The 131,646-nt window shown below is 46.6% G+C and overlaps 4 protein-coding genes and 1 long non-coding RNA gene across 11 annotated transcripts; 2 read left to right on the top strand and 3 right to left on the bottom strand.

Annotated features, from left to right (window-relative positions):
* Positions 1 to 19,035: 19,035 nt before the first annotated feature.
* PRDX1 (peroxiredoxin 1) lies at positions 19,036 to 29,637 on the bottom strand. The gene is made up of 6 exons (XM_084636882.1): positions 29,506 to 29,637; positions 24,872 to 24,988; positions 23,886 to 24,039; positions 23,405 to 23,527; positions 21,334 to 21,464; positions 19,036 to 19,439 (listed from the first exon to the last, which is right to left on the bottom strand). The coding sequence occupies exons 2-6, from the start codon at positions 24,975 to 24,977 to the stop codon at positions 19,354 to 19,356; spliced, it is 600 nt and encodes a 199-aa protein (XP_084493008.1). The 5' UTR covers positions 24,978 to 24,988; positions 29,506 to 29,637; the 3' UTR covers positions 19,036 to 19,353.
* Positions 29,638 to 29,737: 100 nt separating this feature from the next.
* AKR1A1 (aldo-keto reductase family 1 member A1) lies at positions 29,738 to 73,715 on the top strand. Of its 2 annotated transcripts, none has more exons than XM_084636881.1 (9): positions 29,738 to 29,878; positions 46,146 to 46,241; positions 56,727 to 56,846; positions 58,798 to 58,949; positions 63,327 to 63,522; positions 64,874 to 65,073; positions 65,952 to 66,024; positions 67,644 to 67,730; positions 73,545 to 73,715. In XM_084636881.1, exons 2-9 carry the CDS (start codon positions 46,152 to 46,154, stop codon positions 73,608 to 73,610), a joined length of 984 nt encoding a protein of 327 aa, XP_084493007.1. In that variant the 5' UTR covers positions 29,738 to 29,878; positions 46,146 to 46,151; the 3' UTR covers positions 73,611 to 73,715. The 2 variants fall into 2 exon arrangements, with proteins under 2 accessions (XP_084493007.1, XP_084493006.1); XM_084636880.1 differs by lacking the exon at positions 29,738 to 29,878 and adding an exon at positions 39,657 to 39,789.
* A 3,518-nt stretch (positions 73,716 to 77,233) lies between these two features.
* Positions 77,234 to 94,613, top strand: NASP (nuclear autoantigenic sperm protein). 5 transcript variants are annotated; one of them, XM_084636876.1, is made up of 16 exons: positions 77,278 to 77,391; positions 79,299 to 79,424; positions 80,347 to 80,403; positions 81,423 to 81,533; positions 82,194 to 82,274; positions 82,927 to 83,042; positions 83,800 to 84,798; positions 87,223 to 87,305; positions 89,258 to 89,334; positions 89,492 to 89,565; positions 90,756 to 90,944; positions 91,389 to 91,555; positions 92,470 to 92,526; positions 92,630 to 92,701; positions 93,829 to 93,957; positions 94,440 to 94,613. In XM_084636876.1, exons 2-16 carry the CDS (start codon positions 79,354 to 79,356, stop codon positions 94,491 to 94,493), a joined length of 2,337 nt encoding a protein of 778 aa, XP_084493002.1. In that variant the 5' UTR covers positions 77,278 to 77,391; positions 79,299 to 79,353; the 3' UTR covers positions 94,494 to 94,613. The 5 variants fall into 5 exon arrangements, with proteins under 5 accessions (XP_084493003.1, XP_084493004.1, XP_084493005.1 ...); XM_084636875.1 differs by having other exon boundaries at positions 89,249 to 89,334; XM_084636877.1 differs by lacking the exon at positions 79,299 to 79,424 and having other exon boundaries at positions 77,234 to 77,391; positions 89,249 to 89,334.
* A 138-nt stretch (positions 94,614 to 94,751) lies between these two features.
* Positions 94,752 to 103,027, bottom strand: LOC311525087. 2 transcript variants are annotated; one of them, XR_014712678.1, is made up of 5 exons: positions 102,688 to 103,027; positions 101,555 to 101,812; positions 100,622 to 100,691; positions 99,205 to 99,288; positions 98,583 to 98,803 (listed from the first exon to the last, which is right to left on the bottom strand). It is a non-coding gene; the product is annotated as an uncharacterized lncRNA (long non-coding RNA). The 2 variants fall into 2 exon arrangements; XR_014712677.1 differs by lacking the exons at positions 98,583 to 98,803; positions 99,205 to 99,288; positions 100,622 to 100,691 and adding exons at positions 94,752 to 94,848; positions 97,701 to 97,809.
* Positions 103,028 to 118,523: 15,496 nt separating this feature from the next.
* CCDC17 (coiled-coil domain containing 17) lies at positions 118,524 to 129,347 on the bottom strand (the record flags this gene model as incomplete). Its single annotated transcript, XM_084635670.1, has 13 exons — positions 129,282 to 129,347; positions 128,299 to 128,361; positions 127,384 to 127,513; positions 126,805 to 126,961; positions 125,602 to 125,724; positions 125,130 to 125,263; positions 124,706 to 124,816; positions 122,824 to 123,041; positions 121,394 to 121,476; positions 120,644 to 120,859; positions 119,708 to 119,930; positions 119,241 to 119,351; positions 118,524 to 118,685 (listed from the first exon to the last, which is right to left on the bottom strand). Exons 2-13 carry the CDS (start codon positions 128,344 to 128,346, stop codon positions 118,524 to 118,526), a joined length of 1,716 nt encoding a protein of 571 aa, XP_084491796.1. The 5' UTR covers positions 128,347 to 128,361; positions 129,282 to 129,347.
* Between the last annotated feature and the right edge of the window lie 2,299 nt (positions 129,348 to 131,646).

Genomic DNA, 131,646 nt, shown 5'->3' with positions numbered 1-131,646 from the left:
TTAAGGAGGGGGGGAGGACAAAAACACATGTTTATTATTCATTTTTATTTAATTTTAACATTTAATCATAATTTTGTTGATACTGCTATAAAAATCAATAAAATATATACATATACTTTTGTGAGTCTCCAGAAGCTCTGCTGTGTTGAAAAATTAATTAATCTAAGTGCTTTGTGCATGTGGTGCTAATCTTTCAAGCATAGAAATTCTGATCTGGTAGCACAGCACGCCTTTAAATTAGCATCTATTCTTTGATCCAGTCTCCACTTTGTAGAAAAACCTCTAACCTGAGGTCAGGAAAACTTAATAGATTGCTCCCACAAAGACAATGGCACAAAGCTGTACATAGCAGACTTTTTTAATTGGTACATCTTGGAGGAAATAGAAGCATGCCAATAACGTGATTATGATTGGCTTGAATACATTGTGCTAGCAGGTTCTCACTTTTATTTCATACATTGCATAAATGACTATATTAAGCTGAAAGCAACTTATTTTGCAGCCATAGTAGAGCAGGCGAAAAGTCTGATGTCAAGAAAGAGCCACATAATGGAAAAATTTGTTAAAGCACAGTAGTTTTCACATTTTTTCACATTTCTTCCCCTGCCCCCCCCCCGCCTCCACATTCTAATTTCACGCCATTCCTGTTGTTACTGTAATGCCTAGTTACATTAAAAAACAGGATAATCAGCTAAAAGAGGTAATTATACTATTGCAGATAATTTTATATTATACAACTGTATAGATTTTAAACTTCCCTTTGACAAGTTCTTCAAGAGATTTTGCAGTAAAAAACAGTAATAGAGAAAGTGAAAATCATACTTTGAGTCTTTACATAACAAAAACCAAACAGGGTCTCTCCTTTCTAACATGATAGAAACCTGTTAAACAGATAGAACCTGATCCTGCACCCACTAAAATAAACAGGAGAGGAATATTGCCTCAGACTAGTACTATTTTAAGTGGATTCCTTTTATAGGTTTTCACCTAAGTGAACTGTTGTTTTATTAACTATATTTTTGTTTAATACGTTGAAACTGGATTTAGAGAAATTAGAAGAGTAACAGAAACATCTAGCTGCAATATCTTTCAACTGTTGCTTCCTGAGCCAAATTAAAAAGCAAAGTTAAACTTTTACAATAAAAGCACAAACTATATAAAACAATTAGCAAGGAAGTTACAAATAAAATCATATAACATGCTGTAGACACATATATATACTTACTCCAAGAATCATCATTTGCAGCTATTAAGAAAATAAAAGAAAATGGAACGTTAAAGGTAACTACACAGTTTTTAAATGTAATTAGATATAAAGAACTAAGGTAGGTGGGGCACAATATTAAGACATTTGTTGACAAGAGAAAGGTATTAAAGAAAGTTATGCTTGGTCCACAGTGTGGGTAAAAAAGCAGTGTCTATGTGGCATTTGGGGTTTCTTTAAAGGTTTGTATGGGGGTTATTTAGACTTGTAAACTGTCCCTCACTGTCTATACTATATGAGTTGCACTGTATGTAACAGATCAGTATGACTGCTCAGAGCTCAAGTATGAAACTGCAGAAAAACCTGAGAGTCTCCGGATTAAGTTTAGAAGTGTGAGCAACAAGGGTGATGTCGTGGTGGGAGTCTACTATAGACCAACAGACCAGGGGGATGAGGTGGACGAGGCTTTCTTCCGGCAACTCGCAGAAGTTACTAGATCGCATGCCCTGGTTCTCATGGGAGACTTCAATCACCCTGATATCTGCTGGGAGAGCAATACAGCGGTGCACAGACAATCCAGGAAGTTTTTGGAAAATGTAGGGGACAATTTTCTGGTGCAAGTGCTGAAGGAACCAACTAGGGGCAGAGCTCTTCTTGACCTGCGGCTCACAAACCGGGAAGAATTAGTAGGGGAAGCTAACGTGGATGGGAACCTGGGAGGCAGTGACCATGAGATGATTGAGTTCAGGATCCTGACACAAGGAAGAAAGGAAAGCAGCAGAATACGGACCCTGGACTTCAGAAAAGCAGACTTTGACTCCCTCAGAGAAATGATGGGCAAGATCCCCCGGGAGAATAACATGAGGGGGAAAGGAGTCCAGGAGAGCTGGCTGTATTTTAAAGAATCCTTATTGAAGTTACAGGGACAAACCATCCCGATGTGTAGAAAGAATAGTAAATATGGCAGGCGACCAGCTTGGCTTAACAGTGAAATCCTTGCTGATCTTAAATACAAAAAAGAAGCTTACAAGAAGTGGAAGATTGGACAAATGACCAGGGATGAATATAAAAATATTGCTCGGGCATGCAGGAGTGAAATCAGGAAGGCCAAATCACACCTGGAGTTGCAACTAGCAAGAGATGTTAAGAGTAACAAGAAGGGTTTCTTCAGGTATGTTAGCAACAAGAAGAAAGTCAAGGAAAGTGTGGGCCCCTTACTGAATGAGGGAGGCAACCTAGTGACAGAGGATGTGGAAAAAGCTAATGTACTCAATGCTTTTTTTGCCTCTGTCTTCACGAACAAGGTCAGCTCCCAGACTACTGCACTGGGCAGCACAGCATGGGGAGGAGGTGACCAGCCCTCCGTGGAGAAAGAAGTGGTTCAGGACTATTTAGAAAAGCTGGACGTGCATAAGTCCATGGGGCCAGATGCGTTGCATCCGAGAGTGCTAAAGGAGTTGGCGGATGCGATTGCAGAGCCATTGGCCATTATCTTTGAAAACTCATGGCGATCGGGGGAAGTCCCGGACGACTGGAAAATGGCTAATGTAGTGCCCATCTTTAAAAAAGGGAAGAAGGAGGATCCTGGGAACTACAGGCCAGTCAGTCTCACCTCAGTCCCTGGAAAAATCATGGAGCAGGTCCTCAAGGAATCAATTCTGAAGCACTTAGAGGAGAGGAAAGTGAACAGGAACAGTCAGCATGGATTCACCAAGGGCAAGTCATGCCTGACTAATCTAATTGCCTTCTATGATGAGATAACTGGTTCTGTGGATGAAGGGAAAGTGGTGGACGTGTTGTTCCTTGACTTTAGCAAAGCTTTTGACACTGTCTCCCACAGTATTCTTGCCAGCAAGTTAAAGAAGTATGGGCTGGATGAATGGACTATAAGGTGGATAGAAAGCTGGCTAGATTGTCGGGCTCAACTGGTAGTGATCAATGGCTCCATGTCTAGTTGGCAGCCGGTATCAAATGGAGTGCCCCAAGGGTCGGTCCTGGGGCCGGTTTTGTTCAATATCTTCATAAATGATCTGGAGGATGGTGTGGATTGCACCCTCAGCAAGTTTGCAGATGACACTAAACTGGGAGGAGAGGTAGATATGCTGGAGGGTAGGGATAGGATACAGAGGAACCTAGACAAATTGGAGGATTGGGCCAAAAGAAATCTGATGAAGTTCAACAAGGACAAGTGCAGAGTCCTGCACTTAGGACGGAAGAATCCAATGTACCGCTACAGACTAGGGACCGAATGGCTCGGCAGCAGTTCTGCAGAAAAGGACCTAGGGGTTACAGTGGACGAGAAGCTGGATATGAGTCAACAGTGTGCCCTTGTTGCCAAGAAGGCCAATGGCATTTTGGGATGTATAAGTAGGGGCACTGCCAGCCGATCGAGGGACGTGATCGTTCCCCTCTATTCGACACTGGTGAGGCCTCATCTGGAGTACTGTGTCCAGTTTTGGGCCCCACACTACAAGAAGGATGTGGAAAAATTGGAAAGAGTCCAGCGGAGGGCAACAAAAATGATTAGGGGACTGGAATACACGAGTTATGAGGAGAGGCTGAGGGAACTGGGGATGTTTAGTCTACGGAAGAGAAGAATGAGGGGGAATTTGATAGCAGCTTTCAACTACCTGAAAGGGGGTTCCAAAGAGGATGGATCTAGACTGTTCTCAGTGGTAGCAGATGACAGAACGAGGAGTAATGGTCTCAAGTTGCAGTGGGGGAGATTTAGGTTGGATATCAGGGAAAACTTTTTCACTAGGAGGATGGTGAAACACTGGAATGCGTTACCTAGGGAGGTGGTGGACTCTCCTTCCTTAGAAGTTTTTAAGGTCTGGCTTGACAAAGCCCTGGCTGGGATGATTTCATTGGGGATCGGTCCTGCTTTGAGCAGGGGGTTGGACTAGATGACCTCCTGAGGTCCCTTCCAACCCTGCTATTCTATGATTCTAGGATACTATCTTACCATACACTATCAAGTGAAGTTCAAGGTTTCAATCCTTATTTGAAAAGTGCTCAGCTCAGTGGCCTGGGCCCAGCATAGCTAAAAGACCACCTAAAGCTTCAGGGGGAAAATTCTGGAAGACAATGCTGCTCCTCAGGTACAAAGGAACTTTTTACCATATGGGTAAAAGGCAGGTCTCTGCTTTTTTAGGGGCTAGACCCCCCCACACTGTGGAACAAACTTCCACAGGAACTAAGGACCAACATAAACTTTGCCACCATCCACTCCCAAGTGCCAGGTGCATTTCTTTAGCCTAACTTCTCTTCACACAAACAGCATGGACACTTAAAAAAACCCCCAAACCCTACCAAAACAAATCACTCCACTGTGCATGCAATTCTCCCCTTGGGGTGAGGATGAAAGAACCACATCTAAGTTCTGGATGGTGCTCAGATATTACCGTGATAAGGGCAGTATGTGAACATGTATCACAAAGAAACAATAGCTTTCATGTGGGAATCAGCGCCATCTACATCTCTAAAACCAAAGTTAAATTGAATTAAATCCTGGCCTGCAAATATTGGGGAAATTCACCTCATTTAATTGGGGGGGGGATGTAAAGTTGCAACTGAGGATACCAAGGTCTGAGCATCTGAGTGAAATGTAACATAATGAAACTACAGGCAAAATTAAACTACAATCCCAGGTGACCTTTTCTAGAGGCCTCACTGACAGACCGACACACACTAGCTGGGAGGAGCGGTTTGGCTGGCGCCTTTAAACGGGGAGCCCCGAGCTACAACTGTACACACCCCTGCAACGTGCCCCCAGGCGTGTGACCTGCTGCAAACATTCTGCAGCCAGAGAGACTCTGGGAGGGGCCCTAAAGGGCAGCAGCTCGGCGGAGGGGGGCGCGCGCGCGCCGCCCTCCCTTGCCCTAGGGGCTGCAAGGCGCGCGCCCACGAGCCGCTTCCAACGGCTCTTTAACGGCCGCCGGGACGGACAGCGGCTCGCGCCGCAGAGAAAGGGCGGGAAGAGGTGGAGGTGCTTCTCTCCCTCCCCCGCAGCGAGAGGGGGGAGGGGAAGCGGACGCTGCGCCTCAGCCTGGCTGCTGCTGCTGCTGGTCGAGCCCGCGAAGCTCCTGCCATTTCCCGTCAAGGAAGAAGAAAACACACCAGCCCGGAGACTTGCAACCAAAACTGATTAAAAATAAATCTTTTATTTAGCGGAGGGAGAGCGGCTTGAGGTCAGAGTGAGGCGCTTCCGCTCCAAAGGGGAAGAGGAGGAGCCTTAAAGACCTTCCCTGTGTGCCGTGGGCCCCTAAAGCCCCTCTGCTGCATCGGCCCTGCGGGACAGTGGGTCTCAATCTTTCCAGAGACTATACCCTATTCAGGAGTCTGAGCTGTCTTGCCTACGCCCATGTTTCACTTCACTTAAATCAACTTGCTTACAAGACATAAAAATACAAACGTGTCCCAGCACAGGGTTCCTGAAAAACTGCTGACGTCCTCATTTTTACCATCTAATTATAAAATCGATCAATTGGAATAGAAATATTGTGCTTACATTTCAGTGCGTTGTATATGGAGCAGTATAAACAAATCAGTGTCTGTATGAAATTGTAGTTTGTACTGACTTCGCCAGTGCTTTTACGAGCTCTATCGTAAAACTAGGCAAATATCTAAGTGAATTTATTTACCTCCTAGAAGACCTCTGTGTACCCCCAGGGATAACTAGTTTAGACCCACTGTTCTAGGTCAGGAGAAGGGTGCGTGTGGACCTGTGGGTTGATCCTTAGGGGGCATGAAAGGGGGAGGAGAGACGAATTCAAATAAATGTGAAGATACATATGCCCCTAAACGCTGGAATGGATTAATGGTTAGTTTTCTTTATACCATTAAGCCATTAAAATAAAAAATCATGGACACTCTGTCACAAGCATTCACATAAAACATACAAATATTTCCCCAAGAAATCTTCAGGACATTCCCGTCTCCACTCCAGCTATCTGATTCTAGAAAGTTATTTATTAAGCACTATTGTCTCTTTGAAATCAAGAATCGCTGCTTGGAATTAGGTATCACTCATCCATCTTCGTGTAATTGATGCTACTTCTACAGAGTTAAAAGAAATGAGAATCTGATTCTGTGAAGTATTTTCCATAAAAATTTACCCTATTTTCTTAAAATGAGCAAGTTTCTAAAGGAGCTTTTCTGAAAAATATATATAGGCTGTGATTTTTCAGATGTGTGAGCACTTGCAGTTTCTATTTACTACAGCAGGATTTGTGCGTGCTTAGAACCTCTGATATTAATTCCTTTTAGGTAGTTCTAAGTCATAATTCCATCTGCTTCAGCAGTAATATAACTTGTTCTACTGCTTGAAGATCTAAAGAGATGCACTGTCAGCTCTTCAGATCAGGGATTGTCTCTTCATAAATGTTTGTACAGCAAGCACTAAGCACACCAGGGCCCTTAATCCCAAGTAGCAGATCTGCATACTACTGTCAAAAGGAAAGGAGTACTTGTGGCACCTTAGAGACTAACCAATTTATTTGAGCATAAGCTTTCGTGAGCTACAGCTCACTTCATCGGATTCATACTGTGGAAAGTACAGAAGATCTTTTTATACACACAAAGCATGAAAAAATGGGTGTTTACCACTACAAAAGGTTTTCTTTCCCCCCACACCCCACTCTCCTGCTGGTAATAGCTTATCTATTGGTTTTGTTCAATATCTTCATAAATGATCTGGAGGATGGTGTGAATTGCATTCTCAGCAAATTTGCGGATGATACTAAACTGGGAGGAGTGGTTGATATGCTGGAGGGCAGGGATAGGATACAGAGGGACCTAGACAAATTGGAGGATTGGGCCAAAAGAAATCTGATGAGGTTCAATAAGGATAAGTGCAGGGTCCTGCACTTAGGACGGAAGAACCCAATGCACAGCTACAGACTAGGGACCGAATGACTAGGCAGCAGTTCTGCAGAAAAGGACCTAGGGGTGACAGTGGACGAGAAGCTGGATATGAGTAAGCAGTGTGCCCTTGTTGCCAAGAAGGCCAATGGCATTTTGGGATGTATAAGTAGGGGCATAGCGAGCAGATCGAGGGACGTGATTGTTCCCCTCTATTCGACATTGGTGAGGCCTCATCTGGAGTACTGTGTCCAGTTTTGGACCCCACACTACAAGAATTGGATAAGTTGGAGAGAGTCCAGCGAAGGGCAACAAAAATGATTAGGGGTCTGGAACACATGACTTATGAGGAGAGGCTGAGGGAACTGGGATTGTTTAGTCTGCAGAAGAGAAGAATGAGAGGGGATTTGATAGCTGCTTTCAACTACCTGAGAGGTGGTTCCAGAGAGGATGGTTCTAGACTATTCTCAGTGGTAGAAGAGGACAGGACAAGGAGTAATGGTCTCAAGTTGCAGTGGGGGAGGTTTAGGTTGGATATTAGGAAAAACTTCTTCACTAGGAGGGTGGTGAAACACTGGAATGCATTACCTAGGGAGGTGGTAGAATCTCCTTCCTTAGAATTTTTTAAGGTCAGGCTTGACAAAGCCCTGGCTGGGATGATTTAATTGGGGATTGGTCCTGCTTTGAGCAGGGGGTTGGACTAGATGACCTCCTGAGGTCCCTTCCAACCCTGATATTCTATGATTCTATGATCTAAAGTGATCACTCTCCTTACAATGTGTATGATAATCAAGTTGGGCTATTTCCAGCACAAATCAAGGTTTTCTCCCCCCCCCAAACCCACTCTCCTGTTGGTAATAGCTTATCTAAAGTGATCATTCTCCTTACAATGTGTATGATAATCAAGGTGGGCCATTTCCAGCACAAATCCAGGGTTTAACAAGAACATCGGGAGGGGGGGGTAGGAAAAAACAAGGGGAAATAGGTTACCTTGCATAATAACTTAGCCACTCCCAGTCTCTATTCAAGCCTAAGTTAATTGTATCCAATTTGCAAATGAATTCCAATTCAGCAGTCTCTCGCTGGAGTCTGGTTTTGAAGTTTTTCTGTTGTAATATCGCAACTTTCATGTCTGTAATCAGGTGACCAGAGAAACTGAAGTGTTCTCCGACTGGTTTATGAATGTTATAATTCTTGACATCTGATTTGTGTCCATTTATTCTTTTACGTATTCTTTTACGTCCAGTTTGACCAATGTACATGGCAGAGGGGCATTGCTGGCACATGATGGCATATATCACATTGGTGGATGTGCAGGTGAACGAGCCTCTGATAGTGTGGCTGATGATATTAGGCCCTGTGATGGTGTCCCCTGAATAGATATGTGGGCACAGTTGGCAATGGGCTTTGTTGCAAGGATAGGTTCCTGGGTTAGTGGTTCTGTTGTGTGGTATGTGGTTGCTGGTAAGTATTTGCTTCAGGTTGGGGGACTGTCTGTAGGCAAGGACTGGCCTGTCTCCCAAGATTTGTGAGAGTGTTGGTTCATCCTTCAGGATAGGTTGTAGATCCTTAATAATGCGTTGGAGGGGTTTTAGTTGGGGGCTGAAGGTGATGGCTAGTGGTGTTCTGTTATTTTCTTTGTTAGGCCTGTCCTAACTACTGGACATTGACTACTGTCAAAAAAACCCAAACCTTATTTTATTGACAAGTTGACTACCAACAGCTTTTATCTGAAAATGTGCGCAGGTTAGACTTACTCTGGGCATCAGTCAGGACTGCATAATGAAGGATCCCCCACAGGATCCCCGACCCCCTCAAAAAAAAAGCAGGACAATTTTTGACTTTTCATTAATTTACTCATGCTAGAAGAGGTACAACCAAGAGAGGTGATGTTGGTATTGCTTTTCAGTCCCCTTGAATTAGGGAGGGTGTGTGTGTGTGGGGGGGGGGGGTTGTACATGTGCCATGCATAGCAGTTTGTTTATGTACAGTGGGATGTCTGTTGAATCCTCCTGAAAGATCTTGATCAAACCTTCCTGGAAATACTCTGTAATCCTCTGCCAAAGGTTTCTAGGGATGGCTGCCTTATTTCTTCCTCCGTGGTAGGACACTTTCCTATGCCAGTCAGAGATAACTTCAGCAGACACCATTGCACTACACAGGCTAGCAGCATATGGGATCTGGGTGGCTTTGGGATGCCAAGAGCAGCTGTGCTCTTTGCCTTTGTTACCAGTAGGAGCAAGATATCAGCTAAAATCACCACCATCTGTGGAAAATGGTACTAGTATTCAGTGTTAATGCCCTATGCAGGAACGGCTCTAGGCACCAGCAAACCAAGCACATGCTTGGAGTGGCACTTTTCAAGGGGCAGCACTCTGGCCTTTCTTTTTGTATGTGTGTGTCTTTGGCGACACTCCAGATTTTTTTTTTTTTTTTGCACTTCGGGGGGCAAAAAACCTAGAGCTGGCCCTGGCCCTATGCTACTAGTTTCATGCAACTGAGCATTTCCCTCCTCATTGTCCTAACCCCCCGCAGACCATACTCAATGTCCAGTGCTGTGACTGACATCATGCAAAAGCAATTCCCAGTGGAAGTGAGAATGAGCATGAAATGCTTAAAACTTCAGAGGAGCAAAGGGAATGAGTTTGGCATCTTAAGTATTGCTTTACATAGTGAATATAGTGACAATGGCACCTGTGTGTGTTTTAGCTGAAGCTGCTGCTATTGCAGCCTTGAGGGTTTCCCCTTCCACACCAGTGGAATACCTGACCCAGATAAGGGGGAAAAAGAAGAGGACTTGGGATGATATTTTCAATGAGATCCTGCAAGCCAGTGCTACAGACCATGAGCATAGGGCCTAGAGGATGAACACTGGGGACAGCCTGGAGAAGGAAAGGGTAGAGAGGAGAGAGACGCACCAGGACATAATGGGACTTTTCAGGCAGCAAGCAGATGCTGCAGTCTCTGGTGGACTTGCAGGCTCAACAATCCTGGGCTCATCTCCCTCTATAGCCCATTGAAAACTCAGTCTCAAGACCTCCCTACATCCCTTCCCTACAACATTTCTTGTGGTATCAGGGCTGCTACACTACCCCTTTGTGGGAAGACTACACTAGAAGGACCACATTTCAAGGGGTTCTAGATATTATCAGAAAGGGATTTTGTCTTCAGTTCAAGGCCCTTCCTACTACCCACGTCTCCTCAAGGAGGTACCCCCTTCTGTGGGAAGCTGTTGAAGCAAGAGCTGGACTCTCCTACATCTCAGACTAGTGGATAAGTTTGTCAGAGTTCAGGGTTAAAGGGTTTTGTTTCCATTATTTTTTCAGTCCATTCTGGACCTTTAGCATTTCAACAAGTTTATCCTTCATTTCAAGTTCAGGATGGTGACTTTAGCCTCCATAATTCCTTAGTTAGATCCTCAAGACTGGTTCATGGCTCTTGATCTCCAAGATGCCTATTTTAATATAGCTCAAAGGAAATCCATCAGATTCCTGTTAGGAGAATCTCACTACAACTAGAAGATGCTGCTCTTTGGCCTTACCCAAGCACATAGGGTATTCACCAAGTGCTAAGCAGTCATGGCAGCTCATTTAATGAGGTCTACTTATATTTCAGCAACTGGGTGATGCAGGGAAGATCACCAGCAACTCAATTCAAGTAACCTTAAAGTTCTTTGCTACACTTTTCTCAGAGAAAAGTCAGCACTACACCTGAAAGTGTAGAGTTCATAGGAGCCATGGCCAAGAACATTGTTGAGAGTGTTTCAGGCTTCCAAGACACATGACTCCATGCACTTATGTGATGCAGTTTGCCAGACTTCACTTACATTATGCAACAGTGGGTGAAATCAGTTTCCCTACTAACCAGACACCATGTGGACCTGCTGGTCATGGTCAAGAATTCCTCTCCTTGTTAAACTGGTGAAAAAACCCCACTTGAGGTGTGCAATAGATTACCCTTCTCTGCACCTTCACCTATCAAGACTGTGCTGACAGTCCCACTCAGCTGACAGCTCATCGGAGCACCTTAAAACTAAGGGCCTATGATCCCTTCAGGAGGTTTGTCTCCACATCAACATCCTACATCTCAGAGCCATCTGCCTGGCATGCAAAGCATTTCTATCTCCCCTCCAGGAATCCAAAGTCCAAGAAACAATACCATAGCTATGCATTATGACTAGGGCCCTCCCAAATTTACAGTCCATTTTGGTCAATTTCATGGTCAAAGGATATTTAAAAAAAATCATAAATTTCATGATTTCAGCTATTTAAATCTGAAATGTCAGTGTTGTAATTGTAGGGTTCCTGACTCAAAAAGGATTGGGGGGGTGGGCTGTAGTACTGCTACCCTTACTTTTGCACTGCTGCTGGTGGAAGCGCTGCCTTCAGAGTTGGGCGGCTGGAGAGCAGCTCTGAAAACAGAGCTGCCGCCAACAGCAGCCCAGAAATTGTGATATGGTATTGCCACCCTTACTTCTGCACTGCTGCCTGCAGAGCCAGCCCACTCTCTGGCCGCCCAGTTCTGAAGAGAGCAGCGCAGAAGTAAGGGTGGCATGGTATGGTATGATATTGCTACCCTCACTTCTGCACTGCTGCTGGCAAGATGCTGCCTTCAGAGCTGTATGCCTGGCCAACAGCTGCCACTCTCTGGCCACCCAGCTCCGAAGGCAGGGCAGAAGTAAGGATGGCAATACCACAACCTCCTTAAAATAACCTTGGGACTCCCTGCAACTCCCTTTTGGGTCAGGACCCACAATTTGAGAAATGCTGGTCTCCCCCAGAAAATCTGTATAGTATAGAGTAAAAGCACGCAAAAGACCAGATTTCACAGTCATGACATGTTTTTCATGGCTGTGAATTTGGTAGGGCCCTAATTATGACAACAGAAAGGGAGTAGTGATGTCATCTCTGCTTTGTCAGGAGGGCATTTGGCTATGGATTTATTGTATTCATTACCAAATAACATCACTGGTCTTGCATCTTCCAAGTGTTCAGAACTCTGGTCCATCACCTCAGCAGACTGTTCTCAGACAAACATGAGTAGTCTGTCAAAAAGGGGTCTTCAATGCCTAGCACAATGGGGACCCATTCTTGACTAGCCCTTAGTCTCGCCTGCAGTGGTTCTCAACCTGTTTATCATTGTGGGCCACAGGTTGAGAACCACAGCACCTCCCCCCTGCCAACCACCTGCAGTCCCCTATGCCCAGCACCCCTGCCCAGAGCAGGGCCAGGAGCAGAACCCGCCATGTGGGGCTGGGCAGCAGCCAGATCACCGACCCCGGCACATGGGGCCAGGCAGCCAGGACCCAAGTGCCACAACATGTGGAAGGGCAGATGGGACCCTGGCACTGGGCCAGGAATAGAGTGCCTAGTGTGGGCTGGCAGCCAGGACCTGAGAAAGGGGGTCAGGAGCGGAGCCCCACCTAAAACGTGGGGTGCTAACGCACCTTGGAAAACCCCTAGTTCCCAAGCCACCCCCACTCACTGTCCAGAGGCCTCCCACAACCTACCTGCAGACCAACTCTTGTGGTGCTTGTGGCACTCACCAGCCCCTTGCTGGCAAGAGCACTGGTGCAGGCTGCAAGACCCTATCTCCCCCTCAGCTAGCCCTACCCACTGTCAGACCAGAGCAACAAATTTTGAATTTTAAGCACACAGCTGGGCTGCAATTGTGTGTTAACTGGCCACCTGCCCAATAAAAAAAGACTCAGTGTTGCAGAACATCTTTTGCAAGTGGGGATTCCCCACACCTGATCTACTTATCAGATATCAGATTTGCCAAGCATTTTGTTCTATAGAGGGTTTCAGTCTGGGTTCCCTTTCTCATCCCATGGAGCAGGATGAATGTATACCTTCCTGCCAAACCCCACAATACTGAGGAAACAGACAGGTGCAGAATTGATCATCATGATGGCCCCAGCATGAGCCAGTCAGTTTGGTATTCTGATCTGGTGAGCCCCAAGTGCAGTCCCTACCCATGTTACCTGCTCTGCCCAACAGACTTGCATATAGGGTTGCCAACCCTCTAAAGATTAATCTTTAATTCCTGGAGACTCCAGGACAATCCTAATTAAAGGTTATATGATGTGATGAAACCTCCAGGAATACATCCAGCCAAAACTGGCAACCTTACTTGCAGAACAAGAGTCAGATCCTATATCCAGACTCACCCTCATTACATCTGATAGCTGAATACCTTATTTGGTTAACACCAGTTAGCATCCAGACTGAAGTTCAGAAAATACTACTCCACAGCAGGAAAACCTCAACTAGTTTGACTTACGAAGTTGAGTGGAAGAGGTTTTCTATTTGGGCATCTCATCACCAGCTGCCCCCCTTAACAGAGTCCATCTCAATTACCTTGGACTATTTACTAGCCTTGAAACAAAATGGAGCTTTTTATCAGTTTGATAAGGGGCCATCTAGCTGCAATATCTGCATCACATCCTTCCCAGGATGATATTGTATTTTCCCACCCTCTAGTAGTAAGGTTGCTCAAGGGTCTCTTATTTTCCAACCCCAGTTGAGAAGCCCCTGTCTTTGATCCATTAGCAATTTGTTCCCTATACAGTTATAGGGTTAGCTACACAGCTGTCCTCTCTGAGTACATCCTCCCCTTGGTGTCAGGCCTTACGCCTTTACCCCTCTGGGATGGAATAATGCTGTTCTCCCACTCTTAGATTTGACCATGGGCTATAGTACCTATTCCTGGGGGGGATTCTGTGCCCCTGCAGGGGCACAGAACACATATGGCCTGCATTTCTGTGCCCCCCACATAGAAAAATGCAAAAACAAGAAGTCTGCTGGGGCATATGCACCTCTTCCCCAGCAGTGTGTTCCAGCATGCCTGGAGCAGCTTCAGAGATGAGGGGAGAGGGAGTTGGGTGCGCATGCCTGTGTGGTTGAGTGGGGCAGGGTAGGGCTAGGCACGGCACATGCAAGAGAGACAGAGACACTGTCCCTCTCTTGCAACTACAGCTTGCTGGCATAGAAGGGTAGGGCTTTTTCTTATGCAGAGGCAAGCTAGAGGGGAAAAAAAAAATGTAGCAGCCTAGTTAACTGTTCCCATTCTCAGTCACAGGTTTTATGCTTCTGGGGGAATTGAAAGTTTTAAGGCCCCTACGTTGTCAGAGTGATGTAAAGGAGCATTATAATAAATGACAGTAAGGGAATCCTCAGCTAGGAAGATCTATATGCTTTCTCACTCTTTCTTTGTGCCACTTTGGCACGATGGGGTTAGATTATAGCTCAGGATTTCTTTTGCCTGTTTAAAAAAAGAAGTAAATCTTTGAGGGCAAATAAAACATTATCCTGACATTTTATTGACTGCTTGGTAAATTAGAACCAAGCACTTCCCAAAGTACTCAGCCAGGTCAGGACAATTAGCAAAACAGTATGACTTTCATATGTGAAAGTGAGCAATTTAAAATGACATTCTACTTTTTTTTTTTAAATTGCTGTTTGGTGTTCTGTACTGTAATTTAAATGAAAATCCAGCATTATAACTGGAATGAGGGTATTAGTTACCAAGTGTTTAATTTAACTATTCAGCATTTCCTAAATACATGAGTGATTTTCTCTTGTAGTTTAAATAAATTACCAAAACAGTTGAAACTGGTGTGATTATATTGAATTATTTTGACAAATAAAATATGCAGATTTTTTACTGTTTTGGCACAGACTCCCCCCCAGGAGCAAGTACCCTGTTGATCAATCAGGCTTAGTCGTCAGGTCTGACTAAAAAGAAAAGGAGGACTTGTGGCACCTTAGAGACTAACCAATTTATTTGAGCATAAGCTTTTGTGAGCTACATCTCACTTCCTCGGATGCATTCAGGTCTGACTAGGTTCTTCTCTTCAAGAGTTTGACTAGTGGTGACTAGACAGCCTTCTTAAGCCAAAGAATCAGAAAGCAACTTAAAAAACAAATAGTATATACTCATGTCTATCTTACTTAGAGCCTTACTATCCTGTGATTATGGGGCAGGCAAGCCTGGCTTCTTCAAACAGAAGAGACTGTTCACCCCAGCCCTTGCCTGTTCCCCCTCCCCTTCAATAACAGGAGTTAGAGACTTCTGTCTGGAGTTTAACTCTTTCTAGTCCTTTTGACTCAGTATTGGTAAACCAAGTTTTGTAACTGATTGGAACCTAGAGGTAGGCTCTTTATAGCTAAAATTTTGGGTATTGCTATAACCTTTAAGTAGTTATTGAATGTCATCTTATCTAGAGCCATTATTTTGTTTTCCTAAAAGCCAGCTGATTGATACAAAAAGAAAAGGAGTACTTGTGGCACCTTAGAGACTAACCAATTTATTTTAGCATGAGCTTTTGTGAGCTACAGCTCACTTCATCGGATGCATACCGTGGAAACTGCAGCAGACATTATATACACACAGAGATCATGAAACAATACCTCCTCCCACCCCACTGTCCTGCTGGTAATAGCTTATCTAAAGTGATCATCAAGTTGGGCCATTTCCAGCACAAATCCAGGTTTTCTCACAGGATCTGATTGCTGTATGGGGAGAGGAATCCGTGCTATCAGAACTCCGTTCCAGTTTTCGAAATGCCAAAACCTTTCTCAAAATCTCCCAGAGCATGAAGGACAGAGGCCATAACAGGGACCCAAAGCAGTGCCACATGAAACTGAAGGAGCTGAGGCAAGCCTACCAGAAAACCAGAGAGGCGAACGGCCGCTCCGGGTCAGAGCCCCAAACATGCCGCTTGTATGATGAGCTGCATGCCATTTTAGGGGGTTCAGCCACCACTACCCCAGCCGTGTTGTTTGACTCCTTCAATGGAGATGGAGGCAATACGGAAGCAGGTTTTGGGGACGAAGAAGATGATGATGAGGTTGTAGATAGCTCACAGCAAGCAAGCGGAGAAACCGGTTTTCCTGACAGCCAGGAACTGTTTCTCACCCTGGACCTGGAGCCAGTACCCCCCCAAACCCACCCAAGGCTGCCTCCTGGACCCAGCAGGCGGAGAAGGGACCTCCGGTGAGTGTACCTTTTAAAATACTATACATGGTTTAAAAGCAAGCATGTGAAAGGATTACTTTGCTCTGGCATTCACAGCTCTCCTGGATATACTCCCAAAGCCTTTGCAAAAGGTTTCTGGGGAGGGCAGCCTTATTGCATCGTTCATGGTAGGACACTTTACCACTCCAGGCCAGTAACACGTACTCAGGAATCATTGTACAACAAAGCATTGCAGTGTATGTTTGCTGGCGTTCAAACAACATCTGTTCTTTATCTCTGTGTTATCCTCAGGAGAGTGAGATATAATTCATGGTCACCTGGTTGAAATAGAGTGCTTTTCTTCAGGGAACACTCAGAGGAGCCTGTTCCTGCTGAGCTGTTTGTCTGTGGCTAAACAGAAATGTTCCCCACTGTTAGCCACAGGGAGGGAGTAGCCACGCGGTGGGGGAGGCAAAATGTGACCTTGTAACGAAAGCACATGTGCTATGTATGTAATGTTAACAGCAAGTTTTACCCTGAAAGAGTGTAGGCACTGTTTTATAAAATGTGTCTTTTTAAATACCGCTGTCCCTTTTTTTTCCTCCACCAGCTACATGTGTTTCAATGATCACAGGATCTTCTCCTTCCCAGAGGCTAGTGAAGATTAGAAAGAAAAAAAACCAAACACACTTGAGATGAAATGTTCTCTGAGCTCATGCTGTCCTTCCACACTGACAGAGCACAGACGAATGTGTGGAGGCAAATAATGTCAGAGTGCAGGAAAGCACAAAATGACCGGGAGGAGAGGTGGCGGGTTGAGAGAGGGCTGAAGCTCAAATGTGGTGGCAGCATGATGAGAGGAGGCAGAATTCAATGCTGAGGCTGCTGGAGGACCAAACCAGTATGCTCCAGTGTATGGTTGAGCTGCAGCAAAGGCAGCTGGAGCACAGACTGCCACTACAGCCCCTGTGTAACCAACCGCCCTCCTCCCCAAGTTCCATAGCCTCCACACCCAGATGCCCAAGAACATGGTGGGGGCTACTGGCCAACCAGCCACTCTGCCACAGAGGATTGCCCAAAAAAAGAAGGCTGGCATTCAATAAATTTTAAAGTTGTAAACTTTTCCTTCCCTCCTCCATCACCCCTCCTAGGCTACCTTGGTAGTCATCCCCCTATTTGTGTGATGAATGAATAAAGAATGCATGAATGTGAAGCAACAATGACTTTATTGCCTCTGCAAGCAGTGATTGAAGGGAGGAGGGGAGGGTGGTTAGTTTACAGGGAAGTAGAGTGAACCAAGGGGTGGGGGGGTTTCAAAGAGAAACAAACAACTTTCACACCGTAGCCTGGCCAGTCATGAAACTGGTTTTCAAAGCTTCTCTGATGTGTACCACACCCTCCTGTGCTCTTCTAACCGCCCTGGTGTCTGGCTGCGTGTAACCAGCAGCCAGGCGATTTGCCTCAACCTCCCACCCCACCATAAACATCTCCCCCTTACTCTCACAGATATTGTGGAGCACACAGCAAGCAGTAATAACAGTGGGAATATTGGTTTTGCTGAGGTCTAAGCGAGTCAGTAAACTGCACCAGTGCGCTTTTAAACGACCAAATGCACATTCTACCAACATTCTGCACTTGCTCAGCCTGTAGTTGAACAGCTCCTGACTACTGTCCAAGCTGCCTGTGTACAGCTTCATGAGCCATGGCATTAAGGATACATATAGGCATTTCAACATCCACAACAGTTATTTTCTGGTCTGGGAATCAAGTCCCTTCCTGCAGCTTTTGAAACAGACCAGAGTTCCTGAAGATGCAAATGTCATGTACCTTTCCCGGCCATCCCACGTTGATGTTGGTGAAACGTCCCTTGTGATCCACCAGAGCTTGCAGCACTATCGAAAAGTACCCCTTGCGGTTTATGTACTCGGCGGCTTGCTGCTCCGGTGCCAGGATAGGGATATGGGTTCCGTCTATGGCCCCACCACAGTTAAGGAATCCCCTTGCAGCAAAGCCATCCACTATGACCTGCACATTTCCCAGGGTCACTACCCTTGATATAAGCAGATCTTTGATTGCGTAGGCTACTTGCATCACAGCAGCCCCAACAGTAGATTTGTCCACTCCAAATTGATTCCCAACTGACCGGTAGCTGTCTGGAGTTGCAAGCTTCCACAGGGCTATCGCCACTCGCTTCTCAACCGTGAGGGCTGCTCTCATCTTGGTATTCATGTTCAGGGCAGGGGAAAGCAAGTCAAAGTTTCATGAAAGTGCCCTTATGCATGCAAAAGTTTTGCAGCCACTGGGAATCATCCCAGACCTGCAACACTATGCAATCTCACCAGTCTGTGCTTGTTTCCCAAGCCCAGAATCGGCGTTCCACAGCATGAACCTGCCCCATTAGCACCATGATGCATGCATTGGCAGGGCCCATGCTTTGAGAGAAATCTGTGTCCATGTCCTGATCACTCACATGACTGCGCTGACGTCGTCTCCTTGCCCGGTATCCCTCTGCCAGGTTCTGGTGCTGCATATACTGCTGGATAATGCGTGTGGTGTTTAATGTGCTCCTAATTGCCAAAGTGAGCTGAGCGGCCTCCATGCTTGCGTTGGTATGGCGTCCGCACAGAAAAAAGGTGCGAAACGATTGTCTGCCCTTGCTTTCACAGAGGGAGGGAGGGAGGGAACGGGGGCCTGACGATATGTACCCAGAACCACCCGCGACAATGTTTTAGCCCCATCAGGCATTGGGATCTCAACCCAGAATTCCAATGGGCAGCAGAGACTGCAGGAACTGTGGGATAGCTACCCACAGTGCAACGGTCTGGAAGTCTACTCTAGCCTTGGTACTGTGGAAGCACTCCGCCGAGTTAATGCACTTAGAGCATTTTCTGTGAGGACACACTTGAATATATTAAACCGATTTCTAAAAACCAACTTCTATAAATTCGACCTTATTCCATAGGGTAGACCTACCGTAAGTCACTGCTGGAATCCGTAGAGAAACAACACTGTTTTAGTTTTCAGGAGTTTAATAGTTACAAAATGTCAGACAGCTGTTCTACATGCAACACTGACCCAACCACTTACACTGCACTGGTCATTGACGTCAACAGGGCATGATGCACAAGTATTGATCATTAGGATTCTATATCAAGGTATTGTCAGTAAGACTAGTAAAAAGGATGGTTGACACCTACAGACAAGACTTCTCTTGACTCACAGTATACAATCTTTAAATAGTCAGAAAATTCAAAAAATACTTGACACTTGTTCTTTTCCTGAAGGCAGACTAGTATCCTCAGACTAACAGTAGAGCACAGGCAGCAAGTTTACTTCTGCTTGGAAAAGAATTCTTTGCTTTTCTGAACATCAGGTTTGATGGTTTCACTCCCAGGTTTCCAACCAGCTGGGCAAACTGAAAGAGAAGTTGTATTAACTGCTTGTAGAAGTTTCTGTAAGATATGTTTTTACAAGAGAACAGAGCATGCCAGCAATTCATAAGACTGAAAATATACAATGATTACAGCAATAAGTAATTGTCACTGCCATTCACCTTAACACTTGATTCTGTTTTACTTGTATTTTGTGCTTCAGTTATCAGTGCCCAAGGAAGCTATAGACAATTTTAATTCTGGTATTTCCCCAGCTTCTGAATGCTTTTATAGCTATTTGCAGACTCAGGAATCCTAGAGGGGAAACATACTCTAGTGGCTTTAAATCCTTCTGCCCCCAGTTTGTCCCTGTCCCCATCTGTTCCTGTCCTCCCCCACCTCCAACTCCTAGCCAGGCTGCTTCTTTCTTCACTGCCTCGGCACCACCAGGGGACAATTGAGTACACAGGACAGTCTCCCTGCTCAGTTCTGGTGCCTGGCACCAATGGCCAACAGCAACTAGGAGGAGCAAGTGCAGGTAAAGTATTGCTCAGTCTCTGGAGAGGGCATACACCCAGCCTGGTCAGCACATAAAAGACAGTGCTGCAATGGCACGTGCCCAGTACATGCATAATCTTTGGAGACTTCAACAATAAGCTTGGAGCCTGTGCCAACTGATTTGTCAGAGGCTTCTAATTTGGAGAGTAATCCACTCAAATTTGGCCTAGTGGAAAGACAGCACATCCCTTAAATCAGGGCAGGAACACTGGCAAATTGAGTCTGCCCAAAAGCATGGAAGCACTAGTGCTTAACAAAATGGCTGGAAGAAGTTACTATGGGCAACAACAGTATTTTCCCCTAGTTTTGGTCTCTGACCCATTTAGGAGAATGGTTTCTACGAAAAAAGATCCAGCCTGAGGGAGACACCTGGAATGAAAACGCCGAATGGGTAGTTGAAGTTCAGCAATTCTAAGCAACTTAAGACAGTCTTGTAACAGAAAGTGTTACTTAAACTACCAATTCTGTCCGTAATTAAAAGTGGATTAAGCAGTGAGCCAATGTTTGGTTAGAAATAATTGCGCTGATTCAAGACTATTTCAGTGTTAGCTACCAGAATAGCAAGTTCTCATTAGAAGTTCTTTAATAGGTTTGTTTCAGTGTAACAGATTCCAACCTCCAGCACCACAGAACTTATGGACAGAATGCAAGAGGGAGCCCTGAGCTGCTAGCCAGTTGCTCTTCTGCCCTTCCTAATTTGACTTGCCCCATGACTACAGGGAAAGGTGAGAAGCCAAAGCATGGAGAGCTGCCATGCCTGTCTGCCCAAGCCTTCCCATAGGATGCTTTATTAAGCCCGGGGAGAGATGCAGCCTGCCCAGGAATTTACTAGGGAGCCACTGTAATATTACCCAAGTCTTGCATAGTACTTTTCATCCATAAATCTTTTCAGTTGCATCTAGTCCATCCCTGGAGGGCACGAGTATAGCCACTGGTTAGGTGTACATTTGTTCTTCAAATGGTGGAGCGTATAAGCCATTGAACTAGATCAAGCAACTGCTACCTGCTTACATAGCTTGATGTTACTGAGTAAGTGCCCATTACCAGAATCAGTCATATTTTTAAGTGATGTTTGTACATTACATGAAGTAATGCTTAATAGATTAACTAAAATAGGGGTAGAACAGCATTATGTTGCATTTTTACAGATGAATGAGAAAAATCTCTAAGACAAGGTTTCTTTGTTTTTGGGTGCATTTTGAGGTCACCTCCAACTAAGTAAGTTTCTGCATAAGCTTTATGCCAAAACATGCAAGTGCCTTGAGTTTACAAAGGCCCTGGCTATGTGGCATTGCTTTTCCAGTTGATAAGATTATTTCCCTTTACAAGAGGAAAAGGGGTACTTTTAAATACTTCAGGCAAACTAATGCAAGAGCTTACCTTCTCCATGTTTATCTGTGAACTGGAAAGCCTGGACTAATCTGAGAGTTTCATCAACTGAGCGGCCAACAGGGAGATCATTGATGGTAATTTGACGCAAGATTCCCTTATCATCAATAATGAACAGGCCTCTGCAGAAAAGCACAAAAATTTTGAACACAAAAGTCAAAACAAAGAACAGACTTTGAAAGAAAGATTATGCCTTCAGTTCTGCAAGTATACTCTAATGTGGCAGTACAACAAGCTACTGCATGGGTTTGTTTTTTAGTGTGATACTAAGTTACTGAACTTTGCAAAGAAAGTCAGGCTGCACAACAATATATCCCTTGTATGTAAAATATTGAAACAAGTGTTTGTCCCACAATACTACATTGCAGGCCTATCCTCAACATAAGCTAGAGGTGACAGGAGAACAAATTTTCATCTGGAGACCATTTACAACTCCCATTGCAATAGGAAATATACCCAGGAGGAGAGCCTTCCATGCATAAGGATCAACAGAAAAAAAGAATAGAACAGAGGAGGAAGGTAGCAGAGGCAAGGACAGGAAAGCTCCTTTCACATGTGTCAAATATCAAGGGAAGGGTAAACACCTTTAAAATCCCTCCTGGCCAGAGGAAAAACCCTTTCACCTGTAAAGGGTTAAGAAGCTAGGATAACCTCGCTGACACCTGACTAAAATGACCAATGATGAGACAAGATACTTTCAAAGCTGGAGGGGGGGAAAAACAAAGGGTCAGTGTGATGCTTTGGCTGGGGACAGAACAGGAATGGAGTCTTAGAACTTAGTAAGTAATCTAGCTAGATATGCCTTAGATTCTGTTTTCTTTAAATGGCTGAGAAAATAAGCTGTGCTGAATGGAATGGATATTCCTGTCTTTGTGTCTTTTTGTAACTTAAGGTTTTGCCTAGAGGGATTCTCTATGTTTTGAATCTAATTACCCCGCAAGGTATTTACCATCCTGATTTTACAGAGGTGATTCTTTTTACTTTTTCTTCTATTAAAATTCTTCTAAGAACCTGATTGCTTTTTCATTGTTCTTAAGATCCAAGGGTTTGGGTCGGTGGTCACCTATGCAAATTGGTGAGGATTTTTATCACCAAGGGGGGTGCAAGGTTTTGGTGAGGACTTTGCGGGGAAGATGTTTCCAAACAAGCTCTTTCCAAATAAAATAAAACCGGTTAGATGTTTGGTAGTAAAACCAAAAGTAGCAAAAGCAGAAGTCCATGGGCAAAAGATAAAATAGTTTGTACCTTGGGGAAGTTTTAACCTAAGCTGGTAAAAGTAAGCTTAGGAGGTTTTCATGCAGGTCCCCACATCTGTACCCTACAGTTCAGGGTGGGGAAGGAACCTTGACAACATGGATGAAAGGAACACTCATGTCAGAGACCAAATGAAGCCATAGCTGAACCTCCTTTCAAAACTATATTGAAATTAGTAGGTATTTGGTTGCAGTAGATAAACTCTAGTCTCGAGGTGAGGCCGCTGAAGTTAAGCTCTGAATGGCAGGCCACAAAAGATCCGGTGGTCTTCCAGACCTGTCAGATCTGAAATCAATATTCAGAAAGGTGTTACGAGATGTTCACTTCCTTAGACTAAAATAGCAGTCATGAGGCAGGCATATACAGGAAGCTCACACCCCCAGCTTGATATTTCTTTAATTAAGCTAGCATTTACATTTATATGGTTCATTGCAAATCTGTGCTTTGCAGACTACACAGTGTGTCACTATGGAAACAGCAATTTTGAGTGAAGAGTGGCAACTAGCTAGTATGCTGTCCAATAGCGACATGGGTTAGGAAAAGGAAGGCAACTTTCAGCTAGAGAAACCAAGGTATGAGCAAGTGCCTTTGGCAGCCAAACATGGCATGTTTGAGAAAGCTTAGAGAATTTTAGTTTGAGTGCAGGGAAGCAAGTAAGCTAAATGAACTTTAGCTTGCAAGATCTCCCAAGTACATGCGAGTTTTAGCAGTTTTTTTTGGTAAAGACACTCTAGAAGTTTTTTTTACTTCTATTTGAAGTAATCTGTGGATCACAGCAGTCATGAGGATAGCCTGCCAGCAGCCTTACCTGTATGCAATACCTTCATCTTCTTTTAATACGCCGTACTCTTTAGCAATGGTGCGTTTTGTATCAGAAACCAGTGGAATGTTCATGTTACCCAATCCACCCTGCTTCTTAGGAGTATTGATCCTGACGAGGAAGAGGAGTATGTCAGGAAGGAGAGGACACAGCAGTTCAGGAAACTACAGGAGTACAGTGTACCTGTGCTGGAATACCTATACCTTTTTGCAGAATTAATATTGCAATTAACTGCATCATTAATGTCTTGGGGAAAGGTGGCAATTGCAGTAATTAAGCAATATTCTTAGGTCAGATGCCACCTCTATTAATTGGTATTGATCACAACAAGACAATTCTGTTATACAATTGCTGCTTGCTAGTCTCGATGTAGATTTGAATACAGCAGAAAAGTTAAGAGTTTTTTTTTTTTAAGTATACTCTGTAGACAAACTAGCATAAGTCACAAGCGTTAAAGATGGATGCTTACCAGGCAAGGTGACAGAAGTGAGAGTCAACAGAAGCTCCAATTACTTGACAGTTGAGTTTCTTAAACTCATCAGCCCTGTCACTGAACGCAATAATCTCAGTTGGACAAACAAAGGTGAAGTCAAGGGGATAGAAGAAGAAAACAACATATTTTCCTAGGGAAAAATAAAAAAAACCACAAATTAGTCCTTTGGGCAAGTTAGACTGCCTTAGGTAGTTACAGTAGTCTCAAAAGCACAAACACACACAAAGACCCGATGTATTCCACTTAACAACTAGGTCAGGGCTGTTTCGTCTTTAGAACAGGAGGTCATCGGCTTTAGTTATACTACTCGCTTCCATACAGAAACTGTATATTTGTTGGCTACAAAATGTTCAATTCCACTGTAGGATGTACTATATCATTAATATTCTTGGTGCATTGTTATTAGAGACCAAGGAGGACTGAAGTCTTTTATGATTTTTTTTTTTAAAAAAGTCTTGCTCTATTTTTCCCCAAGGCAGCCAGTTTTCTAGTGCTATAGAAGAATACTGCTTCCAGCTAGCTAATGAAGATGGGAAAGCATTACATTAGTTCCATTTGAAAAACAAAAAAAAAAAAAAATGGACTGTGCCACATAATATTTGAGATGTTGCATCAGCTCCTTGTCTGGAGTGATAAGCAAGCCAAACAGGTCTGATCCAATACATTTTAGAGTAAATTAAGCTCTCATTAAAGTTTAGGATTCACATTTGCTACCCACCAAGCAGAACATGGGCAAATACTGCCAGATTCCTCACACAGCTTTGCAAGTGAAGACTTGTAATAACCCTACCATGCCAGCTCTGACTTCTCAATCAAATCACTGCACAAGTTACATTCTAAGAAAGGATGATCACCAACTCGGACTTTTGAATCAATCCAAGTCACCAGAAATGAAATGCGGTACACATGTAGATTCCCTACTTCTCTCTTCCACAAGTGCAACTGTATACTTTTAGACTTACCTTTATAGTCAGAGAGGGTGATGTCTTTGAACTGCCCATCAGGCATCACAGCTGTGGCTTTGAAGCTGGGGGCTGGTTTCCCAATAAATGCATTTCCTGCAGACATCTTGATATGGGCTAGAATATTAGAGACATGTTAGACAATGTAGCTTTTCTGAAATGTAGCATTGTCAACCCAAGGAGCAACATGCAGTTTTGCCATAATAATCCAGTGGTTTTTTTAGACTGGAAACTTCTGTCATTAATATTGACCACAAGTTCAGCGAGTAAGTTTAGTTTGCCAAAGCCTCTGGTGCCTAGGTATCACATAGCTACACTAAGTAGGATCTTAAAAAAGACGTCAGTATTGACTACTGACATTACAAGTAGTCACACACACACACTTTAGGAAGAGGAGACAAATGCAATCCACATATCTAAGACCAAACTACTTGAGACACTACCAAACTGAGTTCATACAACCTTAATAAGATTCCATGGACTAGAGTTGTTCCTCTTCTGCCCTCTGCCTTAAGTAATTTAAAATGTATCATGCACAAAGTTAGCATATTAACTTTGAGTTCACTCAGCATCTCACTACAAAATTCAAGATCTGAAAAGAAGCTGGCCTTCTGCAGTTGTGCTAGTATGCAGCATGACTCAGAGTTAACAGATCCAACCCACACAAGGAAGCCTCTGTCTGTTCCATGTTCAGAATAGATACATGCAGTTCAAGACCTTGACCATTCCACCATGCTATTGGTTTGATAACAAATAAGCATTGCCAGTATGCCTAGGAAGACTATGTCCTTCCTCCAGTTAGAGTATATCAAAGGTTGTTATAGTGTAAGGTTAAAAGCTTCCATTTTATTTGTTAGTGAAAAGGGAGCTGTGTGTGTAAAACCCCCCCAAAACTACTGGAAAATTTAGGAACTCAATCATTTTACAACACGATGTATTTCAGTGTTACTATGACTGTTAATTCAGACTTAAGCTATTTGTACCAGTTTTACCAAATCAATTATTTTATTGTAGTGCTGAATTAGCAAGTTTGTGATTAGGAGTGCTTTCTCAACACTACAGAGCATTTATACTTCTTAGAGGTTATTTAAGATTGTGTAAGGACAACAACATTTCTTTTGTTCAGTCTAAGGGAGATGGCTGTGTTGCAGAATGGTCAGACTCCAGTTATTTCAGAAGTTAGACATCAGATGCATTTTGTTTTGATGCTTTTAAGAGCTTCATGCCTGTGTAAGGGAAAACATATTTAAAGCTCTATGCACAAAAGCAAACTGCTTTAGTTTCAGTAAAGTTATGTTAGACTATATCTTTAAGAAAATGGCAAGTTTTGTATGAAATTTGTTAGGCAACGTTGTTGCCAAGAATTAATACTCAAGTGAGAAAACTGCATTATGATTCCCCACAGCATAGTTTCTACCTTGTTTGGAGTCTCTGCCACAGTCTAGTATTATCACAGCACATGGCAACTAACCACAGAAAACTATCTGGCATACTCTAGCTAAATTTGACAGCATTTCCTGAACACAACATGGTGAAGACACCCAATGCTCAATATTGTGTTATTTCCTTTCAATTTATAAAGGATTAAAAGCAGCTGACCTTTGCTCTGAGCACCCTGTCAGTGATTTAAAATGGCATCAAATACAGTTTAATCAGCTCATAGTTAATCTTCAAGTCCCCCTGTAGCTTCAAAGGTTAGCTGAAACAATTGGGTCCTGCAGCATCCTCTAAAGACAACAAGTTTCAGAATAACAGCCGTGTTAGTCTGTATTCGCAAAAAGAAAAAGGAGTACTTGTGGCACCTTAGAGACTAACCAATTTATTTGAGCATAAGCTTTCGTGAGCTACAGCTCACTTCATCGGATGCATGCTGTGGAGAGAGTAGAAGATTTTTGTACACACAAAGCATGAAAAAATGGGTCTCTCCCCACACCCCACTCTCCTGCTGGTAATAGCTTATCTAAAGTGATCACTCTCCTTACAATGTGTATGATGGAAATGTTAAACATTTCAATTAAATGATAACATTAATGCAAAGTTAAATGTGCTGGAAATGGTCCACCTTGATCATCATACACATTGTAAGGAGAGCGATCACTTTAGATAAGCTATTACCAGCAGGAGAGTGGGGTGGGGGGAGAGAAAACCTTTTGTAGTGGTAAATACCCATTTTTTCATGCTTTGTGTGTATAAAAAGATCTTCTACACTTTCCACAGTATGCATCCAATGAAGTGAGCTGTAGCTCACGAAAGCTTATGCTCAAATAAATTGGTTAGTCTCTAAGGTGCCACAAGTAAAGACAACAAGTTCAGGCTATTTGAACCGGGGTAGGAGGGGAGTCCAGAAAAAATCCCTGCCAGCCCCTTCTCCCCCAGTGATACCAGAATGAAGTAGAGGTTCTGATACTAGTCACAATAGTGGTACTGTACTATCCCTTTTTACAATTTGTTAAACATGAATAAAACTTTTGTTCTACCATGCCTAGTAAGAGGACACAGTTGTGCAATTCTGAGGCCACTGAACTAGCTTCGCTTAACATGGCTCTCTGAACTTTGCTCTGGAGCCAGCTCACCCGCACTGAGGAACTCAGCCCACAGAAACCAAGCATGGCATTAGTCTTGACACTAGAATCATAGAATCATAGAATATCAGGGTTGGAAGGGACCCCAGAAGGTCATCTAGTCCAACCCCCTGCTCAAAGCAGGACCAATTCCCAGTTAAATCATCCCAGCCAGGGCTTTGTCAAGCCTGACCTTAAAAACCTCTAAGGAAGGAGATTCTACCACCTCCCTAGGTAACGCATTCCAGTGTTTCACCACCCTCTTAGTGAAAAAGTTTTTCCTAATATCCAATCTAAACCTCCCCCACTGCAACTTGAGACCATTACTCCTCGTTCTGTCATCTGCTACCATTGAGAACAGTCTAGAGCCATCCTCTTTGGAACCCCCTTTCAGGTAGTTGAAAGCAGCTATCAAATCCCCCCTCATTCTTCTCTTCTGCAGGCTAAACAATCCCAGCTCCCTCAGCCTCTCCTCATAACTCATGTGTTCCAGTCCCCTAATCATTTTTGTTGCCCTTCGCTGGACTCTCTCCAATTTATCCACATCCTTCTTGAAGTGTGGGGCCCAAAACTGGACACAGTACTCCAGATGAGGCCTCACCAATGTCGAATAGAGGGGAACGATCACGTCCCTCGATCTGCTCGCTATGCCCCTACTTATACATCCCAAAATGCCATTGGCCTTCTTGGCAACAAGGGCACACTGCTGACTCATATCCAGCTTCTCGTCCACTGTCACCCCTAGGTCCTTTTCTGCAGAACTGCTGCCTAGCCATTCGGTCCCTAGTCTGTAGCTGTGCATTGGGTTCTTCCGTCCTAAGTGCAGGACCCTGCACTTATCCTTATTGAACCTCATCAGATTCCTTTTGGCCCAATCTTCCAATTGGTCTAGGTCCTTCTGTATCCTATCCCTCCCCTCCAGCGTATCTACCACTCCTCCCAGTTTAGTATCATCCGCAAATTTGCTGAGAGTGCAATCCACACCATCCTCCAGATCATTTATGAAGATATTGAATAAAACTGGCCCCAGGACCGACCCCTGGGGCACTCCACTTGATACCGGCTGCCAACTAGACATGGAGCCATTGATCACTACCCGTTGAGCCCGACAATTTAGCCAGCTTTCTACCCACCTTATAGTGCATTCATCCAGCCCATACTTCCTTAACTTAACTAGATAGGGCCGGTTCCCTCCAAGCCCACCAACTTCGAGATAACCTCCATCCAAACCAGATTTCCCCAAAGTTAGAACCCAAAGAGTCCAAACCAGATTTCTTTGCTAAACTTCTGCCATTAAAGGATTAATAGCCTGCTAGGACATTGGTCTATCCAGCCAAGAGAAATTGGGATTACAACATGCCATTTCAGGGCCACCTTAAGAGCATTTGTTTCCCCTGCTCTCCCTGTAAGGAGAGAAGCTGCCAGTATCACAATCCGCTGATGGCGATTGCCAGAGAAATCCCAAAGTTGGTTCCCTTAACGCTCCTGCGCTTTGCTCCCAGAAAAAAAGGAGCGTATTAGGAACAACATTCGTTTCAGGGAGCCAGATTTATTCAGCTCCCGGAGGTCACGCTAACAACAGATTTTCAGATTGTTCTAGCTAAAGTCTCTTCCCTCCTCCCCCTTAAAGGCAAAAGGGACCTGACGCATAAAAGCACCTAAGCGTTAACAGGCTTGGTGTTCCTGGCAGGAAAATTAGTTCCCCGTGCTCTGCCCTTCTGCTACCCCAGGTGCGGCCCAGAACAGTTAGACGATCCGCAAGCATTTCGACAGGAAGGCAACTCAAACCAAGCACAGAGCACACACACCCCGTTTCCCTCTAATTTACAAAGTCCCATTTAGGAAGAAAAAAACGTCAGAAAGCTTTTACCCCCACTCCCGCCTGCCCAGCACCACACAGCTCGAGTCTGTCTATTTTTAAGCAATCCTCATTTGTATGGAGGGAGCCAAGGGTAGGTTTACCCAAAAAACGAACAAACCCACCCAAATCTACCCTGCAGATAAAACATGTTATACCATAATTTAAACTTTGCTACGGGCAGATAACTGAAGCTTGCACCGACAGACACTTACATAAAGGAAAGGCAGGCTCCTCAAACGCCACTTCTCACACACCGAGACAGACTCCCAAAACTAACTAAACTGCCTGCAAGCAAGCTCCGCAGCTGTGGCTTTATAGCCTCCCGGATCTCGCGAGGAAACGGGGCAGGGTGGCGCGGGGGGAAAGAATAAAGGAAACTCCCCCGGCCCCTCCTCTTCTGTCTCCGTTACAGATGCTATGGCTGCAGCGCCAGCATGACTGTGCAGATTTACACCGCTCCCTGGGTGTTTCACTAAGGGAAGACGTGCATGAGGTTATGTAGAGACGGAGGCAGCCTTAGTATCCCTGGTGTTGCAAACTGAATGAATTTGAAGAAGTGGCGATTTCAGTCTAGATACTACAGTGGTATGTGCTTTAGAAATGTGCAGTGTGATAGTAATAAACGTTTGATCAATTTACGGGAAGGTGGTTTCAAAGGGTCCTTAGAAAGCCATTTTGAGCTTCCATTGCAAGAGAAAGAGATCATTAAAAACTGTTTAACTTGAATTTATAGTCTAGTTAGCTAGCAGTACTTTACCACTTGTGACATGGGAGGTGAGGAGGAAACAGTTTAGACTTTGGGGGAAAGTAAGGTTTATGGGGTTTAACTGTACCAGTGAGGTCTGTAGAAGTTTTGCCATTTAAAAACAGAATTGGGCCTATATTGGAATTCTAGTATATAAAATATGTTAAACATACATATATATATATATATATGACCAAATAAATCATTCTCACTATATTAATACAAGCAGTCCCACTAGCTGTATCTGCTAGCCCTTTCCACCTAATATTTCTTGCCTCTGTTCTCACTGGTACAATATCATCAGTGGAAGCATTTTGTTTTCAGTTTTGTCACTACCCCAAATTAAAGGTGATCTCCGAGCTCTGACAGGGACACAGAGCAGCCCTCTGCTGAACAAAGTTAAATCTTCCCTTGGATGGGGTTTGATCCAAAGTTCATTGGATTCAGTGGAAATATTGTCACAGAGTTCAATGGACGTTGCATCAGGCCTGTGAAGCAGCTATTCTGAGGGACATGCAGAGGAATTTCCAGGACTAAATGGCCTGTGTAAACGTCTACAAGTATTCTGAAATGTTGGATCCAAGAATATATCAAACTGACGTTCTGTTTGGTTTAGGCACACAACTGAGTTTAATGTTAAAATTAGGGCTATCAAGCGATTAAAAAAATTAATCGCAATTAATTGTGCAATTAAAAAAATAATTGCATGATTAGTTGTGCTGTTCAACAATAGAATACCATTTATTTTAAATATTTTTGGATGTTTATTACATTTTAAAATATATTAATTTCAATTACAACACAGAATACAAAGTGTACAGTGCTCACTTTATATTTATTTTTTTATTACAAATATTTGCACTGTAAAAAAACAAAAACATTGTATTTTTCAATTCCCCTCATACAAGTACTGGGGTGCAATCTCTATCATGAAAGTTGAACTTACAAGTGTAGAACTATGTAAAAAAACCTGCATTCAAAAATAAAACAATGTAAAATTTTAGACCCTACTAGTCCACTCAGCCCTACTTCTTGGTCAGCCAATCACTCAGACAAACAAGGTTGTTTACATTTGCAGGAGACAGTGCTGCCTGCTTCTTATTACAATGTGACCTGAAAGTGAGAAGAGGCATTTGCATGGCGCTGCTGTAGACAGCATCACAAGATATTTATGTGCCAGATGCACTAAAGATTCATATGTCCCTTCATGCTTCAACCACCATTCCAGAGGATGTGCATCCGTGCTGATGACGGGTTCTGCTCGGTAATGATCCAAAGCAGTGCGGACCGACGCATGTTCATTTTTATCATCTCAGTCAGATGCCACCAGCAGAAGGCTGATTTTCTTTTTTGGTGGTTCGGGTTCTGTAGTTTCCGCATCAGAGTGTTGCTCTTTTAAGACTTCTGAAAGCATGCTCTACACCTCATCCCTCTCAGATTTTTGGCAGGCACTTCAGATTCTTAAACCTTGGGTCGAGTGCTGTAGCTATCTTTAACAATCTCACGTTGGTACCTTCTTTGCATTTTGTCAAATCTGTTGTGAAAATGTTCTTAAAACGAACATGTGCTGGGTCATCATCTAAGACTGCTATAACATGAAATATGTGCAGGATGCAGGTAAAACAGAGCAGGAGACATACAATTCTTCCCCCAAGGAGTACAGTCACAAATTTAATTGATGCATTATTTTTGTAATGAGCATCATCAGCATGGAAGCATGTTCTCTGGAATGCTGGCTGAAGCATGGAAGGGGCATACGAATATTTAGCGTATCTGGCATGTAAATACCTTGCAACGCCTGGCTACAAAAGTGCCATGCGAATGTCTGTTCTCGCTTTCAGGTGACGTAAATAAAAAGCAGGCAGCAGTATGTCCCGTCAATGTAAACAAACTTGTTTGTCTTGGCCCTGGTCTACACTAGGAGTTGAGGTTGAATTTAGCAGCGTTAAATCGATTTAACCCTGCACCCGTCCACACGACGAAGCCCTTTTTCCGACTTAAAGGGCTCTTAAAATCGATTTCCTTACTCCACCCCCGACAAGGGGATTAGCACTGAAATCGGCCTTGCTGGGTCAAATTGGGGTACTGTGGACGCAATTAGACGGTATTGGCCTCCGGGAGCTATCCCATAGTGCTCCATTGTGACTGCTCTGGACAGCACTCTCAACTCAGATGCACTGGCCAGGTAGACAGGAAAAGGCCCGCGAACTTTTGAATTTCAATTTCCTGTTTGGCCAGCGTGGAAAGCTGCAGATGACCATGCAGAGCTCATCAACGGAGGTGACCATGATGGAGTCCCAGAATCGCAAAAGAGCTCCAGCATGGACCGAACGGGAGGTACGGGATCTGATCGCTGTATGGGGAGAGGAATCGTGCTATCAGAACTCCGTTCCAGTTTTCGAAATGCCAAAACATTTTTCAAAATCTCCCAGGCCATGAAGGACAGAGGCCATAACAGGGACCTGAAGCAGTGCCGCATGAAACTTAAGGTGCTGAGATAAGCCTACCAGAAAACCAGAGAGGCGAATGGCCACTCTGGGTCAGAGCCCAAAACATGCCGCTTGTATGATGAGCTGCATGCCATTTTAGGGGGTTCAGCCACCACTACCCCAGCCATGTTGTTTGACTCCTTCAATGGAGATGGAGGCAACACGGAAGCAGGTTTTGGGGACGAGGAAGATGATGATGAGGTTGTACATAGCTCACAGCAAGCAAGCGGAGAAACTGGGTTTCCCAATTGTCTGCCCTTGCTTTCACAGAAGGAGGGAGGGAAGGGGGGCCTGACGATATGTACCCAGAACCACCTGCGACAATGTTTTAGCCCCATCAGGCATTGGGATTTCTACCCAGAATTCAAATGGGCAGCGGAGACCGTGGGAACTGTGGGATAGCTACGCACAGTGCAACGCTCCGGAAGTCGACGGTTGCCTCGGTACTGTGGACACACTCCGCCGACTACATGCACTTACAGCATTTGTGTGGGGACACACACAATCGATTGTATAAAAACGCTTTCTACAAAACTGACTTCTATATATTCAACTTAATATCATAGTGTAGACATACCCTTAGTGATTGGCAGAATAAGATGTAGAACTGAGTGGACTTGTAGGCTCTAGGGTTTTACATTGTTTTGTTTTTGAGTGCAGTTATGTAACCAAAAAAAAAAAATCTGCATTTGTAAATTACACTTTCATGATAAAGAGATTGAACTTCAGTACTTGTATGAGGTGAATTGAAAAATACAATTTCTTTTGTTTATCATTTTTACAGTGCATATATTTGTAATCAAAAATAATAATATAAAGTGAGCGCTGTGTACTTTGTATTCTGAGTTGTAATTGAAATCAATATTGAAAATGTAGAAAAACATCCAAAAATATTTAATAAATTTCAATTGGTATTCTACTGTGTGATTAATCGCCATTAATTTTTTTGAGTTAATCGCCAGTTAACTGCGATTAATTGACAGCCCTAGTTAAAATGTTACAGATAAAACCTCAGCAATTACAGTGCTTGCTTTAATTATACTGCTAAATCCAGCTAGCAGAAATGTTTGTTCCTTGTCTGCACTACAATTTACAGTCACGTTAGCTAACTCCTTAAAACACATTTACAAATTCCCACGTAGAGTAACCCAAAGAGGTTAACAGCAGGGCAGCCTGCCAGAGCAGTCTGGAGTGTTGCTCTGGAGAAACCCAGGACCCAGTGAAGCTTTGGCACTGCAGATATAACATTACTGGGCCAGCCAGCCCTCCTCCCCCAAAAAGAGGAGCAGGGAGACTGGTCCCTCCCTGCTGCCACAGCTGGAGCAGCCCAAACACTAGGGCTATGTCTGCACTACATATTTTTAGTGATCCAAGTTAAATCGGCATACAGCCACCGCAGTTTGTATATTGTTTGTGCTCATGCATACTTGGCTCTTTGCATCGGTGCTGTGTGCTCTCACCAGGGGTGCTTGGATTGATGCACAGTGCAGTGTACCATGGGTAGGTATCTCAGTGAGCCACTTGCCACTGTTCGGCACACTGTCTTTTGGGTCATTTTGGTGGGGGCATAAATGTTCAACTTCCCGTAATTCAATGTTCTCCATCCCATAATATCATTTCTATCCCATAGTTTTCACATCTATTTTCAATTTCCCACACACACCCACACTGGACTTATTTCTGTCTGCCATCTCTCGCAGAATCATGGAGCCTCCACAGCTCTGTACTATTGTCATGAACATAGCAAGCACAGGATGTATTTGCAGAACTGCAGAGAACACAATTTCTTTGATGTGGCACATAGTGCAAACCAATTCAGGATTGTTGGCATTTACAGAGCAGCTTCAGATGGTGGAATACCATTTCTGGTCCCAAGAAGCAAGAACTGACTGGTGGGATAGCATGTAATGCAGGTTTGGGATGATGCTCAGTTGCTGCAGAACTTTCAGATGCGCAAGGCCACATTCTTGGATCCGTGTGCTGAGCTCGCCTCACCATCCAATGCAGGGACAACAAACTGAGAGCTGCATTGACAGTGCAGAAGTGAGTGGCAACCATAAGCGCCGACTCCGTGGATGCTCCGTGGCTGGAGCACCCACGGGAAAAACATGGTGTGTGCTGAGTACCCACTGGCAGCCCCCCTATCAGCAACCCTCCTGTCCTCCAGTGTTTGCTGCCTGCTGGCAGGCCCCACTAATCAGCACCTCCTCCTTCCTCCCCGCATCTCTCCTCCGCGATCAGCTGTTTTGTGGCGTGCAGGAAGGAGTGGGAGAAGTGAGGGTGTGGCGCACTGCAGGGAGGGGGTGGAACGGGGCAGGGGTGGGAAGGGGAGGAGTGGGGGCGGGGCCTGGGGCAGAGCCGGGGGGGTCAAACACGCCCCCCCCGGCACATTAAAAAGTCGGCACCTGTGGTGGCAACCACACTGTGGAAACTTGCAATGTCATATTGCTACCAGATAATAGGAAGTCATTTTGGAGTTGGCAAATTCACTGTTGGTGCTGTAGTCATGCAAGTGTGCAGGGATGTTAGTTGTCTCTTGCTATGCAGGACTCTGACTCTTGGCAATGTGCAGGACTTAGTGGATGGCTTGACAGCTATGGGGTTCCCAAACTGCAGTGGTGCCATAGATGGCATGCACATCCCTACTGTGGCATGAGAGCACCTTTCCGCACAGTACAGCAACAGAAAGGGCTGCTTTTCCATGGTTATGCAAGCACTTGAAGATCACCATCAGTGCTTCATTGACATCAGTATCGGCTGGTCAAGGAAGGTGCATGATGCTCACATCTTTAAGAACACGAGACTGTTCAGAAAGCTAAAAGCAGGGACCTTCTTTCCTGACCAGCGGATTATCTTTGGTGATGTTGAAATGCTTGGGGAATCCTGCCTACCCCTAGCTCCCATGGTTCATAGAAATATTCCAATGGTTATAACTACCTGTTGTGTACTGCACAATATTTGTGAAGCAAAGGGGGAGAACTTGCCTCAAGAGTAAAGATAGAGCGTCCATCAGCTGAATTTGAACAGCTGGACCCAAGGACTGTCGGACGAGCTCAATGCAGAGCTGTACGGCTTAGGGAGGCTTTGAAAGAGCACATTAACAGTGAGCCACAGTAATGTGCTGTGGTGTACTGTGCTCAACCTGGTGCTGCAGTTTGGGGGCCTGTTAGGAACTCCGTGGTGCTTGCTGCACGTCTGTGTGTATGTCACTGTAAGCGCAGCTAAGGAAGTGTTGGGTTGCTTGGTGTACATGTATGACTACACTGTTTGCCACCGATCCGCTGGGTAGTGAGCATACAAGCCCATTATTTTCACTGCCAGCAGGCATTATACACCATGTGTTGTAAACTAATAAAGATGAATCACTTTCAAAATAAGAGCTTTATTCAGTTATGAAAACAGCACCTAACAATCTGAAGGACATAATAGTAAATAGAAAAGGAGTACTTGTGGCACCTTAGAGACTAATCAATTTATTTGAGCATAAGCTTTTGTGAGCTACAGCTCACTTGATCGGATGAATGCATCCGATGAAGTGAGCTGTAGCTCACGAAAGCTTATGCTCAAATAAATTGGTTAGTCTCTAAGGTGCCACAAGTCCTCCTTTTCTTTTTGTGAATACAGACTAACACGGCTGTTACTCTGAAACCTGTCATAATAGTAAATAGATTTTTAACTTCAAAAATTTTCAGACCCTTAATAAATAAACAAGGGACAGGAACATTGATGTCCATTGTAGCAACACATACATCAGCCATGGCTCTTGCAGGTCAGTGTATGTGAAGCTGTGGTTATCCATGCTTTCCCCCAGTGTGGAATGGTCGGGATAAGTGTGCTGGCTCTGAGGCCACGTTGAATGGCAGGGGAGGTGCAGGGAGGCACGATGCTACAGCACTCCACCAACTGCAATGGCAGTCAAGCCCGGGATTGTTGAACCTAGAGGTCCACAAGTCTGCAGATCTGCATTTGCTAATGGAGAAGCTCCATTATGTCCTGGTGCATCTCCCTCTCCTTTTACTGCTGGGACTCCTGGGCATTTTTCCTGTCCACTCTTTCCTTCTCTGTACAGTCTGCAATATTCACTCTCTAGGCCAGTGGTTCTCAAACTTTTATGCTGGTGACCCCTTTCACATAGCAAGCCCCTGAGTGGGACTCCCCTTATAAATTAAAAACACTCTTTTATATGTTTAACACCATTATAAATTCTGGAGGCAAAGCGGGGTCGGGGTGGAGTTTGACAGCTCACAACCCCCAATGTAATAACCTCCCGACCCCCAGTTTGAGAACCCCTGCTCTAGGCCCTCTGCTAAGAGAAAACTCCCAGCCTACCTGTAGAGATTTTAAGGTAACAAAGATGAAAAAAATTATATGTTGTCATATTCTCAATCTAATAGGCATTTAGCTACCACTGATGGGCCTCAGACTCAGTTAGGTCTAGTAATACTACCTTTGAAAACATTTTGAGAAATTGAGCTCTGAAATTCAGTCTGTGAAATCACATAATATACTGTGTATTTGTACTTTTTTCTGCATTAGCTCAAAGTGATAGATGTTTGATTTTTTAAGTTAGATCAGAATGTCCTGTGTTCCTTTCCCTGTTCTGCAAGTATGCTTTTTAATTGGCAAATGTTATGTCTGCCTGAATGGATCATTACAGCCCTTTATGACACAAATTTTAATATATTTTCTTCCATTCTCTTGTCTACTTCCTATTTAGTTACTGGGCATTTAGTTCAGTGGACTAGGCCTCAGGAGACCTGGGGTCTAGTCCCAGCTCGGCCACTGGCTTGCTGGATAACCTTGGGCAAATCAGGTTTCAGAGTAACAGTGTTAGTCTGTATTCGCAAAAAGAAAAGGAGTACTTGTGGCACCTTAGAGACTAACCAATTTATTTGACTCACGAAAGCTTATGCTCAAATAAATTGGTTAGTCTCTAAGGTGCCACAAGTACTCCTTTTCTTCTTGGGCAACTCACTTCACCTCCCTATGCCTGAGTCCCCTGTCTTTAAAATGGGGATAATGATGCTCACCTCCTTTGTCAAGTGCTTTGAGATCTTCTGATGGAAAGTGCTATATAAGAGCTAGCTGGTATTATATATTTGTTGCAGTTTTCATACTTAAGGCCACATTATTTAAGCAGCCTCTACAGCCTTAAATTTGTCATGTTCTTGGCAGTGACTGTTAATAGTTTAAAGAAAAACAGGAACTTTCACTACCTTCTCTTCTTGCACTGTACTCTTTCCTTTTTTTCTTCCCCCCCCCCGCCTTGTTGTCTTTCCTTTTTTCTCTCTAGTCTCTGCTCCCTTACTCTGTTTGGTAGAGACAGGATGCAACATGGAGAAGGGTGATTGTGTGAGTGGCCAAAGGTGATTTTCCTATATCCCTGATCCTTCTGGGTTTGAACCAACTGAGAACAGCAAAGATGAAAAAGACTGCAGCAGAATGGCATTTTGGTAGACAATAACACTTGCTACACCAAAGTCCCTGTTGCAGATATCAGTCTGTGTTTCCATTATAACTCTACCTTACTTCCCAGATTCTCAAGCTTTCTAAGTTGGTTGTAAAAATGGAAACCTGTAGTACAAAGTCACAGCTGAATGTGATTTTCCTCAGTCATGGCCATATTTAGTTACACAAGTACAACAAACATAGGAATATTCCACACTCACAGGGACAGATCCTGCTTCCACTGCAATCAATGAAAGTTTTAATAACTTTAATAACATGATAACTTGATAACACGGCTGCTGCTCTGAAACCTCTGAGCTGTGGAGTAAGAGGGACCCAGTGCTACAAAACTATGGCACCTCTGATTAGAAAAATAAACCAAACTCGTGGACTTCCCACCGGCCCCTAAAAGAAGTGAGATGTAATTAAAGCTCACTACTCCCAATGGAGTGGGAGCAGGATCATATCTACACAGTATTAATCTATATACACATACCCAGGTTAACCTTGATTTACACCTACTTGCTTAAATAAGGAAACACATATTTGAGAATTAGTGTTTGAATAAAAGCTGTCTTTCTTGTCCCAGTACACTTCCTCCTCTTGTTGCATCTTCTAATGCAAACATTATAGCATGAAAAAGGGTGAAAAAAACTGACATTGGGTTTTCTGTGGAATGCTAATATTCAAAACTATGGATTTAAATAGTGTAAGAGACTTTTGGTGGGAGGGAAATATCTCCTAAAAGAGAAGGACAAGTTGTTGGGAGAAAAAACAAAGACTTTTCTGGAAAATATATGCTTGAACAATGTTCTCCCTTAGGGAAGTCTATGGTTCATCTTCATTTTTAAAAAGCCCTCCTTTTAAATAGATTGGAGCAGTTTGTTACCCTTTTGAGATCATTTTTAACTTTTTCAATTAATCTGAAAATCCAAGCTGTTGAAATGTACCACTATGAAGTGTAAGACAGAGACAAAGAAACAGCAAAAGACAAGAGGCTCTACATAGAAATGATTAACAAACAACATAATTAAATTAACTAAAACTAAATAATCCAAAGTCCAACCAGCAGTCCAGTCCACTATGCTGCTTCTCTTGTGATGTGTGTATTCTCTTTTTAACCCTACTGTGATGGAATAATGATTTCCCTGGTTGTTTGTCATAGGGGAGCAGATCCTATCAACCTTTAGTCAGGTGTGTAACTCCACTTATTCCAATGAACTGCTTAGCTGAGAAAGAGTTTGGAGGATGGGACCAAGAGTTGTGTCTCAAACTGTGACAGTCTGAGTGAGGGACATTTTAAACAGTGAGGAGGAGGAAACACTGACAATTTTTCCATCAGCAGAGGAAGAAATTTTAAAAAGCAAACTCCTCCTTTACAGGAGAGAATAGCTTTCAATGCAAAATCCTCCGTCACAAAATTCTACATGCAGAACCCTCGGTGGCAAGAGAAAAGCTACTTTAATTTTAACTCCAGAATAATGGGAATCTTCCTTTCAAATGAGAATGAATCCGGGCAGGATTTTGCCACTTAGGGGCTCCCCCTTTCTCAATTTCGGAGCCACCTTCTCCATCCAACACCCCCAGCAAGCTTCCAAAGGCTGCCGTGGAAGTTGTGCTGCACTGAGGACTTTTTTTTGAAGCAGAGGCAATATAGTAACAAATGTGCATTCTGCAGCCCCACGTGGAAGGGGAAATCTGCTGACTCTGACTGTGTGGTTAAAGTTCAAACCCGGAAACGGAAATGCAGAGCGGAGAGTTGTTGTATTTTGAACTCCCGTTGGGAATAGAGAAAGTAGAGTAACGGGTGTGCGGTGAGTTTCCCGATCTGATTTCGTAAAGCTGTTTTAATTCCCGTTTCAGTTTAACCCGATTTGCATGAGACTGGTCTGTGTATCCCCCGCGGCGCGGGGGGACGATTTGCAAAAGCTGTGGCTGTTTTGGGCTAAATGTCCCTTTTCCATTAGCTTTTGTCGCGGAAGTTGGTGGGATGATCGCTTCATTGAGTCTATAAAAGGAAGGGGAGAGGGATGCATTGTGCTGCCCGGTTTGTGCATGTGGGTACCTGAGGTTAAACTTTGTTCAAAGGGGTTATTGTAGTGTAAACTAGAGTGATGGCAAAACTGGAGAGCTAACCTCTGAGCAAAAAGAAAAGGAGGACTTGTGGCACTAACAAATTTGTTTGAGCATAAGCTTTCCTGAGCTACAGCTCACTTCACTGTAGCTCAGGAAAGCTCATGCTCTAATAAATTGGTTAGTCTCTAAGGTGCCCCAAGTCCTCCTGTTCTTTTTGCGGATACAGACTAACACGGCTGCTGCTCTGAAACCTCTGAGCTGTGGAGTAAGAGGGACCCAGTGCTACAAAACTATGGCACCTCTGATTAGAAAAATAAACCAAACTCGTGGACTTCCCACCAGCCCCTAAAAGAAGTGAGATGTAAAGGAAGGCTTTTAATTTACATCTCTCGCTATTAGTCATTATAGACCCCCCCCCCCCAAAAGCTATTCACGTTACTTTCCCATCACCTTTGACTCTCACCCCTTTGACTTCAGGTTTCCTTCCCGTGGCCCTACACACATGCACAGAGAAATGAACCCTGCTTGTCATACCCAGGTTTAACTGTGGTTTCTTAATTATACAGTAACTTATTGACAGACTCTGCCTGTTTCATTTTTGTCTTCATTGCTACAAAAACGGTTCCATATTTTTATTGCAAAAATAACTGCAGGCTGCTGGATGTCTTTATGCGTTTCTTTACAAATGGCGCTGACTTCAAAGCAAATCAGGTGAAGGGAGACATCTGGACAGAAAAATATTAGACTTTAACTTAGGCTTTTTCCTCCCCTTCCAGACTTTCTAGTTCTGCCACCTCTGTACCATGCAGTGTTAACATAAAACTGTATTTATGTGGAGTAGGATACTTTTGTACTTGTGTGCTATCAACAGTTACTGATTATGTAGGCATACCTTGCCCTCTGGGTTAAAGTTCTGAGTTCAGGGTGAATGTGAATTGTATTTATTAAAATGCAGCTCAACTAGAATGTTACTTATGCTACCCACCAACACAGTTAAAATTGCACACAACTCTGATTATACTTGGGTGTAAATAGAGAATTCTTTCCTGGATATCTGGCTGGTGAATCTTGCCCACATGCTCAGGGTTCAGCTGATCGCCATATTTGGGGTCAGGAAAGAATTTTCCTCCAGGGCAGACTGGAAGAGGCCCTGGGGGTTTTTCGCCTTCCTCTGCAGCATGGGGCACAGGTCACTTGCTGGAGGATTCTCTGCACCTTGAAGTCTTTAAACCATGACTTGAGGACTTCAGTAGCTCAGACATAGGTGAGAGGTTTATCGCAGGAATGGGTGGGTGAGATTCGGTGGTCTGATTTGTGCAATAGGTCAGAGTAGATGATCATAATGGTCCCTTCTGACCTTAATATCTATGAATCTGTCTTTTTTATGTATTTAGGTGATTAAAACCAAGTTCTGTTATTCAATTCCCATTTACTCTGAGTTGTAGATGTATAAAGGCAGAGTCCAAGGAGCAGGACATAGCAAAACATACCTTCTTTCATCAGTGTCCCAACGCTAAGGGTTCTACGTTGGGAAATTGACTGGAACAGCTATTGCAGAATAGCCACTGTAGAATAGTTTGTTCCAGAATAGCTATTCCAGTTAATTTCCCCATGTAGATGCATCTTGAGCTGATACTACATACTGTTCATGGATCTTTACAAGTAGATTATCTAGTGTGGGTATAATGCAGTATTGTTGTAGCTGTGTTAGTCCTGGGATATTAGAGAGACAAGGTGGGTGAGGTAATATCTTTTATTGGACCAACTTCTGTTGGTGACAGAGCTTGTCTCTCTAGTGTGGGTAGAACTTAATTCAGGAAGCGGCACTGTGGAACCAAGCTAAATAGCTGATCCCAGCAAAAGCTGAGGAAGTTAGCAGGCTTTGGAATGCATCCTGAAACATGATTTCCTTTAACAGTTCAACCGATAGGACATGTTGCAAGACCTTCCTCTTTGATAAAAATTTTTCACCATCAACAACATGCTATTTACGTGCCTCCTTTCTCCGCCCCAAAATCAAAGTTTCCTATAACCAGAAATTGTAGAAGAGCAGAAGGACTCCACAAAGTCCACTAGGAATTTTGCTATGCCAAACTTATACCCTCAGAAGTGCTTGGATACTATAGTGTAAAAGCACAATAGATAATCCTAAAATCTCTGTCCCTCCTAAATCAAAAACACATCTTGCACAATTGTTCCTCTTTCTCCAGCAACAGAAGACTACTACTCCTAGATGAAGCGGTGCTAAATCAGGCCTCTGGCCCTGTCTACACTGACACTAATAGGTCCTGCATGTAAAGTACAGATGCAAGGTGTTTTATCTAATCACCAAGCTTTTATTTCCAATAGAGTCCATGTTACAATTCAGCTTTTGGTGGGGTGGGCCACTCTCTCTTGAATTTTAAGGAACTGTGTCCCTTTCATTGGATCTCTGCCAGTAACTTCAAAAATTGAATAGAAAGAACAGGTGAAAGAAAAAGATATTTTTAATAATAAAATAACAGAAGTGTGGTAAGGAACTGCTGGGTCTTAGCTCCAGGGTGCATATTGTTCTATGTTGCATAGTTATTAAAAATTCATAGCTCTGTCTGCCTAACTTGTAAAACTCCTCATTGTCTTGCTCTGTCCATTGAGATGAGCTTTTCTAGATTCCATCTTTCTGAAGAGTCTCCTCCCTGTCTACCATCTCCACAGCAAAGGAGGCATAAAACACTGCCAGTCTGATCTGGTAGAGTTTTGTGCTTGCTCTGCATGGGTGCAAATAGCTACAGCTGGGTACAAGTTGCAGGGCAATGATGAACTGGAACCTAAAAATTTCAGCTTTGGGTCTGTGGAACACCTTACAGAATAAGTTTGTATAACAAGATATGGTTCTGCAATCATGCTGGTGAAAATAGGGAGTAACTCCATTGAACTCAATTTGGTTATCAATACCACTGTGAGATCAAAATGGCACTTTCTGCTTTGGATAGAATGATAGGACTAATTATGCATCTAACTGGGTTGCACAGCCTGCATCCTGCCCAGATTTCTTCATCTCTCTCTCTCATGCACACACTTACTCTTAATCAACACCCTGTGACCCCAAAGTTTTCCTCCCAAGGTGTACAAAGGGGAGAAGGGAAGGTACGATGTGCGTGGGCCTCCTTGTGTCTGTTCTGGTCCCCAAACTACAGCCCGGAGCAGGTAGTTTGGGCAAAATCAGTTACCCCTCCCCAAATGCACAAGTTATGCACCTGGACCAGTTGGTGGCAAGCTGTTAAAGCAGTAGGACTACAAGCTGCTCGGGTGCATAACTTCATCTTCTGAATAGGTGAAACGCCATATTTTTGGCTGCTGTAGGATTTGGCGTAAACTCTCCAGAAGCACTTTGTATTTAAGCCTGAAAAAATGGCTCTCTAGTTTCCTTCTACCTTTACTATTCTTACTACTAATTTCTGGGATGTTATGGAATCTCTCGTCACCTGAGCTTGTACTCGGTATAGGTGGCGCCAGGTTGCTGCATCGTGTACTCTGACACCCTAGGAAATCTGAAAGGTGATGTGTTGGAGCTTAAAGATGTGCATTCATTTTTTCCTTTTTAGTGCATGAAAGTGGCAAATACAGTATATCTTTCCATTTGAGGGCCTCTACTTAAAAAGACACCATGAGCAAATTTATGGCCAAAACTGTACACTGCTATAAACACTGATGTAAAAGAAAAGTCCTCCTGTGGGGAGAGGGGGAGAAATCTTTTCCAGTAAAATCCTCCTTTATAGGACAGTAAATCCCTTCTCGCCTGTGTAGTGGTAATGCATTTCCCTGTCTGTATCAAAATACAGTGCAATACAGATTGTTTCCTTGCTGTCTTTTACTTCCCTGACATAGGAGTTAAGTGCTTTCAGCAAATTTCAGGATTGGGCCTTTCATCATTTGGGAGGTCACAGAAAACATCCCCCAGTTAGTCTGCATGCAATGCTGTTAGGCCTCTGTTTGTCTGTGGTGTGAGAGACAGGAACCATATCTCTTGTATGGGCTGAATTCATGGTTTTTAAAGCAGTATAATAGCTTTATAAATTATGGACCAAGTCCTGTAAGCCTTTACTCATGTGAGTAGTCCCACTGAGTTCATTGGGATTAATTGTGTGAGGAAGGGTTTGCAGGATGAGACCTGTAATGTACATTTACATCCATATTTATAATCAGGAGATTAATCTTATGTGCACTGAGATATTCATTGCCAAAGGTGGTGGTCTCCCTGAAGAATATAGTGCAATAGAGAAATAAATCTTTTGACTTATACACTATAGTTCTTAAGTTATATAATTTTTGCAGCTCTGCAGCTGCCCAACAGATGTAAATCACATTGTGGAGAAAGGACAACAACAGGGAAAGGATAATGTTTTATTTTCCCTAGACCCTTTGGGAAAGATTTTGATCTCCTTTATGCAAGCATACCTACACCGGACTCAGTGGTGTTCTTCTTGATTTACACTGTCGTATGCATAGAGTTTAAGGCCAGAAGGGACCACTAGATCATCTAATCTGACCTCTTGTAGGTCGCAGGCCACCATCACTACTAGCACCCGTACACTAAATCCAGCAACCAAAAATAGAACTAAAAATTACAGACCAGAGGAGACTAAGCTACTGTAAGAACGGCCATACTGGGTCAGACAAGTGGTCCATCTAGCCCAATATCCTGTCTTCCAATAGTGGCCAATGCCGAGGTGCTTCAGAGGGAATGAACAGAACAGGCAGTCATTAAGTGATCCATCCCCTGTCGTCCACTCCCAGCTTCTGTCAATCAGAGACAAGGGACACCCAGAGTGTGGGGTTGCATCCCTGACCATCTTGGCTAATAGCCATTGATGGATAGTTTTGGCCTTCACAACATTCCCATGGCAACGAGTTCCACAGGTTGACTGTGCATTGTGTGAAGAAATACTTCCTTTTGTTTGTTTTAAACCTGCCATCTATTAATTTCATTGGGTGAACCTTGATTCTTGTGTTATGTGAAGGAGTAAATAACACTTCCCTATTTGCTTTCTCTACACCAGTCATGATTTTATAGACCTGTATCATATCCCCTCTGAGTCATCTCTTTTCCAAGCTGAAAAGTACCAGTCTTTTAAATCTCTCCTCGTATGGAAGCTGTTCCATAGCCCTAATAATTTTTGTTGCCCTTCTCTGTACTTTTTTCCCATGCTAATATATCCCTGTGAGATCCCTGTGTAACTCTTTGTAGTTTGCTTTGGACTTAACTATCTTGAGTAATTTTGTATCATCTGTAAATTTTGCTACCTCACTGTTTACTCCTTTTTCCAGGTAATTTATGAATATGTTGAACAACACTGGTCTCAGTACAGACCTTTGGGGACACCACTATTTACCTCTTTCCATTCTGAAAACTGACCATTTTTTCCTACCCTTTGTTTCCTATCTTTTAACCAGTTACTGATCCATGAGAGGACATTGCCACTTATTCATGGCTGCTTACTTTGCTTAAGAGCCTTTGGTGACGGTCAAAGACCTTCTTAAAGTCCAAATACACTATTTCCAATGGATCACCTTTGTCCACATGTTTGAGCCCCCTCAAAGAATTCTAATAGATTGGGGAGGTATGATTTCCCTTTATAAAAGCCATGTTGACTCTTCCCCCAACAAATCGTGTTAATCTATATGTCTGATAATTCTGTTCTTCACTATAGTTTCAGCCAATTTGGCTGGTGGTATTGATGTTAGGCTTACTGGTCTGTAATTGCCAGGATCACCTTTGGAGCTTTTTTAAAAATTGGTGTCACGTTAGCTGTCCTCCAGTCATCTGGTACAGAAGCTGATTTAAATGGTAGGTTACATACCACAGTCAGTAATTCTGCAATTTTACATTTGAGTTCCTTCAGAACTCCTGGGTAAACACCATCTGGTCCTGGTGACTTATTACTGTTAAATTAATCAATATATACATGTGCCACATGTCGAGAATAGATGGGAGGGAGACGTACAGTGGTGCAACATGAGAACGGAATTGGGACCTTCGGGTTTTCTTTTTTGCATAGAAAACGTAAGTTGTTGCAACTTTGTAATTATAATGAAAAATTAACTTTTGCTTTAGGTAAAAATGTCTTCTACATGTGACTTTGTTGTGCTCCACACTGGGCAGAAGATGCCTCTTATAGGACTGGGCACCTGGAAAAGTGAACCTGGCCAGGTAAGGCTTGCGCTTGCTATAAACTAGCGCTATGATTTCAATCTGTATTTGTGCCTTATGCGCATATGAAGCACTTTGATTTGATAGTCTTTCATGTATATGCAACTGAGCAGACCCACTGAAGTTAATGGAACTACTTGCGTATGTGCGAAGCATGTATGAACATGTTTGCAGAATTGGGGCATGAGGTCACAATTTGGCACCCCCTCCATCCCTGTTCAACAAAGCTCTTAAGCATTTGATTAATTCACATTGATGTCAATGTACAAAAGCTGTTGCTAATTTCAGTGGAACTTCTACATGTGCTTAAAGGGTCTGCTAAACTGAGGTTTAGAGAAGAAGGGTGGTTATTGGCTGAGGTACAATACTCAGGAGATCTGGCATCAATTCCATGTACTGTTACAGACTCCCTTTGTGAGTTTAGGCAAGCCACTAACTTTCTGGCCTGAGTTCCACACCTGCGAAATGGGGGTGGTAATACCTATTTTCTTCCACCCTTTGTCTATAATTCTTCTGGTCAGAGACTGCCTTTGGTAGGGTATATGTACAGCAGCTAGCACTGTGTGGTCTCTAGGCATACTGTCACCCTACTGGTAGTAATTCTTTGAAAGACAAGTTATTAAAATATCTGGACCACTGCATGTCAATACTGTAAGTGTTTGTTTTGTGGCTGCTGCTCTTGTGCTAAGATCTATTGGACTGATTCAAACTATTAAGAAACAAATGTGAGAAAACTGCAGCTATGCGTCTCTTTGGGAGGGAAAAGTGGAAACTCTTCCCCAAACCGACATACCGTGTTATTCTTCCATACTGAGAATAAAAGCAAAGAGAAGCTATTAAAAAAACTGAAAATCTTCCATTAGGAGCCATATTATTGTCAGGCTCCCTCTCCAAAGAGTTAACGTGACAGCATAATAAGGTTAAAAGAGGAAGCAGAAGAGTTAACATGAAAGCTAAGCCAACCTTTCTAACAACAAGAGTGAATGTACAGATCTGCTTTCCAGATTCATAGATTATAAGGCCGAAAGGGAGCAATGTGATAATCTAGTCTGAACTCCTATATAACACATGCCATAGGACTTCCCTGAGCTGACTCCTGTTTGAACTAGTGCATGTATTTTTGGAAAAATAGCCAATCTTGGCTAAAAAGATTCCAATGGTGAGAAACCCACCGCCTTTGACAAGTTGTTTTAATAGTTAATTACATTCACTGTTCAAAATGTGCCTTATATCTAGTCTGAATTTGTTTAGTTTCAACTTCTAGCCACTGGATTTTGTCAGACCTTTGTCTGCTGAATTGAAGAGCCCTCTGACAGATTTCTGCCCCCCAGGCATGTAGGCACTTGTAGACCAGGGGTGGTCAAACTGTGGCTCATGAGCCACATGCAGCTCTTTTACAGTTAAAGTGCAGCTCGCAGAGTCCCCCCAGACCCTCCACATTCTCTGCCTACCAGACTGCAGGGGCAGGGAGCTCAGGGCCTCCACCCGGTGGTGGATCTAGGGGCTTCTGCCAGAGGCGACTGGTGCTTGCTGTGAGTGGGGGGGGGCCCAATTTAAAGGTTCGCCCTCCCAACAGCTTGAGTCATGCCCCCCGCCTCCCGGCACACAACCGCTCTTGCCCTAAGTGGCCCCTCCCTGCCGCTCCCAGCTGTTTGCCGCTGGCCTGGAGCTCCCAGCTTGCTGGCAGGGAGAGGGCCAGGTGGCACCATGTGACTGAGCAGGGCCAGTAAACCCTGGCAAAAGGGCACGCGCTGTCACATGCCTCCCCATGTGTTGCCTCTGGCTTCTGCCCAGCGGGGAGGGGGGTCTCGGGGCTTCAGCCCCACAGGCAGGACCGGCTCTGGGCACCAGCAAAGCAAGCACGTGCTGGGGGCGGCATGTTTCCAGGGGTGGCGTTCGGGCCATCCTTTTTTTTCGGGGCAGTTGTACTCTCGGAGCTGCGCCACTTAGATGGGGTGAGGGCGCCGCACCCCCGGCCGCAGGGGGAGGGGAAGCCCCAGCCCCGGGATACTGAGCTGCTGGGGCCCAGCCGCTCCCTGGGGAGGAGAGGGCGAGTCCTGCCGGGGAGCCAGGGCTGCGCTGCCTCATCTGCGCACTGGCTGCTGCGCTGCCTTGTGCCACCCCTTATATTGGGGGCTTCTCTGTGTGGCTGGGTGGCGGGGTGGGAAGCCCTTGTAGGTGCTGGGAGAAGGTGACATCACTCCCTCCGCTTCCAGCACTGCCTGCAAGCCCCAGCCCCACCTGATCTTGGGGCGGCAAAAAACCTAGAGCTGGCCCTGCCCACAGGGCATGCCTGCTGTGGCTCAGAGCTTCAGCAGAAATGGGGCTGAAGCCCTGAAACCACCCTCCCAACAGGAATCTTTATATCAATTTCTCCATTTTTTTAAAACCTTTTTTGCTTCCTTATCTGCCATTTCATTGCCAGGTATCTCACCATTTGTTGGAATCAATGCTAGGTCATGTCTAAGCATACTATTTCTGTTGCCAAAAACAATGTTTCCTTTATTAGAATCACTCCTGCTTTCTAAGGTGTCCCTTTTAGTTGCCACTATAGCTGATAATGAAGGTAGAAAGAAAACAGCTGTGGTAGACCATACATCCCTTATCCAGTTAAATGCTAACATTTATTCCCATCAATTCAGCTGTCGTAATAGATATCCCTTTAGATTTCTTAACTCCAATCTCAGGGATGCAAACGGCTTCTCCCACGTCTTCCTGTTCTGATAGAAGAAGCAGAATATATACAGCCCTCTTTCCCAGAGCAGGTCCTAGTTGGTTACGAGAGAGGGGAGCCTTGCCCTGCCCTCTCTATAAGGCTTCTGGTCCAAGGCTCATAGGGGAATAGTAGAACAGGTTTTCCTCAAACAGAAACTATTCCCCCAGGACTGCTTCCTCTCTCCTCATATCTGCCTCTGCCATTTTCCTAGTACATCAAAACTCTCAAACCTTAAAAGAGCCATGCTACAGAACAGGGATTGTCTCTCACCCCCCAGGTCCCACGGCCCTTAAAGGGGACAGTCCACCCCTGTTACACTTATGCAATATCTCTTTGTCTGAAGAGCTCAAACTGTTTTATAGCTGTCTTGTCAGGTAGCATTTTAGCCATTTTACCAACTGAAAAAGTGACAGCATAGAGACTTGCCCATGACCACTTAACATCTCCGTTACAAAGCTGTGAATCAAACTCTGTTTTCCTGACTTCCTATCTTATGATCTAACCACTAGACTCTACTCATCCCAGAACAGATATAAGAAATTTATCAAAGTACTTTGAGTGAAAATTTGGGCATCCCGATCTTGGCTGTATGTCTCTAAAGGAACTAGGATTATTTTTGGATTGTAAACTTTATCTGGTGGTGCTTTACCCAAAGTAACACCATCCTATTAAATCTTTCAGTACGTTTCAAGTACAGATTTCTTGTGATCCCAGCTCTGCTAATCTTTCTAGTCCTTTCATTTCTATTCATCGCACACTGTCCCTGTACCAGCCGTGTGGTGTTTCATAGCCAAATCTTAGTTGTACGAAATGAAAGTGAAGCTGTAATATATAGTTCTGAGCTTGTTTTCTGTTTTTCAGTCTGGTTTTTAAATTCTTTGTTTAAAAATGCAAAAACATGTTGCTTCTCTTACCTACACAGCCAACGACTGGGGGTGAATTTGGTGTTTTGTGATGTTACCTTAGGAACAAGATGAGGAGATATTTGAGTGGAAGGGAGCACAACAGAGTAGCGTCTTATGAAATGACAGCAGGAATGAGATCAAAGATAAGTCTGTTCACCCAGTAGCATCTATCATGAAGAACATGAATAGCGTGGATTTTAATATGAGTGCCTGAGTAGCATTAACCCTTTCCTACCTCACCCTAGTCTTTTCCTTTGGCCTACAGTTCTGACTGCTGTTGTAGATGTTGATGAAGTCTGGATGTGTGCATATTTGATATATTTGTCTAGGATAGTATTAGAAGAGGTCTCTCTTTTCCATCACAGATGTCAGAAGGGCACACAGCACTGGCAGCCAACTGACGGTGGATGAGGCTTGGTAGGGAGAATGGATCCCAGAATGAAAGAGGTCAGCAAAATCTTGACGCTCCTGGAGGAAAGACTTCTTTGCAAAAATGATAGTCACTTAAAATAGATTTTTAAATTGTTTTCTTAGATTTGAGCTAGGCAAAGCTTTCAACCAGCAGCATTCTGTCCCAGCAAAAGAACAGACCAACCCGCATTGAGTGGGTTCTGCAGGGAAGGCATGGCCTAAGTGGGACTGAGAAGCATTGTTTCAGATGGAAGATAAGAAATTGGGGGAGCCAGAGAAGGAAATATGTGCCTTAGCCAAGCTGGCTTTCTGTGTGGTTTAAAACCTATCACAACACCAATAGAAAGCCTGACTGTGTTTTGGAAATGGCTTCTCTAGACTATTTGATTGTCTGACAAGTTACATTCATCATAACATGGTGAAGCTTTCTATAAAGCTACTGTACAATAGTCACCTCTATCATCTAGGCTCTTATAAGTATGTTTCACTGTGGTATCTGAGCACCTCTTAATTATTCCTTTGTGGTCTCACTCTGTCAGCAAACTGGAAATTCTAGTCACTCAAACAAGCAGTTCCTCCCAGTTAAAGTGTGCGTTAACTGTGGCAGAAGGGAGAAGGATTTGAATTAAATCCATTTATGGATAGGAGACAAATCTTTGTTTTTTGAGGTGTTCTAAGTTGCCACCCCTAGTTGGAGCTCTTAGGGTCCGTCTACACAGCAATTAAACACCTGCAGTTGACTGGGCCTCGGGCTGCAGGGCTATAAAGTTGCTGTATAGACATTCAGGCTTGGGCTGAAGCCTGAGCTCTGGGACCCCATGAGGGGGAGGATCCCAGAGCCCAGGCTCCAGGCCTAACATGAACGTCTACATGACAATTTTGAAGCCTGAGCCCGAATCAGCCGTGGGTCTTGTATTCTGGTGAAGAGGTAACCTTAGTTTCCTCATCTGCAACAAATGAAGGAACTCTGATGTAATAATGCAGTGTGACCAGAAGCCTGCATCTGACAATCATGTGGTCTTCACAATCAGTTTCTCCTTCGAGCTTACTCACAGATGGGAAATAGAACTCCAGGATTGCAGCAACCCTCCCCGGATGCAGAAAGACTGCCATAGCTTCCCCTAGAATCTGTCATCTCCTTTCTGAGCATTGGTCCAATGAGGTGGTTGAACGGTGGTGTGATATTACAGGAAAGCATTGGACAGCCCCTTCATGATGGCTTGGAACCGTGCAGATGCCTGGTTACCACTGTGATAGGGGTATATAAATATCTACATAGACTTCACCTTGCAGTGGGCTGAATAGAATTGGTGAATTGCAAATATGACAGTGGATCCTGTAACAAGTCTGGACTCCTGAGTTCTGTTCCCAGCTCTTCCACTGACTTACTATGCGACCTTGAGCAAACCACTTAACCACTCTATTTTAGCTTACCCATTGCAAAATGGGTTTAATAATATTTGCTTATCTCCCTCGTGGTATGGATAGGTTTTTGAGATCCTTGAGAAAGTAAGAACGGCCATTCTGCATCAGATCAATGGTCCATCTAGCCAATGTCCTGTCTTCTGACAGTGGCCAATGATAGGTGTTTCAGAGGGAATGAACAGAACAGGTAATCATCAAGTGATCCACCCACTGTTGCCCATTACCAACTTTTGACAGACAGAAGCTAGGGACATTTCAGAGCATGGTTTGCATTCCTGCCTATCCTGGCTAATAGCCATTGATAGACCTACCCTCTACGAACTTACTAGTTCTTTTTTCAACCCTGTTATGGTCTTGGACTTCACAACATCCTCTGGCAAAGAGTTCCACAGGTTGTGTGTTGGGTGAAGAAATACTTCCTTTTTGTTTGTTTTAAACCCGCCACCTATTAATTTCATTTGGTGACTCCTAGTTCTTGTGTTATGAGAAGGAGTAAATAACACTTTCTTTTTTACTTTCTCCACACCAGTCATGATTTTATAGACCTCTATCATATCCCCCCTTTCCCTATCTCTTTTCTCAAGCTGAAAAGTCCCAGTGTTATTAATTTCTCCTCATATGAAAGCTGTTCCATACCCCTCATCATTTTGTTGTTTCCTGCAGCAAGGGGAGGAACCCAGAGGTGGGTCTGATCTCCCCCTGAGAGTAGCTATGCACGGGAAGAGTAAGTCCTGTCCCTCCCCAGCCTGGGGACTAGCAGCTGGAGCCCAGGGAACAGTAGGAGCCCCTGGCTGGGGGTCGCCCAGTCATCTTCCCCCCAATAGCTAGATTGCACAGGGGAGGACTTATTTCACTATCCATGACACATTTTTATGGTCATGAATTTGGTAGAGCCCTACTTATTGTCTGTCCCTTTCCTAATGATTCCCAGCATTCTGTTAGCTTTTTTGACTGCCGCTGCACATTGTGGATAGTTCTCTGAAAACATCCACTCAGTGGCTCCAAGATCTCATTTTTGAGTGGTAACGGCTAATGTAGACCCCCATCATTTTATATGTATAGTTGGGATTATGTGCATTATTTTGCATTTATCAACAATGACTTTCATCTGCCATTTTGTTGTCCAGTTTTGTCCTTGGGCAAATAGCTACCTTTACTGCCACAGGTAGCCCATAGTTACAAGGTTTTTGACCCTCTAAATACTCCTGTCAAACCTGTTTCTCTGGAATGCTTGTTACTCTGACAAAGTGAGAACTAACCCTGTTAACCAGTTTTTCAATCAGATTAATTTGTTAATATTTGTACAGGGCTTTGAAAATATAAAGCACTCTATGGAGGTAGTGTGGCCTAATAGATAGAATGTTGGAGTAGGACTTGTCAGAGCCAGGAATAGAGCCCAGGTCTCAGACTGGCCTCCTGGATGACAGCAGGCAAGTCACTTCACCTTCCTGCACTATACTTCCCCCCCCTATAAAATGGGGATGCTGCTGCTTACTTTGTTGGTAAAGCACTTTGAGATTTACTGTTGTAGAGCTGTATAACAGCTTGGAATTATTAATTCTACTACTAAGTACTATTCTTATTCTCAAACCTCGTTTTCAGGTTAGAAATATCTTCAATAAACCTCTTTAGCAGATCTGGAAACCTGGTTAGGATGCTTGCCTTTGTGTGGACCAGTGACTCAGGCAGTTCAAACTGGAAAACTTTAGTAGCTCTCAGGACAGGGAACACACATGCAAATATCTTAACTAAATCTATAAGTCTTGTGAAATGACCAGTCCTGGTTTCCCAGCGTTGGAAATTTAACTTGCATATGTAGGCGGGAGACGGCACCCCCCTGTTTAAGCTGTCTTGTGAAGGAATGTCAGAGCTTTTTGTTCTTAGGCACTGCTCACTGAAAATCACTTTGTCCATGGGGGTTCGTGTGCTGGTTTGGATGTGACTGTCACAATTTCAGGGTTAACTGCATCTTTGACAACCCCTTCCTCCTGGTTCTTCCTTGAGGGCACCCACTTTTAAGGTTTCAGGGTCCAGGTGTCACCTCTCTTGGGAAGAGACCCACATCTCTCTCCCTCTAGACCAGGGATTTAGGCTTGCAGTCCTGCACCTCACTGTGATTTCCCCAGCAGGTCTGATCATTGTCCAGTGCCTGTGGTTAACTTTTCTCCAGGGGCTACAATGATATATATAGAGCCCTGCACAGATACAATATTCGGATCCACATCCATTCGAATTCCACAAACATGGTCCGCAGATATCTGCAGATTTGCAGGGCTCTAAACATATATCGTTTTCCAGCCAGCCTTCAAAGAGCAAAACACATGTATTCTTAGGGTACAAGCATTACAGAGAAAACATATAAAAACAATAAACGTTCCTATATGCAGGCTAAAAGCTTACCAGAGGTTACCCATCCGTTTTATGGGATCCTCGTAGGCCAAAGTCTTTCCAACCCTTCAGCAGGATTGGGGCCCCGGGACAAAAGTTTGCTTGTTTGCTGGATCAGAAAGAAGGCTCTGTGTCAGTTTAAACTCAACCTCATTATATCAAAAGGGCTTTCTTTGTCTGATCCCTGAAAACCCAGTTTGAACCTGTATATGAAAGCCTCCCCGGGAGCGGTACCTCTCTGGGTTTGTTTAGACTTTCAGCAACTTGCCTTAATCACCCACCCTTTCCCCCATTATTTTTAGTTCCTGGAGGAGCTGATGTAACCTCACGCAGATGGAGTAGGACACAATCAGTGGCCCACAATTATAGATAAACTTCATACAATATGATCTCCAAAGATCCTACATGCAGTTGTAATATCTGTCAGTGGCACTTTTACAGAGAGCTTTCAAAATCTAGCCTTCTGTATCCTCATTCTCCTGAACAATTACTGACACACATCTATCTTCCTGCTCTTTATCCTTCCATCTTAACAGAAACCATTGCCCATAGGGACAGGGAATGGATTGGAGCTGTACTATGGAACATGTTTAAGTTCCTTCTCGCAGCAGATGCTTTTGCTCCATGGCTTCCTGTGATCAATAAGTCATTATTGTTCTGTTTTCTTTGGGAGTGATTGGACTGCATAAAACATTAACATGTTGAGTGATCTCATAACCCAGGCATTGTTTGTAGTAACCATTTCAACAGAAAAGTATTTGTCATAGTGAAAGTAAAGCCTATAAATCCTGTCCGTGTTGAAAAAGGAAAAACTTTTTTTTGTCATAGTGACTAAGGCAAATTTGCTCTTCAATGCAGATATTGTCTTAACTCACCAAAGAACCTCGTCAAAATATCCTGCATGTAGCTTCCTCTTTCCTTTCAACAACTAAAAGAAATAAAATCTAGCAGGAGCCAATAGGTCTACTCCATATTTGATTTATCTTTTAAATCTATCTTGTAAACCACAACGTTTTATTGTCTTTCCTCAGTATTAATTATTCCACCTGTTTTGAAATGGAAATTGCAGGTGCTTTGATACATTAGTTAAAAGATCATCCAGTTTCACTGTTTCTTCTTTATCTGTCTCTGTATCCTGTGGAAATTCTGTTTTTACTCTTCCTACAGGAATACCGCCTAAGAATATTTTTGTAATTTGTATTATGGTAGTGCTGGGAGTATGTCTACACGCAAGTGCAAGAGTGCTTCCCGGAGCAGGGGAGCCAAACTTACGCTAGTTCTGCTTGAACTAGGATGCTAAAAATAGCAGTGTGGTCTTGGCAGCACAGGTCAGTCACCCGAGTACAGTCCTGCCCGACCCTCTGGGTACATACTTGGGTGGCTAGTCACTGCTATTTTTAACATGCTAACTCCAGTGGAACTAGCCTGCGTCTGTTTACCTGCACTGGGAAGCACCCTCCCAGCTGCTGTGTAGACCTTTCAGTGAGCCCTGAAAAGATATCAGGACCCCATGTGCTAGACCCTATGCAAATGCCTTGCAAGAGACAGTCCCTGCCATGAAAAGTTTACCGTCTGCACAGACAAGGTAGCAAAACAACAATACAATGAGGGAAGAGATTAACTTCCTCTGTGTCCATGGGTGGAAGCATATCTCAGCCACAAAAGCCTGTGCTACCACAGGATGCTAACTCTTTCCACACTGATAAAATAGACTCAGTGTTTAGGTCTAGGTCATCCTAAAAGACAGTATATAACTACTGGCCAAAAGGTCCCCAGTGGGCAGCTAAGATAAAAGATGACTCTGTATAGGTCTTACCTTCTCTGCCCATGGATGGGCCATCATTATTTGTAGCAGTCACTTGCTGCTTATAGAATAACGGGATTTGAATTTTTATTTTTTCTTACCCAAAAACAACCTGAGAAGTCTGGAGAGTGCACTCTACGGGCTTGTCTCTAGGCTTACTACACTCCTAAGGCATGCCCGGCAGGTGTGTGAGTGCTTCAATGAGGAGACTTTGTTAGTGGAGTGGCTTTCATTGTTGTGGAGTAGAGGAGAAGATAGGAAGTGAACAAAACTATAGGAGATCTTGGTACATGCATTGGAACAGATTACATCTCAATAAAGATTACATCTTTCATTTCAGAAATGAGGTGTGAGGAATTTAACAAAGCCCTGTACTCTAATAATTTTGGAAGCCCTGTACGCTAGTAATTTTGGAATTTAAAACCTAACTCTTACTCCATGGATTGTGCTTACAGGTACTGGCTGTAAGGTGGCTGGGAATATACCAGTAGGCGCTTCTAGAGCTTCTAGGCACACAAGGAGAATATGGCAGTTGTACCATACCTTAAGAGTGACCTCCATCTTTGGCCAGCGAGCTCTACATGCCTGCATGGAGGACCAATGCTTTCCTGTTCCATCTGGAGTACCTAACAGTGCTTGCCTTGCATAGTCCTTGTACTCAGATGAACACAAGGGCTACAGAAGGCTTCTTGAGTATTTCTCAACTTGTCCGGCTCTTGCATCGAGGCACATCTAGTTCTTTTTTTTTTAAAAAAATGGCTTTTTCTTCAAAATAAACCAGACCGTCCCTTCCCATTGGTTATGCTGAGTTAATCTGTATTTGTTTCTGATTACAGGTGAAGGAGGCAGTGAAGTACGCTCTTGGTGCAGGTTATCGTCATGTTGACTGTGCTCCAGTTTACAGCAATGAAGCAGAGATAGGTGAAGCCTTTCAGGAGAGCGTTGGGCCAGATAAGGTGAAAAAGGAATGGTGAATGTAAACTGGATTGTAAATTGCAGCTCTACCCTGAAAAGTAACTCTGTAAAAATGGCATTGCAAGGTTCTGCATATTAATGTATCCTTGTTATTTCTGTGTTAGGTAGAATTTTCTCTCCCAGATCTATGCTGGTTTTGCAGGCCAGACTTCAGTAAAATCTTTTCTCACTAAAACAGATGATTGATCAGAATGCAAACAGGGAACCTGATGAGTAAGAAGGAGCCCTTTTTTGCTCTGCAGTTGTTTTTCAGGGACCCCTTTAAGGTGTCCTAATTTGGGCACCCAAAAATAAACATGCCCAAAATCACTAGTTACTTTTGAAAATCTTGGTCATAGTTTTTAAAAAGTCACTTGAGCTCGTCAGCCTAGATGCAACACAACATGGGGGAATCTATGTGTGAGGCCTGGTCTACACTAAAAGAATAGGTCAATCCAGCTACATCAGTCAGTGGTGTGAAAAATCCACACCACTGAGCAACATAGTGTAAGCTGACCCTAACCCCCACAGTAGACAGTGCTAGATAAGGTCGATCTAGCTACTGTCTCTCAGGGAGGTGGATTACCTATGCCAGTGGGAGAACCCCTCCCATTTCAAGTGTATACAAGCCCTGAGTCTTAAACTCAGCACCTCACTTCTGGAGCCAAGAGGAGCTGGGGCGGGCATATAGAAAAAGTGTGCTCAGCCTGAATGGGGAAGGAGCTCCTCCATGCTTTTTTTTTGGGCAACCTCTCTGAAGCATTGATTTAAGTGTTTTAAGTCCACTTCAGCTGTCCTCTCCAACTTTTCTCCCCCAGCTTGCACCAACCCTCCTGGTGCAAGATAGGCAGGAATAATCAATACAGGGAAGGACAGGAACTTCTTCTAGCCAGTGTGCATTCAGTGATACTTTTTAAAATGCTAGAGTGGTTTATAACCAGCACTTTTAAAAATCTGTTGGTTTTTTTTAGATTTTTCTCTGAAAACCATAGGTCAAGCACAAAAATAACAGTGAAATTGATATGGGAAAAACAAACTAAGAAAATTGTAGTTATTGCTTCTATGTATCAGTTTCATATTCTCTTCAGAGACTGTGGTGAAATCCTGGTCCCGTTGAAGTCAATGGCAAAACTTCCACTGACTTCAATGAGGTCAGGATTTCACCCTTTGTATACAGTATGCAACGTACACGTTTTCTATTTATTTATAAACATCAAGTTGCTTAACCTTATACCTGTTTAATATGTTGGGCTTTAAGCAGCAGGACAGAGTAGTTGAAACACATTTCTTGCACTTGCCAAAAAAAAAAAAAAAAAAAGTCCAAGTAGGAAGATTTATGAGGTTATTTTTATTTTTGTTGTTCTTTCCATGAATAGCCCTCTTGGTAAATAATATGTCATGAGCACAGCAAGTTACAGAAGCTAGTTGGGTCTGTCTCATGGGCATGATTCATAAAACAGAAATATAAATAAATAACAATTTACATTTGCGTTAATGGAATAATCTATCCACTTTGGCCATGTGTAGTTAAGTAATGGCTAATCGGACCAATTTGTGTGTGGGAATAATTTTTGTTGAAATTAGTTTAGAGGACACTATTTAGATTAGTGATGGGAGAACTTAGAGACATTTTTGTGGTTTTGCAAAACTTCCATTAAGTTTCAAAAAGTATCTGGAGAGAGGAGGGGAGGCTGTGAGATATTTTAGAACTTTATTTTTCAATGTAAAAATCTATTTCTCTTTCCATTCTGCATCCCATGCATTCTAAAAAATCTAATTAATAGGTTCTAAATACTCCCTTCTTTATTTTAAGTACACTCTGGTGGTTGTTTGCCTTAGGAGTTGGCTAAGGAGTCAGTGGCCATTCCTCTTCTGACTAGTGCCTTTGACTGTACTCAGATAAGCCTTTGATATGAATCTGTGCCCATATTTTTTCCTCTCTGTCTTTAACAGCCTGTTAAGAGGGAGGAGCTATTTGTGACATCAAAACTATGGAATACCAAGCACCATCCAGAAGATGTGGAGCCAGCCTTAAAGAAATCTCTGAAAGATCTGAAACTGGCTTATCTGGATCTGTATCTCATGCACTGGCCACATGCCTTCGAGTGAGTTCTGCATGGGAGGAGAGCAGGAAATATAAAAGTAGTGCAGACCATCTGTTTATAAATGGAGGCTAGTTACTGTGCAGCTGTGAATTTCTTGCCACAGATATTGCCTGCAAGATATTTCCTGACGTTGTTAGTAGGGTGAGCTTGAAATATCTAGTCTGGGCCCCCACTGCTCTCCCTCCAAAGGTGTATGTGCATTTTGCCTAAGGACAAACAGACAAAGGATGTTTCTGGTTCATCCCAGTTCTTTGCATTTGAACTGAGTTTTAGAATTAGTAAAATGTGGAAACCATCTACAAGGAAGATAGATATCTCCTCCTGATAATTGTTCTCATTAGTTTGCAATTATAAAGCTATAAATAGTGCATTTAAACTTGAAATTAAGTCTTATCTGATTTTTAAACTACACTAAATGTGAGAGCAGTTAGGGAGCAGAACCAGTTTTCAGAGAGGCAGTGGAATCCTCATGATTACTTGATATGTACTGTCACAGTTCCCAAGATAACTGCACCTCTGATCCCTGCATTACTTCTAGGAGGGCACTCCCACTTAAGTCTCAGGCCTCACCTTGTTCGGGATGATGCCTAGACAGGGGATTTGGGCTGCAATTCCCTGTGATTACTTTAGCAGATCTGACTGCAGTTCAGCACCAGCAGTCCTGTTCTTTCAGGGGCAATGACAGGGTTAACCAGTGATCAGCCAGCCTTCATAAAGCAAAGTATTATTTATTCAGAATAAAAGCGTTACAGAGAAAACGTGTTAGAAACAGTAAATGCAGGTTTTGGTTTACCAGACAGACATCCATCTTCCACATGGAGATTATTATAGGAACAAAGTACTTCAAAGTCTTCCCACCGGGCCTGTCCCTTTTGGTCACAGTGTAATGTCAGTTCTTGGATTGAGTGAGAGTGACACCCCCCACCCCACCATTCCTCCCACCCCCAAAGTCAGGCTGGTAACTTTATACAGTCATAATTCTTTGTTAGCTGTCCTTAACCAGTTCAGACTAATATATGCAATTTGCAGGGGGCGGTGAGGGCGGGGGACTCCTCCAGATTTGTTTACACTGCCTAGGAATTTGTATTAATTATCCCCTAGTGATTTTAGTTACTGCAGGAAACTCCTGTAACTCTCCAATGGAGCTAAACAAATCCTTGGCCCATAGAGATTACATAAAATATCTATAAAGTTGGTCTAGTAGCCTTTGAATATTCCTTGTGTCCATAATATCTGTCACACCTCCCAAATCACAGCACTAGGTGGCCTTGGGATCTGAGTGAGTTAGCTAGAAGTGACCTAACTAGGAGTACCAGGATTAATGAAATACATCCCTGCTGGTGTAAACTGGTGTAGTTACATTGACTTCAGTGGAGCTATGTCAGTTTATACCAGCTGAGAATCTGACCTGTTATGAAGGAAAAATCTTCCTGAAGGTAAGATCTGTTAGGGTTTGTCTACATTACTGCGCGGGGTCGATCTAAGATACGCAACTTCAGCTATGTGAATAGTGGAGCTGAAGTTAACGTACTTATATCTACTTATCACGGTGTCTTCACTGCGGTAGGTCGACAGCTGATGCTCTCCTGTTGATTCTGCTCATGCTTCCCGTTCTGGTGGTGTACCGGAGTTGACGGGAGAGCGCTCAGTGGTCGATTTGTCGCATCTATATTAGACATGATAAATTGACCCCCGCTGGATCAATCGCTGCCCACCGATCCGGTGGGTAGTGTAGACAAGCCCTTAGTAGTGGAATAGTCTCCCAGGGGAATGGTGAAGTCCCATCAGGCTTAAGCTTGGGCTTAAGTCATTTAATACTGGACTGGATAAAACACTTACATATACGCTGTAGGGGCCAATCCTATAGCTGTAGAAGGATGGACTAAATGTGACCTGCTATGACTTAAGTCTGACCCTCTGTCAGACCAGCCTCTCAACTGGCCAGCTCTCTATCAGATTCAGAGGAACTCAAATTCTTGCCTTCTGGGAGCGCTCAAAGAGGTGTTTCCATTTTTTAGAAGTGTCATTTGACCTGAACTGGACGAGTACCACATTGTGAGTGATACAAAAAGGACTGTTCAGCACTAAATATATCCCTTTAGGTAATTTATGCATTAAAAGTTCTAGTCTCTGAATGATCAGATGTAAAACAAAACCTGCTGTATGGGGAAGTTGAGCTGAAGGGTTGTACTTAAATGGGAACTGATGCTTGTAGTTAGAACCACAGTGTCTGTGGGTCTTGAGGACGAATCTTCTCACCCCAATACACAAAAAGCTAGAAGTGAAACCATGTTTCAGGAGCATTTCTGTTGACATGTGATCCTGTTTTTCCCCTACAGCATCTCATAAGGCTGTATTCTAAATTATATTTGGTGCTCAGTCTACCCACACCCTGAGCAAGAACCCACTCAGCCTGATGCCCCTGATTCCTCAATCCCAACTCCTGCCATTTTCACAATCCCAACATTTTCCTTTCAACTGGGAGAGCTTAGGAAAGTGTGTGTCTCCAAAGACTGAGGCAACAGCAGGGCAGCTGGTCAGAGATGCTCCTTAAGTAGCTTGGTCAGCCCCCATCCCATCTTGCATTGCTCAGAATCCAGTTGTATCCCTCCCACAGTGCACTGTTGTGCCACCAGGCCACCTGGATTCTGTGTGTGTTATATGTGTTGCTATGGTTAATTGGAAACACTTCTAACCCAGAAGCAGCAAGGTGTGATTTTTTTTTTTTAAAAGACATATTCCCACTGGGAGCTGAGCTCATACCCAGTGCTGACATTGCAGTACAATGCCAGGGAAAGGGAATATTGGACTATTCCAAGCGCCCTCTTCTGGATGAATGTAAAACCAACGTCCCTTCGGTAGCAGGTTGGCTCCAGATGGAAGTTTAAAATTCCTGTAGGAATCTTCAAAAACTATGAAGGGATTACCTCTGTCCTGGCAAACATTCTCTCTTTCAATCCAGTATTTTCCAAGGTCAGAGTCTATGGGTGAATCATAGAATATCAGGGTTGGGAGGGACCTCAGGAGGTCATCTAGTCCAACCCCCTGCTCAAAGCAGGACTAATCCCCAAATAAATCATCCCAGCCAGGGCTTTGTCAAGCCTGACCTTAAAAACTTCTAAGGAAGGAGATTCCACCACCACCCTAGGTAACGCATTCCAGTGTTTCACCACCCTCCTGTGAAAAAGTTTTTCCTAATATCCAACCTAAACCTCCCCCACTGCAACTTGAGACCATTACTCCTCGTTCTGTCATCTGCTACCACTGAGAACAGTCTGGATCCATCCTCTTTGGAACCTCCTTCCAGGTACTTGAAAGCAGCTATCAAATCTCCCCTCATTCTTCTCTTCCGCAGACTAAACAATCCCAGTTCCCTCAGCCTCTCCTCATAAGTCATGTGTTCCAGTCCCCTAGTCATTTTTGTTGCCCTCCGCTGGACTCTTTCCAATTTTTCCACATTCTTCTTGTAGTGTGGGGCCCAAAACTGGACACAGTACTGCAGATGAGGCCTCACCAATGTCGAATAGAGGGGAACGATCACGTCCCTCAATCTGCTGGCAATGCCCCTACTTATACATCCCAAAATGCCATTGGCCTTCTTGGCAACAAGGGCACACTGTTGACTCATATCCAGCTTCTCGTCCACTGTAACCCCTAGGTCCTTTTCTGCAGAACCGAGCCATTCGGTCCCTAGTCTGTAGCGGTGCATGGGATTCTTCCGTTCTAAGTGCAGGACTCTGCACTTGTCCTTGGTGAATCTCATCACATTTCTTTTGGCCCAATCCTCTAATTTGTCTAGGTCCCTCTGTATCCTATCCCTACCATCCAGTGTATCTACCTTTCCTCCCAGTTTAGTGTCATCTGCAAACTTGCTGAGGGTGCAATCCACACCATCCTCCAGATCATTAATGAAGATAGTGAACAAAACCGGCCCGAGGACTGACCCTTGGGGCACTCCACTTGATACCGGCTGCCAACTAGACATGGAGCCATTGATCACTACCCGTTGAGCCCAACAATCTAGCCAGCTTTGTATCCACCTTATAGTCACCTTATAGTCCACCTTATAGTGAACTGTTGCTTGAGTGTATAATGATGGTCATGATCTCATATAGTCACTGCATTGTAGGTAGATACCTTTGAGTCCTCTACAGTAAGTTACCTTGACTAAGAAAGACACTGTATATCAACCAGTTTTTCATATGGTAAATAAGCAGATTGGAATCTGAAGGACATGTAGGCTTAACTCACACAGTGCCTTGTAAAGCATGTATTGGACTTCTATGAGTATTTTAAATAATATTTATTTTACTGGCCATTTACTATAATAAAAATCTCTGTGCACTGTGTTTATACTGTATCTTTGCAATGTTGTAGACGAGGAGATACTCTTTTCCCAAAGAACCCTGATGGCATGATGCGTTTTGACTACACTGACTATAAGGAAACTTGGAAGGCTATGGAGAAGCTGGTGGAGAAAGGTCTAGTGAAGGCCATTGGACTGTCCAACTTCAACAGCCGTCAGATTGATGACATCATCAGCATGGCTGCTATCAAACCAGCTGTACTGCAGGTGAGACAAAGACAGGCGAGTGGGAATGGGCCTCTGTGTGAAAGGGCAAGGTCTGTGCAGGAAAGGTACATTAGTGTCTACTATTCTTTATGCAGATCCTGTCCATATGAGGAGCGAGCTCATATGACCACAAATAATGTGCATGGTGGTGTACGACCATAGGAGCAGAGTTAGCACTGCTAAGGGCCATGAAGAAAGGCCCTCCCTCCGGTAGGAAAGTTCCAGAACATTTAGGTCTTTTTAGGCCAGCACAAACACCTTAAACTCAGCCTGGAAGCCAATAAGCAGCCAGGGCAGAACATGAACACTGGTGTCAAGTATTCATGATGAGAAATTCCATTAAGCATGCAGGCTGTTGCATTCCACACCAGCATTACTCTGAGTGGGGTTATGGGCAGAGTGCATTGCAGTAGCTTAACCTTGAGATGACAAAGGCACGGATTGTAGCAGCAAGAGCCTCCTCTGAAGAAAAAAAAAAAAAAAAAGTCACAGCGTCCTAGAGGGACATAGATTTCAAACCAGCCATCATGGCCATTGCAGTTACATTCATGTAACAGCAGCTGGGGAATCAGCAATTTTCTGATTGTGATCACTCTGTAACAAATAGCCATCACACCCTCACAATTCAAGGGGTAGTTACAATCCCCCGGGTGCTATCTAAGAGATGGGAATGAAGCCATGGAATGGCAATCTTACCTACTCCTGCTAGAGTGTGGGGACAAGTCAACATTGCCTCGTAATCAATGCTACTGAAGGCAGTTGATCTAAAAATATGGAAAAATTATTCTAAAAATCTGTTCAGAATACTGACCCAATGTGGATTAACCTGACCAGCTGCATTCCATTATACTGAGTGCTACATAAACAGGCTCGCTCAATAAATGCATTTTAGGGCATGATGAGAGTTCTTAGTGGATCAAGTAGTTTCTCAGGCTAAGGCAAGAAGTTTGCAATTCAGGGAAAAAAGTATTTCCAATTGGTCAAATCCTCTATTACATGTTGTACCAGGAGACAGGTGGTTGGGACTCTGAGTCAGTCTGAAGTCAAGTTCACATTTTGCACAGAGAATTCTAATATCTTCATACAAGGTAGGTGAGGGTAACTTGTAGAAATCCCCATCCGCAGCTACCTTCCCTTAGTTAGCTGTGCAACCTAATTCCTTTGCCATAACCTGCAAGGTGGTTTCTCATTCCTGCTAGCAGTAAATTATTATATCATGGGAATCCCAACAACCGAAACAGACTTCAGTCCTCTTTTTGTTCTGTTGTTGTGCACTTAGACTCCTGTTTTGCTGTTGGCTCTTTTTATTGAGGTTTGCTCACTGTGTATTGGCTGTGTATTGCTTTAACAGATAGAATGTCATCCCTACCTTGCTCAGAATGAGCTATTAGCTCATTGTAATAAGCGAGGGCTGGTAGTAACGGCATACAGTCCCCTTGGCTCCCCTGATCGAATGTGGAAGCACCCTGATGAACCAGTACTTCTAGAAGAATCTGGAATCAAAAAACTGGCAGAAAAATATGGCAAATCACCTGCTCAAATCCTCCTCAGGTACTGAACAGTTCTGAGAAAGGGTGGTATTCAGCACTGTCCCTACTGACACAAGTGGAACACGGGTAAAGGGGTTCTGACTGAGACAGTATTTTTATTATCAATAGAGTATTATAGCCAGGGAGAGCCCTAAAACATAATTCCCTACTAGTTCAGCTCTCTTCCACTTGGCAAACCACTATTTTCTCCTCTATTTCTGCTGCAGCACAAGCCAGCCTAGGGTTTTGATTCTATACATTGCTGAGGACTTTGTAAGAGTCATGGTAGTTGTCAATGGGAGGCAAGAGACCTCAGCAACATCTGGGATGTGATCAGCACCTTGCAAGATGGAGTTAGTGGTATGCTTTGACCTTTGTCGTACCCATCTTCAATCACAACAGCACAAATGTGGGGTTGGAGTTGGTTAGTCAGCTAGTAGAAGGTGGACGAGAGGAAGAATGATATTCTGCTCTAGGACTAGAGAGAACTGGAGTCTCTTCTTGGTTTTCCTTATGCAAGTTATTGGGGCCAAAATTTTCTAAAGGGTTTGACAGTCCAGCTTGAGACATCTTGAGCTTGTTCTCCCCCCCCCCCCCCCCAAAAAAAAAAACAAAACAAAACCCAAAAACCTGATCACCTGCAGCTCTCAGTGAAGTAGTCTAGTGACCATTCTGTCTTGCTCAAGATTGGTGTTGGTGGATTCTAAGGTAAACCCATGTCCAGCTTACCTCACAGCCATAAAGTGCCCAGAAAGGGGTTGAAGGTGCAGGGAGTAAATATATGTAAAATGCATACAATGCCAAGTGAAAGAGGGAATTGTTTGCTTTCTGTCCACCCCGCCCCCACCCTTGGGTTGTATGTGTAGAAGTTGAGGTTTTTCTTCCTTCCCTGTGTAATAGGTGGCAAGTCCAGCGTAAGGTGGTTGCCGTTCCCAAGAGTGTCACTCCTGCCCGCATTCTGCAAAATCTCCAGGTAAGAGCTCTTCCCCAAAAAGAAGCACTTTTATTAGCAACGCAAACGCTTAAGAAATGTCTTTCGTGAGGGAGAAAAAATATGTTAGTAACTGCACAACAAAAAAACCCGGGTGCTCATCCCAAGACTCATTACCAGCTCTACAGTTACACGCAGACGGCTGTACACGCAGACGGGTGGGAAAATTTTTTGGAAAAAAAAAACTCATTTAAGTTTCAAGTGACACAAGGGTTTGATTATCCACTTCTTGTTTTTAGATGAAAATCCCTTGTCTTTCTTAACTTAGCACAGGAGTTTGCCCTTATCTTAGATAAGTAAACAATAATTTGTCTTAAAATGATATTGGCAAAGCAGTTTTTGGAAAGAACTGCCACTCTTTTGTATTATTCCCATTCAATGACTGGGGTGTCTCTGCAGTCAGCTGCTGTTCTAATTATATTCTTTAGCAGGAATAGGATTAGTGACAGTAGAATTTTAAAGAAACTCCTTCCTGAGATACAGATGAGCCAATTCACTTCACTTTAGAAGTCACTGGAAATCAGAGTTTTAAAGTTATTTTGAGGTAACTCTGTCTGGGTCAGATCTTGAGATCTTTACTCAGCCCTTACTCAGGCAAAATTTCTTGGGAGTTTGACTGGATAAGATTAAAAGCTTGGGCGTAATTCTGCAACTCTTACTTGAATTAAGCCAGATTCTGCCATCCATTACACTGGTATAAATCTTTAGTAATACCATTGGGTTTAATGGAATGACACTGGTGTGGACATAGAGTAACTGAGAACAGAATTTGGCCCATTGAGTAGTGCTTATTCACAGGAACAGTCCCACTGATTTCTACGGGACTGTGCCTGTGATAGAGTGCTATTCAATGTGACCAAGAGCTGTAGTATCAGGCCCTGGGTAAAGACCTCCAGATTTAGCCCTGGATCTAATTTTTTTTCAAATTGCTACAAGGCCTGTTAATGAACAAATGTAAAAAATACAGGACCAATCCTGACTCGGTTCTTAGTCTTGAGTTTTGCTTAAGTACAAGCTAAGTAGCAACTTCAGGATTTGGCCTGTTTAGAGAGATTTTCCCTTGATCTCTAATTTCCAGTGGGAAATGAAATCTCTGCATCAGGAGGCTGTCATGATTACTGCCAGTATGATAGTTAATTCTTTTGTAATACTCCTTCAAACACAGTGTTTAATCATTTGCCCTTTAAAATTTAAATACAGTGATTAGAATTTCTAATATTACGCTGTGGTTTTTTCCTTTAAAGTCCAGACAAAAGTATTCTGTAATTACATTTTAAATTATTCCAGTCTAGAGAGAGAGAAAGTGTGTGTGTGTACGTACGTACGAATGTACGTGCACACACTGTTGCAGGGCCCGAGGTCAATGCTTCTCGGTGTTGCTATTTCATTCTGTGTCTTTGTATACTGAGGGATGCAGGTGCAACCCTCCCTTGTTTTCAAGCCATCCCCCTCATTTGTCGGGTCTCTGAAAGAGATCAGATCAGAGAGAGGTGGGCTGTAATTGTTACAAAGGGAACAAGACAGGGTGGCACAGTTCGGGGGCTACGGACACTGGCAACCACAGTCCAAGAATAAAGCTTTAATTTTTGTTTTTGTTTTAGGTGTTTGACTTTAATCTCACAGGAGAAGAGATGGATCACATTGGAAGCCTTAATAAAAACTGGCGATACATTGTGCCAATGGTTACAGTAAGTTTCTCTGGCTGGGTCGGGCGGGGAGAAAGTGTGTATGCGTGTGTTTTTTCCTCTCGGTGCTCTTCCTTTCATCATCCCCTGCCAGAGCTATCAGTGGACAAAACATTGCATCTTATTAGGGCAATGAAGCTGGAGATAGACTTTTCATAAAAGATTGGTGAAGGAATTGTAGATGAGGCACATGAGGGTACTGGACAGTTATGTTAGTAGCAGTGTTGATTGTATTAAAGCACCTTTAGCTTGTCTCAAGATGCTCAAAGCCCAGGCACAGCCAGCTGGTTTGAAAAGTGCTGAAGGGCCAAAAGGAAGAGGATGCTGCTCTCTGCAACTAATGCCCAGAGAGGGATTTATTGAAGAAATGCTCCCTGCTTCCTGGCCCTCCCTCCCTCCCTCTCACCATTCCTTCCTTCTCCCCTGTCACTGACACCAATGATTCTCCTTTGCTCTCTATCTCTAACCCTTTTACTGCCCCTTTGATTGGATTGCATCCTGTCTTCTGACCTTCTCTCATTCCTCCTGAGTCTCTCTTCTCCTCTGGTTTGTTCCTCTCAAAATACAAGCATGTTGTGGTCTCTGCCATCCTTACAAATATCTTCCACCCATCTCCCTAACACTTCCAAACTAATTGAACACACTGGCACAATCATTCCTTTCAGTTCTCTCCTCCAGCTCCATCTCGGAAGTCAGGCCAGGGGGATCCCTGTCTGCTCCGCTTCACCGAATCTGCTCTCACCAAGGTCTCTACTGACCTCTTCCAGGCCAAATCAGGCTGCCTGTACTCAGTCAGCTTTTGACACTGTTGATCATAGCCATCTAGAAATCATAGAATATAAGGGTTGGAGGAGACCTCAGGAGGTCACCTAGTCCAACCCCCTGCCCAAAGCAGGACCAATCCCCAATTTTTGCCCCTGATCCCTAAATGGCCCCCTCAAAGATTGAACTCACAACCTGGGTTTAGCAGGCCAATGCTATAAATCTTGTCCCTTGTCCTTTTGGCACTGTTGTTTCCTAGTTCTCCTACCTCTGTGGTCATTTAGTGTTTCTTTTGCTAAGTCCTTTCCCTCTTTCCTTTGGGATCGTATGGGCCTCTGCCCTTGAGTGCCCCCTAGGATGACCAGATGTCCCAATTTTATAGAGACAGTCCTGATTTTTGGGTCTTTTTCTTATATAGGCTCCTATTACCCCTCCTCCCCCTTGCCAATTTTTCACATTTGCTGTCTCCTCACCCTAGTGCCACCATCTTCTCCTTCTGTAGCCTTTGGATGGGAGATCTCCCATTCCGGACCTGTTGCCCTTGAGCCCGTCCCATATTTCAGTCTGTGTCTGCCTCCTCCTGGAGGCCTCTGTGTCAATGAATAACATGGCCAAAACTGAACTCGTCTTTCCTCTCAAGCCCTCTCTCTGCTCCCATTCTGTATCCGACAACACCACCATTCTCTCTGTCTCACTCAGAGCCAAACCTTGGTGTCATCTCATTTCACCCTTTCTCTAGACGGACCCACACTACGGCTGAAACACTCGTCCATTCCCTCATCATCCCCTGCAGCTTCCTCCTCCCTGACACCCACATTGCTCCCCTCTAGCCCATACAAAATGCAGCCACGAAGATTCTTTTCCTTGCCAGCCACTTGGAAATGATGCAGATAAATCAAGTGGCACATGCCCTCTGGTGTGTCTAACCACCCAAGATTTTTTTGGAGACAGTAGTGTCAGGATACAGCAAGCAGATATAGTAGATCCCTGTGCCAATGTGGAAGCTGTCAGTCGTGCCCTGTTTCCTCATGCAAATTCACAGCAGTCCCTCTTCGGCATCTCTGCCTGGAGTTTGGTTTTGGAAATGCTGATTTGACAATAATCTACCCCTTTATGGGGGTTCAAGACAGCGCAATAAGGTGACAAAACTGTGGTCCAAATGACCACCTTGAGTTTCACAGAGCCAGTCTGAGTGCTTGAATGCCAAATCAACACCTGGACTGCCCCTGCCACAGGGGAGCGCTTTATAGGGGAGGAAAATTGAACAAGGATTCTCCTGAGAATAGGACTAGGCAGCCCTTCTGCCTATAGAAGCCCCTAAGATCTGTTTAGCGGCCCTATGCCTCCATAGCAGTTCTGGGGTCCTGGGTGTCTCTCTGGCTTCCTGGCAGCAGGACTCCATACAAACAGTGCTACCCGGTAGCTGGCTGACCCTGGGAGTTCTTTGAAATGGGCATTTCGCCAGTGCAGGCTGCATTAACCTTTTATTTTATGGCTTTGAGAGCTTGGGGAAAGCAGCGTGTCTCCCCTGTTTCCCTCCTCCCCCAGTTTGGGCAGATTCGTTGCGTGCACATGATATACACTTGTCTGACATCAAAAGACAATGTTATAGTTACAATTTTTCAGTGCTGTAGGGCCGAGGTTTTCAACTATGGGGGTGCTAACAAAAATATGTGTGTGCCCATAAAACCCCACATCTATGCACATGAAGACCCATTTACACTCAGATGAGACATGTGTGCACCTACCTACCAGCTTGCCTGGACAGATAGCTGTTTGTATGTGCATAAGCAGAGTTTGCAGGCACACCTGTTTCTGACAGAGGTCCTTTCTAGTTTTGATATTCATGCTGCTGACAGAACTGTTGACTAATCAATCACAGAATATGCTCCGAATAGGTACCTGGTAGCTGGAATAATTCAGGTGCCTTTGTTGTATGGAAGAAACTTATCAGCATCATGGTGATTCACTGAGCAGATAATGAGACAAAAGAGGGTAGTTCAAAGTGCTAGCTCACCAGTAAGGAAGAGGCTAAATGCTGTGCAGCTGGGCTTCAAAGATGCACAATGAAACAGGAAAAAATGAGATGGGAAGTATTTTAAATAGGAATCTATTGCCACTGTGTCTGAGCGGGACCCTCTGTCCACCCTTTTTTATGGTTTTAAGAAGTGTTTCATGATCTCCAAATACCATTTATTTAAAAATAAAGTGCCTTTAAAAAATCTCATGTATCTAATCTATACTATCTAGGTTTTTGAGCATGGCATCTGAACTCCTAAAAATCACACTTGATGGGACATGCATTTTTCTTGCTTTACCACATTAGCATGAAACCAGAGCAACTGATTGGATATATGGACCAAGGATAAGATTACAAAAAAATCTGAAGTTTGACTCTTAAATCCATATTTAGGTGCCTAAATAAGTGATCTGATTCCCCTCCCCCCTAAAAAAGGCTAGTATCAGCACCTGTTTCAGGGGGAAGGAGGGAGTATGTAGTCATAACTGGATACCAGTGTCAAGTCAATACTTCCCTAAAGAAATCTATGACAAAGGTATACATTTAGGCAGAGCTCTAGATGACCACAAAGCAGGAAGGCATGATTGACAGCTCTGTAATGTGCATGGTGATCTGTTATATTGAATAAGTAGCTGCTGTTGGTTTGGCGCATATTTGATTTTTATTTCAAGGTTTCTGTGGAAAGGGCAGTTGGTAACTGTGATGAAGCGGGACTGTTCTTAATGTTTCCTCTGAATAGTGTGGGGGTGCCTCAGTTTCCCCTAGGCAGTTCTTAAGTATCTAGGTGGAGGGATAAGGGTGTATGATCGTTGCAGAGCCCTAGAGGGAAGGTGTGTGCAGGGGTCTAGACACAGAGAATGGCCAACACCCTGTCTTCTGGCAACTGATGGCCTGGGCCCTTCCCCCCTGCAAGGTGAGAGCTAAAGGGTTGGAGAAAAAGGAATCAAGTGACCTCCGGGCCCGGGAAAGCAACAAAGCCCCGAGGAGGGGGGGGGCTGGAGAGAGTTTCAGTTTGGGGCTGGCTGGGGACATGGAGTGAAGGGCAGACGTGGTTGTCTGGCTCACTGCCCCACAAAATGGACCCAGCTGAGGGGTCCTGTTCTCTGCACCTACAAGCTCTGTTTTAAACCATGTTCCTGTTGTCTAATAAACCTTCTGTTTTACTGGCTGGCTGAGAGTCACGTCTGACTGCAGAGTTGGGGGGGCAGGACCCTTTGGCTTCCCCAGAAGCCCGCCTGGGCGGACTGGCTGTGGGAAGCACACGGAGGGGCAGAGGATGCTGAATGCTCCAAGGTCAGACCCAGGAAGGTGGAAGTTGAGTGAGCTGTGTGTCCTGCAGACAGGCTGCTCACAGAAAGAAGACTTCCCCAGAGTACTGACTGGCTTCGTAGGGAGCAGTTCCAGAGCATCGCCCGGGGACTCCGTGACAACTCTCTGTGTCCAGACCCCTGCACACACCTGCCCTCTAGGGCTCTGCAACAATCATACACCCTTATCCCACCACCTAGATACTTAAGAACTGCCTAGGGGAAACTGAGGCACCCCCACAATATTTAGAGGAAACATTAAGAACAGTCCCGCTTCGTCACAGTAACTACCGCTCTTTAACGTCACCTCCAAATACCAATACAAGGCAGATGCTCCCCTGCAAAAACCCCTTGAGAGCCAGAAACTGGGTAGCGAGTATTTCCACCACTTGTTTTTTGTGCAGCCAGAGAGTTGTACAAAGAAATAGAATGGAACGGAACCTGGCTCATAAGGCGAGGTGTGAACTGCTAACAAGCATGCTTACCTGCAAGAAGTGCTGTCTTACACAGAGCAGCCTTGAGAAATGGGGGAAAGGAAAGAGATGAGTGGAGAATGTGAATTTCTGGAAGGTGTGGACGAGTTGTTGACTTTCATGTCCAAGGAGGATCACTTTTAAGATAGTAAAAAAGGAAAAAAAAGAAAGCACAAAGATTCCAAGATTGCTTTGTCCATGGAGAGTTCGTAGGATCTGACTCAGCACTTGGTCACACTTTTATATATTTATAATACACTTTTATATCTGAAGATTAATCACATGTAAAACTCTTAACATGTTTCCATGCACTGGTTAGGCCTCTGCTTTTTAGTCACTGTTTCCAGTGCCCTCTAGTGGCCTGGGTGAAGAACAAAATTGTAGCACACGTAAATAATTCATTAGGGATCCAAGCTGTTGGTTTCAAAAGAGTAGGTGGAAAATTTACTAGTAGATATGTTTAAAAATCCCTGAGATGTTTTTTCTTGCTGCAATCCTAATCCATTTCTCTCTAACACCAGCTGGGTATGACTGTAGCTTCACAGAAGGAAGCGTTAACTGACTGGCAGGAGCTTGGTACCTTGAAAAGTGCATCTCCTCCCTATGGAAGCTTTTTGGTGCCAGGGTTGAATGCCACCCGCTCAAAAGCCTATATTCAGTTAGAGGACATGGATGAAATCCTGCTCCCAATGAAGCCAAATGGGAATTTTTCCAAGACTTCAGTGGAACCAGGATTTCCAACTGTATATTTAGTGACTAGGAGTCGGGACTCCTGAGTTCATTAACCAACCCTGCCACTGCCTCACTGTGTGACTTTGAGCAAGTTACTTAACTTCTCTGCCTCAGTGTATCCATCTGTAAAACTGGCATAACCACACTTTTCTCTATGGTATCTCACAGGAGTGTTGAGAGTTAGACCAATAATTAATGTTTTAAGTGCTTTGCAAAGTACTCACATTGTAGCAATTACTAGATAAATGTGGCAAATAAGAAGCCCTAATTGTTCTTAATCCAATTCCTCAAGCCCTAGCCACTGAAAGTGATATTTGTTACAGGCTACAGAGAATTCTCTTGGAAAAAGATGATTTTCTAGTAGTACTATGCCTTGGGGAGAAGGGGGAGCAGTGATTGTTAAAGATATCCTTGCTAAGGACTTGGATGTAAAGGAAACTAGATTCTGCATGGTTCCGTTTTTAATTTCAATCAAGAACTGGATTTTCATCTTTCTGACTCAGATTGTCTTTTTATTTCACAGGTGGATGGAAAACTAGTAGCAAGAGATGCTGGACACCCCCTTTATCCTTTCAATGACCCCTATTAACTACAGTAGATTGGGCATTAGAATAGGACTCCATGCACTCGTTCCCACAGTAGTTGTTGCCATTGTTTATCAAAAATCTTTCCGAATAAAATCTGGTGTTCTAAATATTAGGCTTCTGTGGGTTTTCCTATACCATAGTATATTACATGTAATGCATCCTCTTCCTACAGATGATGTAATACCCACATCAGCGCTCATGAGGCTTATTATAATACACTGCATGCTCGCTGCTACGATGTTCATGCTGGTATGATGTTCATGGGGGGAGGACGAGGGACTCTATATCATGAAAGATGACCGGACTCTGAAAAGTAAAACTAGGATAATACACTAGTTTTGAATTGGGATATGTGCATAAAACAATTTTTAAGTCTTTAGGCCAAGTGTGTGGATTAAAACTGAAATAACGGGGTTAGTTCATATAATTATCTTATTTCTTTGGGGCTATACAGGGGCCTGTAAAATCACTTTTCCTTCCCTGGCTTCATTTGCCGGTTATGGAAAAATAAATGCACAGCATGGCTCTAGTTCATCCCCATTCCTACTTGATGCTCAGTTTCAAATCTAACAAAATTCCAGTTGTCCTGTCCTGAAAGCTTCCCACCTCGGCAGCTTCTGAAAGAACTTTTCTGGAAGCTTTGCCTATCTTTTCACCTAACCCAGACTCAGCAGCAGCTATCCAATTCAGTTTTTTGGGAGGATACTGGATTAGTTCCTAATGATACCACAGGTGCAGCTAGGGCCTGTTACAAGGTCCCTTCCAGCTTCTTTACTGAGTACTAGGATTCTCTAACCTAGAAGATGCTGGATTGGGAGTCAGAAGAGCTAGGTTCTATTCCTGGCTCTGCCACTGTCCTCTAGCATGACCTTGGGCAAGTCACTTCCTCTCTATGCCTCCTTTTTTGTCCCCCCCCCCCTTTGTTTGCCTTGCATGTTAGCTCTTCAGGGTAGGAACTATCTATCTTCACAAGCCTCCTATAATCTCTGTGCCAACACTACTGAATGCTTCTGCTCAAACCTCCCTAGGAAGGGCCTGCAGAACTTTCCACCCTTGCAGCTTATCCCTGAACCTGAACAGGGCTCTTCCTTTCAAGACTGTCTCTGGAAGTCTAATTCCTTCTTCAGATGTTTTATTTTGGGCTGGTTATCCCATTTTTCCCTTCTTGGCTCCCAAGCCTGATTTGTCTTTTCACTCCAGCTGCTATCCTACTCCTAACCAGGCCAAGCTATCCCTTGTTCTCAGTTCTACAACTGAACTACTTCATTAATTTCCCTTATTATTTGTACGGAGCAGCATGGTCTTACGAAGTAAGCATGGGACTTGTATGCAGTAATTCTTTACTCGCTAATACCATCTGACACTGATTTCTTCTACAGCCATGGTGCAGTCATTTAACTTCCCTATTTAGTTCTGCCATCTGCAAAATGGAGTTAATTTATAATGCCAGAGACAGAGCATTATAAAAGGACATGTTGGCCTGGCTTGTCAAACTTAAAACAAAGGGCTGCCTTAAATTTTTGATAAAAGATAATGTTGGGTTTAACAAATTTTGGGGTCACACAAATTCATAGATTTTTAGGCCAGAAAAGGTGGGAAAAGGGACCATTATGATCATGTAGTCTGACCTTCTGCATAACAGAGGCCATTAAAGTTTCATCCAATGATTGCTGCATTGAGCCTAACAGTTTGTGGTTGAACTGGAACGCATCCCTTAGCAAGACATCCAATCTTCATTAATGTAATTGCTAAGAAACCAGACATTTTCTTTAGCAAACAATTGTAGAAGTTGAAGATGAAGCCATACTATTCCTGTTCTGTGTCTTCTTGACTTCAAGCATCTCTGTTTTAATTATTGTTCTAGGTTAATCACACATGGATAACACATGGATAACTATTAAAATGTGTACTCATTGCTGATTGGTAAAGTACTAATTTCTTTTATTGATTCTTCTCTTTGCAGATATTATAGTTGAAAGCACTATGTATACTGTTCTTTAAACACTAATATCTTTCCAAGGAAAATGGTTTTATCTACATGTATTCTTTCCCTTTTTTTGGTAATTGTATGCTCTTAAAGAATTTGTTCAGTGTTTATGGCTTGACCTAGATGTAGAAAATTGCAAATACCAGAAACCCAATTAAAGCATTTTTAAAAAGCTATTACCCCCACCAGTACCAGGTGCTTCAGTGGAAAATGCAAGGAATACCATATTAGATAACTAAAGAATAAGCAGCTCATAGACAAATTTCTTCCTAACCCAATCCGTGAGAGATTAGTTTATACCCCAAAGCAGGAACGCATGTATTGATTGATAAATATCTGTGAATGTTCTCTGTTCCTTTTTTGAATTGTACTAAATTGTTGACATAAATTATACCTTGAGGCATTGAGTTCCACATGTTAATTATGGATTGTTTGTGTTTAATTTTTTTCCCTTTGTATTGGATTTAAATTTTCTGCCCTTCAATGTAATTGTTCTTGGATTATGCAAAAGGATAATTAAGAGTGTGTCCTATTTTTCTTCTCTATCATTCACAATTGGTCTACCTCCATCATGTCTCCTCTTAGGCACCTATGCTTTACGGCTCTAATTGTCTCCTGGCACCTAAAAACTCCAAACCTTTCCAGTCTCTTACTCTTCTCATTGGGAAGTCAATGCTTCTAACCCTTTCTGTTGCCTGTCTCTTTATTTCTAAGCTATCCTTTTTGAGATAGGATGACCTGAACTGGACGCAGCATTTCAGAGAAAGGTATAGCATTGATTTATATGATGGGATTATTTTAATGTTCAGCTCTATTCTTTATGCTTTTTAAAACATTGTTTACTTTTTATGACTGCTGTGGCCTATTGAGCAAAATATTATTGGTCTGGGGTAGCAGGAGGGCTCTTCAGCTTGGGAAGGGTGGGGGCGTATACTTTGTCTAAAGGGCAGCACCAACAGTCCTGGCACTGTCCCTCTGAGGAGTTCACACCCCCTTAGGCTGGGTAGCACCCCCGCATCTGTTTTAGCACGTTTTGACTGCGCACACCTAACTTCCACTTTAAAGCAGCGTTGGAAGTGCCTGGCTTGTGCTCCCACAGCTGGTGGAGGCCGACGTTTTTGGGAAGCGCCATGGGGCAGCAGCAGATCCCCTTACGGGGGGCCTGCAGCGGGAGGGCCTAGGCCAGTGACAGGGGGTGTGCAGAGTGGACGCGAGTCCCGCCACAGGGGTTGTGCTGAAGGAAAGTGCACAGTGCAGACCTCAGGAGCAGGGGGCCTGGGGTGCAGGCTCCCAGGAGGGGCTGGGCCTGCACGATGCACTGAGGGAGTCCGACGGTGGAGGCCGCAGGGAAGATGGCGGCGGCCGCAGCCCCTCTCTTTTCATCGTCCGTCCCCACAGCGGGCCAGTTACTGCAGAGTACCCCCGCCTTCCGAGTATGTTTCCCAGTATGCTCTGCGGTCCGTGACTACATTTCCCAGCAAGCTGTGCGCCAGTCTCCAGACTACCTTTCCCAGCCGGCCGTGCGTCGGTCAGGCGGGGGCGCGCCTTGGGGACTACGTTTCCCAGCATGCCGTGCAATCCCGGGTTCGGAGGGGGCCGCGCTCGACGGCCGCGAAGGACGCTGGGAGCAGCAGTCCGCGGGGCTTGCGCGCGCCGCGAGGCGGGTCTGGGGCGTGTCCTCGGGGTATATAGGCAGCCGGAGGGGCTAGGGGCTGCACTCTGCCGTCGTCGCCCCTGTCAGGCTCCATGAAATCTGCTGCCGCCTGTGCTGAGCTCGCCCCAGGCCCCCCGCCTAGGTACCGCGGCACGGGCTGGGCGCGCCAGGCCGGCTTCGCTGTGGGGGGCGGGCCGAGCGGCGTGGGGGGGAGCCGGTGTGGGGGGAGGGGGCGAGTAGCGCGGGCCGACCCGCAGGGCCGTGGCTCCGCGCCGCTGGGGCGAGCAGTGACGGGGGCGGCGAGGAAGGGGGGACGCTGGGAAAGGCTGGGACCTGGCCCGGTTCCCCTCTGCGCGGCGCCGCCCCCCCCCCCCCCCGGTGGTACGTGCCGGCCCTTGCCCGGGCGCCGCGCGGGCCCGTTCGGAACGCTGGGGGATCCCACGTGACTCGGCCCCGGCCTCCGCCATGTTGGTTGGGGGCAGAGGAGCCCCACAAGGCAAACCTGCCGCGGCGCTGGGGGCGGGGCTATCCGCGTCACGTGCCCTCGGCCGCTGCCTGTGAGCGGCCGCCGTTGGGGTTTGGCGCCAAACAGGGGGCGGGGGCGGACCGGGGAAAGGCGGGAAAAGGGCCTATTGTCTCCATGAGGGGCGGTGCCCCCTGAGGGAGCGAGGCCCCGCCCCGAGCGCGGGGCTGTGTGTGGTGGAGGGCAGTCACTCCCCCCACCCCCAAGCGCTGCGGGGGGGGCTGGGGCCGTGTTGGGGGGGGCGGGGAAGGTGGCTGCAGTCACCCCGCCCCATGGTGATGTTTGTGTCTGGAGGCAGTGTGTGGCCGTGATTGCTCCCCTCAGCTCGGGGGTGGGGGGCATGGTACTGTCTCCTCATGGGGTGGGAGGCCCCATTGTACCTACCTCGTGTAAACGTAGCCATTAGCCTTGGCTGTGGGATGCCAGGTCTGGCCCTATGGCTTCCACTCCTGTGCCAGGCCTGGCTTTGATAGGAGCCTGGCTGTGTGACTTCCTCATTGTGAAGATGCCTCAGCGCTTGGCATAGCCAGGCGAAGGGGTTGGGGGTTGTATAAGTGATTAACACCAGTGGGCTGAGCCTCGGATACCCCTTTATATGGGGTACCTATGATCCCTTTTCTAGAAGTCAGGAGTTCTGAAGGGCAGACTTTAAATCCAAGGCCGGGGCGGAGTAGGATTTGGAGTTCAGGGGTGTAGGCACCATACCCACAGGCCACACAGACATCTCTGTACTTGCAGCCCCAGGTACGGCTGTAGTTCTCTACAAAATAACTACCCTAACTTGTACAGCATGGGTTAGGAAGGCTGGTTTAGTAGGTAGGGCACTGGAGAGCTGAGTTCAGTCTCATCTCACCTAAAAATTTCCCATCTGACCATATATGAGTGAATGTGTTCTGTGTTTCCATTCCCCACCTAGACTAATACGTTCTTATCTCTGTGTTGGGATGATAAAGTCCAGTAATAATTGAGATACTGTGGTGATAAGAGCTGTATAAGTACCTAGATAGTATCCTGTGTCACTGAAAGGGTTGTCTACATACAAATTTTTATGTAATCTGAATTGGCTTCCTAAAACCAAATTGGTTATTTTGGTGCAACTCTGTTTAGATGGGTTTCAGAGTAGCAGCCATGTTAGTCTGTATTTGCAAAAAGAAAAGGTGTACTTGTGGCACCTTAGAGACTAACAAATTTATTTGAGCATAAGATTTCGTGAGCTACAGCTCACTTCATCAGATGAAATTAATTTGTTAGTCAAATAACAAATTTATTTGTTAGTCTCTAAGGTGCCACAAGTACGCCTTTTCTTTCTGTTTAGATGCTCTCCTTTGTTTGAAACCCATGAGTGTCAAACCACAAAACTGCACTAACTGCTTTAACTAAGCTGGGTTTTAAATTGTGCAGGTAGGTAAAGGTAAACTGTGTAGCCAGGCCTAAAGAAAGGCGCTGAGCCTAACTGAATTGTGTATACAAAGCAGTATGCCTTCTTAGCAAATCTCCACTTAGAAAGTGCTGTCCCCTCTCCTTAGGACATACTCTGGCTATTAGGACTCAGCTCCATGTGGTCCTGTTGGGTGATGGTTCATGGTGAAGAGGGCACATTTTGTAATCCCATCTTCATTTCACCAAAGGCCTCCACCTTCACTGAGCCAGAGGTAGGAAACAGGCTGCACTGGCTACCCTAAATACTGTGCTCTCTTAAGGGCCATTGTCACATTAAGTTCTTCTGACAAAAACCTCAGATTATTTAAAGTGAAAAGCGTTTTTGTGTTTGTGTGTGTGTTTTTTTTAAATCTATTTGCCATCTATACTGTTACACTTGTAGTTTGGGAGGAGAAGTGAACTTTCAAAGTGAGAACGGCACTTGAGTCCACTCTAAGATGATGCATGGGAAAACTTAGTGGCGCCCCCCCCCCCTTTTTTTTTTTGTTAAGCACTAGATGAGATGTTTCCTAAACTCCAGAATAGTGATCCTGTGGGCTAGAGCTAGCTACATGCATGATGCTGGCTTCCTATTTTCAGCTACAAAGCTACCTTAAGATAGGTAAAACATACTCATTATTTCCCATATAAGCAGTTGCTGTGGTTGACCTGGGTGTTATGCAGTTGATTCTGAGTGGGATGGGAGGTGTTCATGAATGGGTGAGCTAGCCAGCAGTCCAAGACTACTACCTCTGTCTTAAAATTAGGGCTGATCAAAATCTTTCAGTCAACTTCTTTTGACAGAAAACTGGGTTTTTAACTAAAGAAACACTTCTGTGAAAAGGATCTGGTTCTCCCTACTTATTTTCTTATTAGACAACCAATAATTTTTGTTTGGGGGGGGAAACTGAAGTGTTGGTTATTGATGAAAAGTCAATTTTCTACATAAATTTCTAATCCGCTATAATTACAAAATGGTCCACAGTATAGACAAGCTTGCAGATACCTATTCTGGAATGTCAGAAGTCTGAAATTGTGCACTAGATTTCTCATATCACTGATTCTGAAAATGTGGACTTCTAGTCACTTCATCACCATTTGGTAACACCATGTACAACACTGCAAATCCATTCTAATTGCTTGTTGAATCTTCAGTTGTAGAATGGAAGAGGAATTGGCTGCTCCCTCCACTTCTGCAGACAAAACTGATAGGTAAGGGATTTGTGAGTTAGCAGGCTAAGTTGGCAAACAAAAAAAAGAGGGTAATAGTGGATCTTATTTCAAATTAATATTTAAATCTGACATTGTGCTTAGCTCTAGATATTAAAGGCTATAGATGTCTCATGTTGCCATACAAGAAACCACAGTTTAGGAATACTCTTCTGCTCCCCCTCTCTGGGCTAACACCAGTTAAGTCCTTATTCCAGAAAAACACTGCATTAACAGCCTGTGATTCCTTCCGCTGGTAGCTGTAGCACAAAAGTTTGCTTTAGTCATGGCTGCATGACAAATGTGTGGGGGTTTTTTAATGGGTGGTAATAGGCCAATGTTCCACTTTTATGCAGCTGAGCTTCCTGTCTTCATAGATCATAGAATAGAATATCAGGGTTGGAAGGGACCTCAGGAAGTCATCTAGTCCAACCCCCTGCCCAAAGCAGGACCAATCGCCAATTTTTGGCCCAGATCCCTAAATGACCCCCTCAAGGATTGAACTCGTAACCCTGGGTTTAGCAGGCCAATGCTCAAACCACTGAACTGTCCCCTTCTTTCTGCAGGACTTTATACAGTTTTCTCTGTCACCTTTTCAATGTAAACTCTTCCCATGTTGGAGTGTTGTATACAAGCCTCTGACTTAGCTGAAGACTGAAAGTTGGCTATTAAGCAGTCTTTCTGGGATCTGCTTCTTGCAGTTAATGGTTAAATTTATTTTAATGTGAGAAATGGAAAAATCTTTGTCCCCTTAGTGCTGGTGCAGATGAAAGTTCTCTAACCATAACTGAATAATCATGTGGGGGGGGAGGGGGAAGGGCTTGCTATTTAGTGCTTCTACACACGTTGCTGGTTGGTGTTTGAGTCTTGGTGGGAAGAGTTTGAATGCTGGATTTAAAGAGTCTGGGAAATGAAATTGTGTGAACAGCAGGAGGCTACAAACCTCCCTCCAGTTTGTACACTTGGAGATGCTCTCCCAACTGTACAGTGTCTAACTCAGCCCGTGTTCTGTAACTTTACAGTATGGATGTGGATGGAGAAGCCAAAAAACTGCTGGGCTTAGGGCAGAAACACTTGGTATTGGGAAATATTCCGGCAGCTGTTAATGCATTCCAGGAGGCTGCTAGTATATTGTAAGTAACTGAACACATTGCTTTTTACTTGGGTTCTTGTTTTGGGTACATCACTGAAGTGAATCAAGCTGAAATGTAGATACTCATCTCAGGCCTAGACAAGCTGTCTTTATAGGTAGTCTGCAAGTATCTGAATATAATTACCAGGAAAATTGAGGATTGTACCATGTCTATGTAGATTTCTTTTGAAATAATACATTTGTGCTGCTTAGACACTTAACTATTGGAGTAGTGGCCTACAGTGCCTCAGAAATCAACATCTCAAGAAACCAAACCAGCCCATATATTGCAAAATAAAGAGTGTTCTGCAATGCAGATCTCATAAGTCTAACCGCTAGAGAAACATAATCTATAAATTGCAAGCAAAGCAGAGGCAAATTGCTTAGCCTCTCGAAGAAAAGAGCATTTAGAACAGAGGACAGTCTTGAAAACCCTCTGTCGGGTGCTCTGAGCAACCAGAACTTTCAGTAAAAACTATTCCAGTTATCAGAAGGGAGAGAACTGACATTTGCCTAAGGGTGGCGGTCACGTGGGAGGTAACCGCTTGGAAATTGACTTTCCCACCCCGAAAAGATTTAAATGTTGCGTATCTGGTAATGTAAAGCTATTTCAAAACATGGTGCAAATAAGATGTACTAACTTTTGTATTTTTCTTTGTAGGGGTAAAAAGTATGGTGAGACAGCTGATGAATGTGCAGAAGCTTTTTTTTACTATGGAAAATCTCTCCTGGAGTTAGCAAGGTATACTAACAAAGACCCTCTAGCTGGCTTGTCAGTCCTCTGAATACCTAGTATCCCTCTTCCTAGATTTTGACAGTTTAAGATGATACTTTAATTTCTTTATAAAAGGATACAAGTGGCGGAGTACTTAGATAGAAACAACTAAAAATGTTAGTTTGGAGCCTTTGGGATGAAACAACAGTTAAATGTAATTGCCTCTCTTTAAAAATAAAAATTTAAATGGGGTAGCTGTACCTTACAAGTGGGGAATGGGTATTAGAATAAGGGGGTAGGTCATTGATAGAACACTTGAACTCAAGGAAAAATAGGAGAAATATAATATGGAGGACAGGGCAGGCAAAAGGGAACTGTTCTTACCTAGATCACTAGCAAAAGTCTAACTGGAGTTATAGGGCATCAGTCCATCTATCTGAAATATTTTTAGAGCATCATCACCATGTTCTCTTGCCACACAAGTATGGCATGATGCTCAGTATCTACTGAAACCAAGAGTCTGGCCTGGAATAGGAGGCTTTTGCAGGCTAGAACGGGTATAGTAGAAGACCTGTAGGTGGGAGAGGTGCTAGGTAGAGCAGTCAAATGGTATGTTCCTTTGAGCACAAAATGTATTCCTTGGTGCTTGTGTGCAGCTGACTTGCTTCTATTTTTCTAGAATGGAGAATGGTGTATTGGGAAATGCCTTGGAAGGAGTGCAAGTGGAAGAAGAAGAAGAAGAAGGCGAAAAAGCAGAAGATGACTCAATGGTAGAAAATGCTGATAACATAGATGGTATGTAGAGTTGTCTAACCTGCCATAGAGATGCCAAGCTGTATTGCCTTGTGTAAATATTGGACCTGGATTCTTTACTTTGCTTCCCTAGATGATCTGAAACTTTGTACCAAAACTTTTAGCAGGTGGAAGAATCTTGTTCTATAAATTTCCCAAACCTAGCTAAAAGATTTTTATTTTGCAAGAAACTCTTCGTTCACACTAGCTTTGAGTCAAGGGGTCACAAAATTTGTCAATTGTGAAGCATTACACTCAAACTTCCTTTCCTGTTCTAAGCTTTCCAGCCAGCTAGGACTGCTTTGTGCACTTGCAGCAGTACAGTGGCATGTGGTATCATTCGCTTAAAGTTGGTCATAAGGGAAGAATTTATTTTGGGTCAGACTCACCAAACTGTCCTCACTTTAAAAGTTCAAGGGCAGTTTTCATTCTATCATACATTGCAGAGGATTATTGCACAAGGAGTTTTTATCCATCTAGACAAATGGATTTAACTTGGCATTTCTTGCTCAGCTGTGACTAAAAATGCTAATGCATAAAACTGTATATTGCTTGAGTGGTCACTTACAAGATTGTAGGATCTCCCAGAGTTTGTTGCTTGGGACCCAGCTTCTTTAGATTTCAAAAGGAATTGAGTTTAGGAACATGTGCTACACACACACACGTTGGAGGGTCTGAGGGTGGTATTTTCAATTTCCATTAATGCTTTTATCACTAAACTCGAAGAAATGTTTATGCTTCATCTTCCTTAACTATGTAGAAGAAGCAAGGGAGGAGTTGAGAGAGCAGGTATATAACGCCATGGGGGAAAAGGAAGAATCCAAAAAATCTGCAGAAGAGTCTCCAGTACTGAATGAAGCTGGGAAGGAAACAGAAGGAGAGGATGTGGAGATGGGAGGTAAAACAAGAGAAGAGGAAGCAATTGCTGACGTAGAGACGAAGCTTAAAGAGAAGGCAGAAGAGCAGGTAGAGGCAGATATGCAGGAGAAGACAGTGGCAGGAGAGCAGGTGGCAGAAGCCACAGAAGAGCGGGTAGAGGCAGCTATGGAAGAGGAGGCAGTGGCAGAAGCCACAGAAGAGCGGGTAGAGGCAGCCACGGAAGAGGAGGCTGTGGCAGAAGCCAAGGTAGAGGCAGCTACAGAAGAGAAGGCAGTGGCAGAAGCAGCCATGGAAGAGCGGGTAGAGGCAGCCACGGAAGAGGAGGCTGTGGCAGAAGCCAAGGTAGAGGCAGCCACGGAAGAGGAGGCAGCGGCAGAAGCAGCCACGGAAGAGCGGGTAGAGGCAGCCACGGAAGAGGAGGCAGCGGCAGAAGCAGCCACGGAAGAGCGGGTAGAGGCAGCCACGGAAGAGGAGGCAGCGGCAGAAGCCACGGAAGAGCGGGTAGAGGTAGCTATGGAAGAGGAGGCCGTGGCAGAAGCCACAGAAGAGCAGGTAGAGGAAGCCACGGAAGAGGAGGCCGAGGCAGAAGCCACGGAAAAGCAGGTAGAGGCAGCCACCGAAGAGGAGGCAGTGGCAGAAGCCATGGAAGAGAAGCTAAACAAGTCAAAAGAGGCACTGGCCTCAAAAGAAACATTGTTTGCAGCTGGAAATGCCACTACACCTGCAGAGGGCAAAGAGCCAGCTAATGAAATAGAAACTGAAGAAAAAGTTGAAGTAGCTGTTAAGGTAGAGAAAGAGAGAGATGACCTGATGGAAGAGGGAGATGGTGCTAAGGTAGAAAAAGAAGAGGAGAAAGATGACCTGATGGAAGAGGGTGAAGGTAACAGGGATAGGAGAAGTACTTGTGGGTGGATTACTTGATGGATTTGACTTGCTAACCAGGGGTTAAAAGTTACATTTCCATTCAGAATTTTCTGTTTGCCATAGACTAATGGAAGGTCTCAAACAAGGGGCACTTGGATATTAAAATCCTCCAAGTAACTGGCTTCAGTTAAGTTTCAAGGAGCAGTGAATAGTTTTAGTTTCTGTCTAATGCTTAACTAACTGCAAAGCAAAATCTTTATGTGGATATCATTTTGGGGCTTCAGTGGTAATGTTTGGAAAGCATTAACTAGGCTGGTAGAGAATACTGAATGGATGTCCACTTGCATGTATCTGGGTTTATTGCACTAACCTTCAAATAATTTGAACCACAAGTTGCCTCTGGTCCTAATCTCCCATTCTAGACAGTGGGGCAGTAAAGTAGAATCCACTGAATTGATACATATAATAGCACGTCTCCTTGTTATGAGAATTTGAACTCTTCTGTGGAATCTCAGTGACTAAAGAATGAACTTCATTGTGAAACTTAAATTTAATATGATAGGCTTTAAAATTCCATTGTAAATTGGTGCTAGCTAATACAAGCTTCTTCCTAAGTAGCTTTTCATGTTGTTCTGCTTCATTTAATAGCTGCTTAACTGTCCTAACAAACCAGAAAACAAACTCCATATGCTTTCCAAAATAACATACACTTAGACTTTAAGAGGCTATAAATCATCACATAGTATCTTGATTTTCCAACAATCGGAATGACTGCATGCTTGTACCAGTTGAGCTATTCACAGCCTCATTTAATAGTGATCGAATATCCATGCAGTCTCTTAATTTCCTTAGCAACCTCTGGACAATACTAAAGGCATTTCTCATGTTGAACATAACAATGGAACTGTCTGTACCAATCACAAAGAATGTAATGTAGCTACACTGTAAAGCAGTGGCTCTCAACCCTTCCAGACTATTGTATGCCTTTTTGCAGTCTGATTAGAATATAAATATTCTACTTACATTTCAATGTATAGTATATAGAGCAATATAAACAACTCATAGTCTCTATGCAATTTTAGTTTGTACTCACTTTGCTAGTGCTTTTTATATTGCCTGTCATAAAACTAGGCAAATATCAAGATGAGTTGATGTACCCCTTGACCTCTACATACCCTTAGGGGTATGTGTACCCTGGCTGAGAACCACTGGTGTAAAGTATCTTCAATTACCATACATTGTGCAGGTAGACCCTTGTATTCTTTCTCTTGCCGCAGACTCAGTCTGTACCCACAAGAAAAATAGTTCTTAACTCTTGTTTCCCAGATGATAAGAAAAAAAGCCCACTGATGTCCATTTATTAACTTTGGAAGTGCTTATTTGACAACCACATCGTGGTCTAATAAATGTCTTGTCCTCCAGCCTCAAGTGTTGGTCACGTTTGCAGAGGTAAATTATCTAAAAGTCTCTTATTAGGAAGCTAAACACCTAGTATCTTTATTCTCACTCTAATCAATTACATCTCATACATAGAAACTTGGTCTGTTTTTGCAGCAGGTATGCCATTGCCAATGTGGCTGTTGAATCTAGCTCTAGTTATGGCAGTTACCACTGTTGACCTCCCACACCTATGTTCTTTTTGTCAAAAGTAACTGGCTTCCTCAAGAAAAGTAAAATTTGACCAGCTCACAGGCTGGTTCCAGCTTCCAAACAAAACAGAACCTTCTTTTTCCAGATATATTTTGTATTTGCCACGCTGGCATAGGATACCAATCCTGGTGTATAGCAAGCTTTCCCATCCACTTCCCTTATGTATCAGATGGCTTGTGCCCAAAAGTAAATGCTGGCCGCCATCCCCCCCCTCCCACTTCCCCAGGTTCCCCCCCCCCCCGCCGCCCCGACTTCCCATTGCTAGGATTAATTATGTAACTCTACATTTAAAGCACTTTGCTGCCCCATAAATTCACAAGCTGAACTGGCACTGCAAAATAGCAAGTTGTCTGAATTCATAAGCAGTTTGCATTTGAGTTTTAGACACAGCTACCACACATCGGGTGAGAAATACTATCTTGCTGAAAACATTTGTGACTTGTAGGATGACATACCAGTCATTGGGTGACTGTTTATAACTCCATTGACTTCACTGGGAGCTCCCATGGAATACATCCGAATTTAGCCCTAAATAAACTTCCATTCTAGGCAGCACTAAGTCAGAAAATTTAATGTTAAACTGCTACTGTAGAACTAGAGTAACTAATGTGTTGAGCACGGTGGGTAGTGCAAAGGCTGCAATGTCACTTTGACTGTTCCAAAGTTGCACATAATACTCATCACGAGAAAGAGGGGGATGCTTACCTCTAAACAATTGAACCAAGCAAAATAGATGGTTTAACAGTGTATAGCAAATATCATTATTCTCCTCCACAAACTTTCCTTGCAGAAACAGAAGGATCAGATGAGGAAGATAAAGAAAATGACAAAACTGAAGATAATAAAGAAAATGACTCGACCGTTGAAGATAAGGTGAGCTCTTTTAACTTGGAGGATGATGTGTTCTTCCAAATGAACTGAGAACTAATGCTTATGGCATTGGTTAGATCCAGGCACAGAAGTGTTCTATTCCTGACCTCAGGTCCTCATCATATTCTGGTAATCCTAAAAGAAAAGGAGTACTTGTGGCACCTTAGAGACTAACACATTTATTTGAGCATAAGCACCTTTGCAGACACTTCACAGTGAAACTATTACAATAGGTATATTTCTGGTAGTCTTGGGTATCAAACTATCCTCACTCATGAGCTAATGCCCCCAAGGTTATGGTATTACACTTGACCTACTTTGCCTTCTCAGTCCTTGCCTGACTAATACATTTGTGAAGTGTGTCTGTGCTGTTGCGCGTTTTTCTCTGGACCAATAACTGCACTCTGGCAGCCAGTGCAGATACAGATTGTACCAGACTGCAGTAGTCTCACAATGACCATACTTCAGCATCACTATTTGCAATACACAGCTTGTAACACCCATCTGATTCTTCACTAAAGGATTATATCCCCCTCTTTACCTCCACACCTTAATGATTTGAGGTAAAGTGGATTTGACAGGGTTGGGAAGGAAGGAAGTAGTTCTAGCAGCTCATGGATGAGCCTCTTTGGACCAGTTGCAGCCAGTCAGCATAGGGATATGTATAATCACTAGCTCATGGGGACACTGTGGCTCTCCTGCATGCCAGTGCAGGGATTGCATAATTTGAATTTTAACTATGGTGCTGTAGCAATTCAGCACACCTATGCCCTGACTTAAAGGACTTGCTTAACATGGAGTTTCTCAACCCATGGGTTGAAACGCAAAAATTGGGTCACCAGAATGTGTCAGTGTCACAGAACTGTCTGGGCTCAACTCTCCACAATAGGTGTTGTGATCTGGTGCACTGGGTTCCAGCATCACTCAAGTTTGGCCCCTCTCTCACAGTGATACGCTCAGACCAAACCTGAGCAAAGTCGTGACTGCCTAGAGTGGGGAGCAGAGCCCAATCAGTGCAACAGGACACAAGCTGAGAGGGAATGATTGGTGTCATGTTCTCCAGTAATATTGTCTGCCCCTGGGTGTGTGTATGTGTGCACTTTTTTTTCTGGAGAGTTATCAGCTCACCATACCTCTGCCCTCCAGTTCCTTCTTCAGACCCCCTAAGTCCTTCACTGAACCCCTAGGCCCCCTGATCTCCCCCTTATCTCTGGGCCTCGTGGGCCATGTTTTGGCAGAGATGTCTTGGCTTGCTTTACCCTCCCTCCCCAGTTGGTGGGGTTTTTTGCCTGTTCACATCTGGCCAGAGCATCTGGAATCTTAGCTCTGAGCCCCCTGCCAGATGGAACCCTGTGGGGCCAGTGTGTGGTCTGGGGGCATCTTAGGGTGTGATAGTGGTGTCTCTGGGTTGTGACAGGCCATCAGGGTTGACAAATGGGTCCTGACCCAAAAAGGTTGAGATCCTCTGGTTTAACATACACCATGTTTTAGCAGACCACTACACAACTGCATTAAATAGAATTTCTTTACCCCATTGTGTTGGTATTGCCATTTGGGTGTAATGGATTACCTTGCTTTAACAACCTTTATTGAGATTTCGCTTTAGCTCCTTTATCTTCTAATTCCTGGTCCTCTTACTAGTAGTATCTTAAAATTAAATTGTTCCAAGGTAATGTTGACAGAGGTTTTCAGTAGTATTCAAATGACTGTAAATAAACTGAAGATGTGAGATGTAGTCTTAAACAGAACCTGAAATCAAGAACTCAATCTTGAGTCTCAACTAACTTGAAAATAGACTACTTTATCATCTTGGGACAGTGACAAACGAAACCACTTACTATGGCTTTGAACTTTAAATTCATGATGAGCACCTTTGCTACATTGTTACACATTGCTTCACTGAGACAAGTCTTCATTTTTAAAATAAAATTAGAATATAATTCTAGTCTTTTCAGGAAAGTGAAGAGGATGAAGTTGGAAATCTGGAGCTGGCTTGGGATATGCTGGAGTTGGCAAAAGTAATCTATAAAAGGTAAAACTTTACACTTCTTGATTTGAGTCGGTTAAAAAATAAAGGAACTTACAGGAAACCACTGGGGAGTTGGCATAATAGAGGTGCACTAGCTAAAGAGGTGGAAGCCTCTGATCAGGGTTTTTATAGCTAACTAACTAAAGTTTTCTTGATTTAGACAGGAAACAAAAGAAGCTCAGCTCCATGCTGCTCAGGCTCACCTGAAACTAGGAGAAGTTAGCATTGAATCTGGTAAACTATCTGTCTGAAATCTGATTGTATGTAAAGTGCTGCAGTATTAAACTGGCTTAACTTCTTGCTAACTTTCACCCCATCTCACCCACCACATAGTTATTTAAAACAGTCAGAGGTGATTCAGATTGCTGGAGAGAGAAGATAAACTTCAGACCACATGGGGGAGGTGCCCAGAAGTTTGAATAGTCTTGGGACAGATAAGGGAATAAGCCAATTACCTGCCAACTAAATTCTTGAGCAAAGTGGGGGAAGGCCATGTTGAGCCTCAATTTGCTTTCATTGCTGGAATAGGAATAGCAGTGGCTTGGAAATAGGCTTGTACACTATAGCTGCTCTTGAATGTGGCTCAAGAAACTCTAGGAAATGGAGAATTTTTTCACCTTCAGTAGTAGGCGAGAAGCCCCACACACCAAACTGCTGTCAGAATGAGATGGGGGAAGAATACAAATTGAGAGGATGTTGGGTTCTAGAAATGGGCAGACTCCCTAAAACACTCAAGTTGGCTTCTTGGTGTTCTTGAATGCAGTTGCTTAATCCTGAGACTTTTGCCTCATCTTGAAGTCTGCCTCTCCTCTTGAAACAATGTAGTTCTTTATCCTCTTTGCCCCTGTTTTCTGTTTGACTAGAAAGTGATTTCAGACTGAATTCACCTGGGAAGGTTCTGTGGGTTAGGACTGCAAAATTAGGGTTGAGCATACGCCACCTCTGTAATATCAATGGGGGAATTGCAGTTTGAGGGTGGAATTATCCTTGAGCAGCTTTATTTCTTAATGTTAAAATTATTTATAATTTATTTCTTAAATGCACTCTTGGCCAATAGTCTGTCAATGGTATGTAAAATAATCAGAGTGATATAATTTAGATAGAGTAAGAAACTGAACACAAATACCAGGTCTGCTTTTGTCTCACTTTCCCTGCTTCACCTGTATGGAAAACACGTTAAAAGTAACTGTCTAAATCACTGCTGAAATGTGGGGAGAGGATTGGGCAGGAAGTATAACACTAACTCCGGTTGAGTGTCCCTTTAATTGTTAGCATCACTCAGTGAGGCAACTGCTTTCAGTTCATGCAGAATCTGAGAGCAGTCTATGGAATAAATTAGATGGGGAGACAGACTGGTAACTTTGTTTGTTTGGCTTGATACTTATTAGTTGTATTTGTAAAGGTTTATGGCTTTTCTGTTGTAGAAAACTATGCACAAGCTATAGAAGAGTTTCAGGCATGCCTCGCCGTACAGCAGAAGTATCTAGAGGCCCATGACCGCCTGCTAGCAGAGTCACACTACCAGCTGGCACTGGCATATCACTACAACAGCCAGTTTGATGACGCAATTCTGCAGTTCCGTAAATCAGTAGAAGTCATTGACAAAAGAATGGGTAAGTAGACTTGCTAAAATTCTAGCTCAGTGGTTCTCAAACTATTTTATTCGTGAGCCCTTTCACATCGCAAGCCTCTTAGTGTGACCCCCCCCCCTTATAAATTAAAAACACTTGTTTATATATTTAACACCATTATAAATGCTGGAGGCAAAGCGGGGTTTGGGATGGAGGCTGACAGCTTGTAAACCCCCCCTCCCCCCAGTAATAACCTCATGACCCCCTAAGGGGTCCTGACCACTGTTTGAGAACCCCTGCTCTAGCTAGCAAACTGGTTAACTGTCATAGGAAAGCTGGATTGAGCTGAGGTTAGCAACATGGAAGCACACTACTCTCCACCGTTCTCTGAATGGTCTCTAATGAAGGCAGGGTAGCTCAGGTGCCCTTGCCTGTTGCATTGTTCGTTTAATAAACTGCTGACAACTTAAACCTGTCATCCTCTAGTGATGCTGACTGAACGAATAAAGAAAGCAGAAGGAGGATCCACTGAAGATGAGAAGGAGATCGAAGAATTAAACGGACTACTTCCTGAAATTAAGGAAAAGATAGAGGATTCAAAGGAGTCTCAAAAGAGTGCAAGAGTAGCTGAACTGGCTTTGAAAGCAACTCTGGTTAGCTTTTAGTTTAATTACTTTTCTAGTAAGTTGCCATTAACTAATGGTATAGCTGAAGGAGAGCAGAAGAGCCCACAACAGCAGGGTTGGCTGTACTGGTCTAGAATTAGTGATTGTCTGAAAATGACTTACCTTCCCATGACCAGAAGCTGTTAAATCACTCAGAATGAAATATGGCTGACTTCCCTTTGACTTTGAGGGGGGAAAGCATTGGACTATCACATGTTGCCACTTAGCTTTTCCCTCTTGATTAAGCTACCTCTTATTGGACAATCAGCTGGCTCTCAACAAAGAGGCTAGAGGAGACAGTGACATCACATGCCAGCTGTTTAGCACTAAATAACCAGAAGGGCAATGCTTTTTGGCAAGGGTTTGGGTTTTTTGGGCCAGATGGCAGTAGACTAGAACTGGGTTACAAATACAGCCTAGTTTGAGAATCCTAAATTTGGTTTAAGTCTGGTTCAGCATCTGGTGGTGGCATATATCCTGAATAGTTGTATAGTGTAGCCAACCTTTCTGAAGGTGCTTCTACACTGAAGACCTTTCTAAGGCAGGAGAACAATTAAGTTCTGCCTGCCTAACTGATAGGCAACCTGTTTGCTCACTCACTGTGAAATATCAATTTGTTGGGTTGGTATAAATGTCTACAAACTGGGTGCTTGGTACAAGAAACAAAATAACCACAACTGAAGATTAAGTACTTCATAATTTTACAGTCAGAATTGATTTGGTTAATGTAGATATAATAAATCACATCAGAGAGAAACTAAACAAACCTATTAAACCCTAACTTAATTCATGGTATAGCAGGAACCATGGATTTGTGCGGTAAAGTCCCAGCATGCTGTGGAGCTCAGAAATACAACTGGAAGCCAGTACTTGGTTAATCACTATGGCTTCTTTCATTTTAGGTTGGAGGCACTACCTCCAGTTTTACACAGAGTGAAGAAAGCTGTTCCGTTTCCACGGTAAGTGAAACAACTCTGAGTTCAGGCAGACATTTAAGTACTACTAAATTGGAAGGTTTTAATGTTTGATGTCACTTACATTACAACCTCTATCTTGTAATAGATTCCAGTAAGAAAGCCAGCTGATGGAACATCCCAGTGTGTTACAGACATCTCTCATCTTGTCAGAAAAAAGGTGTGTCCAGATATATAGCTATTTGGACAAACTAATATAAAACTACCACTGGCTTGCACTGTGTCTCATTTGATTTCTTGGCTAAACAAAGCCTTTAACGATCACTGTTATGCACAGAACAAATTCTAAAAAAAAAAAAAGGAATACTGCATAAAACTCCTTTCCCCTGGGAGCCAATCAGTCTTCCTGGAGAGTAGCTTTTGATGGTTCCTTTGTATGCTTTACAGCACTCTGCTAGATCCACACTAGTTTAACTTCAAAGCTGAATTGTGTGGGTCATGTAGGCACTTCTTAAATAAGTGCTCTACTCTGTTGAGGCCCTGCATGAAGGAGCAGGGTAGACCATAGATAAAGGGCAAACAACCAGGCTGGGTTGGGTTCCCTTATTTCCAAGTGGAAATGGAGCACTGAAGTTAAATAACAAAGTAGCAAAGCCAGTCTAAATGTCTAGAATTCATACTTCTAATAAAATCTGACTTATTGGAGTAACCTTAAGGGAAACTAGTGTTTGGTTGTAGTTTAACATTAAAGGGTGTTCTCATTAGTATTTTCCTAATCTAAATCAAATTTCACAGCACTTTTCATTTGCCTACTGTATGTACTGTTATGACACACCATGGCTATCTGCATTTTGTCACACCAGCATCTTTCAGAGCAAGTTTGAAACATCTGCCCTCAGCTCTGAAGCTTAGATCAGATGTCATGAGTACTAAAAACAGAAATTTAATCTAGAACTAGGATGCTTTTCTGCCAGGTCATAATGAAGGATGGCAAAAATGAAGATAGTATCAGAACTAGTATCAGGCAGTTTCCACGATATGCATCTGAGGAAGTGAGCTGTAGCTCACGAAAGCTTATGCTCTAATAAATTGGTTAGTCTCTAAGGTGCCACAAGTCCTCCTTTTCTTTTTGCGAATACAGACTAACACGGCTGCTACTCTGAAACCAGAACTCTTACTGTAACTAAACTCTTATGCCTAAAGCTTCAACTGAATCCTAACTCCTGACTCTTTGGTGTGACCCCTCATAACTAAAAGTTGAATAGTTAATGAACAGTGACATCTAGACGCTAATTTTCTTAAGTCTTAAATTTTTACATAGTGAAGACTAAACAATTTTGTCTTCAGAGGAAACCAGAGGAGGAGACTCAACAGGGAGACAATGAAGCTAAGAAATCTAAACCAGAACCGGCTGTCAATGGTGGTGGTGATGCTGCCCCCAGTGGAAATGAGGTTGCAGAAAAAATGGAAGAGGAGGTGGGCAGTTGAGTCAGAATTCTGTGCCATGTATATTTCCTTCTCTGTTCAGGCATACCTTTCATGCCTGGTACATCTAATGCTTTATTACCTTCTGGTTTAAGACTCTTCTATAAGGAGCTGGGGAATTTGCCCAGTTCAGCAGAGTGCATGTTACACACAAGATGTTTAGCCCTTAATCATTTGGAAAATAACTTGGAGTTCAGTGTATTAAATTACAGCTGAGCTAAAACACAGAATTCTCCTTTCTGCTGAAGTATTGGTGTGCAATGGAATAAAGCCTGTTTGATTTTAAGTAAAAGGACACTCAGGCTATGGAACTGTCTATAGAGTAGTGCTTGGTTTCTGTAATTACCGGTGAAATGTAGGTAACCAGTCAATGCAATTCTCCAAGCTATCAATTTATGCACCAACTGGTAAAGCGTTAACTGATGTGGAACATATAAGACTGGCTCTTAACAAAATTCATTCCTCTCTTTCAGACAGAGAAAAGGCCACAAGTGGAATCAGGGGCTGCAGTTGAAAGTACAGTATGATAGGTCTTCAGCATGGACCACTCCTCTCCTCCCAAGGAGAATGGTTTTGTATATAGTGTATTTTTTCACTTTGGCAACTTTTGTATGACTTCAATAAAGATTGTAAGCAAATGTTTCAGATTTTGCCTCAGTAAGGGTGAGTCCTGTTCCTGGTACTCAGCACAACAGTACAGATGAATAATTTCTCATCTCTATAGTATTGTGAACAAAATGTCCCAAGGACCTTTACCCAGCTACTTTGAGACTGTAATGAAGTAATGAACGGCATGTCACAGGTGTCTTGCTTGGCTGATTTTAGAAAGTCAACTATTTTCTTCTTGGAGCATTAGATTTGATCTAGAATTAACAGCTGGGCCTGAAATAAGGAGAAAACGGAGGCAATAATTCTGTTAACAGTCTGTAGAGTTACAGCTGTCCCTCTTAGATAGAGACAAAACATAAAGTTTAAAAAGGCACAGGATACCTCTAGAGTTGGGTTCTTTACTACAGAAGGGATTGGAAAAGCAAAACACTTTGATTCTTACTTTACTAAATGGTGAATGAGGCCTTTCATAGTTGGATGGAAATGCAAATTAACACCATTCTAAAATGGTATTTCTATTATTTAAAGAAGCTTTAACTGTGCATAATATCTAAGGTCTTATCAATTTATATTAAACCAGTTTATTAAATTAAAGGCGGTGTTAGCTGTAATAACCAGAATCAGCTCAATTCATTAATGTCCTCTGAGATCATTCTCATGCATAGACTAAAAGGAGAAAACAAGTTTCCTAGTTTTTCAGCTCACTGATTTCTTAACTTTAAATGAACTAACTAGTCACTGAAATGATTCTCTCCGCACTTGAAGAGGCTACTGCTGTCAAAAACTGGTTATTGCACTTCAACAACTTCTGGCTCCAGGAGCTTCTACCAGTTCAGTGGTCTGACTTTCTTTAAAACTTGGCAGCAAATGTGTAGTATATTTTTAATCTAATTTTAAATCCTTGTATCCTGTTGTGAAATATTAGTGGTGCACTTCATATCTTGTCCTCTTGGTGAAAAGCAACCAGATTATAAATTACTCATGGGAACTAAAAGTTGGGGAAACCCCTGGTGCAGATTGAGTGGGTGTGAGAAGAAGGAGTCTGTCTCCATTCTGCAAGTAAGAGAATGTGATGTTACAAACACAAGTGTAGGTTTAGTTTTGTCAGTTAATAAAACTATAGGGTTAGAAGGACCACAAATTATGTAACTCTACCTCTAGTCTAACCCCCTGCCAAGATGTAGGATTTGCCATAGCCATCTGTCTTGGATAATTATCCAGCATCTTGTTGAAAACCTCCACTGAAGGAGCTTCCACACCTTCCCTAAGGCAGTTTGTTCCATTGTCCTGCTGTTCTTACAACTAGGAAGTTTTTCTTAAGACTTAATCTAAATGTGCTGTGCTGTAGTTTGAACCCACTGCCTCTTGTCCTGCCCTCTGTGGCAAGAGAACAATTTTTCTCCATCTTTATCTTCAACTACTTGAAAGGCTGCCATAATCATGTGCCTCCCCCTTATACCAAACTAAACCTACCCAGTTCCTTCAGCCTTCCCTGATATGGCTTGCATTACATACCTTTGATCATCTTTGTCACTCACCTCAGGTCCTTTCCAGTTCCCCTACATCCTTTTTGTACAGCAGTGACCAAAGTTGGACACAGTATTCTAATTGGGGCCTGACCAGGGCTGAATAGAGTGGTACTGTCACATGTATGCTATGCTTCTCTTAAATCAACCCAAAATTGGAATGCTGGATGTGTGTTTTTTCACAAGAGCAGTGCATTGATGACTCAGGTTGGTCTACCATGACTGATTCTTCTCAGCCGTGGTGCTGCCAAGCCAGTTATTCCACATTCAGTGTATCATAGAACTGGAAGGGACCTCAGGAGGTCATCTAGTCCAGTCCTCAGGACTAAGGATTATCTAGACCATGCCTGACACATGTTTGGAGATTTTTAAGAGCAGGTTAGACAATGATGGAGATTCTACAACCTCCCTAGGCAATTTGTTCCAGTGCTTAACCACACCGACAGGAAGTTCTTCCTAATGTCCAACCTAAACCTCCCTTCCTGCAATTTAAGTCCATTACTACTTGTTCTATCCTCACAGGTTAAGAACTTTTTTTTCTCCCTCCTCATAACCTTTTGTGTACTTGAAAACTTATGTCCCCTCTGTCTTCTTTTCCAGCTTAAACAAAGCCAATTTTTCCAATCTTTCCTCAATTCATTTTCTAGACCTTTAATAATTTTTATTGCTCTTCTCTGGACTTTCTCCACTTTGTTCATATCTTTCCAGAACTGGGTAATACTCCAGTTGAGGCCTAATCAGTGTGGAGTAGAGTGGAAGAATTACTTTGCATGTCTTACTCACAACACTCCTGCTAATACAGCCCAGAATGATGTTTGCTGCTGCTTTTTTTTTTTTTTTTTTTTGGCAACATTAGCAATTAGCTTTGAAAACAGGAGAGATTCCAAATGACTGGAAAAGTCTATAAAAAGGGAAATAAGGACAACATGGGGAATTACAGACCAGTCATCTTAACATCTGTACCTGGAAAGATAATGGAGCAAATAATTAAGCAAGCAAAGGCCTGGTCTACACGGGGGAGGGTTGGGGGTGAATCTATTAAGTTATGCAACTTCAGCTACATGAATAACTTAGATTTCTTTCCACCCCTGCCCCCCAACCTAGTGTAGACCAGGCCTTACATGTCTTTGCTGAATGTCATTCTGTTGGCTATAGCCTAGTTCTCCAATTTATCAAGCTGCCTTTGAATTTTAGCTCTATCCTCCAAAGAGTTTGTAACCCCCCAACCACCACCTCTGTCATCTGCAAATGTGATCTGAACATGGTAAGAGACTGTGCTGATCATTAATAAAAATGTTAACCACACCAGACGCCCAACAGATTCATGTGGAACCCTACTTGCAACCTGTTTCCAATGTGACATCATTCCAATAGTTACTCTTTGTGTGTGGTTGTTTAACCAATTATGGATCTATTTAATGTAGTTCTACCAAGCCTGCATTTCTCCAGCTTGCTTATGAGAATGGCAGGGACGTGTGTCAAAAGCCTTGCTGAAGTGCAGGTATATTATGTCCACTGCCTTCCCCCTATCCACCAAATCAATTAGATTTTCAAAGAAGGAAATCAAGTTGGTTAATACAGTTAACATAGCTTTCTTACCTCTTGCTGGGTTTCTGCCGTCTGGCATTAGATCTGTAACTTTAGCACCACCAGGCTCCTTCTTGTAGAACTCTATGCCTTCCATGGGGAGGTAGGACTGATTGATACCCTGAGGTTAAAAAATAGAAGGTTAACACAGTGGGGATTCTTAAAAGATGACTTCAATTGTGCAGTGTTTTTGAACACTTTTGATAGCAGGGACTGGCTTGCTTTCTAAACTCTGTCTGAGAGATCTCATCCACCAGCACTGCTCCAGTGACCGGTTGTTTAGAAACATTGCTCAGGTACATGGAAAACAGTGTCTTCCTGGGGTAGTGATGAGGTACCTATAACCTTGTTAATCTAAGAGTCCCGAACATTCAGTGGTGCTGGATCTCAACGGTACTGTCTTGGAAACTAAGGTACTTCTAGACCAGGTAACTAGAAAACTCTAGCCAGACAGATGTGTATGTATACAACCTCATTAAATTATTTAAAGAGGAATGCAAGAAGGTGTTCCCTCCCTTCAAAAGCCTGGTCCCTTTACAGGAAGTCTGACTTTTTTTCTAGGCATTGTCAATCAGCTCTTCCCTCCAAAAGCCTGCTGATGGGGGGGAGGGGGGGGCTAGTCAAGTTAAGTACCAAGTATAATACAGCAAGAAATTCTTCCACTTTATACTTTAATTTCACCCTCCATTTAGCTATATAGATACACACACACCCCAAAATTCCTCTACCTCCCTATTACTGATAGGAGGGATAATCAGACCTCAAGTGATTTTTAAAGTCATAGTGTGTGAGACAGTAAAACGTGGGTGTTCAGGCTCCCAGGTTATATGCACTTTAGCCACAGTCCTCTTTCCCTCCATTAGGTGAAAGTAGAGGTAATTACCCTTCGAACATTACAGGACGTGTAGTAAACAAGCTTGTGGAAGTTCCTTTCAGTCTATTTTTTTCACTCTGCTATTGACACTCCCTATAGATGTCCTGTAATAACCGGTACTTGTGGCTTTTGTAGCACGTATCTTCCATTGCAGTCAGATATTATGAAGTAGTGGGGTCTATTCCTTCATGTGCATGCCACTGCCATTAGTAGAGGTGAGTTGTGGCTGTCTGCATAGAACCTGCAATGTGAACAACTTGGCTACTTCAATAAAATCCACAACTCATCCCCTCCCTCAGTGTTCCCAGGCCAGTGCTGATTCTGTAAGCACCGCTCTTCTTGCAGATACTGAGCAATCCGAGCAGTGCTGCTGGACAGTGACGTGTTGTTAGCAGGCCTGTTTTTTAGATAAGACCTAAAATGGGTTTCCTGACCACCTGTGAGCATTAAACATTGCTTGGCACATGCTCCCCAAAGTGGTGGTACCCTGGTTTCCTGGACAAATTTCTACACAAGCAGGGTCTGCCTCCTTATGGTCATTGGTAGTATCAAAGGTGAGGAAACCCTAGGGCCAAGTGCCAGTTCCATTCAAAGGAGGACACCTGCCCCCCTCCACTAACAGCATCGCATCACCGTGCTCACCTGTTTGTGGGGCAGGCTAAGTTCTTCATCCCGCCTACCATCTGCTATACGGACAACCACAGATGCCCCTCTTACCAACTGAATCTGTGAGATGGAGAACACCTGTCAGCCTGGTGTTTGGGGATAACTGAAGAGCACCCACAATTGGAGTCAGATTTTTAAAACACAAAAAAAAAAAACCCTTAGCTGATCTCGCTGTGACACTGACGAGGGGAATGACTTGGCCTGGTTATGGATTCTGCACTGTCAAAAATCTTCTCTTTGCACTCCTGATAGTTACAAGCGCTGCACTATGTTGACCTGGACAGACATAGTGGCCTAATACTTTAGGCTCTGCACCAAAGCAGTTGCACCCAGGGAAATCCATTTTGATTTGCTAAAGGAGGTTACGACACTTGTGCAAAGTAGGTATAAAATGTCACTAAATCAGCACTCTCTTGGCAGCCCCGGAACAGCATTTTACACAGCTGTGAGTGACATGAAGTGGAAGGCAGTGCAGGGCTCCATCAAATTTCTGGCATGGGACTCCTGGCACGGCTGCATATTATGCAGGAATTTAAGAAGGATGTCTATGCTCAACTCATTGGTACCTCCTAAAGTGCCCCACCAAACTTTTTGTACGTAATTAGTCCCGTTCGGAGACCGTGTTTCTCTATAGATATAAGGCATAAAAAGCATTCAAATTTAGGACACGCCTAGAAGCATTTGGCCCGAGGCGGATGTGTATCTGTGTTGTACTTGCAAACAGACTGGCGCATCAATAGACATCAGACCAGAATAAAGTTCAGTGTTGGAGGAAAGATTAAAGGGAAACAGCTTCTGACCTACAGAAGAAATACTTTTTTTTTTTTTTTTTTTTTTTTTAACACTTTGCCAAGTGGGGCTAAACAGCATACTACACTAAAATCACTTGGGAGGGCGAGTGGAGGGAGGCCCTTGATTCCTCCAAGATCATGAGCAGTTTGACAATAATACTCATGTTTCAGGGTAAGGGCTCTGCAGGATGGGTGAGGTAACATTCAGTCTTGATGATTTCACTTCAGAAAGCTAAAGATGAGTTTTCTACTTGCCTGCACTACAAAATTCAACCTCGAGCTGAGCACAGACGGGTCTGTCGTGCCTGTCCAGCGGGGAACAGTCCTATTGTGCGGCTGGCACGCACAGGACAGTGCTGAGGCCTGGAGCAGAAAAGAAGCCACCTGGCTCATGCCGAGCTCCATTAGCTCTGCAGGACCAACACGATTTTTACTCCTCCAAGGCCCTAATTCTGACCCTATTGACATCAAGGGGAATTTGACCGTGCAGTGTGGCGGGTCAGGAGGGGTCATTTTTCATCGAAGCCTTAACACTGTGGACTCCTCTCGCTATTACACAGTGATTAAAAACACAGTGCACAGGCGTGGCATGATTTACTCACCACTTTCCTGTTTGCCAGCCCCTGTGTAACGCTGGCGCACGGCCCCTGGGATTAAGGCGGTCACAATGTTCTGTTGGAACATGAGCAACACCCACACTTAGCTGAAGAACTAGTAGTCTGCGCCCACAGCTGCAACGTGTTGCCTCCCTCCCCACCCCCATCATTTTCCCCAATGGTGGCACAAGAGGAGTCCAGTGGGCAGGGAGCAGCCAAAGATGGGACCTTTGGCCAGAGAACTTCTGAGATGGGACTTTCTCTGCCCTGTGCTGATCAGCTGTTTCACAATGTCACACCCCCATGTGCCCCATCTGCCCTGTCCCCTTCACTTAACGTCACGTCTCTTTCCATTTAGCTGATCTCCTCCTAATTAACCCCTGCCCCCTCACTCCAAAACCCCGTGGCACTAACATACTCTTTGTTGCCATCACCCTGTTCGCTCGGCATGTGTTACACCCCTTCCCCGTGTCGGCTACTAGGGTATGTCGACACCGGGATAAAAATCCACAGTCGGCCCAGGTCAGCTGGCCTGAAAAATTGCTGTCTAGACCTTTGGGCTCAGGCTGGTGCCTGAGCTTTGGGGCCCTGTGAGGCAGGGACCCTGCCAGCTGTGGGTTTATCATCCCTGTGTAGATGTATCCTTGGAGTGTGAGCTCTTCAGGACAGGGACTGCCTGCTGCTTTGTGTCTCTACAATGCCCAGTGGGGTCCCACTCTTGGCTGGTCCTTGGGCACGACTGTAATAAACATGACTAATAATAATCCTTAAAAACTAGTGCACTTGAGCCGATGATGCTGAGTAATAAGGGACCCTGAGCAGCAAGGTCATCTCCCTGTGCAGCACTTGTCATCCCAAAGGTGCTATAGAAAAGCATGAGGGCACATGGGAGAGCTGCATTTGAACGCCAGTGGGTCTCTGATGAGAACTGGTCTGTACCTGGCTGGGAGCCCCCTGGTACAGAGGCAGCTGATAAACATCAGTGTTGCAGTAGCCACTAGAGAACACTTGGAGAGCAGCCCATGCTTCACTCCCCAATGCATAGCGCAGCCTTTCGCCCTCTTTCCTCATGATTCCTCTCTGCACTGGTCTGGGGGCTGCCTTTTTGCCCGGAGTGTCTGGCTCAGGGTTCACCAGGACTTCGTGCAGGTGGATAATCACCGTTAGATACTCATTGTAAATCCTCTGGGGAAAGGACTGGAAGGAAACAAAACATTAGCTGTGAAAAACTAAAAACTGATCAAGGAACTGGAGACCATTTCGTGGGCAGAGGGGGAAGCTACCACTTCATTAAAACAAAACACTTCAATGCATAACCTAACGGACCAGTGTCTTGAGCAGCTGGCAGCATGGATTCTGACTCACTATGTGGCTGCTCGGCTTCCGTCTGCCCTATCTGCAAAATCAGGATCCTCTGCCCTTGCTTTGGAGTTCACACCATGCCCCTTGGTCTGACAGGGACCGAGTCTAGTGCCCTTCAAAGCCTGTATCTCCAGGTTCTCTCTGTGAGCAAGGCAGCGTTTTAATGTGGACGCTGGCCCAAGCTATGTTGTAACGTATAGTTAAGATGTTAAGTTGCAGGTGGGCTTAGAGCCTCGCCAGCTGCATTGTATCAGGACAACCAGCTATCTCAGTGGTGGCCAACCTGGGCTCCGGAGCCCCATGCGGCACCTCAGATGTTAACGTGCGGCTCCTTGTCTAGGCACCGACTCTGCGGCTGGAGCTACAGGCAACAACTTTCCAATGGGCCGGGGGGCGCTCACTGCCCCACCCCGGCTCTGCCCCAGGCCCTGCCCCCACTGCACCCCTTCCCGCCCCCTCACCTGAGCCTGCCGTGCCCTCGCTCCTCCTCCAGAGCCTCCTGCACACCACGAAACAGAAACAGCTGATCGGGAGGTGCAGCGAGGGAGGTGGAGGTGCTGGGGGTGGGGGGGCTGCTGACATATTACTGGGGCTCTTTGGCAACATTCATTGGTAAATTCTGGCTCCTTCTCAGGCTGGCCACCCCCGAACTATCTCAACCCACCCTATGGGTTCCTAGGTAAATGAGAAGCACCTGCAGAAAGCAATACCTTGAATCCATCCAGCCACACAGGCCACTGCTGGTAGCTGTCAAGGTCAAGCTCCTCCACAAAGACAGGACGATCGTATTTTAGCCAGGGTTTCCCAAAATAAAAGGCCCCAGGGGGATTGAAGCAGAAATGAGCCACTGTCAAACCAGACCAGGGTAGATTCTTGGCACCATCCACTGCAACCTGGAACAACCGTGAGCAAAGAGATCAACAGCCAGGGACATTTGTAATCAAGAGACTGTTTGTGGATGAACTAATACAGCTGCATACCATGACTGGATGGTCAGAACTGCCGCACAGAACCAGGAGTCTGACGGGGGGAAGTGGAAGGGAAACACCCCTCAAGCTGTACCGTCAATTCCGGAACAATTGGATGGTTCCGCTAGAGCAGGGGTGGCCAAACTTTTTGGCCTGAGGGCCACATCGGGGGTGCAAAACGGTACGGAGGGCCGAGTAGGGAAGGCTGTGCCTCCCCAAACAGCCTGGCCCCTGCCCCCTATCCACCTCCTCCCACTTCCTGCCCCCTGACTGCCCCCCTCAGAACCCCTGACCCATCCAACCACCCTCCCTCCTTGTCCCCTGACTACCCCCTCCCGAGACCCCCGGCCCCCAGGATCCCACCCCCATCCAACCCCCCCCATCCCCTGACTGCCCCAACCCCTATCTACACCCCCACCCCCTGACAGGTCCCCCAGGACCCCACCCCCATCCAATCCCCCCCCCTTGTCCCCTGACTACCCCTTCCTGGGACCCCCTTCCCCTTATCTAACCCCGCTCCCCGCCCACTTACCATGCCGCTCAGAGCGGCAGGTCTGGCAGCCACGCTGCCCAGCCGGAGCCAGCCGCATTGCCCACGTGGCGGCGTAGCTGCGGAGGGGGGGGTGACAGCAGGGGAGGGGCCACAGCAGGGGTGGGACCGGGGGTGCGCCTTCCCAGCCGGGAGCTCAAGGTCCGGGCAGGACGGTCCCGTGGGCCATAGTTTGCCCACCTCTGTGCTAGAGTGACCAGAAGTGGACTCGTTAAAGACACTGGAATATTTTGGGGGGGGGGGCGGGGGGCAGGATAATAAAATCTTAAATTCTCTAGAAAGCAGCGGGGCCCCAGAGCAGGGTGCATGCAGTGTGTGTCTGCGTATCACCCAGGACCAGCTCCATCCTCGCCCCATATGGAACCCACCCAAAGGCAGCAGGGTGTGGAAGGAAACCCTTTGCAGGGATAGTGGTCACACTCTCCCCTGGTGCCAGGAGAACAAGCTTCTCCACATTCCATTACCTAGGTGGGGCCCAACACCTGTTCTCCGACTGAGAAACACACACGCTCCTTGAATCACCTGCAAAACAATCCTGACCTCAGCACCAACCTCTCTCTTTATAAGCCCAATTCCAATGTCCACTAGGACACGATACATTCATTTAAGACTATGATATGCAATTGGACCTGCAGCAGAATTCAGGCAGGCAGCATACAACTACCTGAGTTAGAATTTTGGGGTTTACCCCTCTAATCTTGCAAAATTGCCATGGGCTCTTCAACTCCCCCAAGTGATCATCACTCTGGTTTTACATCTTAACCAAAAGACAGGGCTGATCACTTCCAACAGCTCTCACAAGCGAAGCAGCATCAGTTCAGTACTTGGATGGGAGAGTGTGATTCCCTGAGTAGCAGCACTAAATCAATGCACTCGCATGGTGCAGTGTCTATTGACGGACTGGTAGTTTGGCTGCAGGACAAGGAAAATACCTGGCCAGTTCCTCAATTTTTCTGATGCTCAAATCCTTCCACGCAGGCAGTAACTGGGAGCGTAGATGGACAACGTGCAACCATGAAACATTTAGTTCTGCCTCAGGTGTTATGTTTTTACGTCACAGCCACAGCAGAACCTCAGAATTACAAACCGACCCATCAACCACACACCTCATTTGAAAACGGGAGTACACAACCAGGCAGCAGCAGAGACAAAAAAGGGCAAATACAGACCAGTGCTGTGTTAAAGGTAAAATACTAAAAAACAAAGGGAAAGTTAAAAAAAAGATTTGACAAGCTAAGGAAACTCTTTCTGTGCTTGTTTAGTTTAAATTTAGTTCAAAGCAGCATTTTCCTTCTGCCTAGTAAAGTTTCAAAGCTGCATTAAGTCAATGTTCAGCTGTAAACTTTTGAAAGAACCAGAACGTTTTGTTCAGAGTTACGAATAATGTCCATTCCCCAAGTGTCCGTAACTCTGAGGTTCTACTGAACTTACTATTGCACCAAATCTGTGGCCAGCTAGGATTTCGTGGCAACAACAGAGAGAGAACTCAGACCCTCCTGCTCAAAGACACAGGAAGCTCTCCACTATACATGAGTGGTAGAGGGCCAATGATACACAGTCAAGTATTTCTTATTTCACCCGGAAGAGGACAGGCCCACACACAGGCATTAGCCAGTACGTTTCACTATACCCATCTGCTGTTCACCTTGATACCGTATGTAGGGAGGTATCGAGAGACATAGGTAAGGTTGAAAGGCTGAGGGCTGCTGTCCATCGTCCTGGTCAGTGTCTCTTTGATCCAAGTAGAGATCTCCTCATTTGTATTCAGCTCCAGGCCTTCGTTTCTAGCAAGCTGAGGGGCAATCTCCCGAACCAGCACAGCAGACCTGAGCACGGGGTGGGGGAAGTGAACAGAGGCACAGCGTCGGGAAAGGCTTGCAGAGAGAAGTGCTCCATCCATCTGAAAGCAACACCCCACACCTCTCACTCAGGCCCAGAGAGACGCACTGGGAGACAGATGCTGCCTGGCTGGAACCATCCATGGGGCTGACAAGAGATGACACCACCCAGTCCGCTGAGACAAGGTCCAAGACTGGAACCGCAGAGGGGGCCGTGGGTCAGGGTGCAGGTCGAGAACAGCAAGCGTGATGCTGAGCAAGAACGAGATCCACCGGGAGAGCGTCTCAGGACTGAAACAACAGAGGGGAGGCTGCGGGTCAGGACGGAGACGTCTCGGTGCAGCTGCGTGGGGGGAGCCCAGGGTAGGAGGGGCCGCAGATCAGGATCGAGGGGCGCAGGCAGCCGCCTGTGGGGCACCCTCCTGCATTCGAACTGGTGGCGCACAATGCCCCTGCCGCCCCTGAAAGGACCGGGGCCGTAAATTCACCCACACGATTAAGCCCAAATAAGAAAAGCTCCTTCCTCTCAGGCCCCCAGCACCTGCTCACCTGTTTCCCATGGCGCTGTACAGGCACCTCTCTCCGGTGGTGGGCACGACCGAGTCTGAGTCATAGACCCCGTCTGAATAGTCAGGCCTGGGCTGGAAGAGGCCGAGTCTGACCCAGTCTGCTTGGGGAATCAGGCTTCTCTGCAGGGTTTGGTGGCTGGAGTCCACGGGGGCTCTGAGCAGCCTGATGAGCAGGCTGGCGCACGGGACGTACCTGTGGGGGGAGGAGCGGCACGGGGTCAGAGCCTGCACAATCCACAGCACGGCGGGGGCCGTTACAGAGCCCGGACACAGAGAAGCAGGGAGTGAGCCGGCCGGGAGCCGGGGGGTTACCGTCCTGCGGAGGTGAGAGCGCCGACAGAGAACGGCTGGTCCGTGGCAGGGCCTGTGTGGTACACGCGAAGCTGGTGGGCACCCTCGTTCAGAGAGACCTAACCAAAGCAAAAGCTGCAGGTCACTTGATTCACACTCCACGGCTAGCCACAGCTTCCCCCTCCAGAGCGGGAGGAACCCACGGCTGCCCCCATCCCTTTCCTGGGCAGACCCTGCAGGGCATGGACTAGCAAAGTGCACTTCCTCCTCAGCGTGTTCCAAGCCTACAGCTGATCTCCAGCCCCTGGCCTGGCCAGCCGAGGTCACTGGGTTCCTGGTTTCAGCAACAATCCAGCTCACCCCGATCCCCCCTCCCTGCCCCACGTCACCCCGCCCCGGAGGACAGGGGAGCTCACCCGGATACCCCCCCCACCTCACCCCACCCCAGAGCACGGGGGGAGCTTGCCCAGATCTCCCCCCGCCGGGTCTCACCCCACCCCAGACCATGGGGGAGCTTGCCTGTAACTCCCCACCACATAGTGTGGGATACTTGCCCAGATCCCCCCGCCCTGCTCTGCCCCAGAGCATGGGGGAGCTCACCCAGATCCCCCCCACCACAGAGTGTGGGCTAGTTGCCTGGATCTCCCCACCCTGCCCTGCCCCAGAGTGCAGAGGGGCTTACCAGATCCCACTGCCCTGTCCCCAAAGCATGGGGGGGCTCACCTGGATCCCCTGGGAATGTGCCCCAGGGGCTCTGTGCGTCCCAGATTCCACAAAGAGATTGAGAGCTGCCCAGCCAATCAGGACAAGCTTGAAACTGAACCGATCCAGGGAGTAGAGCTGTAAGAATCAAAGGCAGCTCGGTGTCAAGTCAGAGCCCCCCAGGAGAGACCCTGCACCTGGACACAGCTGAGCCAGCACCTTGCACTTAACACCTCACAAACTCAGTATGGTCCCGTCACTTGCAGGAGAAGAGCAGCTCCCCTCTCAGAGTGTCTCTCCTTTCCCGCCCCACGCAGCCACGGCTCGCCATCTCCCCCCCGCGGGCGGGGTCTCCACATGGCTCGCCCTCTCCGTGTCTGTCATCTGCCTGGCTGCTGCACAAACCTTTAGCAAGAGTGCAGCGGAGGGCGGATCTGCACGCTATAGTTGTAGAGTGGCTCGAAAATATGGCTGCTCAAATCAAGGCCCGTGGAAATGTCTGGCCCGATTCTGAAAGGAAAAGATGGGGGGGAGACCATAAACCAAAGATCAGTGTCTCCCAGGAGAGAATTTTGGGGCCGTTCCACTGTTCTCCGAGCTCAGGCCGGAGGGTCTTGACATGCTGCACTAGGACCCCTTCAACCCTTGTGTATTCGGGACTGAGATCCATCTCTCACTGGTTAGACAAGCCACCCTGCACCTGCTCAGCGGAGTGGGAGCAGCGTGTCTGTGTGCAAATGCAGGTGTGCATGGCGGAGCTGCGCTGGCATGCCCCATGGGGTCCCCAGAAGTCTCCATCTCATGACCCAGCATTCGCAATGTCAATAACTCACAGTGATGAAGGTACGAGACCCTCATGCTACGCAGCGCAGAGGTAAATGTGGATCTGCATGTGCACTAAGGTACACACATTTTCATTACCATTCCTGGCCCGCCTGCACCTCCCCAGGCCCTGGTTCTGATCCAGAGCCCATGGCTTGTCATTGCCCTGCTGGACCCAACAGCTCGAGACGACATATTGAGAGAGAAGAGGAAGCCCCACCCTCCTGGTGGCAGCCCATGAATTGCTCCTCCTTACTGGTTGTAGCTGCTGTCAAAGATCCGGCCAGTGACCCTAGTGATGGTGACGGCATCGGGCAGGAACCGGGCCCCGTCGATGTACAGGTCGAAGCCGTCCGTGGTGATGAAGGGCTCCGAGGTGGGTGTCTCCCTGGTGTGATGGATGAACGCCGCCTGCAAAGACAGCACCAGATCTTATTGCAGAGCCGTGTCGGCAGCCACCTCGGGCGTGGAGGTGGGTCCCGTTCTTCGGGCAGGGGGCGAGATGGGGCCGTCACGGCCGATTACAAGATCCTGAATCTCGGCAGGGGGTTAGACGAGATGACCCTTCTGGCTCTATGGTTCTGTGAGGACAGCTGGGGATGCTCCGAGCCCAGTGAACCTAACAAGCCCCACATCTCCCGTGCGTGGGCGCAACACAAAGCGAAACCCGGGGCAGCCTCAGGGGGCATTGTAGTAAAGGCTGCACTGGTCCACCCGGGAGAGGGGGACGCGCAGCCCACTTCACTCCTTCCCTGGGCTGAACTGAGGGGACCCCCAGAGGAGTCAGTCCAGAAGGACGCCCCGCCCAGGGCTGACCATGCTGGCTCCAACGCAGATCCAAGCAGGGCAGCATGTTTCCCTATTATTAGGGCCCACTCCATGAATGCTCTATTCTCAGTGCGTCTGCCTACCCCTGCTATGTGCCATGGGGGTTGCTGATTTTGGGGCTGAAAGCGCCTCTCACTCAGAGCCAAGCCCTTGGGAAAACAGGGAAGCCCAAGCCCAGAGGCGTATCAGAAGGCAATGGGCTGAAGGCTGCTGGTTGGTTGCTACTTGCTGAGGCCCCAGTGATCTCTCCCGGCTCAGCAGACGGGGGGTGCGGGAGTGACACACACAGAACGTGGGAGTCTCAGAGCAGGTCAGGAGAGCGCCGTCTAATGCGAGGGTACCTCTCCAGCCAGGCCCTGCCCTGTCTCCCAGGCCTGGCCCTGCCCTGAACCCCTCTGTGGGCAGGTGAGACCAGCCCTCCTGCTTTGCTTAGAGATCCCAGGACCTGGGGTACTCACCCAGGGCCAGTCCCGCGGCTGGCTGAGAGTGACTGGCGACTCGGGTGGGAAAGGCTGGTCAGGTTTCTTGTCGCTGAACACGTGCAGCCTCCCCCTGGCACTGCCGTACGGCGGGAAGCCCTGGGGCTGCCGCTCCTCAGGCTGAAGTGGGCACCATGCCGCGCCCACGGAGACAAGGTGAGAGGTACGGACATCAGTCAGGGTGCAATGCTGGCTGGCCCTGTGAGGTGGGGTCTGAGCTGGTGCTGAGCAAGGGGATCAGGTTGTCCCTTCATCACAGCCCTGGCTGGGACGCGGCACAGGCTGGTCCTGCCTCCTGTTTAACAGGAGCCCTATAGCCACTCTTCCACCAGGTCCTGAGCCCGACGTGTCCCTGTGGCACCAGGGCAAAACATCCCTCCTCTCGCCATCAGAGCACGGCACAAACCTTCCTACGTTTGCACAGACTCAGGCCCAGCCAGTCAGACCATGAGCTTTCCCTCATCCGGGTTACACTGTAACTGGCCCGCAACAAGGGTGGGGGGATGATGGAATCCACTGTGGGGAGCTTATGGGGTTCAACCAGTGCTGGAGACAGAAATCCAGGACATCATAAAGAAATGAACTTCCAGGCCTTATTCGCAACACTGTTCCTGTTCTCTCAACTCACTGCTTAACTAACCCTCCAAAATGCCAAAAGGTGATGCAGTAAGCCAAGGCATTGCAACATCTCTGTGCTAATGCTCTCAGAGGAGTTGGGCACAGCATTGCCTAGGCCTGGAGCCAAAAAAGACATTCCTAGATTTGTTTCCATGCCACAGTGTTTGCTCCCCAACAGTAACCAGGGAACAACCTGGAAACTTCAACCCTGGCAAATTTCAGCCCTGAACAGGATGGAATGGAGAACTGGAGAAATGCATTACTTAATGGCGCTTTAGAACGGCCTGCTCTAGAAGCCTGGATTTGGATCAACAACATAATGAAAAAAAAAAATCAGGGAATCAAGGAGGGAACATTTTCGTGCCAGGGGAAAGCCTCCACGCACCTGCTGTGCTTTCCCATTGCAGTAACCAGTTGCTGGTGCAGAATGTGCATTGTCCATGAAGGTCCCATAGGGCATCACTTTATTTATCCCCCATAGACAGCCACTGTTCACAAAGGGCCTGCTCATGCAGTCCTTACTCAAGCACGTCAATGAGAGTTTTGCCAGAAGGAGGCCAGCAGGATCGGGCCCTCGACCGCCTGCCTTGTTTGTCCCATTATTACACTCGATGGGGTTAAGCCCCGGGCCATCATGTCTGCTTCTGTTGGCCCAGCGCTGGCAACAGACTTACCAGGACGGACAGCGTATGGGCAGCAGGCATAGGGCCATGGTACAGGGTCAAATCATGGGGCCCCGTGTTCCAGGTCACTGCTCCTAGGCCCCCTTTCCTTGCCACATCTGTAAGGACAAGACGTAAAGAAACTAACTTCTCTCTGTCGCGCTGGGAACGGAGCCCCCAAGCCTCAGGCTGGCTGGGATGCCAGATGCACAGACGGCTTACCGGAGCCAACAGGCTTGGTCAGTCTGAGGACACCCCAGGCTGCCAACCACGCGTCAGTTCCCAGCGGCCGCTGCTGCCCACCCGAACCCTGGTCCCACGGGGTGGTGGCCGCCCCTCCACTGGGCCAGTGGTAAAAGCGGACCATCAGGATCATGTCCTCCTTCGGCAGCAGGTCCAGGAAAGTCACCTGGGGGAGAGAGAGGGGCTGCGTTTACAGAAACCTCCCTCAAGCGGGCCAGGAGTCTGTGCCTGTCTAGCGTAGATGCTTACACAGCTGTGTCCGAGTGCCCCACAATCACTAACGGACTTCCCCTCATGCCCCTGTGAGGAAGGGCAGGGCTGTTCCTGCCATTGTACAGCAGGGCTCCTGACACACAGAGAGATGAAGGGTCTGGCCCAGGGTCATGCAGGGAGTCCATGGCAGAGGCATGAATTGAACCCAGAGCTCCTGAGCCCCAGACTGGGGTCTTAACCACAGAGCCACGTCTCCTCCACAGCCACTGCCCTGCCCCGGCTCCTCACCCAGGAGCTGGTGTTCTCCAGCCTTCCCAGGGGAAGTGCGTCTCCTGGGCCAGCTTCTCGCCAGCCCCTGCAAGGCTCTCAGAACGCTCCCTTCTGCAGGCTACCCGGGAAGGCTCTGCCCCCACCCGCCGCCCTGCTCACTGAAACGTCCCAAGGGTGCGCTGGGCTCGGCGTGGCCCTCACCCCTCAGAGAGAGGGAGCTGCCACCTTCCTGCTTGTGCCCTGCTGGGCCTAGCGAAAGGCAATGCGATGTCCCGGCCTCCATGGCACTGCGACTCAAACGCAGGGTCACAAACGTACCCGCGCCGTGGTTTAGCATCGCACCCGAAGCTGCCCTTGGGGGCTGGGGAGAAGGGTGTTCCAGACGCCAGGGCCCACTGTGTGGGTGCCCCCCAGAAGGAATGGGCTCCTGGGCAGAGGAAGCAGACATCTGTCCCCCTGTTGCAAAGACACCCCAACCTGCTGCAGGAACCAGGCTTCAGGATCAAGTGCCTTATTTTTGGTTCGTCATTAGAGGGAGTAACTCCAGGGCACACGGCTGGGTCTCTCTGCTCCCTGCGTCAGGGATCATGCGGTGTGCTACGGGGCATTAAGGGGAGACTACAAGCAGCCTGTGGTTTATGAGCAGGATGGACTATGCAACGGAAGAGTAGGGCAAAATTGCCAAAAAAAATGGCGGGGTTATGCATTAGGGGACTGTGGGTGTACTGTGATCAATGGCTCAGACTCCCAGACACCCCACACGCTGGGGCCGACTGCTGCGGCCAGGGAAGGCAAACAGAGCTGTACCCAACTCTCCCCAGGGGGGTCCTTTTAACTTGTGTCACTGATTCTGGACTCAGCGGCTTGGACCCATTTGGACCAGGGCTCCCCTGCTCTCTCTGTGGCCAGGGACTCAGGGCAACCTTGTGAAATCCTCACTTTGGGGATCCCCCCCCTCCAGCAACACCCCAAAGTTCTGTTACGCTACCTCCTGCTCCCCGAATATGAAGTAGCCGAGTTTAATGTTGGATCTCACAGGGGTCGTGTAGCAGGTCATCCCGGAGTTCCTGGTGCTGATCACCTGGACAGATAGACACACAGATGCACAAACCTATTAACAAGGGGAAGGCGTCAAGTCCTGATACTCCAGACTACGGAGCAGGTTTCCATTGCAGAGCAGCAACAGGGATCAATTAAGCAATAGCTCCCTACAAGTGATCTGCTCCCATCTGAATGGTGGAGGGACCAGAGCAGGGATGAAATGGGGCTGGAGCCCAAAGGACCAGGGTTCTGGTTCTTGTAGGGGTGGAACTGCTGTCCCCCCTATGCCCTATGGTGGCAAATGGGCCAGTCTGCCCTCTTCAAAAGGCCTACAGCTAGCAAAGCACGGGGTGCCCCTGAATGGCCCCACCTGACGTGGAAATAATCCCTCTCTTCAGCACCTTCCTCTCTTACCCCGGCCCAGGGGCTGGGGGGTGCAGTCGATTCATTCAGACTCACCGTTTCCCCAAGCACAACAGTGTCGGCTCCTGGTGGGAGTCCTTCACCAGCTGCTCCAGGGGGTTGGGGATCTGGCAGCTGGTGCATTCACCCTGGCAGTGACCATGTTCAGATGCAGGGGTGAGCCCTATCTGCCCTGTTTTCTGGTGATAGCCGGTCAGCCTGAGGAGCCCGTCTCCCAGTGGGGCGCCTTTCACCCGGTCTATGATGAACCCCAACCTCTTCCCCGCGTCATCATTCCTGGGCTCTCCCTGCTGGGGCTGTGTCCTGCGTTCCTGGGCCTCCGTCAACTTCCCGCCCCGAAGGGCTGCTCCACCATGCCTGGAAGGGTTTGGCCCGATTACTGATTGCTGGGCCCTGCAGCAGCCTCGCAAGGGCAGGGCTGGCTCAGCAGCGGGGTTTGGGGGAGCCCTGCCAAAAGCCAGGAGGGCACAGATGGAGTAGAGACCCAGTGGTGAAAGGCCCCAGCCCCCTTCCCTGTCTTCAGGCCCATTCTCCCTTGGCCCTATGCTCTGGGCCGCCTCCCCTTACCCAAACGGGACTGGGACAGGCCAGTGCGAGAGACGCTGGCCTCGTGGCCTGCAGCTGTGCGACCTGGGTCCTGCAAACGCCAAACCAGGGGAAGGGGCGGCCAGCAGCCAGACTCCTCGTCATCCCCTCCAGGGCTGTATCTGGGGGGCACCCCGTGTCACCTGTTGAACTACAGGGGCAGGCTTTGCATGGGGCTGAGCTCTGAGCAGCAGCAGCCCCACAGAATGACCCTGCTACAGCGCGGCCCGTTACTGCCCCCGCACCCGCAGTGCGGAGAAAGACAGGCAGCCAACGGGGAGAACCAGACAATCCGACAGTCTTTACCTGCAAGGGCCTTGGAGTGGTCTGTGATCCCCGAGCTTCTGGGGTCGTACGAGGACCCGGAAGTGGGGGGAAGAGAGGGGTAGGAAAGGGGGATGGGAAGAAGGGAGCGGCCAAGCTGGCTGCAGTACAGTGTACAGGATACGCAGGGGCCACAAGGGTGTGTGCCGGTGTTAGGATACCTGGCGCTCTGTCCTGTGCTTCCCCCCCTGGGTCAGCAGCTCGTAGGTGGCGGAGGGACATTAAAGAGAAAGCCAGGGACCTGCTGCTGGCAGGGCATGGCCAGGCCTATCGGGATGGCACCAACCCCTCAGCCTGCTGAGGGCCAGCGCTGCGGGGCAGACTCGGAACAAGGGACACGCAGGCCGCTCTGTAGGATGAGGGGCTCGTTGAATTAGCACCGGCCACGTTTCCGGCTTCATCACGTGGTGACTATTTATACAGCCCCTTCCATCCCAGGCAGGACAGAAGGGTAACCGGGAGGTTCCTTACGGAGCCAGGAAAGGGCTGCCCCCGCCAATGTCGGTGGGAAGGACCAGGGCAGCTAATGAGACTCAGCCCATGTGCGCATGGAAGGACAGGGCACTAGCTGCTAAGCTACAAAGATGACCTGGGAGAAGGCATGCGGCAAAGGCAGGGATGCTTGCAGTACGGGAACCCTGAAATCAGGGACAGGGTCACCCCGAGCAGAGAGCCCAGGGAGGAGAAATTAGCACGTCAGAGTCAGACAGAGACACACCCCGGAGAATCAGAAACAGCTTTTGTTAAGCAGTGACAGCCAGGGCCAAAACCACCAAAGGTGAGAAAGAGGAGCTGGACTCTCCCCAGGCTGGGATCCCACAGACCCGGGACCCCTCGTTACTGATATTATTCACACGCCCGTCAGAACATGCCTGGAGGCCCACATGGAAAATCTATGCACACAGCCAATGGGTAGGGTCTCCCTTAACCTAATGTCCAAGTGACCCCACAAGCCCCTACCTTCAGCTCTGCTATCCCCAGGAGAATACTCTGGGGGCTTCGCCATGTGCTGGGAAGGCCAATGAACCTGATGTCAGAGCAAGCGAGGGGAGCAAATTCCAAAGTGTGGGTGGGGGAAGGCTCTACCCCACCAAAGGAAAATGCCCGGATGTGTAGAGCCAGGAGCTATGCAGATTGCTCATTAACACCAGCAGAGGATCTTGCAGCTGATGTTGACTGCTCAGAACGCGAAAGCAGCCTGAACTTGGGATAAAAACCTGGTTTGCAGCATTTGCAAGCTGGTAATGAATCTACAGCTCCTTCTTTAAGCATGGCTGCCCAGGCCAGGCGTCGTGCATTTGCAAGCAGTGCTTGAATCATAGAATCATAGAATATCAGGGTTGGAAGGGACCCCAGAAGGTCATCTAGTCCAACCCCCTGCTCAAAGCAGGACCAATTCCCAGTTAAATCATCCCAGCCAGGGCTTTGTCAAGCCTGACCTTAAAAACCTCTAAGGAAGGAGATTCTACCACCTCCCTAGGTAACGCATTCCAGTGTTTCACCACCCTCTTAGTGAAAAAGTTTTTCCTAATATCCAATCTAAACCTCCCCCACTGCAACTTGAGACCATTACTCCTCGTTCTGTCATCTGCTACCATTGAGAACAGTCTAGAGCCATCCTCTTTGGAACCCCCTTTCAGGTAGTTGAAAGCAGCTATCAAATCCCCCCTCATTCTTCTCTTCTGCAGGCTAAACAATCCCAGCTCCCTCAGCCTCTCCTCATAACTCATGTGTTCCAGTCCCCTAATCATTTTTGTTGCCCTTCGCTGGACTCTCTCCAATTTATCCACATCCTTCTTGAAGTGTGGGGCCCAAAACTGGACACAGTACTCCAGATGAGGCCTCACCAATGTCGAATAGAGGGGAACGATCACGTCCCTCGATCTGCTCGCTATGCCCCTACTTATACATCCCAAAATGCCATTGGCCTTCTTGGCAACAAGGGCACACTGCTGACTCATGTCCAGCTTCTCGTCCACTGTCACCCCTAGGTCCTTTTCCGCAGAACTGCTGCCTAGCCATTCGGTCCCTAGTCTGTAGCTGTGCATTGGGTTCTTCCGTCCTAAGTGCAGGACCCTGCACTTATCCTTATTGAACCTCATCAGATTCCTTTTGGCCCAATCTTCCAATTGGTCTAGGTCCTTCTGTATCCTATCCCACCCCTCCAGCGTATCTACCACTCCTCCCAGTTTAGTATCATCCGCAAATTTGCTGAGAGTGCAATCCACACCATCCTCCAGATCATTTATGAAGATATTGAATAAAACCGGCCCCAGGACCGACCCTTGGGGCACTCCACTTGATACCGGCTGCCAACTAGACATGGAGCCATTGATCACTACCCGTTGAGCCCGACAATTTAGCCAGCTTTCTACCCACCTTATAGTGCATTCATCCAGCCCATACTTCCTTAACTTGCTGACAAGAATACTATGGGAGACCGTGTCAAAAGCTTTGCTAAAGTCAAGAAACAATACATCCACTGCTTTCCCTTCATCCACAGAACCAGTAATCTCATCATAAAAGGCGATTAGATTAGTCAGGCATGACCTTCCCTTGGTGAATCCATGCTGGCTGTTCCTGATCACTTTCGTCTCATGCAAGTGCTTCAGGATTGATTCTTTGAGGACCTGCTCCATGATTTTTCCAGGGACTGAGGTGAGGCTGACTGGCCTGTAGTTCCCAGGATCTTCCTTCTTCCCTTTTTTAAAGATTGGCACTACATTAGCCTTTTTCCAGTCATCCGGGACTTCCCCGGTTCGCCACGAGTTTTCAAAGATAATGGCCAGTGGCTCTGCAATCACAGCCGCCAATTCCTTCAGCACTCTCGGATGCAACTCGTCCGGCCCCATGGACTTGTGCACGTCCAGCTTTTCTAAATAGTCCCTAACCGCCTCTATCTCCACAGAGGGCTGGCCATCTCTTCCGCATTTTGTGATGCCCAGCGCAGCAGTCTGGGAGCTGACCTTGTTCGTGAAGACAGAGGCAAAAAAAGCATTGAGTACATTAGCTTTTTCCACATCCTCTGTCACTAGGTTGCCTCCCTCGTTCAGTAAGGGGCCCACACATTCCTTGGCTTTCTTCTTGTTGCCAACATACCTGAAGAAACCCTTCTTGTTACTCTTGACATCTCTGGCTAGCTGCAGCTCCAGGTGCGATTTGGCCCTCCTGATATCATTCCTACATGCCCGAGCAATATTTTTATACTCTTCCCTGGTCATATGTCCAACCTTCCACTTCTTGTAAGCTTCTTTTTTATGTTTAAGATCCGCTAGGATTTCACCATTAAGCCAAGCTGGTCGCCTGCCATATTTACTATTCTTTCGACTCATCGGGATGGTTTGTCCCTGTAACCTCAACAGGGATTCCTTGAAATACAGCCAGCTCTCCTGGACTCCTTTCCCCTTCAAGTTAGTCCCCCAGGGGATCCTGGCCATCCGTTCCCTGAGGGAGTCGAAGTCTGCTTTCCTGAAGTCCAGGAAAGAAGTCCTGAAGTTCTTGGTATGCACGGTCATAGAATCACAGAAATGCAGGGCTGGAAGGGACCCTGAGAGGACATCTAGTACAGCCCCCTGCCCTGAGACAGGACCAAATAAACCTAGACAGTCATTTGCACCTGCAAATTACAGAACGTGCCCATCATGCCATGTGCTAACCCTGTCGGAGCACAGAATCTGGGCTGGACCCGCAGTGTGTACTCAAGCAAAGTTTCCAGCCGTGGGTGTTTTGCCTGCAGTCATGAGTGCTGGGTTTTAGCCTCTATCATTTATTTACACGTGCAAATGGCTGAAAAATTGGGCACCTGGATTTAAAGGCCTTTAAAGAAAAAAAAACACCAAAACCCTCATAGTGTGACCCCAAAAAAGGACATATTCAAACCATTCAGAGAACACACAGTCCAAAGGCCCAGAACCTCCTGCCACTGCATTCAAAGGCAAAACTCTAACGGACTTCAGTGGCAACTGGATTGAGCTGTGAACCCTAAAAAATTACACTCATTACCCTGCAAATACAGAGAGACTCATGGGTACAAAGATTCTCCATGTTACAGGCGGAAGGATACAAAAAGTAGTCCCCCCCCAAAATGCTGGCTGAAAAGTTTCTAACATTCCCTCCCTTTCGCCCCCTTCACCTGCACTCTGCCCCCTCCCCAGAACTTCCTCTCACATTTACAAAACCAGGCCACCAGAGAAACGTTTCCTTCTCCTATCTCATATGTAGAAATGCCTCTCTCCTTCCACTCAAAAATCCCCCCTGCCTGAGGTAACTAAGGGCACGTCTACACAGCAAAGGCGCTCAGAGATCAGGTCAACTGACTCGAGCTCATGCCGCAGGGCTAAAAATAGCAGTGTAGACATTTGGGCTCAGGCTCGACCCCGGACTCCAAGATCCTTCCTCCTACCTGGGTTCCAGAGCCTGGGCTCCAGCCCCAGCCCAAACATCTGCACGGCTATTTTTAGCCCCACAGTGCAAGCTCAAGTCAGCTGACCTGGGCTTTTGCTACCAAGGGGTCTTTTTTGCTGCATAGACGTACCCTCTGTGACGCGTGACTTTTTAAGTAGAGGTACAAGAAATAGTCCCATTACAATTCCTAAAACTGTTTTTCTGCAACAGGAGGCATGCACAGAACCTAGAGAAGCATGCCATGGGCCAGCACCTCCTGCCTTTGGCCGTCTCTGTCTATTGGTTTCTAAGCTCTCTGGCCAAGGAACTCACTCTGGATACATCTGTACAGCTCCTAGGACAACAGGGCTCCGATTGCCTGGGGCCTGTGCACCTTACTGTAACACAAATACTCGTTTCTATTACTAAAACTTGTTTGGGTTGGTCCCATAACTGACCGACGAGCCTGCCAGCTATGAGTAATGCAGACACCCCAAAGGAGTGCTGATAAAACCCTATTCACCGCCCCGTAGGGCCATGTATTATACAAACCCACATATGCGCATTTACACACACACACGCACGCACGCTTCTTGGGCTATGTTTATGAATCTTTTCATCCCTTTTTTAATACTACGTTTTGAGCATTTCCCTGACTCAGGGTTAGGGGAAGGGAAATCCCATTCCCGGAGGGCTACTCCTGGAATGGGGGGGGAAGGGCTGGAACATCCCCTTTCTCACCTTTGACTAGTTTTGTGCTGGACGGGTGGCTCCTGAATAGGAGGCGGGTCAACAAAGCCAGTGTAAGGAGGAGCAGAAAGGTACAGGCTGGTGGGGACAGGGTGGAAAGGGCGTTGGGTTGGAAGGCTGCCTGCAGGGGGTGCTGTGTGACGGGACACCTGTAATCAAGAGAAGAAAGCACATTAATTACAGAAAGCTTCCAGGATGGAGGGCCCGCTCCTGCTACAGAAATAACTGTCTATTGGAGCCGTCGCACGGACAGGAGGGGAGAAAGCTTCCTGGGTGACGTGATGCCGTTAGAGGACTCACTGGGCAGCCAGGGTTGAATCTCCGAGCCCTGGATCGAAAAGCAGGAGCTGAGCAGAAAGACCCTGCCGGGAGACAGAGCACCTTGCTGGGCTTCAAATAGCAGGAGGCTTTGCGCCGAGTCTGCCCTCCGACACCTGCCCGAGAGCGAGCCCGAGGCACATGGAGTGGAGTCCGTGCCGAGAGCCTCTCAGCGCGCGGGCAGAGCTAGGGTAACGAAATCCAGGGGGAAAACTCGCCATTGCAGGCCGGCAACAAACCATATGACCAGAGCACTTAGTACACTTCACAGGAACCCAGCCGGAGGAGACGAGCCCTCAGGGGCATGAGTTAGCTTCCCGCTCCAGGCTAAGCAGGGTGCTGTACAGGCCAGTGCTGGCATCAAACGCACAAGGGCTCCCGCTCACCGTGGGAGGGTACTGGTACATGGAGGCGTTGCCAGGATCGATCTCGGCCATCGACTGCAAGTCGGCGTCTCTCGCATTCACCACCCGAAGGTAAAGCTCCGTCTTGCCAGCCTGTGGGAGGAGCCAGAGGTCAGGTCTCAGGAGGGCGGGTCTGGGACTGGAGAGGTATTATCACTCGGCTTTGGGCAATGCAAGGCCTGGAGCAGCCAGGCTGTTCTGCATTTCAGTGTCCACCATGTTTTGCTCTAGCCCGGTCTTAAAAACAGGGCTAGTGTTTGTTATTTCCACACTTGCTGAGCCCGGTAAGGGCTGGCGGGATTTTGCTGAAGCTTTAAGCGAATAGCTAACTGACCTCGAAGGTAACAGCACGAGAGCGTCACCCCAGAACAAGGAGGGAACGACCCAAAGAGGGGGAAGGGCAGGTGTCCTGGATCTCAGGAAGGCCTAGCAGCCTTGACTCTGCTCACCTGAGGGATCCCGTTCAGCTGCTCTGTTGTGAGGCCCGGCTGCACCGGAAGCAACCGGACCGGAATCTTCCATCGCCCGCTGATCAGCTGGTGGAGCTGGTCAAAAAGGTTGATTTTGGCCCATCCTCGGGAGGCCAGGCGCTGGATCTCCTGCCCGTAGGCGTCGAAGCCCCCAGAAGCCTGCAGCTCCATCACCAGAGCGATGGAGGTTGAGGGCCGGACTCTGGAAGACACGGACGAGGGAAGCCAAGTTATGGACGGAGGTGTCACAGAAGCGGGCAGATCTCTCCTCCTCGCCGCAGCCACTCCACACCCTCCCTTCGAGGAGCTGCTCTCTGTGCATTGCCTGGTTCAGAGCGTAAGGTCTCCGGGGCAGGGACTGGTTCTTAAAGTGCCACACACATTTACCAAGCAGGGGGAACGGTTTCTGGGTAATGGAAGTTGTCCGTAACATTTCGAAGAGCATAAATCAGCTCACTTCACACATGGCTGGGGCTCTCAAACAGGGACTGAGCCCCCCTCTCTCCACCCCAGGTCAGCAAAGGCATTCTAGCAGCTCTGCCTAGGAATGCTAACCTAGCCCAGCATCAGGGCGGCAGTGCCCCGTGGGACAAAGCTCGGGCACCCCTCCTGTAGCCCGCCATGCAATGCTGTACAAAGGAACGTAGGATCTGCTGTAGCAGATCAAACCACTGGCCCATCCAGTCTGGGGTGCTTTTTCCAACAGTGACCAACACCAGATGCCTCAAGGGAAGGGAAAGCAGATGACACCCAGCTGATTTTGCAGTGCTGTCCATAGAGGGAAAGTGTTCCTTGTCCAGCTGTTCCCAACCACCCATTAAAGAGACATCCGGGGTAGCAGGGCAGGATGAAGAGGGTTAAATTTGTTCCATACATGGAGGAAGAAGGTGATAGCCGTTTGCCAACACAGCTCACCTTGGGACTGGCTGTTTAGTTGATAGGATTGCACGGTTGCCTCTCTGCCCGTCTACTACATACGGTGGGGACTGGACCATTTGGCAGTAAGCCACAGGGAGAGGGGTTGGCTTGCCCATCTCCTGCCCGTTACGGTAAAGCCCGGCCACTAGGCAAACCTGGAAGAAGGTAGGGTCCAAGCCCAGCAGGAAGTCGTAGAATATCACAAAGCCGGCCCTGTGAGGGAGGGAGAGGAGGCAGAGAGACAGGTGATGAGAACCTTCTGCACGGCACAAGCATCAATAGATGGGGAAACTGAGGCACAGAGCGGCGCCCTAGCTACTAGGCCACACTCCTGAAGGCAGATGTTAACTGCAGTGAAAAGCTCCTGGGTATCTGGTGGAAGCTCCCCCTGCTAGTGTGGGTCATTTGCCAGCAGCAGCCTTTGAAGAGAGCTTGTTCCAATGACCCTACTACACAGAGGAAGCATTTGATGCCTGGCTCCCCACAGCTGGGCTAAGGCCAGAGGTGGAGAGCAGCAGCTGCAGTTTTCCAACGGGGGTTGTTAACAGTTCTTGCTGGGGAGACATGAACCAGCTCTCTCGTGCCCTGTTGCCTTTCTCCGGCTGAAGCAAGCTGGTTAACATGTTCTCAACCCCCCAGGGCAGCTCATGATGGCCAGTTCCCAGGACACCTCCTACAAAGCAGAGTGGGAATTGCAGCGAAGGATTATGGGACATAGGGGTGGCTGGCCAATGACAAGACACGTACGCTGGGTCATACGGAGCAGGTCCCAGGGCGTCCGGAGGGTCCAGCAAGTGTCTGCTGAGATGGGTCTGAGGCCCCATTCGCTCCTGCAACAGGCAGAAATAGCATGAAGAGCTTCCAGACTGGCCCCCGTGCATCACAAACAACAGCGCGGAGCAGCCGTTCAGCCAGACACCGGGCTGTGACTGCTAGACCTCACCTGCTGCCCACAGAGCCCCAGCCCTGCCGCAGGGCGACTCGGGGTCAGAGAAGGAAAGACTGGTTAAGTACGTGATCTAGCGGGAGGCGATTGCACGGTCTCCCACAGCCCAGTCTGGGGCTGCTTTGACAAAGCACCTCGCTTTGCTGCACTGGCTCTGCGGGGCTGGCAGCAGGAGAAAATGTCTTTGGGTCAGGGATGCGCAGGGAGCAGGCAGGGTGGGTGGGGCAATGACAGTGTCACATTTCTGGCCATGCAGATGTTAACCTGCCATGTGGAGACCTGGAGACAAGTGGCATGCTGTGCACACGTGGGGTTCGGGGGTAGCTGTCAGTGTCACAACAGACAGACACCTGGGGGTCCACAGCTAACCATCCACCAGGTGCTCTGAATGCACAGTCACACCCAGCTTTCTGCGAGGGATTTTGGATCATGCTGTCCAGGCAGTATTTCCTACAGTGAGCAGGACTGTAATTACAGCTACCATTAGAGGGCACTCAAAGCACCGTGGGAACTATTAGCACATGCCGGGGTCTGGGCACTTGGGAGCCACACAGAAGACCCACAAAAAGAAAAGGACGACTTGTGGCACCTCAGAGACTAACAAATTTATTTGAGCATAAGCTTTCGTGGGCTAAAACCCACTTCATCAGATGCACGCAGTGGAAAATACAGTTGGAAGATACACACACACACAGAACATGAAACAATGGGTGTTGCCATACCCACTATAAGGAGAGTGATCAGGTACGGTGAGCTATTACCAGCAGGAGAGAAAAAAAACCTTTTGTAGCAATAATCAGGATGGCCCATTTCCAACAGCTGACAAGAAGGTGTGAGTAACAGTAGAGGGGAAAATAAGCATGGGGAAATAGTTTTACGTTAAAGCTTATGCTCAAATATATTTGCTCATCTCTAAGGTGCCACAAGTCCTCCTAGTTCTTTTTGCTGATACAGACTAACACGGCTGCCCCTCTGAAACCTGTCACAGAAGACCCGGTACACCTGGACGTGGCTGGGAGGTTATGGTCTTCAGGAAGCCAGAGCAGAAACAACCTGGGAGCTAGTCTCCACATGAGCTTTTCTTTAGTCAGGAACTGGAACACCGGGAGGGGACCAGATCCTGGATTATTTCAGCCCCATAAGTGCCTCCTGGAGACATTAAAAGTCAGCTACCAAGGCAAAAGGAGACCTTGTGGGCCCCGCCTCCCATCCCCAGGGAAAGGACTCTCACCACGAAGGGGAGCTCACGCAGGCCTGGCAGAGGCAGGGGCGGGGGAGGTGGCCGGGGCGGGGCCACTGGCGGCGGGAGCATGGGTGGCGACCTCCTCCCAGCCCGTCGGGGCTGCATCCTCTCTGCGCCATGTCTCAGCATCCCGATCTCGGCGTGCAGCTGAGCCCTCTCCATGGTGTGCACCCGCTCCTGCTCCACCAGCACTTTGTCCAGAGCGCCTGGGGGAAGGGAGCCAAAAAGCAGAGGGGAGGCGCACTGCCGAGCAGCCGTGCAGCCTGAACGCAGGGCACCATAATGGGTTCTGGGCCACCGGGGCCACAGGGAAAGGGAGGGAGGGGAGCAGGCAGCCCAGATGCCCCGCTCCCTGCGCTGGCTCCCCATTCATCCTCACTGGGCTGCGCTCTGATGGATTCCTGCTCTCCCCACCCTGCCCCCAGGGTACCGCAACCCCAGCGTGCACGGCACCCAGGAGCACGCTCACGAAGCTGGGCGCAAGGAGTTCTTGGGGCAGAGCTCCCAGCTGCAGGAGATCAGGAGCACAACACAAAGCTCATCTGTTGGCATCCGCCTTTCCTTGACCAAGGAGACAGCAACTCTCTGGCCAGCAAGTCCTTCCTGCCCTTAGTTCTCTCCACTCAAGGACAGGACGATGTACGAAACTGAGCAGGGGGGTGCAAGGAAAGGGACCTACGGGGATATCACTGACCCTTCACGTCCTCGCACCCGGTGAGCCCATGTCCCAGTGACTGGGGCAGCAGGGATAGGGAAAGATAAACAAAAACGTATGCGCAGGGACACCCATCCCAGCCAGGCACCGGCCCTACTGCAGATGCCCGCAGCTTCCCTTCACTGTCATGGTCGTGAGCGGCCCACAAGCTGGCGCCCTGTCAAGGCATCAGGGGCGATGGGCAGGAGACAGGAGAGCACAGCGCCTACCGCAATCAATATCACCTCCCTTGCCTGGCATTGGACAGGGCCATCGGGCCAGCGGCTCCCGCACCAGGGCTGCTGTTGATTAAGTTAGCTCTTGGTTGGTGTTTTATGAGACATGTAACTGGAAAACATGTGCACTGCCCTATATAGCTCCCGCCGGCAAGAGCTGTGTGCAATAATTACCATAGCTTATTTAATGACCCCCCACCATGGGTCTTTGGCAAGGACTGACTCTCCGACCTTCAGCACCAAAGCACAGGCCTCCACCACTAGAGCTGAGGGAGTGACACCAATAACTAGCAGCAGTAGTAGGTTCTTTCCCTCTGTGTGGTGTCTGCAGAGGACACCACATGCATCCCAGGATGCATTATTGACAGCCCTCTCCCCCAGCGTGCTGTGGTATCAAAGCATCAACGCCGGCCCCACACAAGGAATGTAGCAGCGGCGACCAGAACACCCTCACTCAGCCGGGTGCTGAATCCTGGGCCCCTGGCAAGGGGCAGGTTGGTGTCATGTTCGGAAGTGATGGCTAGTGTATTTACGTATACACCCGCAGCCGCCAAGGGAGGGGGTCACAGGCCACACCGGGCCAAGCCCGGGCCGGTGTCAGAACGGTGCAGAGGGCTGGCTGACAGCCCGGGGGAAAGGGCAGCACGTTTCCAGGACACCCTGGGATTGGTACGGTCCTGGAAACGGAGCTGAACTAGGTCACTCTAGCTGCGCAGCCTGCTGCGGCCTCTGGATGGAGGCGGAGATGCGGTGTGACCTGGCAGCTCTTGGCCACAGTATCATGGAGGTGACTGCTGCACTCTCGCAAAGGTACCCCACACCCCACTGCACTGCAGCCGCTGTGATGCCACCAACAGCCGGCCCCGTTCAGGCGCTCTCAGGGATCCCTCTGGGCCACGTGCTCCGTGCTGCGGAGAGAGGCTGGACATGCCCTGCTTACCGTCATCTGCCCTCCTCTTGTCCCTCTGCATCTTCAGCTTAAAGAGCTCGTCCTCCAGCCGCTGATTCTCCAGCTCCACAGCCAGCAGCTCTGCGTCCAGGCCCCGGTGTTCTGCAATCACAGCAAGCGGGGACACTCACAGTTACACACGGGAAGAGCTGTGCCAGGGGCAGGGAGAGAGCAGGAGGGATTTGCACCTTCCACTGCCAGGCGCCAGCTGGGAGGATTCGAACTCAGACCCAGGTCCTTGGCTTGCATGCAGGGTAGGAGTGTGGCGGCCTCTGAGGTTAGTGCTTTGCAGCTGTTCTGGAGCACAGTGACGTGACGTTAATGCTGCACCTCAGTGTGCTAATCCCAGGCTCCCAGACACCTGGAACAAGCTCCACTCCCAGGGGTCCCTGGAGGAGGGGCAGGAGGGACTTACTTTTCTTCCGCTCCTTGTGTTCCTGCCTCCCAGCCGCCCTCTCCAGTGCCGTGGCCTCCACCTGCAGGTCGTACATCTGTGCCAGAACGGCAGGGTTGCTCCCTCCGCCCTGCAGGTAGGCCAGGTGCAGGGCTCTGAGGGGAAGCAGAATGGAGTCAGGCCCCTGGCAGCCTACGTCTGAGGGAGCCTCTCTCAGCCAGGGGTGACTGAACCTCATGTGCACCCCCACCCCAGGCCCGACACAGTCCTAGTGGAGAGCTGCTAAGCTGGAGGGCTAAGGGCCAATCCGGCCTGGCCCCAAGATGCTGGGCTAGATGGGACCTAGAAGGCCATTTCCATCTCTCCATCCTGAGATCCACAGCAGGAGCGGCCCCATTTAACTGCACCAGGGTCTCCCCAGTTACAGAAGTGCAGGGTTGGCCTGGGCCCCCACTGCTTCGGTGGAGCCGCTGGCAGCGGGGCTTGTGCGCACCTTATTTCCGAGGAGAGGGGCCCAGCAGCCGGAGGGAACGGGATGAGACTGATGGAGACCTTCCCGCCCGCCTTCCCCGCGGCCTCGGCTGCGTTGGTACGGCTGTCTGGCTCCAGCCTGCTTCTGAAAATGGAACCAAAGCAGGGCGGGGAGTGAGATCTACCTGGGTTGCCGCTCCCCATCAGCATTTCCCCTCTGGTCCCTGTGCTTCATCTCCTAAATCAAACCTACGGCAGGAGCTGCCCTGAGACAGGAAACACGGTGGAGCCCAAAGGTCCCTGGGATTATCTCGGAGTCTTTGACGGACAGGAGTAAGGAAGCCAGCATGGCCGAGGGACACCTCCCTCCCCGTCTGTATTATCATTAGCTTTGACCTCAGTTGGCACCTGTCCCTTCACACGCAGGCCCAAGGCCATCTCCTCCACAGCTCCCACTGGCTGGAGCAGCCCCCGTGTGTCCCTCTCCGTGAATTTTCAGATTCCAGCTGGAGGGTGAGGTCCCCTCCCCTTCTGCTTTCAGCCTTGTGCCTGAGAGCTCCCCTCATTCGCCATGGAGAGCTCCTAACTCCAAGGCTGGGCTCAGACTGACACCTCACATAGCTCTTCAGGCACCTCAGGGCCCAGGGAGCGTCCAGGGATCCAGGCACCCACCTTCAGCATCTAAATCTGGAGTCTGGGCCCAGGAAGTCTGTGCACCTGCTCTCTGGAACTGAGTTTGACTTGTGACCGTCCCTTCTCCTGCACTGTTTAACTCTGTGGAGCATCCTGGGGCCCGGTCAGCTCCCAGGGGGTCTGTGTGCCAGACTGTGCTGACAGATCACAGCATCAGCCCCACTCCCCTCCCAGCCTCTCCCCCGGCTGGGTCTAGGGTGACCAGATGTTCTGATTTTATAGGGACGTCCCAATTTTGGGGCCCTTTTTCTTATATAGGCTCCTATTACCCCCCTGTCCCGATTTTTCACATTTGCTGTCTGGTCACCCTAGCTGGGTCCCTTCTGAATTGGTATCCTCCTTCCAGCGAACTCCTGCCCATCCACGTGGTAGCAGCATAAGCTCTTCCTTCCACTGGGAAGCGAGAGACACACCTCCTGCCAGGCCCGGGGATCAAGAGACCGAAGAGCAGGGCATGGTGGCGGGCTCCCCCAGCTCCACAGCAGCACCATGCTGCCCCCACACTAGGTGAGGACACTTGTTGGGTCCTCACCTCCAGGCTGCAGCCTGCATGAGCCCAATCTGGTCTCTCAGAGCATCCAGCGCCAGCTGGTTCTTCCCCTCCTGGGCCTTCAGCTCCAGCAGCAGCTGCTCGATGTACGTGGTGGAAGAGTTGCTGACGGCCAGCTCCGACAGGCGCCGGCGGATTTCTGCGGGACACACAGGGATAACTTCACCGCACAAGACTACAGTCGGTCCACCAGGATCCCCGCCTCTCTGCCAGGCCACATCGCACACACAGTCCGGTCTCCCTGCCTCCCACCTGACTGCATCTGGATCTCCCTCCAGCACATCCCAGGACGCTGAAGGCAGCTCTGGTTGCTGGAGACCCAGCTGGGGTGTGTGACCCTAACCAATGGGAGTGGGCTTCTCCCATCCATTTAGCAACATCCCCCTCTTCTTTGGGATGCCCAGGCTACTGGGAACCGTGCGTCAGCCCAGTCAAGGCTGCCTGTCTGCATTCACCTGCGTCCCGGGATACTCCAGACTTGCTGCCCCACTGCTAATGGGAATAAGTATGAAGGGGAGAGAATTCAGCATAGGGGCAACATGCATGCTCCCCTCCTCCTACCCTCTCCCTGCTGCTCCAGATGCTGGTTCCTGGCCTGGATATCAGCCACCTGGTGCTCGTGCGCCTTCGCTATCTCCTGCAGCCGCTCCCTGTACCCCTGCTGGTGGGAAATCCGACGGCTGGCATCCTCCTGGAGGACAAGCAAAGCCCACAGGAGCAGAAGGCATAACACCACGAGAGCCAATTCTAGTCAAACTCCGTGCAAGGGTGGAGGAGCCCATGGGGTGCTGAGGACGACCCCATTCTGGACAAGCTCAGAAAGCCCTCGACTGGCTCAGCCAGTGAGGGGCGACAGATGTGCTGTCTGCCCAGTTCACATGTAGAGAGTCAGGCACCGGGTTAGAGGCCCAGATTTTGACAGGAGGAGGCTGGGAGCGAGGCGGGGGCGGGGGTCCCAGCTCTGAAACTGCTCTCCATGCTGAGCCAGTAGCGTCAGGGTACAGCACGAGGCTCATCCCTTCAGCTAACAAGGCGAGACAGGACGCACGGGGGCAGTTCTAGCTACCTGTGGGTCTCGTTAAGTTTGCAGAGTTGCCAACTCTCACCACCTGGGGATTTTCTTAAAGCCGAAAGCTTTGCCCTGCCAATAACCTCCTCTCTCTCACACCCTAGAGTGGCTTCAGCACCATCCACTGAGAGAAGGCTGTTGGGTCTACAAAACCCAGGATGATGGTATGTGTTTATGAGCCACATCTGCTGGCCCCCTATCTTTTAACTAGGTACATATGTACAGTCGCTCTCGCAACAGGAGTGACTTCAGGCCTCCGCAGACCTGGGCAGGATCTGACCCAGTGACCAAGACTTCTCTCTGTATCCCAGTGTCCAAGGCGTTCCACCCTCTTCTGCACGGGTTCTAATTGCCTCCCATTCCCTGCATATTTCTCAAATCACAGAGTTGCCCTTGCTTGGTTTTACCTCTGGCTTTAAGGGCTGGAGAGTAGGGACAGTGTCCTCCAGAGACATCCTCAGTTTGTGGAACTGTTAAAAGAAAGAGAAGTGATCATGTCCTGATAGACATTCCCTCCTTCTGTATCAGCACAATATAAAAGCTAGGACAGGGACCCAGAGGTAGCTAGGGGTTGCTGATGCATTAAACCCCTTCAAAGGTTCTGGTGAGAGAATTAACTCAGCTAACGCTGAAGACCCTTTAAAGGTACAAAATGAGTGACTGAATCTTGCACCACACACGCACCGCCCACTGTTATCTCATGTCCCTAGAAATGTCATGGGTCTTTTGCTAGCTTTTCAAATCACCCCATGATTTTCCCAGAATCCCAAAATATATCAGCTAAGAAGCCAGGGCCACACTTATGGACGCAAAGTGTAGCAACCTGCATGGAACCCAGCGGGAGGAGCACAGGTTGCAGGAGGGAAGAGTATGAAGAAAGCACCAGGCCGTCAGTCTGTGTGCGCATGGCTGCAATACACTCGCTGCAGTTGCAGCACCTCTGTAAATAGTGCTCTTAATAAAGAACTAATTTAGTTTAACACACATGGCGTCCTTTCATGATATTACCCGGCACACAGCACAGGAAACACAAAGGGTCACTCCCGCATTCACCCGGTGCTGTGGCATGCAAAGCAGCAATGGGGACTCCTGGGTTCGTGCTCCCCTCAGTGCCCTGCTTTTTAACAGTCCTTGAAAATGCACGGGACTCAGATATGCATCGCAGGAGCGCGTGGAAAGGGGCAGCAGCCTCCCTCACCCATACAGGATGCTCAGTTGCCAGAAGCGTCCGTAACCCATTCCCTGATTCCGTCTATGGGCCCGTGAAATGGGGATCTGTGGGCTGCACGGAGGAGCCACGGTTGGGGACAGCGGAGGGTGAGGACCCAATGTAAAGAAGCGGGGAACTCCAAATTCCAGCACAACAGTCACCATTGCTTGCACTCAGTACCTCCTCAGCCAACTTCCTCAAGGCCTGGCTCTCCAAGGGGCTCCCTTTAAGCTCGTAGCCTCCGAGCAGGTTCCTCTCACGGTGGCTCAGGAAGTCCTGCGGCTGCTGCCCCAGACGGACTCTCCTCACTCGCGGGCTGCTCAGCTGCCGCCGCTGGACCAGAAAGCAAAGGACCACAGCGCGGGTGAGCGACAAACACATGGGCCCATTAATGTGGGTGTGGGAGGGGGGGCCAGGGGCCATGGCCTGGAGCAGCCGGCCTCAGACTAAGACCTGGGGAACCCCTGCACAGTGCCAACAAACTGGGTCTCCCACCTCCAAGACTTGGATCCGTGCAGCTGTAATGGATTCTTAGACTGACACTGTACTTCAAACCAGGGGTTCTCACCCTTTTTCTTTCTGAGTCAGGAGTTTTCAGGAGTTTTGCCACTGACATCAATAGGGCCAGGATTTCAGGCAAGGGATACATGCACCACTGTCTGAGAACTGCTGCCTTCCACTGCTTTGGAAATCTCCGGCTTCATTTCTGTGTGGCCAGCTGCATGTTAGGATGATCCCCGTTCTCACCTAAAGGGGCCGCTGCTTTAGCCCAGAGCTGGGGCAAAATAGCTAAATCTGATTACCTGCCCCACCCCACCCGCCAGGCCTCCTCCCAAAAATGCAACACACCTGGTTAATCCCCCTCTGCAATAACTATATGCCCCCAAGTGGCCCTCCAGGACAAGGGACGGGCTGAATCTCCAAGTGATAGCCACATGTCCTCCTGTGCTGGGATACACTGTTCGCAGCAGGAAGTGGAAGCTGTATGGGGAAAGCTCTGGTGATGGGACTGGGTGGCAGGGATGAGGTGCTGGGCTCAGCCTCTCACAAGAACATAGAGCATCTTCCAAGCCCCCTGTGAACATTCATCAAGTCTCAAGGCCCCACAGCGAGGTGGGCAACTACCATTATCCCTGCCTCACAGGTGGGGGAAACTGAGGCACGGAGCGGGTAAGTGAGTCATCCAAGTCCACAGAGCCAGTCAGTGTCAGAGCCAGGATTAGAATTTAAGCAGCATCCAATTCCTATAGTGATGGGTGCCAGCATAAAAACCCAGTGAGACAGATAGATCTACAGAGCTTGCAGCTCAACGCTCAGACCACTAGACCGGGCTGTCTCTCTACCAGCACCTCTCAGCCTGTGGGGCTGTGACCAGCACGTATCTGGGGAATGGAGGTGGTAATTCTACAGCTTGTTTAGGTTCTTTTATTGTGCCCACCCAGCAAGGTACCTGAGCACCCCACACTCTGAATCTTGGTGCTGTCTGCCTGGCAGGGACATTACAGAGCCCATGGGGTACCCACTGCAGTGAGAACAGTGTCTAGAGAGGAGTGTTGAATTTTGGCAGCACGTACTATTTAGCCACCACTCGGCACCCCAGAGGTGGCTGCATTTTCACAGAGCTATCAAGCACTTCAGGAGGGAAAGCCCTGTAGAAATATAAGCTATTACAACGGAATCAGAGGGGGAGGGATTATTTGCATCCGGATCCCTTCTGGAGTCTGTCCGGCTTATTTGTTGCACCCAGCCTGTGGAATTCAAATGCAGGAGGCTTTGGGGAATGGACTGGGAGCGGGCAGGGCTGGATTACCTACTTGTTCGCTTACACGCTGCCATCTCCTAGCAACTCAGCAGACAAGCCTGGTGCAACACTAGGTTTCCGTTGGGGAGTGAACAGCACTTTCCAAGGCTGGTTCATGCCAGGGTTCACACCCACTGCCAAGTGCTGAGCTGAAGAGAGCTTCTCTCTCTTCCTAACGGCTGGGTGCAACACAGGGCCTCCACGGGCTGCCTGCTGGTGAATGCACCATCCCCTCAGCAGGGGAGAGAGAACACACTGAAGGGATAGGAGGAAACCCTCTCCCAGAGGTCCCAAGCTGGGTGGGGTCCCCCCATTGTGCGAGGGGCTGTACATACATACAGTGAGGCAGCCCCTGATTACATTAAGAACATAAGAATGTTCAGATGGCCCATCTAGCCCAGTCTCCTGTCTTCTAACAGCGGCCAGTGCCAGGTGCCCCAGAGAGAATGAACAGAACGGGTAATCATCAAGTGATCCAGCCCCTGTTGCCCATTCCCAGCTTCTGGCAAACAGAGGCTAGGGACACCATCCCTGCCCATCCTGGCAAATAACCATTGATGGACCTACCCTCCATGAACCTATCTAGTTATTTTTTGAACCCTGTTATAGTCTTGGGCTTTCACAACATCCTCTGGCAAAGAGTTCCACAAGTTGACTGTGCGTTGTGTGAAGAAATACTTCCTTTGTGTTTGTTTTAAACCTGCTGCCTTTTAATTTCATTTGGTGACTCCTAATTCGTGTGTT

This window comes from Lepidochelys olivacea (assembly GCF_965140295.1).
Source record: "Lepidochelys olivacea isolate rLepOli2 genome assembly, chromosome: 8".
NCBI classification, from domain to species: domain Eukaryota; kingdom Metazoa; phylum Chordata; order Testudines; family Cheloniidae; genus Lepidochelys; species Lepidochelys olivacea.
Note: the sequence above shows the minus strand (reverse complement) of the source record. Positions and strands in the feature narration are given on the sequence as shown.

Coding starts and splice junctions, on each gene's coding strand:
- PRDX1 (XM_084636882.1), bottom strand. CDS start 24,977: ATGTCTGCAGGAAATGCATTTATTGGGAAACCAGCCCCCAGCTTCAAA. Junction 24,040..24,871: donor CACCCTCTCTGACTATAAAG/GTAAGTCTAAAA, acceptor ATTTTTCCCTAG/GAAAATATGTTGTTTTCTTC. Junction 21,465..23,404: donor GATGAAGGTATTGCATACAG/GTAAGGCTGCTG, acceptor GCTTTTCTGCAG/AGGCCTGTTCATTATTGATG.
- AKR1A1 (XM_084636881.1), top strand. CDS start 46,152: ATGTCTTCTACATGTGACTTTGTTGTGCTCCACACTGGGCAGAAGATG. Junction 46,242..56,726: donor GGAAAAGTGAACCTGGCCAG/GTAAGGCTTGCG, acceptor TTCTGATTACAG/GTGAAGGAGGCAGTGAAGTA. Junction 65,074..65,951: donor CCTGCTCAAATCCTCCTCAG/GTACTGAACAGT, acceptor CCTGTGTAATAG/GTGGCAAGTCCAGCGTAAGG.
- NASP (XM_084636875.1), top strand. CDS start 79,354: ATGGTGAAGAGGGCACATTTTGTAATCCCATCTTCATTTCACCAAAGG. Junction 82,275..82,926: donor TCTCTCCTGGAGTTAGCAAG/GTATACTAACAA, acceptor CTATTTTTCTAG/AATGGAGAATGGTGTATTGG. Junction 91,556..92,469: donor TGGCTTTGAAAGCAACTCTG/GTTAGCTTTTAG, acceptor CTTTCATTTTAG/GTTGGAGGCACTACCTCCAG.